This window comes from Bufo gargarizans, chromosome 1 (assembly GCF_014858855.1).
Source record: "Bufo gargarizans isolate SCDJY-AF-19 chromosome 1, ASM1485885v1, whole genome shotgun sequence".
Taxonomy (NCBI): Eukaryota; Metazoa; Chordata; class Amphibia; order Anura; family Bufonidae; genus Bufo; species Bufo gargarizans.
In genome coordinates, this window is record NC_058080.1 from 428572363 (window position 1) to 428716541 (window position 144179).

The 144179-nt window shown below is 45.2% G+C and overlaps 1 protein-coding gene across 1 annotated transcript; it reads right to left on the reverse strand.

The window, feature by feature from the left end:
- Positions 1–10615: 10615 nt before the first annotated feature.
- MOB3B (MOB kinase activator 3B) lies at positions 10616–111112 on the reverse strand. The gene is made up of 4 exons (XM_044286629.1): positions 110976–111112; positions 94361–94881; positions 49511–49713; positions 10616–11598 (listed from the first exon to the last, which is right to left on the reverse strand). The coding sequence occupies exons 2-4, from the start codon at positions 94776–94778 to the stop codon at positions 11569–11571; spliced, it is 651 nt and encodes a 216-aa protein (XP_044142564.1). The 5' UTR covers positions 94779–94881; positions 110976–111112; the 3' UTR covers positions 10616–11568.
- Between the last annotated feature and the right edge of the window lie 33067 nt (positions 111113–144179).

Genomic DNA, 144179 nt, shown 5'->3' on the forward strand with positions numbered 1-144179 from the left:
CCCACTAGTGACCCTGCTCCCCTCCTCCTTTCACCTCACTAGTGACCCTGCTCCCCCGCCTCCTCCTGTCACCCCACTAGTGACCCTGCTCCCTCCTCCTGTCACCTCACTAGTGACCCTGCTCCCCTCCTCCTTTCACCTCACTAGTGACCCTGCTCCCCCCTCCTCCTGTCACCTCAATAGTGACCCTGCTTCCCCCTCCTCTTGTCACCCCACTAGTGACCCTTCTTTCCCCTCCACCTGTCACCCCACTAGTGACCCTGCTCCCTCCTCCTTTCACCTCACTAGTGACCCTGCTCCCTCCTCCTTTCACCTCACTAGTGACCCTGCTCCCCTCCTCCTGTCACCCCACTAGTAACCCTGCTCCCCTCCTCCTGTCACCCCACTAGTGACCCTGCTCCCCTCCTCCTGTCACCCCACTAGTGACCCTGCTTCCCTCCTCCTTTCACCTCACTAGTGACCCTGCTTCCCCCTCCTCCTGTCACCCCACTAGTGACCCTGCTTCCCTCCTCCTTTCACCTCACTAGTGACCCTGCTCCCCTCCTCCTGTCACCCCACTAGTGACCCTGCTTCCCTCCTCCTTTCACCTCACTAGTGACCCTGCTCCCCCCGCCTCCTGTCACCCCACTAGTGACCCTGCTCCCCTCCTCCTGTCACCCCACTAGTGACCCTGCTTCCCCCTCCTCCTGTCACCTCACTAGTGACCCTGCTCCCCGCCTCCTTTCACCCCACTAGTGACCCTGCTCCCCTCCTCCTGTCACCCCACTAGTGACCCTGCTTCCCTCCTCCTTTCACCTCACTAGTGACCCTGCTTCCCTCCTCCTTTCACCTCACTAGTGACCCTGCTCCCCTCCTCCTGTCACCCCACTAGTGACCCTGCTCCCCTCCTCCTGTCACCCCACTAGTGACCCTGCTTCCCTCCTCCTGTCACCTCACTAGTGACCCTGCTTCCCCCTCCTCCTGTCACCTCACTAGTGACCCTGCTCCCCGCCTCCTTTCACCTCACTAGTGACCCTGCTCCCCGCCTCCTTTCACCCCACTAGTGACCCTGCTCCCCGCCTCCTTTCACCCCACTAGTGACCCTGCTCCCCTCCTCCTGTCACCCCACTAGTGACCCTGCTTCCCTCCTCCTGTCACCTCACTAGTGACCCTGCTTCCCTCCTCCTGTCACCCCACTAGTGACCCTGCTTCCCTCCTCCTTTCACCTCACTAGTGACCCTGCTTCCCTCCTCCTTTCACCTCACTAGTGACCCTGCTCCCCTCCTCCTTTCACCTCACTAGTGACCCTGCTCCCCCGCCTCCTCCTGTCACCCCACTAGTGACCCTGCTCCCTCCTCCTGTCACCTCACTAGTGACCCTGCTCCCCTCCTCCTTTCACCTCACTAGTGACCCTGCTCCCCCCTCCTCCTGTCACCTCAATAGTGACCCTGCTTCCCCCTCCTCTTGTCACCCCACTAGTGACCCTTCTTTCCCCTCCACCTGTCACCCCACTAGTGACCCTGCTCCCTCCTCCTTTCACCTCACTAGTGACCCTGCTCCCTCCTCCTTTCACCTCACTAGTGACCCTGCTCCCCTCCTCCTGTCACCCCACTAGTAACCCTGCTCCCCTCCTCCTGTCACCCCACTAGTGACCCTGCTCCCCTCCTCCTGTCACCCCACTAGTGACCCTGCTTCCCTCCTCCTTTCACCTCACTAGTGACCCTGCTTCCCCCTCCTCCTGTCACCCCACTAGTGACCCTGCTTCCCTCCTCCTTTCACCTCACTAGTGACCCTGCTCCCCTCCTCCTGTCACCCCACTAGTGACCCTGCTTCCCTCCTCCTTTCACCTCACTAGTGACCCTGCTCCCCCCGCCTCCTGTCACCCCACTAGTGACCCTGCTCCCCTCCTCCTGTCACCCCACTAGTGACCCTGCTTCCCCCTCCTCCTGTCACCTCACTAGTGACCCTGCTCCCCGCCTCCTTTCACCCCACTAGTGACCCTGCTCCCCTCCTCCTGTCACCCCACTAGTGACCCTGCTTCCCTCCTCCTTTCACCTCACTAGTGACCCTGCTTCCCTCCTCCTTTCACCTCACTAGTGACCCTGCTCCCCTCCTCCTGTCACCCCACTAGTGACCCTGCTCCCCTCCTCCTGTCACCCCACTAGTGACCCTGCTTCCCTCCTCCTGTCACCTCACTAGTGACCCTGCTTCCCTCCTCCTTTCACCTCACTAGTGACCCTGCTCCCCCGCCTCCTGTCACCCCACTAGTGACCCTGCTCCCCTCCTCCTGTCACCCCACTAGTGACCCTGCTTCCCTCCTCCTGTCACCTCACTAGTGACCCTGCTTCCCTCCTCCTTTCACCTCACTAGTGACCCTGCTCCCCCGCCTCCTGTCACCCCACTAGTGACCCTGCTCCCCCCTCCTCCTGTCACCTCACTAGTGACCCTGCTTCCCTCCTCCTTTCACCTCACTAGTGACCCTGCTTCCCCCTCCTCCTGTCACCTCACTAGTGACCCTGCTCCCCGCCTCCTTTCACCTCACTAGTGACCCTGCTCCCCGCCTCCTTTCACCCCACTAGTGACCCTGCTCCCCGCCTCCTTTCACCCCACTAGTGACCCTGCTCCCCTCCTCCTGTCACCCCACTAGTGACCCTGCTTCCCTCCTCCTGTCACCTCACTAGTGACCCTGCTTCCCTCCTCCTGTCACCTCACTAGTGACCCTGCTTCCCTCCTCCTTTCACCTCACTAGTGACCCTGCTTCCCTCCTCCTTTCACCTCACTAGTGACCCTGCTTCCCCCTCCTCCTTTCACCTCACTAGTGACCCTGCTCCCCGCCTCCTTTCACCTCACTAGTGACCCTGCTCCCCGCCTCCTTTCACCCCACTAGTGACCCTGCTCCCCGCCTCCTTTCACCCCACTAGTGACCCTGCTCCCCTCCTCCTGTCACCCCACTAGTGACCCTGCTCCCCTCCTCCTGTTACAGTTACTAAAGATTAATGCGCTAGTCTTAGTAACATGTCCACCGTGGTAAGATGTCCATGCCTCTTAATACACACAATACCATATTGTGGCACATTATACCACCCCAACAGAGCCAAATACTACAGTCCATCACAAAATACATCTCCAAAAACTTCCACTGGCCGGCCGTGAGGAGGGCTCATGCAACCCACAGAGCCCTGACCTCAACATCAAGTGTGGGATTACACGAAGAGACAGAAGGATTTGAGCAAGCCTACATCCACAGAAGATCTGTGGTTAGTTTTCCAGGATGTTTGGAAAAACCTTCCTGCTGAATTCCTTCAAAAACTGTGTGCAAGTGTACCTAGAAGAATTGATTCTGTCTTGAAGGCAAATGGTGGTCACAGCAAATATTGTTTTGATTTATATTTCTCCTTTGTTCATTCACTTTGCATTTTGTTAATTGATTAAAATTGAAAAACACTTTGCTGCTTTTTTTCCACACCTGTCTAAAACTTTTGCACCATACTGTATATACAGTATATATTGTATCTAAACATGTCTATCTAAATCATTGGTTGGTTGGTAATTGGTTTTAGAAGATACATACAATGAGGGTTTGTACATTTTAGGTTATATTCACATACTAAAAAATGACTCAAAAGCGTTGGGGAAAATATTTTCAGCTGGACCAAAGCAGTCCTAGTGATCACATCTTCAAAAGTACACATCAAGTACAAATAATTGAGCCGGCATGTTTCATCAATTTATTTTATTGGTTATCAATCTTACTTCTTTACCTCATAGCTGTCGTGTTAACCATTAGTCTACAAATTCTTATTAATCTAACCATTTCTCTACAATCAAATTCTAAATAGAAACATTTTCTCACGTCTAATTGGAGAATCGTAATACAAAAAACTGCTTGACCGAACATATATCATTTCATTAGAAATTGGAATTTCCATTTAAAATTACAAACTGAAGCAGCCAGGCCAAGAATTATGCACAGCAATTTCTCACAGGAAAAAAATAATTAACAAAATGTGACATGGCGTCAAGTGAATAAATAACAATTTTATTTCATTATTTCGAGAGATTAAGAACAAGAAAAGCATACCTAGCCCACTAATCTTCATTTGGGTTAGCACGTCAGGCTGGATTACTGGAGGAAGTCACTACATGGAAAATTGGTGAAATCATTTCTTTTAATAAATGTCACGGCACTGAGCAATTTACACGGATTACCACTCGGTTTATGTTGTGCTGTGTACAAGGGCGGTTGGGTATGATTATGGGGAGGCTGCCGTTTTCTATCATTTAGAGCGTGCTCATTGAAATAAAAATGTGTGTTATGGTGTAATTGTGGAGGAATAATAGCCAGCAAACATAGAGATATGAGATTTCCCTACGCATCAGAAAAATACACTTTTTTTTTTACAAATATAATTTTAGAAAATCATTTATGTTATTCTAGTCCTACAAAAGACGAATACTCTGTGCCATATTATGTTGCATAGTTGTTAGATTACCGTACATTATTATGAGTCCTATAATAGTGAGGAAAGTATTGAGGGCCAGTTCATACATTTGGAGCACATTTATAAAAGACTATTTTTTTGTAGAAAAATTCACTAATACAATCGTTATATGTTTGTGCCTTGTATAGCGCTGTAATAGGACTACCATACTGTATGTACGATACCTTTGTATGCCCTCTAATTTCATATGGAAGGACCCAGATTCTGTACAGTCAATTCCCCTGCAGCACCAACACAGTAAATGAAGCATTACACAGTTCTCAATGACCTCAATGGGCTTTCTGAGTAATATATGCCGCTATATGGCCATGTTGGGACCGCTAGAGCCATAAATCACTCTAAATATACAGGAATGAATGAGTGCAGCACTATTTTTTAAAGAAGAAATCTGTTTTAGAAGATTGCACATTGACCAACGACATTGGCCCAGATTTACTAATCCTGTAGATGGTGTAAACACTTGCTGGATTTAGGCTACTTTCCCATCAGTGTTTTCTTCTGTCATAGGATCGCGATAGCAGAGGAAAACGCTTCCGTTTTTTTCTCCATTCATTGTCAATGGGGACAAAACTGAACAGAATAGAATGCACCAAAATGCATTCCGTTCTGTTTGGTTACATTCCCATCACGGACAGAAAAATACTGGGATGCAAAGCAAGACGGATCCAGCGTGAAACACAATGTAAGTCAATGATGCCGGATCAGTTTTCTTGGACACAAAAGAAAACAGATCTGTCCACGTTTTAGTCCCGGATCCATGCCTATTTTAGAGATAATACAACCGGATCAGTTCATAATGGATGCAGTTCATACGGAACAGTTTTTGCTTAATCCATGATGGATCCAGCAAAAACACAGATGTGAAAGTAGCCTTACACAGCCTGATAGAAGAGGCGATTATCGGAAAGGAAGTGTTTCTTCCCAATAACTGCCTGCTCCTCAGTGGAGATGAAGAGCTACATTTACATGGAGTGATCCCCTCCACTGTATAGGAATAAGCGATGCCCACTGCCATCACTCATCCCCATACAGTTTCATTGTTTCTGGGCAGCAGATCACTGTTTACACAGCACAATCTGGTGCCAGAAACCATGATTAAGATTCAGCATGAAAGATTGTTTCTTTCTGGAGGAAAGAAGGTTTGTCTGGAGGAAAGAAGGTTTGTACACAAACATAGAAGAGGATTCTTTACGGTAAGAGCAGTGAGACTATGGAACTCTCTGCCTGAGGAGGTGGTAATGGTGAGTACAATAAAGGAGTTCAAGAGGGGCCTGGATGTATTTCTGGAGTGTAACAATATTACAGGCTATAGCTTCTAGAGAGGGGCCTGGATGTATTTCTGGGGTGTAATAATATTACAGGCTATAGCTACTAGAGAGGGGTCGTTGATCCAGGGATTTATTCTGATTGCCTGATTGGAGTCGGGAAGGAATTTTTTAGTGGGGAAAATTGGCTTCTACCTCACAGTTTTTTTTTTTGCCTTCCTCTGGATGAACTTGCAGGATAACAGGCCGAACTGGATGGACAAATGTCTTTTTTCGGCCTTATGTACTTTGTTACTTGATGAACAAGCGCTTTGCTCATTCTGTGCATTCTGTGATCTGGTGCACCTTTACATAGCAGATAATCGGACAAACAGCAATGTAAATCCAGCTTTATACAGGCTGTCCAGACCTGCATTAGATTTATTACAGCAGCCTCCACATCTTGTTGAAAAAAGGGTAAAGTGTAGAAACCCTAGTGGCTCCACTTTTTTGACAGATTTTGGGCGCAAACACATTAATAAATCTGGGCCATTGTTTGCAACAAATTCACTTATGTGCGCCAATCCTATGAATATGATGCACATCACATACAAACAACTATCTGCAAAATTACATTTTTCTTCTTAAAATCCACCCACTGGTTACATTGTGTTTTTTGGGGGGGAAGGAGGGGGATGTAAGGAATGGAGTATAAGCCAGAAGATCATAAGCCAGAAATATATAAAAAGCTATATACTTCATGTCTCTTCATGATCTAGTTACAATTTTCCACAAAAAAATACATACATTTTCGAAGTGGAATTTATAGCATAAGCACATTTTCCGCCACTTAATAGGTTTTGGTGAATATCACTTTAGACACAAATAATTTAGATAATTTCTTTCAAACATCTCCTGTTTTTATCTAGAATGTAGGTGTGGTCAGCTTTTGTCAGCTTAGATACACTTATGAAGCTGAAATCCACAATTCTGGTGCAAAAAATGAAGCAGAGTAGACTAATTTAGAGTTGGTCTAAAGTTTTTGGGTGTACAGATTTATGCCGCATGAGTAGACATTTTTCGTGTTAGGTAAGGCGAAAAATATTGTAGTTGGTATAAACTAGACTACACAGTCTAAAGATGCGCCAAATTATCCTCCAGCATCAGTCACTGTGATAAATGTGACAATATTTTAAGACTGTCTAAATTGACTGTTTCAAAAATTAAACCGGATTAGTAAATCTGGGTCAGTGTGGAAACAGATGGGGTGCTTTCATACATAATATTTTTTAGGAAAAACCCAGTGTTTTCTGAAGTAAGCTTTAGGCCTCTTTCACACTGCCGTATGGCTAGTTCAGTGTTTTTCAGTCCGTTTTTCATGGATCCGTTGTTCCGTTTTTTGGTTTCCGTTTTTTTTTTTTTCGTTCCGTTTTACGTATGGCATATACTGTACACAGTAATTACATAGAAAAAATTGGGCTGGGCATAACATTTTTAATAGATGGTTCCGCAAAAACGGAACAGATACGTTAGACATACGGATGCATTTCCGTATGTGTTCAGTTTTTTTTTTTTTGTGGACCCATTGACTTGTATGGAGCCACGGAACATGATTTGCGGGCAATAATAGGACATGTTCTATCTATTAACGGAACGGAAAAACGGAAGTACGGAAACGGAATGCATACGGAGTACATTCCGTCTTTTTTTGCAGAACCATTTAAAAATGAATGGTTCCGTATACGCAAAACGGAAAATAAAAACGGTAGTGTGAAAGAGGCCTTAGGCCTCATGCACACGACCGTTGTGTGCATCCGTGGCCGTTGTGCCGTTTTTTTTCACGGACCCATTGACTTTCAATGGGTCCGTGGAAAAATCGGAAAATGCACCGTTTTGCAGCCGCATCCGTGATCCGTGTTTCCTGGCCGTGAAAAAAATATGACCTGCCCTATTTTTTTCACGGCCAACGGTTCACGGACCCATTCAAGTCAATGGGTCCGTGAAAAATCACGGATGCACACAAGATTGTCATCCGTGTCCATGATCCGTGTCCGTTTTTTCCTATCATTTCAAAGACAAACTTGACAAACTTTTTTTTCATTTTTCATGTCCGTGGATCCTCCAAAAATCAAGGAAGACCCATGGAAGAAAAAACGGACATGGATCACGGACCTACGGACCCTGTTTTTGCGGACCTTAAAAAAAAAACGGTTGTGTGCATGAGGCCTTAAGCTAATAGTGAAATATAAAACATGCTGCTAACCGTGCTTACTTTGGTAGCAATCCTCTTCGCTTTTAATGCATTATTTGGATCAGTAAATGCGGCATGCTGTAGATTTGGCTGTTTATCATGTTTAAAAAAAAAGCATGAAATTCATTTTTTACAAGCCAAAAATACAACTGAAAAAAACTACCGGTATGTGTGAAGGAAGCCGTAACCTGCAGTATTATTTTCAAATGTTATGGTAATAAAATATAAATTTTCCCCATCATGCACACAGTATAGTGCATATTATTAAGTAGTAGATCTAAAAGTACCCTGAGTATTTTTTTTCTTTTCTTTTTTAATAACCAGAAATTTAATACAGAAAATATAGTGACAAGCTCTTTTAATTTATAATACCGTAATTGTCAGAAATATGAATAGAAATGCATAGCAATTGTTCTCTTTGGTCATTTGGCTCGTTTTACCTAATGTTTTAATACTCACGATAATTAAAAAGGCTTAAAGGGGTTGTACGGGGATTACATACGGTAACTTCTAACTGGTGCCAGCAGTCTGCCTCCCCTACTGAAAGGATCATACTACGCTGCTCCCCACCGCTCCGGACCTCAGCTCTGCCTCCTGCATCTCCATCTTCCAGTCCAGGGTTTGTTTTCATGTTGCCCATGGTGGGGAGGTAGAAAACAAACCCCTGACAAGAAGATGGAGACTGGAGCAGGGGGAGCAAGTAAGTATCAAGTAGTGGAGGCAGGCTGTATTCCTGGACAATCTAATGGTATTCAAAAGCACAGTGGCTGGTATACTGGCTGCCCATTACTGTTTTAGAGGTTGTCTCCTCCCTGTCCAGGCAGATCATTTTTTCAAATGAGGTTAAAGGGGTTCTCCGGGCTTTTAATATTGATGACCTATCCTCAGGATAGGTAATCAATATCATATCGGCGGGGGTCCGATACCCGGCACCCATGCTGATCAGCTGTATGAAGAGAAGGCAGGCGCCATTCGTGCGTGCTGTCTCTCTTCCTGCTTGCTGTAGACATAACGGTGGCGAGCATGCCTTCTCTTCGTACAGTTGATCGTGGGGGTTCCGGGATATTGATGAGCTATCCTGAGGGTGAATCTTCAATATTAAAAGCCTGGAAAACCTCCTTAAGCTAAATAAATGAAAACATATATATGTGCACCTTAATAAATGTATTGCATCCTACACCAGAACACTTTTTTTTAAATTAAGATTGCCTTATGAAATACCAGTATTAATAAATCTCAGTTCTGATGTATGGGGCTCCATAACTATGGGTCCTTATCCTTTCAGTTCCTTGTTCAAGTCAGGAAAATGATTTTATAATATTAATGGCTATACTTAATATCTCTTATCAAAACACTAAGGGTAACCAACCTCTTTATATAGGCTGGCCTGGCAACAGATCTTGTTTAGGAAGAGAAGAGTCAAGAGATCGTGTTAGAAAAAATCATGGTTTGAAATCTGTCTCTGCCATATTAGGGGTATGTCCACATGGGACGGATGGGCTGCGGATTTACTACTGCAGTACCAGCAAAGTGGATCAGATGTTAAAAAAATCTCAACCACGCGCTGTGAGAAAAATCTGTGGCGTAAATGGACCTGCAGTGCAGGTTTTACAACCTCAGAATGTCAATTTATGCTAGGGATATCTACCACAGATTTCAGGGTACGGCCACATGCAAAGTAACACTGCAGATTTTCTTCAGTACCGTATTTTTCGCCGTATAAGACGCACTTTTTTCCCCCCAAAAGTGGGGGGGAAATAGCAGTGCGTCTTATACGGCGAATGCAGCTTATTTTGCGATTTGCAAATTTTCGCGCAATTTTTTGCGCGAATTTTCAATGATACACCCGCTGCGATGCTGCGCGGCGGGTGTATCAGCTGTGAGGGAGGAGGGGCTGGGGGCCGGCATCTGCTTTTATAATGACAGCGGGGCCCGTGCAGTGACTATTCTACTACATGGGCCCCGCTCACTGTATAATCGTATGTCTAATAGTAAATAGTTATGTACATAATCGCATAATGAGCGGAGTACTTACAACTACAAACGCTCGCCGAGAGGAGGGAGGAGGCATTATGCGATTATGCACATAACTATTTACTATTAGACATACGATTATACAGTGAGCGGGGCCCGTGTAGTAGAATACAGTCACTGCACGGGCCCCGCTGTCATTATAAAGCCAGATGCCGGCCCCCAGCCCTGTATTGAGGGTCATTCACTACAGAGACACTTATGGAGGGGATCTGTGGATGACACATAGCATAAGATGCTATGTGTCATCCACAGATCCCCCCCATAACTGTCATACACAGAGACCCCAATAAGAGCCACCCACAGATCCCCCATAAGTGTCACCCACAGATCCCCCATAAGTGTCACCCACAGATCCCCCATAAGTGTCACCCACAGATCCCCCATAAGTGTCACCCACAGATCCCCCATAAGTGTCACCCACAGATTCCCCATAAGTGTCACCCACAGATCCCCCGTAAGTGTCACCCACAGATCCCCCATAACAGTGCGTCACCCACAGATCCCCCATAACAGTGCGTCACCCACAGACCACAATTAGTTCAAAACCCACCAAAAGCACACCTTTTGGTTCAAAATATTTTTTTTCTTATTTTCCTCCTCAAAAACCTAGGTGCGTCTTATAGGCCAGTGCGTCTTATAGGGCGAAAAATACGGTATGTAACAAATCCACAGCATTTACAGTAGTGGAACAGTGGTTGAGATTTTCAAAGATTTTCCTAATCTTAAACAATGACAGTGGCCGTAGGGTCAATAAAACATAAAAATCTATTCCAGATTCAAGTAATAAGGAAGGACTACTGTATGTGGTAGTTGTTTTAGACAGTCATCTCAAACCAGTGGCTTAAAGATCATGAAACTATCTGTTGGAGAACCATAGGAACCTTGTTATATTTGCTGTCAACTGCTGGTGCACCGCTCAGGAGAAGGAGTAAGATGACCATTCACCTTCCACCTCTCCTGCACCCGTTCCTGACTTTCCGACTCAAGCAGCAATCAAACCCTTATGCACATTATTCAGAAATGACATATTCTGCCTGTAAAATAATGCAGGTGGTGAATTCACTCTCCGTGTGACCTGCTGTCAAATATAGACGCTCACTAGTATTAAGGACAAAGCATTGTATCCATATACTCAGTCCCATTCTGAATGTAACATTTATCACCCATTGGAGAAGTACATTGGTGATCCTAAACCTAAACCTAGCTTAAGAATATGAGTTCCCTTAAACATTTGTCATTTTAAATTAGTATAAATTAGGTTTTTCAAAAACAAAAATGCGTGCCTGCCCAAAAGCTGAATTCTAGTGATGCTCCATAACAAGTCTGCTTCTCTTTAATACATATTATTCTAACATCCCATTGAGAAGGACAAGTTCTGCTTCATTTTCCAGTTACATCAACGTCAGAACTTGAGTAGCAGCAGTGTTGAAGTCTGGGCAATAAGAGATGGAAACACAACCACGATCCAGGCGGTCAATCACAAGCAGTATCTGCCAAGAGTTAATAGGACAATCCAGGGGGACGCCTGTGTTGCCTGTTTCTTGTTGGTCATCTCACTTCACTGGCACATTCGTGATGTCATCTCTTTCTGAAAAATAATTAAATGATAATATTGTAATGAAAAATGATATTCAGTGCATTACTATATAGGCTTCATACATATAGATTTATCAGTGTCAAACACTACCCTATCTACAAACATTCGTTCTGACCCAATAAGATAGCAGGGTGACATCTATTAAACAGTGGACAGTGGTAAAACTTCTATTGCCTTGTTTCACTGTGGAATAGCTTTTTCTTCGTGATCATTAATGGGGTTGTGAGAAAAATAAAAGTTTTTTTTAATATAACTCAGCATGATAAACTAGTGACTTTTGTCATTTACTTTCTGTTACAAAAATTCTCCAGTCATGTGATATTCTGTTTACCTCATTATAAAGGTGCCCCCGAAATTGAATCTGTAATGTGCATGTCCACAAGGTTGCACATGCTCAGTTCTATCTTTCAATTGCCATCAGCTGGATCTACTGGTGCAAGCTGTGAGGACACACACCCCGAGGAAGGACACACCCACTGGGCTGCCAGCCTGAAGAAAATCTAGCATGGATCTATGCAATGTAAAAGGCTGGTTCTAGATTCTTTAAAAAATAGATTTTCATTATTACATCAATCACAGCATATCCCCTTTCAGACACCATCCAAAATTCCCTCCAATTTATAGTGGCTCATTGGGCAAGTGCAATCTCTGCAGGTCAGTGGTCACATACCCACTGAAAAGATCTGCTGTGTCACATGAACAGATTTGACTTGGGACTAGTCCTAAGGGCATTACCTGAGTGCCCCCCCCCCTGGTCTTCACCCATTAACCCCTGTTACAAGGATCTGAACTCCACTGCAGAGATCAAGCAAAGCCATAGTTAGGGACAGACCAAGTACATACATTCCGATAAACAGTCCAAGGCAAGGTGGGCAGCTTAGGGTCAGTACTAAGACCAGGCAGAGGTTGGGTCAGGCAGCAAGAGGTCAAATCCAGAAGTCAGGCAGAAGTCGGTACATGGAACAGGCAAATTACTCCAATATATATCTTGTACCTATATACCATGCATGGAACCATAACTCAAACCCCTATGTAAACACTAGAACGCCACACAAAATCCTAAACAAAAACTTTATTCCATTATCCAACATGTGGACATATACATATGACATAAATAATAAAAAACATGTACTGAAAAGAGTGCGAGGATATGAAGAAGAGACCCCTCCAATCACAGGGACAGATATATATCAATAATGAGGCTCAACAGTCACAGTAGTGTATGATAAACACAGGCCCATAATACTGAAATTGATAGGTGCCAACCGGCATCCTCCAAGAGACATATCACTGAAGACATCAGCAGTAAACCCAAAACGGGAACTGCCAAGTCAACCAAATATAAACTGAGAGCTATAATGCAAAAAGATGATACAGACCAAGGTTAGAGGGAACAACCCAATGTCCGTTTCGCAGTCGCGCTTTTTCACAGGGCACAACCCACCTATCATCTAACCCCTCCTATATTACTCATAAGTAGCCAACAGCCAATCAGCTGTCTCAATTGCCCGCGCCTCCTACTACGTCACCGGCACATCCGATCATGTGCAGTCTCGCGATGTCACGGCCCATCACACGGGAGGCCGCACCACGTGACCGATCACATGATACGGCCCAACGCACGGGACGCAGCAGTCACACGATCGGCAATGGGTAAATATACATAGTGGCTGAAAATAAATGTAAAGTAAGTTAACCCCTTGTAACTATCAAAAAGCCCCCCAAACCCATCTATTACAGTCATGTACAATCTCATCACATAAAAAACATACAAATAGGGGGCACATCACCCAATACATTATTCGTATAAAAAGCATCCTCATATTAAAACATCCTTTGCAAAATTAATAAACAATGATATATACAGTCATGTGAAAAAATTAGGACACCCTTTGAAAGCATGTGGTTTTTTGTAACATTTTTAATAAAAGGTTATTTCATCTCCGTTTCAACAATACAGAGAGATTAAAGTAATCCAACTAAACAAAGAAAACTGAAGAAAAGTCTTTTCAAGATCTTCTGTAAATGTCATTCTACAAAAATGCCTATTCTAACTGAGGAAAAAGATAGGACACCCTCACATGTATTCCCTCTTAAATTGGCTCAGATCTCACACAGGTATATCACACCAGGTGCACATAATTAGTAGATCGTTACTCTGCATGTTGAATGAGGCTTGCCCTATTTAAACCTCAGACATTTAGTTTGGTGTGCTCCTGACTGTTGAAGTGAGAGTGAGCACCATGGTGAGAGCAAAAGAGCTGTCAGAGGACTTCAGAAAAAAGATTGTAGCAGCCTATGAGTCTGGGAAGGGATTTAAAAAGATCTCAAAAGATTTTGAAATCAGCCATTCCACTGTCCGGAAGATAGTCTACAAGTGGAGGGCTTTCAAAACAACTGCCAACATGCCCAGGACTGGTCGCCCCAGCAAGTTCACCCCAAGAGCAGACCGCAAGATGCTAAAAGAGGTCTCCAAAAACCCTAAAGTGTCATCTCGAGAACTACAGCAGGCTCTGGCTACTGTTGATGTAGAAGTACATGCCTCTACAATCAGAAAGAGACTGTACAAGTTTAACTTGCATGGGAGGTGTGCAAGGAGGAAACCTTTGCTTTCCAAGAGAAACATCGAGGCCAGACTGACATTTGCCAGAGATAAAGTTGACAAAGACCAGGACTTCTGGAATAATGTTCTTTGGACAGATGAGTCCAAAATTGAATTATTTGGACACAACAGCAGAGGACATGTTTGGCGTAAACCAAACACAGCATTCCAAGAAAAGAACCTCATACCAACTGTGAAGCATGGAGGTGGAAGTGTCATGGTTTGGGGCTGCTTTGCTGCAGCAGGACCTGGTCAGCTCACCATCATAGAATCCACGATGAATTCTACTGTGTATCAGAAGGTGCTTGAAGAACATGTGAGACCATCAGTTAGAAAATTAAAGCTGAAGCGGAACTGGACCATGCAACATGACAATGACCCAAAACATACTAGTAAATCAACCAAAGATTGGCTGAAAAAGAAGAAATGGAGAGTCCTGGAATGGCCAAGTCAAAGTCCAGATTTGAATCCCATTGAGATGCTGTGGGGTGACTTGAAAAGGGCTGTACGTGCAAGAAACCCCTCAAACATCTCACAGCTGAAAAAGTTCTGCATTGAGGAGTGGGGTAAAATTTCCTCAGACCGATGTCGAAGACTGGTAGATGGCTACAAGAACCGTCTCACTGCAGTTATTTCAGCCAAAGGAGGTAACACTCGCTATTAGGGGCAAGGGTGTCCTATCTTTTTCCTCAGTTAGAATAGGCATTTTTGTAGAATGACATTTACAGAAGATCTTGAAAAGACTTTTCTTCAGTTTTCTTTGTTTAGTCGGATTACTTTAATCTCTCTGTATTGTTGAAACGGAGATGAAATAACCTTTTATTAAAAATGTTACAAAAAACCACATGCTTTCAAAGGGTGTCCTAATTTTTTCACATGACTGTATATATATATATATATATGTGATAAACATGATATGAATACATAAATGAGGTGGACAGTGTAATGCATGATTACATAATACAATAAAATAGAATAAAAGTACTAATACTATTACATATATGAGTGAAACAGTGAAAGCGACATGCACAAATTAAAACCATTCTAAAAACAGGAACAGGCAAGAAAAAGTGTTAAAGGTGCAAGAGTGCAACGATTTTGTGTGGCGTTCTAGTGTTTACATAGGGGTTTATAGAACAGGCAAACAAGCTCTAATGGCACACCTTTGCAGGAAACAAGCATACTATAACCTATTGATCAGGAACCTTTCTACTTGGAAAGGTGCCTTAAATACCCCAGGGTAACCAGTCAGTAGCTGGAAAAGATGAGGGTGTACACACGCTGGCAAAATAAGTCATTGGAAATGTCAAACTATTTAAACCATTGATAGATATGACAGTCCCGAAGATAACTAATAATGGGTAAGGGTTGAAAGTCAACCACAATAAATATCCACAATCACAATTGTAGTATCGAAAAAGTGCTTTTACTGATTCATGAGCATACACAAAAACAGGAAATAAATATTACCCATAATCCTCAACATAAGGTGCAAACTTATAATACAAAAGGTTCCTCTACTAGCCTGCAGAAGAGTAAATCTCCCCCTCCAGGTGTCCCAACATTGATGGGTTCCTCAGGGGATGATGCCACCACAATAGACATATAATAAACATGGCAGACACGTTGTAAACATGGTTCAGATTCAGATTGATGCTAGAAATAAACTAGACATAGAAATGCTCTATAGATAAGCGGTCCCAGATTGGGTGGTCAAATGATCAGGGCAATCGGTATGTCCCTTGCAACCAGGGCAAGACAGATCCTACAAATACTTCCAGATGGGGAGATTAGGTATTACAGTCAGGTCCATAAATATTAGGACATCAACACAATTCTAACATTTTTGACTCTATACACCACCACAATGGATTTGAAATGAATCGGGGAAGGATTTATAAGATGGATACAGCTAATATATCAGGATCCGCGGGCCAGAGTGATGGTGGATGGGAGCTTGTCCCTGCCCCTTGCCCTATATCGGGGCACTAGGCAGGGATGCCCTCTCTCTCCACTGTTATTCGCCATTGCGATCGAACCTATGGCAAGTATAATAAGAAACGATAGGGAAATTAAAGGCTTTCACTATGATGGTGGGGAAGAAAAATTGTTAATGTACGCGGATGATATTTTGTTATTTATGCACAATACTGGAGACCAGTTTAATAGAGTTATAGATATAATAGATACGTTTGGTTGTTTTTCTGGATTAAATATTAATTGGGGGATATCATATATGTTGATGTTGGGAGATGCACAACCACAGGGGTTTTTAAAGGTGCAGGTGTTGGGAAAACAAAGAAAACTTTAAATATTTGGGGATACAAATCTCCGGAAACATAGGAGAATATGAAAAATTAAATGTACTTCCCCTAATAAAAGAACTTAGGGCCAAAATACATGTCTGGCGTAGATTACCAATTTCAATACAGGGTCGGGTAAACTTAATAAAAATGGTTTTTCTCCCCAAAATACTATATGTCCTTCAAAATGCCCCAGTCAGGTTGTCGCAGGATACCTTTAGATTGCTTGATAGGTTAATGGGAGAATTTCTCTGGAAAGGTAAGATTCCCAGAATAAAGAGAGAGATACTTCAACTCCCAGTGAGAGAAGGTGGACTTGCAGTTCCGAATTGGTTTTTCTATTATATAATTACACAATATGGTCAAATAAAGAGTAGTTTGGATGGGTTGGTGGGTAGTCAGGTTGTAAATAGACTGGGATGGAAAGAAGAATGGAACTTTTTAGAGGTGTTGGAATCAGGTACACTGGGAGGAAAAAATACAGGAAATAGAGTTTTAAATTTAATGGAATATATATGGGTAGAGATTAAAAAAATACTAGAGATTAAAGGGTTCTTGCAATACACACCTATATGGAAAAATATTAACCTTAAGGAACTGCAGGGGATTAAAATGTATATCGACTGGGAGAAAAATGGGATGAAATAAGGACATATACAAATATTTTCAGCTTAGGAATGCATTGAGGTTAGTTATGCAAGAGGATAAATATAAGATGGAAAGATCTGAGATATTACACAAATTTACTAATCTGGGTGAAAGAAGAGGAATAACGGCAAAAAGATATAAGATACTGATGGGGGGAAAAAAGAAACGGGTTACAATATTAGCTAGGAAAAAATGGGAGAATGAACTGGAATTTTTTACGGAAGAAAAATGGAACGATGCATTAAAGAACTATTCTCGAGTCTCAAACAGGGGTTCACATAAGATTTCACAATTTTTTGTGGTTCATAGGTTGCATAGATCCCCATGGATACGGTATTAAAAAGAATGGGCGTTAGATCCTCGGATGATTGTGTAAAATGTGGGGGGGGAGAGAGCTGACTTAATGCATTGCTTCTGGAGATGTCCCAGATTGTTTAGATATTGGACAGAAATAACAGATACTATATATCGAATTTCGAAGGTTCAAATATCAGAGGATCCGATGACGTGTATTCTGGGGGCAACCGAACATCTGGGTTTAAATAGAGATATAAGTATGGTCCTGAGTAAGGTCTTATTTCAAGCTAGACTCTTAATACTCAAGAAATGGGTAGGGGTTGACCCTCCAACAGTTCGGCAGTGGAGAAAAGCAGTAGAGGACATGATTAAAGAAGAACGGGTGATGGAGGGCCATAGTAGAAAAGGAAAAACTACGGATGAAATATGGAAGAGCTGGTTACTTTAGGGCTGGATAGATAGAAAAAAAAAAAAAAAAAAAACCTTTCTTTTTCTTGTTTGTTTGTTTTTTGTATTACACGTCTCCCCCTCCCCCCCCCCCCCCTAATGGGAGGTGGGGGGGGGGAGGGTGGGAAATTGGAGAGTAAAAATATTTGGGTATGTATAGAATAAGAATGGAATGTTTTTCCTTTCCTTTTTTTTTTCATCTTTTTCCGACGGTTGTAAATAAAAAGTTGTAATTTTTATCCAATCTATAGATGATTATTTTTGAGACGATGGTAACAAAAGGATATTTGTAAAAGGGAAAAAGAAGAAGGAGGGTGGAAGAAGGGGAAAGGAAAAATAAATATAGCCATTTATTGTTGTTATATATAGTACCGTATACTGTTATTATAAATAGTGATGTACTTGGGTGGGGGGGGTGGGGGGGTGGTAGGGGTAAAAAGTTAATTTGAATGATTATTGTAATGACCCGTTGGACGGTCAGATACTGTATATTTAATGTGTTTTGTATAACAATAAAGAAATATTTTGAAAAAAAAAAGAAATGAAACAAACAAGATGTGCTTTGACTGACCGTCAGCTTTAATTTGAGGGTCTTTACATCCAAATCAGGTGAACGGTGTAGGAATGACGACAGTTTGCATATGTGCCTCCCACTTGTGAAGGGACCAAAAGTAATGGGACAGAATAATCATAAATCAAACTTTCACTTTTTAATACTTGGTTGTAAATCCTTTGCAGTCCATTTGCCAATAAAGGTTTTGAATACCTTCAGGGGTGTAGTTTCTTAGATGGGGAAGCAAATCCAGCAAATAGAGATACGGGCCAATATTGGGTCAAATGGAGAAAAACCTAATTCCAGCAATCGTAGTAACCCTCTAAAATAATATGCTTTAATAGTAATACTTACACATATGACGTACAGAACACATTTACTAAAGTAAATCTACCAAAGGCGTTGTGGGGAAGCTATCCCTAAACTCTCACCCTAGTCTCATGCTCAGCCCAGCGACGGCCCCTGTTGGTGGGGACTCCCTGTCCTCGAACCTGGACTAAAAATCCCTAATATAACCCTACCGCCAGGATAGTGATGGAGGGTAGACCACTCGCCTAATGGTACATGACAAGATACACACAATACATTACACACATATAGCCCTATAAACATAGGCTAAATGGATGGACTTTGTATACATCCCTATTGACGCAGGTACTGGTCAACGGTACAAAGTACATCGAGATATAAAACACACCCCAAACATATAATACAATAGGTACGAAGTAAAACCCTAATGCGTGATGGCCATGCCCGGTTTGCTGTCCACAACATGGGCACAGCCGTCACACAGTCGTCTGAATGCGGCATAAATATGAACACTGTAATTCTCAATATATTTATGCCAGACATGAGAAGGAGTTCAATACTGCCCCCCACCCCCTCCTCACCACAGAAATGACCTGCCTTCATAGTTAGGATACCACTGGGCAACTGATATCCCTGGTAATCTAGTACTATCATATTAGCACTTCTTTCTGAACACTATGGGGGCAGATTTATGATGTCAAAAAGAAAAACGTAGTTGCTCATAGCAAGACGGTTTCATCAATCTCCCCCTAGGAGTGTTTCAGTACACTAATGTTCTTCAGATCTAAAACATCACTCAGAGTTCACCTAAGATATCTTTCCAACTTTTGTCTTCAAAGGAATCCACTACAATTATGAATAAAAAAATCATAACTGAAGTAACTCAAGCTCATGTTTGTTGCATTTTAAGAAGAAATAATCACCATTTTCTCACCTGAAAGAGCACCACGTTTGTTTACAGGCTGGGTCTGGTATTACAGTTCACCCCTCATTTCAGTGACCCTCAACTGACTTTTTATTCTGTTCATGGAACAAAAGCTTACACTATCTTTGCACTGCATTTTCAAGAAAATCCACAAGGTGTCAGCAGAGGAATACCATATAATACATATATCCACTACACGCAATCTTATTAATCTTTATAATAAATGTAGCTGCAATATGAACAATTGTGTTAATCAGAACAACACCAATAAAATACCGGCTCAAGTTGTTCTTTAGTCTTTATTATTTGGGGAAGTCACTTTCTTGTGAAGTCATTAAAGGAAATATGTCAGCAAAATTTTTATCTGCCAGTTAAAACCAGATAGCAGCACATATCCTTTTTTTCTAATCTCTTTTTATTTTCTGATTACAGATTATTTCATGGGGGCGGCCATCTTGCCTGAGCTGTTCTTAACAGCATTTAAAAAACTGCTTTACGACAGCATGTGTAAATCATAGCACTGGACATGAAAAGTTACTGTATAACCTCTACTTCCATAGATGCCACACATCACTTTGGATTTGGACAAGTACCACTTTCTCCCTGTTAGGCTGCATGCACACGACCGTATGTTTTTTGCGGTCCGCAAAACAAAACGGATGACATCCGTATGCCATCCGTTTTATGTGCGGATCCATTGTTAGGGACCATTCTCACATCCGTATGTGCGTTCTGCATTTTGCGGACTGCACACTGCCGGCACTAATAGAATATGCCTATTCTTGTCCGATATTGCGGACAAGAATAGGAAATGTTCTATTTTTTTTTCGGGATCGGAATTGCGGACCCGGAAGTGCAGATGTGTGAATGGAGCCTAACAATGCCTAAAATGGACAAGAATAGGACATGTTCTATTTTTTTTTTTTTTTTGCGGGGCTACGAAATGGACATAGATGCGGCCAGCACACCGCGTGCTGTACGCATTTTTTGCGGACCCATTGAAATTAATGGGTCCGCATCCTATACGCAAAAAAAAAAATGGAACGGACATGGAAACAAACGACGTTCGTGTGCATGTAGCCTTAATGTGTTCTAGTGATTTGAGCTACACATGATAGAAATCATCACACCCCAGTGCATGTTGTCTGGGAACATTGATTGTGACAAAAGACAAGTAGGAGCATAGCCATAAATTGTTCAAGTCAATACAATTTTACCTATATTTACTACTCATCATATTCAGTGAAGCAGAAAGCTTTGGCCTTATATTTAAAATTGGCATTATAAAATATAGAAAATGCACAAAAAAACATATTATAGCCCTTCCCCTTTAAAGGAATATTCCTACACTACAAATGTATCCCCTATCGACAAGGTAGGGGCTAAGTATCTGGCGGTCTGTAACCCCAAATAACTGGAGCAACAGGTTGACAATGCGTGCTGCCAGAGATACCAGTGCTTGGTTTGGCTGAGCATGGATATTGTTATCAATGCAAAGGTGGGACAAAACCAGGAGAACAAAAGGTTCAGATGTGGAAATTCAGCACAACCAATCCTCCTATCCCCTAAGATTATCTGCCAGGGGTGAGTCAGGAGCTCCCCATACACATTAGCGTAATAGGGGCCTTGAGGATGAAAACAGGGTGAAAGATTTTTTGCAGGCCATGTTAACATATGTAGCAATGGCAATAGATACCACTAGAGGAAAGAAATGAAACCTTGGGATCCAGGCCCAATTTCTGACATGAAATATACAATATGTCCGAAACAAAGACTGAAACTACAACTGTTCCACGAAAGTGGAAATAGATCCACTTTGTCAAGAAAGCAAGTCATAGCCGGCTTCAAACAGGAAGTCCAGGGCACGGATGTGTGCAGGACACTGGTACAACAGTCCATCCGCTTTATCACTTGAACAGATCGGAGCTGGGGCTACTCTTAAGGGTGTTTTCTAAATATCTCCCTTGGTATCCAACCTTCAACTCCTGTACAGGGATCTGGTCTCTGCTGCTATCTCGCTGCGTATAGTGAATAAGCTGCTACCAGACACTTCTGTGGCTCATCCCCCGCATGAAGAAATGATCAGCCTGGCCCCATACACACAAGATTGTTGGCTGATCCCACCTAATACAGCGATTCGGGCCATCTTTTATGTGCATGGCCAGCTTTATATGTACTGGTGATTCTTTTAAAAGTATTGATAATCCCATGTCCTTGAGATTGTTGCCTGATGGGCAATGTTTCTTTTAAGCTGTCGTTAAAATATTTTATTTATGTTTCTAAATATGTAATTCTGGCTTTGAACTTCCCAAAGGGAGAAATTGGCACTAAATGTAATCATTCATAATAAAAAATAATGGAACATAATCATAAATAACTGGTCATTAATAAATGATCAGTCCTCTGCTCTACCCCCACACATTTGGTATTCTGACTCTCCACTTCCCACCCTATCTTGCATGCTGCTTTCTCCTCCTCATTAAATTGACTGATATAAGCCCAATAGTTCTGCAGCCGGCTGTGGTGTTTTAGAGCGCTCGCTTTGATCTCCAGTTTCTTCAAGCATGCAATGAATTATGACTGCAGTGATAAGCACTTAACACAGAACTCAGTCACTGGGTTGCACAACACATAACTTAAACCAGCATGGCTCCATTATACTTTCATTCAGTATTCAGAGACGGAAAAGGGAAATGACTCTGGTCATACGTGATTGAAAGTTCTTTTTGTTGTTGCTGGGAACAATGTTAGTAATTACGTGATTTAGCTGCACCACAATACAGAAACAGTGGATACAAACAGATAACTGAAAGATGTATCACTTTTTATTTCTCAGGCATGATTTAAAGCTCCAGTATCTTAATGGAAATGTGCTGCTGGAACCAACCTCTTTAAGCAGGCTACTCTATAGGACACCCTATCCACATGCGCGGTTCTGATGCAAATTGGTGCGGTTTCCTAATTAATTGTTGATGGCTGACCTGATTTTTAAGTGAAGAGTAGATGAACCCACCTTGAATTAAGGCAAGCTAATTGGTGCAACTGCATTCTCTAAATGGTCATTGGAAGGAAACATTTACTGTATACAAATCACAAGACTATCTTGATGACGATTTACTGTGTGCTAAAAAGGGACAGGTTAACTTTAATCTATGATTCAGAGCAAATACTGCAATACCAAATATTGGAAAAATTGGAAAATATTCATTTTTTTCATTGCATATTGGTACAATTTTCAAATTAACTGTACCCTCTAAGCTCCTTAGATGTCGTGGTTGCTATTCATCACAGCATCTAAGCGGTTAAACAGCCAGGTTCAGAGGTTTTTCTGATCCTGGCTATTTTGTCAGTGATTAGTATAATACAGGTGGATGCGCTTGTTTTTTTGCAGATTGGTGGGGGTTGACTATTGGGCTCTCCACTGATTGCATCTATAGCACTGACAAGAAAACATTTATCAAGCCCTGCACTTCAGCAATCCTAGCTTTAAAAAGTTGAAAAATGGGGCTCTGCCATTTTTGGGGTTTAGTTGCACATTTTGCAACACTTTCCAACTTCTACACCCCTCACTCCAGTTGTGAAATGTGAGTAGGAAAGTGGTTAGCCTGTGGAGCCGGTTTAGGGTATGACCACGAGTAGCCGTGCTGTGGATGGGATGTAGCCATATTGCAGCCAAGAACCCTGCAGTTGTATGAGCCACAGCGTCATCATATTAACTAATTAGAACTTTTCTGTTTATTCCCCCTTTTCATATAAACATACACACAACATAATGAACACCCTGCACAAGAAGATCAAATCAGGGATGCAAGAGTAAAACAAATGTTTAATCTTTACATGTACAGATACCCAACAAGCCGAAAGTGGCGGATCTCAGAATGACTCTCCTCCCCAACCGTAACAATTCACATTTTAAAATACTGGCCCAGTAGCCTGAATAATTCAGAAAATCCCGAAGGGTTTCCAGAATCCGGAGGATGCACTGTTCTGGATCAGACAAAAACAAGATGATTTCATCAGCAAAGAGGGATGATTTAACCTCCTCTACTAATTTGTATTCCCACCAATAAATCAGAGGAGGACAAGAAACAGGCTAGGGTTTCTAAGGCACTGTTGAAAAGCAATGGGGACAGGGGCACGCTTGTCATGTTCGTTCTTTTTTTTTTTATTAAGAAATGGGAGTGGGGTGCACAAAACCAGCTGTGTATACCCTAGCTTGCGGGCGATTGTACATATGATTAAAGGGGTATTCCCATCACAATCATCATAGTTTAATTTGTTACTGATGTGCCCGTGATCATTTTCGCAAATATGATCCATTAGCAAATTCCCACCTTTCTTGATAGAATTACTTCCATCCTAACCAGTGTTACACTTTGGTTCCCCCTAGTTACAGCCACCGCTTATCGGGCGATTCCATGGGCCGCTCTTGCGCAGAAGAAGCACTTCTTTCCCCTGGCCGGCTGCTCATTGATTACATGAACATGCACGCCGCCGGGAGGCCGAGCATGCACAAAGCTTTATTCTGATGGCCGCGTCTAAAACAGAGCCGCGCATGCTCTGTTTGCAGCTCGGACATTGGAGACTGACTGACCTGCAGAGAGAAGACGTTCAGAGAGAGATGAAAGGTGATCTCTGATTGGTTGGGCAACATCACACTGCAGGCTGATGACTCATACTACGGCAGCTACATGAACCATGAACGAGCAGGAATGGGGTTGATGTCATAAGGAGGCGTGACAGCCCATCAATCAAACTGCCTAAGCCCGCCCAGCCTCAGAAGCAAGAACCCAGGAAGTGAGCAGCAGTCAGGCTGCAGGAGAGGATGAATCTGCGAGATGGTAAAACCCCTTTAAGTAGAATACAGAAGGATCCACTAAAGTTCATTCTGTCCAGCACCAGTCCCAACAGACATAATCAAATGCCTTTTCAGTGTCTAGAGTAAATAAGGCTGGGTGAGCTCCCCAGAGAGGCTGGTGATCAACCTTATCCAACACTGCATGCACAATCCTAATATTTGTTACTAATGATCAACCTTGAGTAAAGCCTACCAGTTCTGTGCCTGTCAGATACGGCGCTACAGCCACCAATCTATCGGCCATGTTCTTAAGAGAAAATTTTTGCCATCCAAATTAATGAAGGATATAGATCGGTAAGAAATTGGTTGGGTACAGTCCCTACGAAGCTTTAAGAGGAGTTTAATGTAAGGCATGGATGCCTATGGGGTAAGCCCCTCTCCCCCAGGGCCACATTATATAGAGAGATCAAAGCTATTTGGTCCTGCAGTGCCTTATATAATTCATCTGTAAACCCACCTGGCCCTGGAGCTTTGGAAGCTCCTAGGCTCTAAATTGTATTCACCCCCCCTTGACTTTTTTTTGTGTTTTGGTGCCTCACAACCTGGAATTAACATGGATTGTTTGAGGATTTGCATCATTTAATTTACAGAACATGCCCACAACTTTGAAGATGTTTTTAATTAAAATTTTTATTGTGAGGAAAACAACAACTAGGACAAAATTACAGGAAAAGTCAATGTGCATAACTATTCACCCCCCTAAAGTCAATACTTTGTAGAGCCACCTTTTGCGGCAATCACAGCTCCAAGTCGCTTTGGATAAGTCTCTATGAGCTTGCCACATCTTACCACTGGGATTTTTGCCAATTCCTCCTTGCAAAACTGCTCCAGCTCCTTCAAGTTGGATGGTTTGTGCTTGTGAACAGCAATCTTTAAGTCTGACCGCAGATTTTCTATTGGATTGAGATCTGGGCTTTGACTAGGCCATCCCGACACATTTACATTTTTCCCATTAAACCACTCAAGTGTTGCTTTAGCTGTGTGTTTGGGGTCATTGTCCTGCTGGAAGGTGAACCTCTGTCCTAGCCTCAGATCACGCACACAGTGGTACAGGTTTTGCTCAAGAATATCCCTGTATTTAGCACCATCCATCTTTCCCTCAACTCAGTTTCCCAGTCCCGGGTGCTGAAAAACATCCCACAGCATGATGCTGCCACCACCATATTTCACTGTGGGGATGATGCTTTGGGTGATGTGTTGGGTTTGCACTAGACATAGCGTTTTCTTTGATGGCTGAAAAGTTCAATTTTAGTTTTGAATACTTTTGCAAGGCACTGTAAATCAGATTATAACTTGCTACAATAATTCCCCAATATCTTGTTTGCAATGCAATTTGGATCATATATAGCAGGGATGGCCAACCTTGCCTGAGGCTGGATCTCCTCGGCTCCCGTAGAAGACAGTTCCTGATGCCGTGCAAGGCATTGGGCAGCCTCTGTACTGCATCGGGCTGCCTTCTGAGACAGGAGCGCGGGGACTCTATGGGCTCCCTCAAACACAAACCCCTTCTATGCCACGGTAGCGGCATTGAAGGGGCTAATCCAGCAGCGATCGCCGATACGGGGGGGGGGGGTCACAGGACCCCTCTCGGCATTGACCCAGGGTGCCTGCTGATTGATTTCAGCAGGCACCCAGTTCCGATCACTGCCCGCCGAGCGGCGGTGATCGGAAATACACAGAGTGTACAGGTACGCCCTGTGTCCTTAAGTACCGGGACATCAGGGCGTACCTGTACGCCCTGTGTCCGTAACAGGTTAAAGGGTTGTCCGGGATTGGGGACATTGGTGTAATTGTTTAACAAGCACATACATATTACATACATGACTGTCCTACCTTTGCCAGACTCTTCTGATGCCCCGTATTCATTGCACAAATTATCAGCTGGAAGTGAGTCTTTTCTCAGATTCAGTGACGTACCGGGTCCCTTTCTGCAGAGCGAAGCCGCTTTTTTCGCTTCGCAGGGAGCCCGGTGACGTCACCATCAGCTGCAGTGATTATGCAGAGCGCTCGGAGGGGCGGTAACAGATCGCGCTAAGCCACAGCAGGGCGTTTTCTTCTTAATGAAGAAGGCAATATGTGCGTCAGGGGGCAGGATATGATTCGGAGGGTCAGAGTCATGGCGGAGATGATAATCATCTGAAACCACAGTGATGTATGCGTTCCAAGAAATCGGAAGTAGCAGGTCAGCGTGTGTTCCACTCACCGGAAACCTTCCCTCCCGGGAGTGAGGACGCACGCTGGCGCTTATATTTAATATCGGCAGCATAGACAAGCCCCACTGCCATAGTCAACCTGGCAGGAGGCAGTCCAGACGCGAATGGGGCACATCACTAGTAAGTCTTATGACCCTCTGGTACGCTAAGACATCTGCAATCCAGTAAGTAAATATATACTTTTGTGATTCATTTCTAGGCGATATCTCTCTCCAACAACAGGGGAGCCCTTGTGATATATCCAGCCCCAGCACAGTCTGCCTCGGTTGTCTCACCCAGGACACAGTCCATTTTCTATTTATTTATCTTTTTTGATCTAAGATGTTATACACATGTATTATATATATCCACAATTAACCAACCCCCTGATGAGCCCTGGTGGGGGAAACGCGTCGGGGTTATAAATATTGTTACATCATTGTTTTGTTTCTTCCCAAAATCTACGGTTGTACAGGGCCAGACAGGGCAGGTACGGGGACAGGGAAATCCCACCATCAGGGATTATCCCTGGGCAAAGGCTAATTTAGGGCTGGTACAGGGAGAGATATTCCCTAGGACCCATCTATGTGCTCCTAGCCTTCCCCCGGTCCATACCATAGCCAATGTCATAACTACCTATGTGGATTTTGTACTATTTATACGGCATTGAATTCACTATTCACGGTGGTAGCTGGGCGATATATTTGTCCTTATATACTCATTGAAGTCACCCAGATATCATAGGGTGATTAATTCTCTTTTAACTTTAATTAATAAAAGTTATATTTCAAAGGGTCCATATATTGCATGCTAATACCTATTTTCACACTGCAGACACCTATACTATTGTTATATATCAATTTTTTTAGATTAATTCAGATAGTTCACAATGACTATGTTTAACTGGACTGCCATTCTCAGGTTGCTTTTTTGACTATGGAGGCCCCACCCGATGAGCCCTTTCTACCCTTTTGGCTCCTGTCAATGCAAGCGCTTCTGGTAAGTCCTCCGCACATACTGTATTTTTCTCCCTATAAGACACACTCCCCCCCCCCCCCCCCCAAAGTGGAGGAAAATTGTCAGTGTGTCTTAAGGGGGCGAATACTAATGAGCACTTCCATTGTGAAAGTAAGACCTGAGAACAGTGAATAGATTTCCTTGTGCTGCCAGTACTCATTGCTGGTCTTCTCTTGCAGGTGCCACACGCTGTGCTGTGTCCTCATGTGCACTGTGCTGCAACATCGGGTCACAACACAGTGTGGCAGGAAGAGCACTGGATCTCAGGAACGGCGGCGGCATCCAGAGCAGGAGAGGTGAGTTGATTTATTTTTTTGGTCTGGTCTAAGGTCTGATCTGAGGTTTGTTTGGGGGTCTGATTAACATTGGGGTTTTATCTGAGGTCTTTTTGAGGATTTGAGCTGCGGTCTAATTAACATTGGCAGTCCGATCTAAGTTCTGATTGGGGGTCTAATTAGCACTGGGGGCCTGATCTGAGGTCGGTTGAAAAATATTTTTTTTTTCATATTTTCCTCCTCTAAAGCTTCCTAGCCTCTTCTATAGCCAATTTTTTCTAATCCAGGAAAATCCTTGTTCCCTCGGAATCAGGCATCTCAATGTTTTCCACCAGCAATTGAAGGAAGCATGTAAGAATATGTGGGGGCCAACGTCGCCATCTTTATTTCAGAGGCCAGTTCAACATTGCCGAATTTGACAGCCACACAACCACTGCACCAGAGCAAATACCACTCCATACAAAACCCCCACCTCTCCAGGTATGGCCCAGCTGCCTGGGTAAAATCTAAATACAGGTCTGTAAGTTTTGTAGGTGGGATATGGTTTGGTGGGATGGAGAGCTCTACTGTCACGACCCTGGTCATGGTCGTGACTCCTTGGAGCCGCATGCAGTTGCCCGCGGTTTGGTGTTGTGTCAACCTCAGCTGGGAGCACTTAGTTGTTTGCCTCAAGTGCGGTTGCCGTGGACAACAGGTATGCGTGCGGTTGCCCTTGGCAACGTGTGTTTGTGTGCACTTCCCTTGTCTGGTGTGCACAGGGATTATTGTGTGCACTTCCCCTTTAAGTTGATGTTTTCCCTTCCCTGGTGTTGGAAGGGTTAACTTCCTTCCTAGTGTGTGTGTGCACTGGGTGTGTCTGACTGTTGGGTGTGGCTTCTTGGCCCTATAAAGCCCCAGTGGAAGGCAGTAGTCAGAGAGGGTGCTTCAGCCATGCTTGCTGGAGACATCCTCCTGGTTATTTACCAACTGCCAGTGGGGGCCACCCTTCTGGTCATAAATTGTTACCTTGTCTGATGTGATGTTTATGTGTGTGTGGTTGCTTGTTTATTGCACCTTATGGTTTCCTGGTTTCCCGTGTGATGTATGGTGTGTGCTGTTGTCATTTCTGTTGTTGTGGACAACAGCACTTTTACATGGGTTCCAGGCTGTGTGTCTGTGGCAGGTAGGTGAGGTTGTAGTTTCCACGTACCTGCCACTGCCATAAGTTGTATTGGTTTCCCCTTAATTACAGCTTGGCCATTCTAGGCTCCTGTTCCTCCATGTCCAGGAGGAACAGGTAGTCTACCCAGCTCCTAGCTTAGGGACCTGCGGAGGGTTAGTAGGGACCCGAGGTTCCAGAGCATGAGTCCTCCTACCTTTAAGGTTGGCTCATGCCGCTAGGAGTTAGGGTCAGATTAGGGAGGCTTTAGGAGGTGACCTGCTCCCTGATCCTGTGGGTCCTGGCCAAGCAGCGACCAAACATCTACGGGTACCGCACGGCTGAGGGTTTCCCCCATCCCCAGCCGTGACATCTACCTTGCTGCTCTACATCTCAGCGCTGGGACTGGAAACGGTTTTTATTCTTAAAGGGAACCTGTCACTGGGATTTTGTGTATAGAGCTGAGGACATGGGTTGCTAAATGGCCGCTAGCACATCCGCAATATCCAGTCCCCATAGCTCTCTGTGCTTTTATTGTGTAAAAAAATCGATTTGATACATATGCAAATTAACCTGAGATCAGTCCTGTCGCTGACTCATCTCACGTACAGGACTCATCTCAGGTTAATTTGCATATGTATCAAATCGATTTTTTTTTTACACAATAAAAGCACAGAAAGCTATGGGGACTGGGTATTGTGGATGTGCTAGCGGGCATTTAGCAGCCCATGTCCTCAGCTCTATACACAAAATCCCAGTGACAGGTTCCCTTTAATAGCCATGTCGTTTTGCAGGTTTTTGTTAATTTGTAGAGTTAACAAACTTCCTAATTTCAGTTTTGAACACTTTGAGAGGTGCAGATTTATGGGGTGTTTCTAATATATAGGACTCTCAAAGCCACTTTGGGGTTTTGGAAATTTTCTGGAAAGTTTAAACGATTACTGCTAAAGATATAAACCTGCTAAATAATGTACCCAAAAATAAATATGTTTGAAAAATTATGCCAACATAAAGTGGACATATCTGTCTTAAAAGCAGAGAAGATCAAATGTTCAAAAATCTGCAAATTTTTTTCTGCAAATTTCAGATAATTAGAAAATAGATTATTTTATAGAAAAACAAAAAACTAAATACATTTACCAAAATTTACCAAAGACATAAATGTGTCACTGATGCAGCTATACACGCTTTAGTCTGTATTGACTGTTACAGTTATTCAAACTAGCCATACAACACCAGGCAAAGGACAAACAATCTTTTAGACAACATTCATGGAAGATTATTTGAGAACTATGGACTATCAGTCTAAAATTTTAAACATGGCCAACTTCTTTCCGGACAATTACCCTTGGCTATAATTATCATTGATTGTTAATTTTCACCCGAAGCACAGTTGAAATCACCCATTTTTATCAATTTTAGACTAATGTGAATAGTCACCTTCTGTATGGCTACAAAAATAAAGTTCAAATGGCTGGTGGGCAGGGCATCCTTTATTTAAACTGGTGCCCAGGACTGAACTGGATATTTAAAGGGGTGTGCCAAGTTTGAAGTTACCCCCTATCCACAGGATAATTCACAAATCAGTTGGGGTCTGATTGTTGAGACCCTCATCGATGCCGAGAACAGGGGTCCTGTTCCACCCATCTGATTGAGCAGCAGGTTGAGCATGCACCCTGCTGCTCCATTCATTCTGTATGTGACCGAGAACTGTACTCTGCTATCACCCGCAGTCCCACAGAAAATGAATGGAACTGCAGGGTACCTGCTCGGGGAATGGGACATCCATTCTCAGGACTGGTCGGACGCACACTGATCAGTTAGTTAACTTAAAACTTGGCGTAACCCCTGTAACATTAGGTCACTGGTGGAAGATGAATTTATGCGACTTGAAAATGGCCACTCTTGTGCCTTCGAATTGTAAATTTATAGCAGGGGGCAGCATTATATGATGTATTGTGTACAATATGATACCATTTATTTTCTGGCTCCTATAGTCTTTCTTTTGTAAAATACACAGTGTGTGTGTTGTTGAGTGTAACCGATAACTTTGATGTCCGTGGGTAGGCATTTAATACATATATTTTAAATGACCACAGTAGGCATTGTGGTGATAGCATAATATAAGCACAGCTCCTTGAATTGTTTCCCACTCACACAATTATGCAGCAATAAACGTCTCATTTTCCTTCATTCGGCTCTGTGGGCAGCTCTACTGCATTCCAAACACTGCGGGACTTGTGTCAGCCATATAGAAGTGTGGTGCAGACTTCTCATGAGCCAGCTAAATGTTCTGTAGACCTGAATTAGAAGGCACTCTTAAAGGGGTTGTGCCATAAACAACTTTTCACTCTAAAGTTTATTTTCATCAATTACTCTAGCTCCCATTCCTCCTTGAATTTTTTCTTTCAAATTGACCTCATTTGCGGTTTATCATGTGTCTGCTATCCCATCATGCCTTAGGGCAGTGAGATGATGCTTGTGCTTCCTGCACTACAAGGCTCCAATGCAGGATATAACCAAATGACTATCTAAAGAGATTTGCCACAGGGTGCAATGGTAGACTAATAACTTTAGAAAAAGGCAGTTTTGATATATGGATGTATTTGGGGAAAGTGAAAATTGCATGACATACCCCATTAGCGTTTCCATGCATACGAAAATTAGACTTGAAAACCTAACTGCTTTATCACATGTATGTAATTGTTTTGATATAACAATGTCCATTGTATTATTCAATTATAACTTTATATGCCAAAAAAATAATGATGTGATAATAGTATAACTTTTACTTCTAGTTAATAAAAAATAGTCAATATACCAAAACAAAATAAGCCCAATAAACAAATACCATAGATCAATGAGCAGTCAAGCTCAACACTAACCCACATCTAATACCCCACTGCTAATAGACCTGTTGGGGATTCCCTTGATCGCTTGGAAGGGGTGTTCCATGTGGTTTAGGGTGGCCTCTGACTGCACACTAACCAAGCTAAGTGTCATTATCATATATGTATAGAGCTAGCTTTCAGGAACGCCATTTTTGGTGTGGTTACTCTATGTGGTAGGCAGAGGCAAATGTTGGAGACTGGGGAAACAAGTGGGTTAATCTTTATATCTGCTGTGCTCTGCTTAAGGCCCTATAGAGAGTAAGGAAAAGGACATCTTTTAGCACCTCTCAACATTAAAATAGTATCACACATCTAATTGATAATTGAGTTTACAGTCCTCAACATTGAAATTGCAACACCAAGAAGGACGTATGGTTATGCAAATCAAATAAGTAGCAGGTGTCGCTAAGATATGCAGATGATCACATTTTAAAGCACCTAGCTCCAATTTGTGGCATGTAGGGGGGGGACATAAAAGCCAGATTTAAATGTGGTTTTTTTTTTGGCCACTTGAAACCTCAAAAATCGTATCAAGTCGTGTCAAATGACAAGGTGTTTGCACAAAATTGTGCTATGATCCAGATATCCAGCACAGTTGTTCCACTGACCTTACACCTTTGCACTCATGTGCTATCATGGTGTATAGCAAGACGGAGTGGAGCCTGGAATAGAGGTCTATCCTCTTCAGCGATGAGTACCACTTTTGTGTTGGACACAATGATAACTGGACATTGGTCTGGAGACCATGCAGACAATACCTTGACCAGACCTTCACAAGGGAACGTCACACCAGTCCTACTCCTGGTATTATGGTGTGAAATGGAATAATGCATGGTAACCAGACCCCTCATCTTCATTTCAGGTACACTAACAGGTTGCCTGTACATTGTTTTCATGGAATCAGTGGTACTGCCATTTCTCCAAAATGTCCCAGGGAACCATTTTCCAACAGGACAATGCCAGGTAACAGATTGATCATGCTAATCTGCCTAGCCTGCATGGCCTAAGTGTGCTACCATGGCCTGTAGCACTCTGGACTTGTCTCCCATCAAGCACATCTGGGACATCATTAATTGCAAAGGGAGCTGCCAGCAGCAGTACTTGATGATTTGCATGGCCAAGTGTATTCGGCATGGCATAACATTCCTCAGACAACGATTAATAACCTTATTGACAGCATGCTAGGGTGTGTAAATGTATGTATTTCTGTGCGTGGAGCTTATACTCGACACTGAGTAAATTGAGATGTTTTGAATTTTTTTTCCTATTTTGGTGTTGCAATGTCAATGTCGAGGAGTGTAAATGTGTCATTTAAGACTAGTTTAACACCTGAGCTAAACTATATGGCTGGCTGCTCTGGCAGAAGAACAGCCTGGCGGAGTTCACCGAAACTGGCCTAGCCGGATAATGCCTTTCACCCCCCAGACCCTGTTGACAATAAACTGGATCTGGCGGAGATCAGGCTGGTTTCCAGTATGGGCGCCAGGTTTCGGCTGGACAAAAACTGGTGCACACATTTCCATTATAGTCAATAACCTCTGCCAGAACAGCCTGCCAGATAGTTTTAGAGCATATGTGAAAGTGCCTTAACATTGGCTCCCCAGGACATGTTTTAAACTATTGTGTTCACTGATCTAAGATATTTCTTATTAAGCTTACTTCTTTTTTGTGATTTGGGCATTTATTTATTTTTATTCTGTTCCTATTGAGCCCTGTCTGAGGTAAGATTCAATAGGAACTTTACTGGTGCCTTCACAAGGCTCTCAACTGCTTTTGCAACTGAACAACTGATGTGATCTCCTGCCACCTCATTGTGAGGGGGAAAGCAGCCCTTTCCAGGTAAATTACTCCTCAAATGCTATGAGCTGTGCGCTGCGATTGGCCAGCAGTGCAGCAAGGGACACGCCTCCTACAAAAAATCAGTCAGAGGGAGCGCAGACACCGGAGCCTATACCGGGCAAACGGAGCGGCGCCCAGGCATACTAGTAAGTGCAGGGGGACCCCTGGGCACCGCTCTGCCCACTGATCTAGTTAGTTTTTAGTTTGTACAGTAGTGAAAGGTCCTCTTTAAACAGGGCAAACGTAGTAGTTGTACAGTGTTTATGCCAGTTTTGTATTTTACCTCAGGAGCCAGATGTTACACAGTTGTGGCTGCATCTTAGGCTTTCCCATCACCACAATGTCATTTGCCACACATTCACTGTTTGTATAATTGGAAGTTCTTTTTGGGTGGTTGATATGTCAAACAAATGATAAAATATCACTAAGAAGGCCATACTTTCTGATACCATGTCAGATTAATACACCAGCTCTCAGCAGGATGCAGAACTGATGGATAATCTCTTAGTGTAAATGGAGTTTAAACGTGTTGTCTAGCTGACATATTATTCTGCTTCTAAGACCAGCAGAATATTGTCATGTATTAAAAGAGGCATGGTCTCACAGGAAAGGCATGTCATATTGGCCCTTACAAAGCTTTGGTACGGCCTCATGCGGATAATGCAGTTCACTTCTGGGCACTGGTTGATAGTAAGGATTCCCTGGAGCTAGTAAGAAGAGCAATTAAACTGATAAGAGGCATCAAGGGCGTATAGGCCCCTCTACACTGGCCAGATAATCGCTAACAAGCGTTCACAGCAATGCTCATTAGCAATAACCTGCTGGTGTATAGGTGCCGCCGATTACCCAATAAACAAACAAAATGCTCATTCATCGGGTAATATGAATGATTGTGCGGACACCTAGATCATCATTAAACAGCATTCTGCTGCCGGCAAACAATGATGCTGTATGGGTGATTCGTGCATGTAAATGAAACGGTCTCCTTCACTGACGAGCAGGCGCTTGCGGGAAGGAACGATTTATTTTTGACAATCGTCTGCTCTATCAAGCAGTGTAAAGGAGCCTTTATTTATGAGGAAAGATTAAAGGGGTTTTCTGAGATTTTCATACGGATGACCTATCCTCAGGATAGGTCATCAGTATCTGATCAGTGGGGGTCTGCCGATCAGCTGTTTGAGAAGGCAGCGGCGCTCCTGTGAGCACCGCAGCCTTCTTTCTGCTTTTCCTAGGCTGAGTAAAGACACCTTCATGTGTCACGTGGTCTAGAAGCAGCTCAGGCCCATTCAAGTGAATGAGGCTGACTGCAATACTAAGCACAGCAACTATACAATGTACGGCGCTGTGCTTGGTAAGATCAAAGGAGTGCCGCTGCTTTCTGCTGATCGGTGGTGTTTCCAGGTGTCGGACCTCCACCGCTTAGAAAAATCCTGGAAAACCCTTTTAAAAGAATTATAAAGGTTATCCAAGACTGAAGAAGCCCCCCCACAGTGCCCGGACCCGCAATACTGACCATACTTACCTGGTCCCCGATGCTGGTTTACTTCCCGATCACGAGGCGTACGGGGAGCATTTCAACGCTGCAGCCTATTATTGGCTGCAATCCCCGCCCCCCCCCCCCCCCCCCCCCCCCCCCGTCGGCTGATGTTGTTATCTGCACGTGGGGGAGATTGTCACGGCTGAGGATGGGGAAAACCCTCAGCCGCGCGATGCCGGAAGATGTTAATGGCTGCTCGGCCAGGACGACAGAATTAAGGAGCAGGTCACCTCCTAACGCATCCCTAATCCGACCCTAACTCCTAGCTGCTTGAGCCGACCTTGAAGGTAGGAGGACCCATGCTCAGGAACCTCGGATACCTACTCATCCTCCGCCGATCCCTGAACTAGGAGCTGGGTAGACCACCTGTTCCTCCTGGATGCGGAGAAACAGGAGTCTAAAACTGGCCGAGCTGCAATGGGATGTAACCATAAACAGACTATGGATATGGCAGGAGAGTGAAAGACTTCCACCTCTACCTGCCACAGACACACTGACTGGATCCCTGGAAACCAGTGCTGGCTGTCCACACACAAACATAAAAGGACACAGCACACATAAACACACAGGGACCCAGAACCATAGCTGCAATAATAACAGACACCACATAGACATAAACTTAACATCACATAAACATATAGTATTACAATTTATGACCACAAGGGTGGCCCTCACTGGCAGATGGTATATGGGACCAGGAGAGTGCCTCCAGCTTACTACAAGGCTGGAGTACCCCTCAGACATCAGGTCTTAACGGAGGCTTTAAATAGCCCATGTAGCCACACCCACGCAGACACACCCAGTGCTCACAGACTAGGAAGGGAATTAACCCTTCACACACCAGGGAAGGGAAGACAGCAACTTAAAGGGGATACACACAATAAACCCTGTGCACACCAGACAAGGAAAGTGCACACATAAACACACGTTGCCAAAGACAACCGCATGCATGGACAGCGAGCCGCCCAGCAACCAGCTCAGGCTGCTCCACTGCCCAACAACCACAAGTTGCCAGCGGCAACCACACGTGAGGCACGATACAAGCCCTCACCTGTGGTTGACAACAATACCAGACCGCGGGCAAATGCATGAGGGTCCCAAGGAGTCACGACCATGACCATGGTCGTGACAGAGATACAAAGATGGTTGTGGAGTGATCAGGAAGGACACTGGCGTCAAGGACCGGGTAAGTATGGTCAGTATCACGGGTCCGGGCATTGTGGGGTGGGGGGTTGTTAAGTCTTGGATAACCCCTTTAAATTTATTTAGACTTGAGAAGAGGCGTCTAAAGGCCATACAATTGCAAAAGCTGTTGGACGAACTATCTCTGACTAAGTCCCAGCTGAGTCTTATACTTTAATCTGCCAAGATGAGGTCATTTTAAAGAGTCAGCTTAACCTGTGCCCTTCAGTTGGTGCCAATTAGCACCTTTTCTATATACACTTAGGTGCAGGCACCAGCATTCAAAATGGTTTTCATGTATTTTAAATGGCACCATGCCGTTCCAGACTTGGCTCTTATGGAATGACATAACATTTCTATGTTCACCTTTTTCTTTTCTCAGTCTGTGCTCAACCATCCTAAGTGCACAACATAAACCCCTAGACACACATCCTCATAAACATGCACACTTGCCGTCATCTGCTGGCCACCGATGGTCCAATCTGTGCAGAAGGGATTTCTGATGTAGCGCTGAAGCATATGTTGTTTGTTTCCTCTTATTTATTTTAACACGGCAAATTACTGACCCACGCCATACAAAACCACAGCTATTTCGTAATGCTTCACACAACACAGTTACTCGAAAGCCCAATAACATTTAGTGTCCATTATTTCGAACGCAATGACTCTGAAAGGAAACCAGCTGTGGAGAAAAACTGGTCCGCCACGCCTGCCCTAGACGTGCAGCTGGTTAGTCATTACAGCTCCAGATGTGAAACGTAAACTGTAATTATCCCAATGACTAGCCAGCATTCGTACACTAAATATATGCTTTGTTCGTCTGTTTGAAGGTTGTAGTTAAACATTGCATGTGTATTATACCAGTTAGGCTGCTAGAGATCTGCCAAATTTACCGAGTAGCTGCTATAGATTTACTGAGTAACCTGACCCCACACAGAACAATTATGATCACGATCAAACGTCTAGTTCCTCATACAACAGCCTACAGTATATGGACAGGTTGTGTGCATACAGCTAAAGGCTGATTTACACCGCACATTTGTCGGGGCAGATTATCTGAAATGATCGTTACTACAAAATGCTCGTTCCTGATAAATCTGAAATGATCTTTCATTCAGAACATTAAATCATTATTTCTGGGCAGTATATCATGTAGTGTAAACAGCAATCTACTGCCCAGAAACAATGGATCTGTTTGACGATGAGTGAGAGCAGATGGCGTTGCTCATCCCCATACAGTAGCGGTGATTACAACATGTTAATGCAGCTCTTCAATTCCACTGACGAGCAGGCAATTATCGGAGAAGGTCTCTCGGTTGGCTCGTGTAAGTACGCCTTTTGGGGGGGTCATTTATGGAAAAATATACTCCACTTTTTGGCAAATTTAATGCCCAGATTTTGTCGCAACAGTGTTTTGCGGCAAAATCTGCGCCTTTTTTACTGTATAGCAGTCAAGTTCTGAGAAAAAGTGGCGTGGTGTGGGCAGGGAAGAGGGCAGGCCAGCAGGCAGCCTCATCCATCATTTTCTACGCCTGTTTTTGGCGTAGAAAATGACTTTAATCTTGTTAAACGGCCACCGGCTCATGCGCTTCTACATAACTTAGGCGCATCAAGATGTAGGGGACAGGGACTAGGGGGACCCCGATCAGGCTTTGTTTCAGTGATAGGCTTACTAACAATACACTGCAATAGACTATTGCAGTATATTGTAGAGCCATCACACCTACTGGATCTTCAAGAACCAAGTGAGTCTTGGTACAAAAAGTGTTAAAGAAAAATTTAAAAAAATAAAAATTTTAATTAAAAATTACCTGATCTATATAAAAATTCTGCATGGTCAACACTATAAAAAGAAAAGAAAAACAAGGACTGAATTGCAAGTTTTGCCAACCTCCCTTAGAAAATGGTAATAAAAAGTCATATATATTCCAAAATGGTACCAACAAAAATAGCAACCCGTCCCACAAAAATCAAGCACTCAGACACCTATATTGAAGGAAAAATAAAAATGTAATGGATGTTAGTATATGGTGATGCTAAATTTAACTTATTTTTAATAAAAAATGAATTTATGCAGAAAAATTTGTAAAACATGAACAAAAAAAAACTATATAAATGTGGTATCGCCATAACAGTGTCAACCGACAGCATGAAGTTATCATGTAATATATATACCGCATGGAGAACCCCCATAAAAAAAAAATAAGAAGCAAAAACACTGCCAGAATTGAAATTTTTGCCCCTAACCTCTGAAAAATTGTATAAAAAGTGATAGAAAAAACCTCAAATGTACCCCAAGATGGTACCAATAACAAATGCAACCTGTCCCGCAAAAAACAGGCCCTCAGACAGCTACGTTAGTGGAAAAATAAAAATGTTATGGATGTTAATATGTGGTGATGTAAACTTGGAAAACTGGAAAAAATATATATAAATGTGGTATCGCCATAACCGTATAGAACCACAGCATAAAGTTATCAAATATATACTGCATAGAGAACCCCATAAAATAATAAAAATTAAAAACAGAATTTCATTTTTTGACCACCTCACCTACCATAAAAATGGTATAAAAAGTGATTTAAAAAAGTCACCAAAATGGTACAAAAAAAACAAAACCTACAGCCTGTCCTGCAAAAAACAAGCCCTCACAGCAATATCAACAATAAAAATGAAAAAGTTGTGGGGTGAATTTTCTCTTGTTACCACATGTGACAATGAAAAATTTGTGGCTAAAGCAACATTTTATTGGAAGAAATTACATTTTTCGGTAGTAATTTTTCACAGCCAACTGTTAATATAATCTATGCCAATCTTGTTGGGTCAATACACTCACCACACCCCTCAATGAATGCCTTGAGTAGTGTAGTTTCCAAAATGGGGTCACTTTTTGGTGGTTTCCTTTCTAGGGGTACCTCAAGGTCTCTTCAAATATGATATGACCTCCAAAAGCCATCCCAGCAAAATCTGCCCACCGAAAACCATATGGCGCTCCTTCCCTTCTGAGCCCTGCAGTGTGCCCATACAGCAGTTTATGGCCACATAAGGGATGCTGTTGTATTCAGGACAAAATGTATAACAAATAGTGGGGTGCAGTTTCTCCCGTAATCCCTTGTTAAAATGAAAAAATTGGGCCTTATTTGACATTTTCTTGTAAAATATGTAATTTTTCATTTTTAGGGCCAAGTGTTTCTTTTTTCTATTAAACAAAGCCCTTACTACCACCCTTGAAATATTCATTTGGGGTTGTAGTTTCCAACATGGGGTCACTTTTTGGGGGTTTAAACTGTAGGGGTGCATCAGGAGATCTTCAAATACAACATGGGCCCAGAAAATTATTCCAGCAAAATCTGCCCTCCAAAAACGATATGTCACTTCTTCCCTTCTGAGTCCTGTGGTGTGGCCATACAGCAGTTTATGACCACATATGGGGTGATTCTGTAAACTGCAGTATGCTGTTTTACAGGAAAATTAGTTTGAAAAGGAAAATTTGCAAAAAAAAAGTGACATTTTGAAATGTCTCCTCTATTTTCCCTAAATTCATGTGGGACAACTAAAGGGTTAACACAGTCTCTAAAATGTCTTGAAAAACTTGAGGGACGTAGTGTCCAAAATGGGGTCATTTATGGGTGGTTTCTATTATTTCAGCCCTAGCTACAAAGTGGACTTCCAGACTGAATTGGTCCTTTGAAAAATGGGTTTTGGAAATTTTCTTCCAAATTTTAAAATTTGCTTCTAAGCTTTCTAACGTCCTAAAAAAATATATATATTACAGTGGATGCCAACTTAAAGTAGACATATGGGGAATGTTAAGTAATAACTATTTTATGAAGTAAAAGCAGAGACTTTCAAGCGTACACCTATACCCTATGATTCAGAATTAGGCTACTTTCACACTAGCGCTTGATCGGATCCGTTCTGAACGGATCCGATCATATTAATGCAGACGGAGGCTCCGTTCAGTACGGATCCGTCTAAGTGCGAAAGTAGCCTGAGCGGATCCGTTCAGACTTTCAATGTAAAGTCAATGGGGGACGGATCCGCTTGAAGATTGAGCCATATGGTGTCATCTTCAAGCGGATCCGTTCCAATTGACTTACATTGTAAGTACTGGACGGATCCGCACGCCTCCGCACGGCCAGGCGGACAGCTGAACGCTGCAAGCAGCTTTCAGCTGTCCGCCTGTCCGTGCGGAGGCGAGCGGAGCGGAGGCTGAACGCCGCCAGACTGATGCAGTCTGAGCGGATCCGCATCCATTCAGACTGCATCAGGGCTGGACGGAAGCGTTCTGCTCCGCTCGTGAGCTCCTTCAAACGGAGCTCACGAGCGGACAGCAGAACGCTCGTGTGAAAGTAGCCTTAACATCACAGCAGAAAGAGATAAAACAGCAAAGACCTTGACGAGACCTATCTAATGTAGTGCCGTGGGAGAAGAAGACAGTGACAAGGACAGGCAATTATCTCTGTGGATCGTGCTGTCATATCACCTACGGTCATAGGATAAAGCGTCTGGGGCTTAAAGGATAGTGTGTTCTACTGAATGATTGCATGGTACAATCAATTTGATAGTTTACCATAGATTGCACTGGTGGCAGTACAGCCACAGTACCACAGCATTCACATATAAAGATAAGCATCAGCAGTATCCTAGCACCTGTGTGGAATAAGACCCTACAGCACTGTTTGTGCACACTGTAGTCATAATCGCACATAATGTAGCAGCAATTATTCTGTTCTGTAGTAAATAAATGGAGGGCTGCAGAATGTTATGTTATATTAGGGGACCTTTCCAAATTATTCACACTGTGAATTACTGAGGGCAGTGACAAAAAAAACTACTGAAAGGTAGCCATTAAATTATTTTGTGTTGTTGACCCCCTGGTATCCAAGGCTAAGCTGCAGGGCCACACACTGAACAGGAAATTCCCATCGATCTACGGTATTTCTAGTGAAGCAAATGAAAGCACTAGTCATAAGAACGGAGCCTCTTCCTAGCCTGTACAATGAAATGAAAGCCTGTCACTGTGGGCACAGTCTGTCATCTTGATCAAACATCTCCAATATGGTACGCTAGTCGCTTCTAGTCGGCACAGTCAGGTCTATGACCTGCATACTGAGCTACATGTAACACTAGCAGTGGGTGAGGGGACGTGAAAGAAGAGGAAGACACCACACCACCGATCACCGGAGGCGCTCTCCTCCACCTGGGCCTGAACTTCTCTCATTAATAATTAGGTACCACTCGGCTTCATGACTGATTAAGCGATCACTTGTCATCTCTGTAGCCTTCGGGAGGAAGCTAATGATGATACAAGGCTTCGCTCACATTCTCAGGTCTAAAGCAAGGAATTTGCACAATCTCCTTTCAGGGTAGGAAACTCATTTTCTCGAGGTCCCATCATGCAATATTTATTCCAGATTTTAGGAATTCCTAAAAAGAAGACGGTATATTGCAAACTGTAATATCCAGAACTCGTCCTCCTGGAAAAAGACATTTAATGGCATATTAGTATACCAGATAGATCATATTGATGATGATCTGACTGCAATGTGTCTGCCTGCTCTGCCTAATGCTAACTATCTCTTCTCATTTCCTTCGTGTCTATTACATCCTTAATTAGAGCCGCTAGAAATCTTTCAAGACAATGGATTTCTGGGTCTATTCATGTAAAGCAGCAATTAGCAAACCAGAAATTCAAAGTAAATAGGCAATATTAAAGGGAACCTGTCACCTAGAAACTGCATATTAAACCGCCAGCAGTACCTTATTGCAGCCTGTAGCATGATTATAGGTGTCTGTGTATTTTCTGTGCAATGAGTCTGAAAAAAGACTTTTATTCAACTGGCCACGTTATGTAAATTATGGTCTTGAAGTCAAGGGGGCAAAGCCCTCTCACCTGAAGTCAAGCATGCCCACACCCTTTGCGTTTGATTGATAGGAATTCCAATTCCTTCACCACTGGACGCTCAAACGCAGTCTTGCGCGTGCGCTGTGTCCCTGCGCACTGTTCCACTCCACTGTGCGGTAGGCTCAATGATAAGGCACTCGCACATGAGAGCCTGCGCATGCGCGAGACTACTCTCAAGCGCCCAGCAGTAAAGGAATTGGACATCCTATCAATCACATACTAAGGGGCGGACAAGGGGGCCGGGCGAGCTTGACTTCAGGCGAGAAAGCTGCTGTCCCTTGACTTCAAGACTATCATTTACATAGCGTGGCCCAGACACAGACACCTATAATCATGCTACAGGCTGCAATAAGGTACTGCTGGCGGTTTAATATACATTTTCTAGGTGACAGGTTCCCTTTAACTATAGAGTGGTAGTTACAGTATAGACACACAGTCTTTCTGTATTGCAGCTGCATAGAAATTTACATGTGACTTCTATGTAACTATATACCAGTGGCCCCTCAAATTACAATATTAATTGGTTCCAGGACAACCATTGTATGTTGAAACCATTGTAATCAGTGGCGTACCTCTAATAGAGGCAGACCACGCATCTGCTATGGGACCTGTGGACCTGCAGGAAAGCCCCACACCCAATTACACTTACATAGCTAGCTGGGAAAACCTAGCTAGCTGTGCAGAAGGACCTGCGATGAGGTAATCAGCATGTGATCAGGGCAGCCATACAGAGTACAGAGCCATTAGTTTTACAGCTGATGGACCTGTGATGATGTCATCGTCATGTGACCAGGGCAGGGAGATGGAGCTCAGAGGTGGAGAGTAAAATGCAGTGAAACTACATGGGGATGACCTTCTGTGTGTGCCTGGAGGAGAGGTGAGTGGTGTCCTGGGATAGCCCATAACATCCTAATACTGGGAGTTGTAGTTTTGTCCTACTGTATCCCTCTCCATGTAATGTTCACTGATGCCCTACAATAACAGTCTGGGTATCCTAGGAATTGTGGTTCTCTCCTCTTATAATATCCACTGACGCTGTATAATAGACTGGTAATGCTGGGCGTTGTAGTTCCCTCTCCCTGTAATGTCTACTTGTGTTCCATAATAACAGCTTGGACATGCTGTGAGTTGTAGTCCTCTCCTCTTTAACCCTCCATGTATTGCCCACAAATTTTCACCTGTTTTACATTGCCAGCAGAAGTTCCAGAAAACTGTTCCGGCAGAAAACAACCTGCCAGAGCTCTCTGGGTTCAGCATTCCTAGAGGTTATCGGAGTGCCTGCCGGCCCCATTGTACACCGACAGCTCAAGCAGAGTACAACCTGTCGGAACAGTTTTCTGGAACTACTGCTGACAGTGTGAAACAGGCCTGAACTGGTCATTGTGGGACTTGTTGTTCTCTTATCATTATTAGGATGTTCTGCAGCAGCTGAGCGGTATATTAGGCTTTGTCACACATCTGCGCTAGTGACGTTTGTTGTTCAGCTCTGTCACAGGAGCACAACAAAAATCACAGTAGTGCCGGATCTAGCGCATCTGGACATGGGGGCCCAATTTGGATAGTTGCTATGGGGGCCCAATGATTTTTATGTAGGTCCCTGATTCTAACTTAAAAGGAACCTGTCATGTGGATATTTGATTATAATCTAACTAATTATATACAATCATTAACTACTAAAAAGTACCTTAGATGTATTCACTTACTGGTGTGACAGATGGTTACCTCATAATATACACACAAAGATGCCGCATGCTAATGAGCTGATTTGTGTCCGGCGTGATGCCATTGGGTCCAGCGTATATTTAATTCAGAGCTATAGCCACTCCCCTGCCCACCTGCTGCTGGTTCATATGGAAAAAAACTGTCATTCAGCAGCAGGTAGGCGGGGAGAGTCAGGAGCTCATGAATATTCAGGACTCATCATTATCAGCTGGAGCTTTTCAATACAAGATGTTGGCAGATTGACTGGGTCAATTAAAGAAAGTGACCCAGCATTTTGCTAAGAGAATCAGTCACTTATTTATGTTGCCCTTAGTTAGGACACCATAAAACTGGTGACAGGTTCCCTTTAAGTCCATAAGTCTATGAAAAACTAGTAAATGGTTCCAAAGCCCCAAAATGCCATCCCAAGAAAATGAAGATTTAAGAAAATGAGAAGATAACTACGACACATAAAGCAAGTCCTAACAGAAATGGCTGCTGGGAGCTGTAAATCATTATCTATGACGAGGGGTCCTGTCTAGCATCCAGTGTAACAGAAAATACAATGATGCCACCCTCACCTAAAATCCAATAGAGCAGGTCATCCTGGCACAGATAGAGGACAGTACAGGACATGTAGTACCACACTGTACTGTATGGAGGCGCTACTAGACAACCAATACTAGAGAAAGGGCCATGTTGGTTAGATCTGAGTCTGAGACATGGTATGCGGAGTCTAGTTTTAACTTACAGTTGCCCGGAAAAGACCACTGTATCTAGAAAATATTGTATCTTGAGGGACCCCTGTACTTTCCTCAACAGTCAGATAAAATTCTGAGACGTACAAATTCCATTAGGAACAGGGAGCAAGATATGTGGGGACATTTATCAAGCCCTATACGTCCCAATTGTGGCGTACAAAAGCCACACATTAAGGCGCACAGCATCTTTTCCTGAAGTGTTGAGAAAAAGGGGTGTGGCTCAGATTTACTATAACTTTCACCAGAAAGTGGCGGAAGTTATAGCGGAAGTAGACTGGCGTAGACTTCACTTTCTGGCGCATCGCAGGACACAGAGGCTTCTGTCGCTTAACAAATCAGTTGCATCTTACACCAGTGCAGCGAGATCAGGACTGGTGGATGGATCCGCCAGTCTTGATATATCTCCCCCATAGTGTCCAAGTAGCTATGCCTCCACTGTAGCTTTAAACTTTATTTTCTGAAAGTTGTGCACAAAGAGAATTCTACTGGTCAGGTGCCCAGCTACATGCTGAATGCAGGAGACACCTTTCTTCATGAACCAGGGGTGTGGTCATTTTTCCTTATTTGCTTGGAGTTTCATGAAAATTTATATTAATGATTTACTTATGCCCTTAGTCATCTCCTCTGCCAGACAGTTCAGTAAGGGTTATCATCAGCCTTTGTAAAAACACTTCCCAGCAATTAACACTGCCATAGAGAACAATGATGTGGACCTTAATCCCAATCCAATGCCTGCACACAGTAAAGCCCCTATTTGACTGCACGATAATCGGGCTAATTATCAGGGAAAATGTTCACAGGAATGCTCGTCTCCGATAATTTGCTTGTATAATCAAGCAGTCAGCCAATGAATGAGCAAATGCTCGTTTGTAGGCTGATGGGCATCTTTCATAGGGATGAAAGATGCCGGATCATCAGCAGCACATCTCCCTATATAATCAGGGATGTGCTGCCGATAGTAAATAGAAGTAAATGATTTGGGGAATACAATATCTCCCCAAATCCGGACCTAGGCCTCTCACCCAGTTAGGCCGAATGCACACGGCAGTCTTTCACGGCCGTGAGCGGTCCGTGGAACCACGGGCTGGATTCCTGCTGAGAGCAGGAGCGCACAACGTCATTGGTTGCAATGACGCTGTGCGCTCACTGCTGCCACCGCAATACAGTAATACACTGGTATAGATCATACCAGTGTATCACTGTATTGCGGCGGCAGCAGGGAGCGCATGGCGTCATAGCAACCAGTGACGCCGTGCGCTCCTGCTCTCAGCAGGAATCCAGCCCGTGGTTCCACGGACCGCTCACGGCCGTGTGCATGAGCCCTTAAGCCAGTACTATCTACTCGGCTCTGATGAAGGAAAATCACCCGGAAACAGTTGTCTGCAGATGAGGTGCTTGTGCCGGCATACATACATAATTCCTCTGGGTAGCCATCTTATATGCTTCTGGCATATGTAAAAAAAAACAGTGAACTCTCATCTTCCTGAAGCCTGGGTCGCCTATGATATAGATGGACACTTTTATTACCACTACTCTTTGAGACCAGCTATAAAAAGGTCATAAAGGCTATACCAGGCCCAGCTCATCCTGTCCGGTAAGATAAGATCAGCTCGCTGTCAAGCCTGGCTGGAGCGTGACGTCATTAATTTCCAGGTCTGGTTTGAGGAGAGCTAATAGCCCTTAATTAGCTCTGGGCATAAAACCAGTCCACTTTCATATTTCATTTATGAATCAACTTATGCCCTTTCTGACACCAGATCCAGGCTCTACAGAGTATTGTGGTTAATTGGGTATCAAATATGACTAGAGGATGTGATTCTGTAGCTGACCTATGGGTGGTAGAAGAACTACAGGTCCCAGCATTACCGTGTGTGGTCTCATTCTGTAGGTAAATAAATAAGGATCGCAAATATGTATTCTGTATAAAAATATGCTGATGTATCAAGGAGATACGGGCTTAAGTATAATCCTCATTGTAGGAACTGAACTTTGATGGGGTCATAAAACACTTGGGGGCCACTCCCTAGGCTTCACAGTCCCTCTGCTGCCATTGGCTGACAGGAGTAAGTCTCCTGCCCATGGGAGAGTTCATAAAAATCCATGCACAAGGACAGAGGAGAGAGACCCATGGAACATCACCAGACACTTAATTGGACATTGACGGCATATCCCTGTATCAGAAGAACTTTGAGGGTCTCCCCTGATACATACTGAAAAGGGGTTTGCAAAGATTCAAAAAGGACATATGAACGACCATCTGAAACCCTCCAGAGAAACTAAGTATTCTTTCATCTTTTTCCCTTTCATTTGAACTGTCGTGATTATTTATATTGTTATTATTACTCTGTAGATTTATAGTCATTTTCATTAGACTTGTATGCACTGCTTTTTACCGCTTATTAAAGATTATAAAATCTAAATGGCCAAGTCTTCCATATTCTAAGCTGCTGAACAACGTACGTTACCAGGTAGTTAGTTCAATTGCATTTAGGAATTGTAGCTGGGGGTGATTGACTACGGTTGGTCAGTAAGTGATATCCGGTTCATCCACTGATCTGTGTGACAGTGAATGACCCGGATAGTCGGCTCGTGGACCGGGAACCCACGTGGTGGCAGTTACCGAAGTGTAGTGGGGGGTGTTAGCCGAATGGTAATACCCCGGTCACGTGAGGTCTCTGTGTGTGCGCAGACTCCGTCACAGACCACTACGTCACAGCTGTGGGATCCGGAGCGATCGGATCCATAGTTCGTGACAGTGCTGGCTTATTTATTATCCAGTCAGGCCTTTTAAAAGGTCGAACACTTACTTATACCATAGCTACCTTACATTTGGTAGCATCACAGGCAGAGCTTGTTAACAGCTAATGTACATACCTTCTTTCTAAAAGTAAATGAAGGAGAAACGACTGCAGTAACAATTATTTCTCCTCCGTTCAGTTGGCATTGGCCTGTGTGATCAGGCCGATACAAACGAGTGCCGATGGATATTTTATCATTCATCGCCACTTGTGCTGCCCGTGTATTGGGCAGTGTAATACCACCCTAGGCCTCATGCACACGGTCATATAATAATTCATTATGTACAGAGCTGTAATAACATAAAACCTAACTGTATCCCTTTATACTTAAAGAGGACCTTTCACCTGGAAAAACATTGTGAACTAAGTATCCTGACATATACAGCGGCGCCCAGGGATATCACTGCACTTACTATTATCCCTGGGCGCCGCTCCATTCTCCCGTTATGTCCTCCAGCATCTTCGCTCAGTAAGTTATAGTAGGCGGAGTCTGCCCTTATTCTGCTGGGCGTCTCCTCCTCCTAGGCTGTGCGCTGCGATTGGCCAGCTCTACAGCCTAGCAGGAGGAGACGCCCAGCAGAACAAGGGCAGACTCTGCCTACTATAACCAAGAGTCCTAAGTCCCTGCCTACTATAACTTACTGAGCGAAGATACCGGAGGACATAACGGGAGAACGGAGCGGCGCCCAGGGATAATAGTAAGTGCAGTGAGATCCCTGGGCGCCGCTGTATATGTCAGTATACTTAGTTCACAATGTTTTTCCAGGTGAAAGGTCCTCTTTAAATACAACAGTAACTAGTGGCAGGTCCCAACAGATGCTGTATGTATGGGGGCTTTCCTCCTCTAAAACATTGAATCCTGGAAAGATGGTTGTGTGGTAGTTCCCTACATACAGCATCTATGACTGTAAATCTTGTATGCATTAACATTCATGCGGATCAGTCTTCTAAAATAATGCAACATTTTCAAGAAATCAGGACCAGAAGAGACAAGGCCACCAGGCACTTCAAGCACAAGTAAAGGAATGGGGAATGTATAGTCAACATACCTGGTGCCTTCTTTAGGAATGAGGTTGCCTCCATTGTAGAATTCTGATCCCCCAACTTCTTCACAAAATGCCTCCTGCAGTCCTAGATTTTCCTATGTAGAAACTCTCAGAAAATCTATATGTCCCACACCCCCTTCCACTACTCTGGGTCAACCAGCTTCAACACTTGCAGAGGAAAACAGATGCAATGGACACAGTGCTGGTGCATTGCAGGGCAGTGGAAGGGGGATGAGATTATTTAGAATTTATGAAAGCATCTGTACAGTAAAGTTTAAGAAGTGATGGTCATTTTATGAAGGAGTTGGGGGATCAGAACGCAGGTACCATCTTTTCTAAGGAAGGCACCAAGTATGTTCCCATATATATAGTCAAATTTTACTTTTGGAATAGAGGGTCGCTTTTGAAGGACCATCCAAAGAGGCTTTATACATTCTTTAGCAAAGTTCTCCTTCTGCGGTGTCTGTCCTTGGCAATATAATCTGATAGAAAATGTGTTATACTATTATTGTATTATACTTTTTAGGAAAATTAACTTCTTCATGGCATGGAAAAATCTGATGATTTGCATTTCACCAAAAATGGTCTCAAGGGCCACCTTTGGCAGATGGTGCTCTCCTGTATTTCAGAAAATGTGGCAGATGATGAAACAATGAGATGGATACACTTATCTTACCAGTGGCTCTAGCTCCTTGCGATCTATGAGGTTCAGTTCTGTTACAAAGTAGTAAAAGTGCTTGTAGCAGGTATTAACATGTGCTTCTGCTCCCATGAGTAGGATACGGTCAAAGTGATGAATGTATACATGGACAAACACACGGAATAGTCTGCACAGGATTTTCTTGCAGATCTGGAGAAAGTTCCTTGGGAACGGGATTCCTATCAAGAAAAACAGTTCAAGTACAAGATTACTATGATGGAAGCGATAATCTTCTGAATTATAACATAATACTTGGTGATTTGTATGATACATCTCAGGCTACTTTCACACTAGTGTTTTTACTGGATCCGGCAGGGCTCAGCAAAAACGCTTCCGTTACTGATAATACAGTTATGAACGGATCCGGTTATATTATCTTTAACGTAGCCACAACAGATCCGTCATGAACTGCATTGACTTGCATTGGGGTAATGCCAGATCCGCTTTGCTCCGCATCCCAGGACGGAAAGCAAACTACAGCATGTTGCGGTTTGCTCTCCGGTCTGGGAACGCAACTAAACGGAACGGAATGCATTTTGGAGCATTCTGCTTTGTTCAGTTCAGTTTTGACCCCATTGACAATGAATGGGGACAAAACTGAAGCTGTTTTTTTCCGGTATTGTCCCCTATGATGGTTCACAATACTGGAAAACTTAAACGCCAGTGTGATAGAAGCCTATGTTTGGTCGTTTACTTTTAGTCTAAAAATCAAAAGACAAATCTAAACGTGCGTCTCCTGTGAAAACAGACAACCCCTTTAAAAAGAACTAGTCAGCACTCTGGGCATGTCTATTTTAGCAAAGAAATTTATTCCCCCATAATATGACACGTCTGGAACATCTTTTCTTGTTGTGCTGTTCTGTTATTCCTCCTAGAAATGTATGAATAAATGAACTTATTTGGCATTCACACTGACACTGTCCAATCAGTGTTGATATAGCCAGACTGTTTGGGGAAACAGCCACGGGAAATGGTAACACCCATTTGTCAAATATTTATAGGAATAGCACAGCACAAAGTATTGGAAAAGATGTTCTAAAGCTGTTATTTCAAGAGGCATACAAGTATTTATTAAAACAGTCATGTCAGGTCCTGTTTAAAGGGGTTGTCCCACAAAAAAAATATTCTACAGTTTTCAAACCAGCACCTGGATCTGAATAGTTTTGTAATTGCATGTAATTAAAAATGTTGTATAGCCACTGAGTTATTCAATAAAATCTATTTGTAAAGCGCCACCTGCTGTTTGTCCTTTCTCCTATTTCTTTGTCCGGCTCACTGAGAAGGCCGCACATGCTCAGTTTCATCCTTCAACTGCCTCCTGAGCTATGATTGGGAGAGGATGGACACGCCTCCTGAGCTGTGATAGGGAGAGCATGGACACGCCTCCTGAGCTGTGATAGGGAGAGCATGGGCACACCTCCTGAGCTGTGATAGGGAAAGCTAAGACACACCTCCTGATCTGATAGGGAGAGCATGGGCATGCCTCCTGAACTGTGATAGGGAGAGCTAAGACACACCTCCTGATCTGCAGCAGAAAAGACACGCCCCTTGAGCTGCCAGTTTGATATAAATCTAGCAGAGCAATGAATGAGGAGATCTCTGGATCCATGTGAGGTACAGGGCTGGTTCTAGCTTTGTTAGAAAGAGGTTGTCATGTACTATATATAGTCTGTTTTTAATTTTTGACAATAATTATGGGATAACCCGTTTAACCCCTTCTCTCCATTTTTGAGATTTGTTTTTTTACTTCCTCCTTCCAACAACCATAACTTTTTTGCTTTTCCATTCACATAGCCATATGAGGGCTTGTTTTTTACGGGACAAGTCCTACTTTCTAATGGCATTACATTTAATATTCCATATGAAGCTGTAAAATATTTTTAATAGGGTGGAATAGGAAAAAAATGCAATTGTGTCTTTGTTTTTACACTGTTCACACTATTATATCTATTATTTTGATCACTGATACCAGCAGCATCTTTTATACTGCATTTAACGTGTTTTCCATTTCAATCTTTCTTTGTGCCGGATAAAATATAGCAGAAATAAAATGCAGTAATGATATGGAAAAAATAAATCGAAAAGGCACAAGCTTATCTCACGGCTGTGTATTCAGAAGAGATCAATACAGAATTGCTAGTATGTCAGAGTATAATTTTGTGACAGATAAAATGACCCAGTGCAAGTAATGAGCTAAGGGAACTTATAGGATTTCCAATGTTATATCTAAAATGATGAAGTCGGCAGAAAAACAAGAGCAAAACGAAACAAGACATGTTCCAACACAGCTATTACTTTCTGTGCCTATAAATCATAGAAGAGTTGAATTCAAACTTGCTTAGAATGGAAATAAATAACGGCGAATATAGAAAGTAGACTAAGTAATCAGTACTTCTATCTCCTGTAAATCAGAAACGTCCACATAGACATCACAACCCAATCTTATATATTTTTTTAAACTATGAAAAAATATACCCGTATTTTTCGCCGTATAAGACGCACCGGCGTATAAGACGCACCTAGGTTTTTGGGGAGGAAAATAAGAAAAAAAATATTTTTAACCAAAAGGTGTGCTGTGGGTTTGGAACTAGGTGGTCTGTGGATGGCACTATTACTGGGGATCTGTGGATGACGGACACTGTTATGGGGGGATCTGTGGATGACGGACACTGTTATGGGGGGATCTGTAGATGACGGACACTGTTATGGGGGGATCTGTGGATGACTGACACTGTTATGGGGGGATCTGTGGATGACTGACACTTATGGGGGGATCTGTGGATGACGGACACTGTTATGGGGGGAACTGTGGATGACGGACACTGTTATGGGGGGAACTGTGGATGACGGACACTGTTAGGGGGGAACTGTGGATGACGGACACTGTTAGGGGGGAACTGTGGATGACGGACACTGTTAGGGGGGAACTGTGGATGACGGACACTGTTATGGGGGGATCTGTGGCTTTCACTGTTACAGGGGGATCTGTGGCTGGCACTGTTACAGGGGGGGATCTGTGGATGGCACTGTTATACATGTGTCATCCACAGACCCTCCCAGCCCATAACTGTGCCATCCACAGATCCCCCGCCGCTCCTGTATACTAATATCATATGTCTTATTCAATTAATAGTTTTTAAATATGCCTCTTTATTCCTAAAAGTACCTTAAATCCGAAGCGCTTCAGTACAATGCCGGCAGGCCGGGCAGCCGGCGCGGCGCGTCACTCACTGACGTCACTTGCCTGCGCCGCCTGCTTCATTCATAAAGTAGGCGGCGCAGGCACGTGACATCAGGGAGTTACGCTGCCGCCCGCCCAGCCTGCATACTACTGAAGCGCTAAGGATTTAAGGTACTATTAAGCATAAAGGGGCATATTTAATAACCATTCATTGAATATGACATATTTTATTAGTACACCGGAGCGGCGGGGCGGGCCTTTAGTACAGTGACTGCACCGCCCCGCCGCTATTGCCGGCCCCAGCTCCTCCTCCCAGTCCCTCCCCGAGTCCTCGCTCTCTTTACATCGCTGCCAGCGATGTAAAACTGACTGCATTCGCCGTATAAGACGCAGGGGCATTTCTCCCCCATTTTGGGGGAAGAAAAAGTGCGTCTTATACGGCGAAAAATACGGTAATCTACGTGACTTTATCCATTCAGTTATTTTAGTGCTTTCTAGCTAGTTTTGCTTTTGATTTACATTTTTTCTCCATCGGCTGGCAATCTGTTAACTGACATAGCTACTGGGGATCGACCGATTATCGGTTTTACGGATATTATTGGCCGATATTCAGGATTTTGAATGTTATCGGTATCGGCATCTATTTTGCCGATATTCCGATAACGAATCGGGAACACGGATCACGCTGCTGTCAGCGCTCTCCATGTTCCCTCAGCAGCACAGGGGAGAAGGAAGCAGTGTCTCCCTGCCACCAATGAGAGGAGGGGAGGGGCTGTGGCCACTGCGCCACCAATGAAGATAAATCTCTCATTAATTAATATACAGGAGGCGGGAGCTGTCTGCAGAATCACATAGCCGGCTCCCGACCTCTATGAGCGGTAGCTGTGATCTGCGGTAGTTAACTACTCAGCTGCCCCCCTCAACCCCAGTATTAATCATTGGTGGTGCAGTGCAACCCCCCCCCCCCCCAAAGCCAGTATTAATCATTGGTGGTGCAGTGCGCACCCCCAACCCCAGTATTAATCATTGCTGGTGCAGTGCGCACCCCCACCCAAGCCCCCCAGTATTAATCATTGGTGGCAGTGGCCACAGGGTCCCCTCTCCCTTCTCCTCAGTGGCAGTTCTGATTGGAGCCCCAGCAGTGTAAGCCTTGGGCTCCGATCGGTTACGACGCTACTGAAGCCCTGGCTGCCATAGTCAGCTCCCTTGCTGCTGTGTGCACAAAGCACAGAGCAGAATGGAGAGTGTAAAGTCCTATTCACCCTGCTAGAGCTCTAGCAGGGCTAGCAGGGTGAATAGGACAAGGGTTCTAGTCCCTAAGGGGCCTAATAGTTAATAAAAATAAAAAAAACACACCAAAATAATAATTATAAATGAAAAAGAAAGATTTACCAAAAAAAATAAAAATACACGTTAACAATAAACATATTCATTTTCAGTAGATTTGTGTAGAATTTTTTATTTTTTTTCAAAAATGAAAATTCACACAATATATGTATAAATTATCAGCTATTGGCCTGAAAGTTCACAGATTATCGGTATCGGCCCAAAAAAATCTATATCGGTTGATCCCTAATAGCTACGTATATGCTGGTGTAAAGAGAAATGCAGGAATAAGGCCTTATGCACACGACCGTTGTTTTTGTCTGCATCAGAGCCGCAGTTTTGGCGGCTCGGATGCGGACCCATTCACTTCAATGGGGCCGCAAAAGATGCAGACCGCACTCCGTGTGCTTTCCGGATCCATTGCTCCGTTCTGTGGTCCGCAAAAAAAATATAACCTGTCCTATTCTTGTCCGTGCTTTGCGGACAAGAATAGGCAGTTATATTAAAGGCTGTCTGTGCCGTTCCCCAAATTGCGGAACGCACACGGACGCCATCCGGGTTTTGCGAATCCTTGATTTGTGGACCACAAAACACATAACGGTTGTGTGCATAAGGCCTAATACTGATAACAAATGATTCTGCTGTATAGGTATTTGCCTCTATGAAACCATTAGATGGCATCCATCCCCTGACTTTCTGTAGCACTTTGAATTGATTTAAACTATAGGGCTGGAGCTACATGGCAACATGTGTTGCGCAACAATGAATCTTATGACTGTCAATGGTGTCGCATCGCAACATGCTGCGGCTGTGACTGATGGATTCTGCGTCAAGTTAACTTTAGTGACTCCACTGACTAATCGCACTACAGCAAGTTGCACGTATTTTTTTGTCACGCAATGCTCTGCGACTTGCTGTCGCATGACATGTCATGTAGTGCCCAGCCTTAAAGGGGTTGGGTTCTTTGATAACCTGTCCTCAGGATAGGCCTTTAGTATATGATCGTGGGGTTCTGACTCCCGACACCCCTGCCAATGACCTGTTTGAAGAGGCCACAGCACCATGGTCTCTTCCTAGGCCAATGATGTCACATTCATCGGTCACGTGGCCTAAGAGCAGCTCAGGCTCATTCAAGAGAATGGGGCTGAGCTGCAATACCAAGCACGGTCACTATCCAATGGATGGTGCTGTGCTTGGTGAGCTGTGTTCTGTTTTACACAGACCCATAGACTTCAATGGGTGTGTTTGTTCTGCATCACGGACCACTGTAGTACCTGTCTCCATTGTTTTTTCCAGTATGTGAACAAACACATTAAGGGCTGTTTCACACAGGTGGATCCCGTGTGGGTAATCCGCTGCGTGAAAGAGTGCCAAGCCCCGCTCCGGACAGCAGAGACACGGAGCAGTAACATGATGGATAATGCTCTGTGCCTCTCTGTGACCTTTTTACTACAAAATCACGGTGACAACTTTATCTCACTGTGATTTCGTAGTAAAAAGGTCACAGAGCGGCACGGAGCATTATCCATCATGTTACTGCTCCGTGTCTCTGCTGTCCGGAGCGGGGCTTGGCACTCTTTCATGCTCTGGATGTCAGCATCCACTCGCATTGGGTGGTAGAGAAAGAGGGTAAATAAGGTGAACAAGACAAAGGGGCACATAAGACAAATGCTTTGTGCTTAGCACGTGCTTGGAAAAATAAAGAAGCAGGTTAATCTGAGATTATACATTTGCACAGGTTCTTAATGTTCCAAAGCACTTGCAGCAAGAGCACAATTTGCGATCTACAAGTTGTAATGATATATCAAGTGTTAGGTCAGAATTTAAAAAAATAAATAAAAAAAGAACAACATCCACTGTTCTCAGCATTGATAAAATCTAAGACCGGGGCTCCAATAAGATTTTATGCACCAAGGTTACAGTTGTTATAGATCCCAATGGAGGGGAGTAAATAATGAGTTTGAGGATGAGCGAATCGATTTGCATAAAACCTCATTCTAATACTGTACGGAGCAGGAGCTTCATGCAGTAACTTCAGAAATTAAGGCTACTTTGGTGCGGATCAGTCATAGATCTGCACAGACGGATCCGTTCACATAATACAACCGTCTGCATCTGTTCAGAACGGATCAGTTTGTATTATCTGTAACATAGCCAAGACGGATCAGTCTTGAACACCATTGAAAGTCAATGGAGGACGGATCCGTTTTCTATTGTGTTATAGAAAACGGATTCGTCCCCATTGACTTACATTGTGTGCCAGGACCCGTTTGGCTCAATCAGTTTTAGCAGCGTTTTGGTCTCCGTCTCTAGAGTGGAATGGAGACTGAACGGATGCATTCTGAGCGGATCCTTTTCTATTCAGAATACATTAGAATGAAAACTGATCCGTGTTGGACCGCTTGTGAGAGCCCTGAACGGATCTCACAAACGGAAAGCCAAAACGTGAGTGTGAAAGTAGCCTTAATTGTACTGTAAAAAAACATTTCCCAAACTCTAGTTCAGTTCCAAGTGGTACTTCGCAAACAGGGCCGGACTGGCCCACCGGGATACCGGGAAATTTCCCGGTAGGCCGCCGGCCCTGGGGCCGCTTTAAGATGTGTCTGCACCTTCTCGGCGGCCGGCAGGCCGAATCTGAAAGCTCTGTAGTGGTGGCCGGTGGGTGGAGCTGAGCAGGCCGGCAGCCGGCCTCCGTGGGAGCGGCACTGCTCCCTCCGACCACCTGGTGTCACTGTGAGCAGCAGCCCGTGATCCTCCTGGCTGGCTGTCCTGTGTGTGGCTGCCCCTCTCTGACTTCCTGCAAGTGGCCTCACCTCCAGATTCAATATGCCGGGCCCAGGCCGCAGACCAGAAGCAGAGCCCGACCCCTGTGTCTGCCGCCCGCCGTCATGACCGATGCAAACAGCCCTGAGAGGACTTGAGGAGCCGCAAATACTGGGGGTAAGAAGGGGCCAGGCTGTGCCTACATGTGACTGTGCAGGCTGTCAGGGTTATGTAGTGTATATTATTTACATACAGTCCTATAAATTTTAAGACTGTATGTACACTAAAATACACTACATAACCCTGACAGCCTGCACAGTCACATGTAGGCACATCCCTGGCATCCAATATACCGTATTTTTCGCCGTATAAGACGCACTTTTATCCCCCCAAAAGTGGGGGGAAAATAGCAGTGCGTCTTATACGGCGAATGCAGCTTATTTTGCGATTTGCGAATTTCCGCTGCAATTTTTTTGCGCGTTTTTTTGCGCAAATTTTTTGCGGAGTACTTACAACTACAAACGCTCGCCGAGAGGAGGGAGGAGGCAGGCTGGGAGGACGGGTGCTGGCAGTGTGTGAGTCATATGTCACGCGCCTGCGCCGCCCACTTTATGAATGAAGCAGGCGCCGTGGGCGCATGACGTATGACTCACGCTGCCAGCGCCTGTCCTCCCGGCCTGCCTCCTCCCTCCTCTCGGCGAGCGCTTGTAGTTGTAAGTACTCCGCTCATTATGCGATTATGCACATAACTATTTACTATTAGACATACGATTATACAGTGAGCGGGGCCCGTGTAGTAGAATAGTCACTGCACGGGCCCCGCTGTCATTATAAAGCCAGATGCCGGCCCCCAGCCCTGTATTGAGGGTCATTCACTGCAGGGACACTTATGGAGGGGATCTGTGGATGACACATAGCATAAGATGCTATATATGTGTCATCCACAGATCCCCCCCCATAACTGTCATACACAGAGACCCCAATAAGAGCCACCCACAGATCCCCCATAAGTGTCACCCACAGATCCCCCATAAGTGTCACCCACAGATCCCCCATAAGTGTCACCCACAGATCCCCCATAAGTGTCACCCACAGATCCCCCATAACAGTGCATCACCCACAGATCCCCCATAACAGTGCATCACCCACAGATCCCCCATAACAGTGCGTCACCCACAGATCCCCCATAACAGTGCGTCACCCACAGATCCCCCATAACAGTGCGTCACCCACAGATCCCCCATAACAGTGCGTCACCCACAGATCCCCCATAACAGTGCGTCACCCACAGATCCCCCATAACAGTGCGTCACCCACAAATCCCCAGTAATAGTGCCATCCACAGACCACAATTAGTTCAAAACCCACCAAAAGCACACCTTTTGGTTCAAAATATTTTTTTTCTTATTTTCCTCCTCAAAAACCTAGGTGCGTCTTATAGGCCGGTGCATCTTATACGGCGAAAAATACGGGTATATCACAGAGAGCTATACTGTGCAGTATAGCTTATAATGCACAGTATAGCTCTCTGTGATATGTATTGGATGCCAGGGCTGTGCCCACATGTGACTGTGCAGGCTGCCAGGGTTATGTAGTGTATACTATTAGTTTACATACAGTCTCCAGTTTACAGTAATCTCCAGGAGTGGCATCGGCTGGGCAAATCAGCTTCTAGGATCTGGGCTCCATGGGCACTCTGTACCCTCACATGCTTCTTTATGCATCACAGCAAGGAGATTGGGGCAGTTGACAGCAGGGCCCTGGCTGGAGGTAGCACTTTGTGAAAGGTTGTCACACAGGTTGTCAGGGGCTGGGAGTGGAGAACATCTTGGTGTGTAACCTGGTGTCACTGTGCTGTACAAAGGACCTGCTGGGCATGGTGCCTCCACAGAGGGCAGGGAATCAGATTGACTGAGGAGGGCTTGTACTTTGGAGAAGAATATGTGGCTTCATGTGACAGAGCAGAGGAATCGCACAGAAGAGTGTGTGGATGAGGATACGTCGTGTCTCCAGGAGCTCTGCCCCTGACATCTCCAAGTGACAGACACTGCTGGACCCCCCTGGCACCCTGCACACATTATAAATGCACAGTATAGCTTTCCCTGATATGCATTTGATGTCAGGGCCATGCCCACATGTGGCGAGTGGCGGTGCATTATACACAGCAGCACGGTGTCCGGTACTCACAAAGACGTGGTAGACAAATGCCCAGCCCCGGGGTCTCTCCAGCACGTTGCACAGGTAGTTATGCAGCCTCCGATACTTCACGTTCCTCCGGCAGCTCTGGCTGCTGTTGTACGACAGCGGCTTCCCCAATAAGCTCATGCGAGCTCCCTGCTTCCCTCGGTGGCTCTCCTGCAAGCCCCCTCCCGGTCCCACACCGCTGCCCCTGCCAGTGTCACTGGTGCCCAGGAGAAGCAGCCCGTCCCCTCTACTGGAGTTTAACAGCACCCTGTTGCCCCGACTCCACATCTTTCGTGCCGTAGTAACGGTCCCTGCCCTTACCTCCAGAGCTGCTTTTTATCCAGAGCCTCCCACATCACCTCCACTATGGTTGCGGGACATGGCATCACCGGCGTGGGCACAGAGGGCTCTGGGTGCATGCACAGAGCAGACCTGGGGACAGGGTGGCAGCGCTTCCTGGCTTCAGACTGTCAGATCTGATCACAAGTTGGCACCAGCCATACATACAGGAAGGCTCTGTGTGCAGGGTGCCAGGGGTGTCTAGCAGTGTCTGTCACTTGGAGATGTCAGGGGCAGATCTCCTGGAGACACGACGTATCCTCATCCACACACTCTTCTGTGCGATTCCTCTGCTCTGTCACATGAAGCCACATATTCTTCTCCAAAGTACAAGCCCTCCTCAGTCAATCTGATTCCCTGCCCTCTGTGGAGGCACCATGCCCAGCAGGTCCTTTGTACAGCACAGTGACACCAGGTTACACACCAAGATGTTCTCCACTCCCAGCCCCTGACAACCTGTGTGACAACCTTTCACAAAGTGCTACCTCCAGCCAGGGCCCTGCTGTCAACTGCCCCAATCTCCTTGCTGTGATGTATAAAGAAGCATGTGAGGGTAACAGAGTGCCCATGGAGCCCACATCCTAGAAGCGGATCTGCCCAGCCGATGCCACTCCTGGAGAGTCCCTTGCTGCTCTCTGTACAGGAGGGGACAGTGATCACACAGCTCTCTGCATCCAGCATGCTGCTCAGCCTCCACACAGGCAGCTCCCAGCAGTCTACTGTGCCTTCATACATAGAAGCCTGGAGGTCACTTCCAGGCAGCTGAAACTCCATGCATGATGGACAGAGTGGCTGTGAGAAGCTTGAAGCCCACCACCTCCAGGCAGCTGCACTTCAACAACTTTTCCAGGAGAACCCAGCAACTCTGTGACAGCAGGAAGGGGTTGCCAGTCACTCACTTGTCCCTGTGCAGCCTGCAGCTCCAGTCCTTCTCCTGGTGCTGCTGCTGACATACATTCAAGGGGGACAGAAGGGGAAGGGGGTGAGGAAGAGGAGGACAGAGGGGGAAGGCCAGGTACTTACAGGAGGACTATATCTGAGTATAAATTAAAGGGGTTGTTCGGGTTCAGAGCTGAACCCGGACATCCCTCCATTTTCACCCAGGCAGGCCTTCTGACTTGAGCATCGGAGCAGTTCATGCTCCGATGCTCTCCTTTGCCCTGCGCTAAATCGCGCAGGGCAAAGGCATTTTTTGAAGATCTGGTGACGTGCCGGGGCGCTCCATGGGGCTGCCAGGAACCCCGGTGACGTCAACGGCACTGATGGCTGGGATTTAGCGCTGCCCTAGCCAGTAAAACGGTAATATGAACAATGGGGTTCTACAAAAGAGCTATTGTGGGGCAAAGTTCATATTCGTGTTTACACACGTGTTTTAAAATGAACGCTTTCCCCTTTTATAAACAAGTAAATAATGACGCAACGTTGTGGGGCTGGTGTGCAACTTTTTCCAGGGCTGGTTTTTATCCCCAGTCCGGCCCTGTTCGCAAAGCAATAACTTCGGCTCATCGGAGCCGATACATTCTAATACAGTACGGAGCTCCTGCTCCATACAGAATTAGAACAAAGTTTTATGCGAATCGACTTCGAATGTTTCATCCGAAGTCGATTCGCTCATCCCTAAATGTGTTCATGCAGTTTATATGGTTGCAGTTTATCAAGGTCGACATGTGCTATGCCAGCCTTCATAGCTCTCATTTTAGGAAGAACGGGCGAGAAAGATGAAAATGTCTTCTAACCTAACAAAATATGTATAAATGGCTAACTCTGAATAATTTCATCATCTGTTATTAAGATCTGAACGGTCAGAAATATGTTTTTGTATACCCAGCTTAGCTTTCCCTTTCCGCTATTGAGATACATCATAGAATCTCAATATCGGAGGAAAACGCTTCAGTTTTTTCCCCATTCATTGTCAATGGGGACAAAGCGGCACCAAAAAAGCGAGGAAGTTCCTGATAAAAAATATGTATTTTATTCAATAAAGTAGCACAATCAATTAGGGCTGCAACGATTAATCGATGTAATCGATTATATTCGATAACTGGATTCGTTGTCGACGAATCCAGTTATCGAATAATCGCCGATTCGTTGCTATTCGGGCGGGCGGGCGGTCGCTGCATCTTTATTTTACCTTTTTACAATGACGCTCCCGCTCCTGTAACAGCCAGGCAGAGCGGACGGCGGCGTAACGTCACTCACTCACGTGACACGCCTGCTCCGCCTCCTTCATTCATGAAGTGGGCGGAGCAGGCGCGTCACGTGATTGAGTGACGTTACGCCGCCGTCCGCTCTGCCTGGCTGTTACAGGAGCGGGAGCGTCATTGTAAAAATGTAAAATAAAGATGCAAGCATCGGGGCCGGGGCTGTTAGGGGGAAGGGGGAAGGGGGAGGGGGGATCTGTCTATGGCACTGCTATGGGAAGGGGGGTCTGTGTATAGCACTGCTATGGGGAGGGGGGAGGATCTGTCTATGGCACTGCTATGGGGAGGGGGGTCTGTGTATAGCACTGCTATGGGGAGGAGGGGGGGTCTGTGTATGGCACTGCTATGGGAAGGGGGGTCTGTGCACTGTTATGAGGAAAGGGATCTGTGCACTGTTATGCCCATAACAGTGCACATATCCCCCTCTCCATAACTACGCCGTCCACAGATCCCCCTCTCCATAACTACGCCGTCCACAGATCCCCCATAACAGTGTCGTCCACAGATCCCCCATAATAGTGTCGTCCACAGATCCCCCATAATAGTGTCGTCCACAGATCCCCCATAAGTGTCGTCCACAGATCCCCCATAATAGTGTCGTCCACAGATCCCCCATAAGTGTCGTCCACAGATCCCCCATAAGTGTCGTCCACAGATCCCCCATAAGTGTCGTCCACAGATCCCCCATAATAGTGTCGTCCACAGATCCCCCATAATAGTGTCGTCCACAGATCCCCCATAATAGTGTCGTCCACAGATCCCCCATAATAGTGTCGTCCACAGATCCCCCATAATAGTGTCGTCCACAGATCCCCCATAATAGTGTCGTCCACAGATCCCCCATAATAGTGTCGTCCACAGATCCCCCATAATAGTGTCGTCCACAGATCCCCCATAATAGTGTCGTCCACAGATCCCCCATAATAGTGTCGTCCACAGATCCCCCATAATAGTGTCGTCCACAGATCCCCCATAATAGTGTCGTCCACAGATCCCCCATAATAGTGTCGTCCACAGATCCCCCATAATAGTGTTTAATATGGCCTTTGAACATAATTTTTCAAGTAAGATCACATAAACCTCTCTGTTTTGTAATTTTGACGTTTTTCCCGATTAATCGATTAATCGTAGAAATTAATCGGCAACTAATCGATTATTCAAATAATCGTTAGCTGCAGCCCTACAATCAATACAGGTAAAGTCAAAAGGGACAGGACATAAAGAACCGAGCCTCAATGAGGCTCAACAATGTGGAGAATCACACTCGAGGTAGGTTGCTCCACGAACAGTTAATATTGCAACAATTATGGAGGGACTGATGACAGTGGAGTAGTTGGAGGTACCAATACCTATCCCCACAATGTATCACCTAACATCCAATCTGTCCAGGCGTCCCTCATGTGAGCACTGGTGGATAATAGGACAGCGGTTGTATGATGATGTAACTGATGGCTGCCTTAAAGGTGACTAAAACCGCCCCTCCACCCACATAGAGTCTCACGTTACATACCCATGTTGTTGCTGTTCATTGGTGACAACGGATCCCCAAGTGCCTCAACCTCGACACGTGTTTCACCGCGTAGGCTTCGTCAGGACAAAACGGAACTGAAGGGAGCGGAGTGCACCAGAATGCATTCCGTTCCGTTTCATTGCGTTCCCATGACGCACACAAAAGCGCTGCAAGCAGCGTTTTTGAGTGTGTCCTGGGATGCGGAGCAAGACAGATATGTCATGACTCACAATTGAAGTCAATGGAGACAAATCCGTTTTCTCAGACACAAAAGAAAACAGATCCGTCCCCCATTGACTTTCAATGGTTTTAGTGACGGATCCGTCTTGGCTATGTCAAAGATGATACAACCGGATCCGTTCATAACACACGCAGACGGTTGTATTATCAGTAACGGAAGCGTTTTTGCTGATCCATGAAAGTAGCCTTAAGGGGTTGTCTGGTTTCAGAAAGAAAGGAACTGATAATTATTTACCTAACAGATCTGGCATTTTTCTGCCAGTGACTGGCTGCAGCAGGTAAACAGAGCCCAGCCAGGAGAACCAGCGTGCCGGATAAGCACTTGGTATGAATACTATTCCTGATAACGCACCACCAATTTATTGCTCGTTTGTTGGGTGACGGTATCACTGATGTGGACACCAAAACCATTGTTTCTGGGAAGCAGATCGTAAACACGATAAAATGGACCTATCAATAAAAAGTTACACTATTGGCCAAAAAAGACCATCTATGGTGCTAGGTGCAGAGCAACACTGTATATAACACGTCACATATGTGATACACACCAGTCAAGAGTGATGTGTGAGCACCACAACACGGGATGCTACCATACTGCAGACCTCTGGGAGACTAATCCCTCTATCCAGTTTTATACAGTTGATGATTTTCTCTCTCTCTCTATATACATACAGTAATTCTGCTTATAGTAATCTAAGTGATGTGGGTGTGACCCTGGAGGATCATGACGGGACTATTTCCACAGTTATGTGTAATATGCTTTTTGTCTTGAGTTGAAAAAGGTCATTTTTTGTGGCCGAAACATCTCTTCACCATTTTTAATGAAGATTTAAAGGACCACTCTGGTCAAAATTGAAAATTCAGCCATCACTTGGTATTTATATGTGTTGTCTATTTTTATATTATTCAGGCTTTCTTCTCCTTTTATTTCTAGCTACCACGTATTTCCACACTGCAGCATTAAGTGGCTGCTATCTCCATGACTGATGACTATGACTGAGTCAGCTGTATAGCGGTTATCTCTCAGTACATACGGTACATGTCAGTGGGCGGTACACACAGCTAAGCCCCTCCCACAGCGGTGAGAATGTAAACTGTATGGAACCTGAGGATCTTTATCCAAGCCTCACCCTCACTGGTGTCCTGTTAATGTCCTGCAGGGGGACAGTTATATCATAATGTCTATGTAGATTACTTAGGCTACATTCACATGACAGTGAACAATATCCATCACACAGTTGTTTTCAGAACCTTTGTAGTCTATGATTTTATTCACTGCCTTTTTTTTTTTTTTAATGGACATGTCCTATTTTGTCCGTTTTCATGGCCCGACAGCCCCATGCAATTGAAGGGGGACATTTTTAACGTGCGTTTTTTCAGAAAGGCATCACTGAATAAACAGTCGTTAAAAATGGATAGCATATGTATTGAAAAAAAAAAAAAAGAAGCAAAACCATCCTGCAGATTCCGGCAAAAAAAAAAGTATATGTTAATGTTTTTTGTTTTTTTTTAACCCAACTGGCATCCATCTGAGGCATTCATTTAACGTATATGTCATGTGTATATATTAACTGTGGGACAAAAACGTGATGTGAACACAGGGTGCATTCACACGACCGTATGTAGTTTGTGGTCCGCACAAAATGTTCCATGTTTTTTCTGATTCATTGTAACAATGGCTATCCTTGTCTGCCAAACGGATAAGAATAGGGCATGTTCTATTTTTTTACTTCACTTCCTATCCGCCAAAAAATGTGGATTGGATGCGGAGTAAAGATACGGCTGTGTGAATGACTCTGAAGTAGCTCCGGAGAGCAGCGTTCTGGTCACAGCGCAGGCTTCAGCTGCAGCCTAGTAGGGGACAGCAGCAGATCTCGAATGGCATCAATGAAGCTTTGAGATCAGCATCATGACTTTGGCCAAAGGATGAATTTTTTGTTTTTTGCCTGGAGTGACCAAAATACAATTTTATGGGAATCTCCGGAGCCTTGGATCATCTGTACATTGCTGTTTTTACACAACATGTCACAAGACAATGAGCTAGTGACAGCAGCAGGATGTCTGGAATGTGCATACCATGTGTACGCCAAAGAATGTGCACGCTAACGGTGCATGAACTGCCTCTTTCAAAATAGGCAGACAAGCCCGTACACTTCAAGAATGGTAATAACCCTATAAAATACAATTGTACTAGTCATAAAGCTGTAAAAACAAAAAAAAGAGACCCTAACAGTCCAATTGCTGTAGAAACGTTTCAACATACACAAATGCATGCCATTGCCTCTTCCTCTAGGTCCTACATGTATAAGTTAGCAGATGGTTCATTTATGGCAGTTGATGTTATCATTGCGGCATTAGTCAGGGAGCTGACACTCAGTCTTTTTTTTTAACCTTTTCTTCTATTGTAAAGAAACAATAAAAAAAAATACAATTCTGGTATTTTTACAAGTGTTTTAGGGGTGTTAGTTTTTAGCCACACAACATTTTTCTATGTATTTGTTTTCCTATATTTGCTACACCCAGAGCATACTGCATTTTTTTTAAATGCCATCAAGCTTGAAAGAATGCCCCTACAGAAAAATGCCTGTTTGTCCTGCATTTAATATTTCCCATATACTTTCATGCAACATCTGGAGCTGGTGGGTGTTTTTTTGCCTAGAAATTGCTGCAAAACCTCTTAAAAAATGTCAGAAAAAAACCTGTGTGGGACCACCCTAAAGGCCCAATAATCTTTGTGCCAGTTTTCTGTCATCAAAAAGTTGGGGGGAGCAGCCAATAGCAGGCCGTGATGGGGACGAGCCTCCCTAGCATCACGGGTGACGTAGATTTGTACCTATGAAACCGGCTGACCTGTTGTATGTGCGCTTGTCAGCTAAGGACATCTGTGTTAGGCCTCATGCACACGACCGGTTTTTTTTTTACGGTCCGCAAAAACGGGGTCCGTAGGTCCGTGATCCGTGACCGTTTTTTCGTCCGTGGGTCTTCCTTGATTTTTGGAGGATCCAAACGGATCCGTCCTGAATTACAATGCAAGTCAATGGGGACGGATCCGTTTGACGTTGACACAATCTGGTGCAATTGCGAACGGATCCGTCCCCATTGACTTTCAATGTAAAGTCTGGAGTCTCTTTTATACCATCGGATCGGAGTTTTCTCCAATCCGATGGTATATTTTAACTTGAAGCGTCCCCATCAGCCTCTATGTTAGAATATACTGTCGGATATGAGTTACATCGTGAAAACTCATATCCGACAGTATATTCTAACACAGAGGCGTTCCCATGGTGATAGGGACGCTTCTAGTTAGAATATACTACAAACTGTGTACATGACTGCCCCCTGCTGCCTGGCAGCACCCGATCTCTTACAGGGGGCTGTGATCAGCACAATTAACCCCTCAGGTGCCGCAAAAAAAAAACGGAAAACGGCACAACGGCCACGGATGCACACAACAGTCGTGTGCATGAGGCCTTAGTCCCATGTTCATATGTGGCCACATTGCTGAGACAAATAAAGTTTTAATATATGCAAATGAGCCTCTAGGAGTAACGGGGGCCTTGACATTGCAGAGAGAGCAGAGCCCATTGCTCCTAGAGGCTGATGTGCATATAATAAAAAATCCTTTTTCTCAGCAATGCGGACACATATGAACATGGGTTGGGACCAACACAGATGTCTTCAGCCGCCAAGTGCACATGCAACATGTCAGCCAGTTTTATAGGTACAAATCTGCTGATAGATGCCCTTTAATATTGTAGAAAATATTACCCATCTAAGGGCTCTTTCACACTTGCGTTGTTCTTTTCCGGCATAGAGTTCCGTCGTCAGGGCTCTATGCCGGAAGAACCCTGATCAGGATTTTCCCAATGCATTCTGAATGGAGAGAAATCCGTTCAGGATGCATCAGGATGTCTTCAGTTCAGGACCGGAACGTTTTTTGGCCAGAGAAAATACCGCAGCATGCTGCGCTTTTTGCTCCGGCCAAAAATCCTGAACACTTGCCGCAAGGCCGGATCCGGAATGAATGCCCATTGAAAGGCATTAATCCGGATCCGGCCTTAAGCTTAACGTCGTTTCGGCGCATTACAGGATCCGACGTTTAGCTTTTTCTGAATGGTTACCATGGCTGCCAGGACGCTAAAGTCCTGTTTGCCATGGTAAAGTGTAGTGGGGGAGCAGTATACTTACCGTCCGTGCGGCTCCCGGGGCGCTTCAGAGTGACGTCAGGGCACCCCACACGCATGGATGACGTGATCACATGGGGCGCTCTGAAGTCATTCTGGAGCGCCTGGGGAGCCGCACGGGCGGTAAGTATACTGCTCCCCCGCTCCCCACTACTACTATGGCAACCAGGACTTTAATAGCGTCCTGGCTGCCATAGTAACACTGAACGCATTTTGAAGACGGATCAGTCTTCAAATGCTTTCAGTTCACTTGCGGTGTTACGGATCCGTTGGGCACTTCCGGCAAATGGAGTACACGACGCATCCGGACAACGCAAGTGTGAAAGAGCCCTAAAGGAGGAAGATTTTTAACCCCTAAATGACAAGCCTATTTGGGCCTTAACTATCAAGCAATTTGCCACATAAGAACTTGAATAAGAGTTAAAGAAAAGGAAAGAAGTTTTTACAACGTAACCCTCCGCCCAAATGTAAAAATTCTAATTACCCCCCTTTCCCCATTTTAAAAACAAATAAAAAAAATAGTGAGTATTAGTATCACTGTGTTCCAAAATGCCTGTACTAGTAAAACATAAAAGTATTTATTCTGTACTCCATTTTCACCCAGGCAGACCCCCTGACTTCAGCATCGGAGCAGTTCATGCTCCGATGCTCTCCTTTGCCCTGCGCTAAATCGCGCAGGGCAAAAGCATTTTCAGGAGTTATGGTGATGAACCAGGCTCTCCATGGGGCTGCCAGGAAGCCCGGTGATGTCACCAGCCCGGCAGTGTGTTATTGTAAACAAAAAAGCCCGTGCCTTGTGCGATCTAGCGCAGGGCAAGGGAGCGCATCGGAGCATGAGATGCTCCAATGCTCAAGTCAGGGGGCTGCCTAGGTGAAAATATGGGTATTTCCGGGTTCAGAGCTAAACCCAGACAACCCCTTTAACAGCATAATGGGAAAAAATCTAAATGGCAGATTCACAGTTTTTTGGTTGTTTTACCTCCCCCCCAGAAAATGGAATAAAATGTGATCAAAAGGTCATGCACACCTTAAAATGGTATAAATCAAACCTACAGATTGCACAGCAAAAAGGAGCCCCCACACATCTCCCGTAGAGGTAAATATAAAAAAGTTATCAGGGTCAGAATATGACAATGCAAAGTAAAAATGTAATTTTTTTTTTTTTTTTTTTAAATGTCATATTTTTTAAGAAAAACTATACAAATGTGGTCTTGCTGTAATTGTACTGACCCACAGAATGAAGTTTTACTGCATGACGAACATATAAAAATGTAACCCATAAAACCATGTTGGAATTGTGTTTTCTTCCAATTCCACCCTATATAGATTTTTTCTATAGCACTCCAAAGGTTAAGATAAAATGTAGTCTTCATTCCAACATGATCAAAACATAGTTATACTGTCCATAAGTAGAAGAATAGCACCAACCTAACGCGTTTCCGACCCCTCTGGGTCCTTAATCATAGACAGGTGTGAGTCCCAGTGTCAGGAATATAGGCGTTCACATAGATACTCCCTCTGATCACCAGGTAAATTAGAAAAGAACACAGGTATACAAAAGTAAAAATAATACATAAATATAAAAAATTCTAATAATTTAGGCCTCATGCACACGGCCGTTGTGCAACATCCATGCAGCGGGCCGGACCCATTCAACTTGAATGGGTCCGTGTCCTGTCCGCACTGCCCAAAAATATGAGATATTTATTTGGGGTGCGGAACAGCGGAAAGAAACACCACGGAAGAACTCCTTAGTGCTTCCGGTGTTCCGTTCCGTGACTCCGTTCTGCATGTCCGGAACTGCGGACCGTGTGCATGAGGCCTGAGGCTACATTCACAAAACCGTATGAATGAGTCTGCATCCGTTCCACAATTTGCGGAATGGGTGCAGACCCATTCATTTCTACGGGGCCGCAGACAGCACACCGTGAACAAGAATAGGCATTTTCTATGACAGCCGTGGCATGTGCGGTCTGCAGATTGTGGAACGCACAAGGGCCGTTGTCCGTGTTTTGCGGATCCTCAAAACAGCACGTGAATGTAGCCTAATACTAACTGCACCATTCAGATGTTCTCTTATTCTAGAATAATGCTAGTACAACCTACAAAGGACAAACTGCATTCAGCACATGTACCACTGGGAACAATGTGCCCTGCAAAAAACAAGCCCTAACATGGCTATATGAACAGAAAAACAAAAAAAAAAAGTTATGGCTCCAGGAAGGCAGGGATTAAAAACTGAAAATTGCTGCATCAGGAAGGTGCCTGTAGTATTAACTGTTACAGTACAACTATGAGAAACATGCTGGAGATGCAGAGGAGGCATCTTCAGGTACGGAGATTCGTTCTTAGGAACTGTTTTCTGACATTTTACCATAACAAACTTGTCAGTTCTTCAGTGTAAGGCCTCATGCACACGACCGTATGTATTTTGCGGGAATGGTACTGCTAGTGAAGCATTCAATTCTCATATTAATACTATTGTTCACTGTGGATGTGACACTTGACTGCATGCCACTTTGAACAGTCAGAAAACTCACTACTGACTAAAAAATAGTCCGCAAAAAATATGGATGGTGTCTGTGTGCATTCCGTATTTTGCGCAACGGAACAGCTGGCCTCTAATAGAACAGTCCTATCCTTGTCTGTAATGCGGACAATAATAGGACATGTTCTATTTTTTGGCGGAATGGAAATACGGACATACGGAAACGGAATGCACACGGAGTAGCTTCAGATTTTTTTGCGGACTCATTGAATGAATGGTTCCGAGTACGGTCCGCAAAAAAAAAATGGAACGGACACGGAAAGAAAATACGTTCGTGTGCATGAGGCCTAAGATTCTTTTAAACAGGCGTATTTTCTGCCCATAATAAGTGCAGATCCAGCAAGTTGATCAGCGCTCATTACATGCCATTTACATCTAGCAATGATCAAACTCTATGGGGAAGAATAATTATTAAAATTATAAATTTTATTATTATTAATAATACAATGGTTCATCCCCATTCAATTTGCATCCCTGTTTGCTTGGGGAAATGTGCTGTGAACACCCGAGGAATTTTTATGCCCATATATAAGGGTGGGTTCACACTAGCGTTAGGGATTCCGTTATAACGGAAAATAACGAAATCCTTAAGACGGAAGGACGGATCCGTTCTTCTGCCTATAGACTTGTATTATGACGGAATGCAAAACGGAAGCCTTTAAAGGGAACCTGTCACCTCCAAAGCAGTACCTGAGAGTAGCCAGGAGCATGTTTCCGACAATAGTTTTCTTCCTGAAGGCCAATGATGCAAAAGTTTAGAAAACGTTGTTTTATCCCCTGCCCGCGTGATTTTCTAGTCATGCTTGAAGTCAAGGTGGCAGCGGCCTCCTTGCTTCAAGTCAAGGTAACCATGCCCCCTTCCCTGCCCCTTCACTGTGACTGACAGCGCTTATGCAGAGAGTCGGCTGCCTTTGCCGGCTGTCAGTCACAGCAAAGGGGCAGGAAGGGGGCGTGGTTACCTTGACTTGAAGAAAGGAGGAGTACCTAGATTCTTGACCTATAAGACCCTGGTGATAGTGACAGGACTGCGACTACCAGGAGTCTTCCTCAGGCCTACAACAAAGGGCAGGGGAAAAACAACACACAGATAAACCCTTGGCAGTCCCATAGCATTCAACTCCTCAGATGCAATTGTCAATAGTGACCACAGCATCTGTGTGGTTAGAAAAAGGGAGAGGGGTCCTTCTGTCCTCTGATTGGAGCCCCCTCGCAAAATTTCCAGGGCTCTAATTGGTTGCTGTAACAAGCCGTGCTTGCACACTATAGGAAAAAGCTCCAGCCAATGTGCACTCCCGAGGTTCTGGCCACCAGAGAGGCTGGCGCCTTTTCCAATAGCGTGCTAGTACAACCACCGCTGCTGAATTACAGGGCGGTCGTAACCATGGAAACGAGCAGCGTATAATATGATGGAAAAATGAACCAAGCCAACAAAGGAGGCAATATGGACAATCACAATACATTAGTAAGTGCCTTGTATTAACTTTCTCTACATGATAAAAGACATTTGTGAAAGTGACACAACCCCTTTAAGTCTATCAAGGGTGACCGCATTATCCAACTAAGCACATAGCTTTAGCTCACCTGATTAAAACATTGTTTTTCTTTTGTTGAACCAAGGCTCTGTTTCCTAGTTGGACATCGGCATCACAGAGCACAGGGTGAAGGCTATCATCATCAAGACAAGCACAGTACATTTGTGCTTGTACTGTGCCAGCGCCAGAAGCGCTTCCTTCACTCACTGCGCCGAATACTAAATGGGACGGCGCACGCGCGGGATTTACGTGACGATGAGAACTCGACAGTCAATCAACGGGACTTGGGCGTGCCAAAGGGTGAGTAGACCGAGCCTCTAGGTGCTGAAGCAACGCCCCAGTAGTAGCTAGAGGCTCATTAGCATATTTTAAAAGTTTTCATTTTAAGAGAACGGCGGCAGGCAGGGAGTTATAAAGCATACTGTTATGTACTGCTGACATTAGCACATCGCTAATGTCAGTCAGCTACATAACGTTATTTCTCATGACAGAAACCCTTTGACAAAAAAGTATCATAAATCAGGAACAGATCATCTGATCAAGAGAAACACAGTGGGTCATTTATTAAGACCGGTGCCGGCCTCTACATAACTTCGGTGCATCCTCTGCCGGTCTAAATCTATGCCTGCGTACAAAATTATAAATAAGACGGGCCTGCCGGCCCACCTTTGCACGGCGATCTGCGACAGATATACGCCAAAAAATGGCGCCACAGTGTTTTAATCAGGTGAGCTAAAGCTATGTGTCCATACACTAAGTTGGACAGAGAGGTCGCTAGTGACTCCCTTTCACTCCATAGCTCATTGAAATAAGGTTCATTGTGTCAGTAGTCAAACTGTTTTTCACCGTAAGCTGTTATCATAAAATAATTATCAGTAGCCTTTGCAATTATGTCGAAATCACTGCATCTCATGTATTGCCTTTAACAAACCGTAACTGAGACTGTTTGGCCAGACCATAATCAAGTTTCTGGTGAATCTAATCAAAATGCCATAAATGTTTGTGGAAGGAAAGCCCCTTCAGTGAGGCTAGTCTTACCATTGTGAGCTACCAGCTCTTTAATCAAAGTTGGCTTGATTGACAGGTCTCTCCCTATACACATTAGGTAGAGACCTGTCAATGAAGTCAAGCCAGACAAGAAGCCGGCAGTGAGAAGCCACCAGGATGACTTCTCCTCGTTCATAGCTCAGTTCAAACTACGCTTTCTCCTAAACATCACGGCATTAGCTGTTTGTAGCAGGAAGCTGGTCAGCTTTTCTCAGTGCCCATGGTTCAACAGCATGTACCTCCTGACAGGGTGCACTATGGTCTGGAACAACTTGAGACTTTGTGACAAATAATTTGATCCTAATCATCTTTGCAGCATATCTTGAAAAGCTTTAGGGGCATTTAATAAAGGACACAGCTGGCACGCTGTCTGGGGAAAGTTTGTCGACTTCTTAATAGTTGTACACAATGTTGGACTGTGCCAAGAAGCCAAATCCTTGTAGGCATGTTGACCTTACTTTAGGAGTTGAGAGTAATTTGACCAGAACTTCTCAAAGTGCATTGTGAAATAAAGCACAACTCAAAGAAAACTGAAGGCACGGAATATTACTGTTTCTACTGTGTACCCAACATTTAATGGGGTTCATCCACAACTGATAAATGATAAAAATATGAAGTCTAACTGAATATTACTGGAGAAGACTGGACATGGAGTGCTTCTAATACAATGACTGCACATTCCCAACCAGTGGCTGCCCCATGTTGGATAGTTGTCTCCAAACATTTATAGTAGATGGCAGCTGCTGCAAGTTTCATATCTGCTAAACTGTAAAAATAATTCATTAGACATGAACGAGACTTAATCTAATGCAATACCACTCTAAAGCATGTCTTCAATCAAACCGTGAAGGATAGCGTCAGTATAGAAGGGTGTGCAAATCAGACAGCCATCTGCTTCCTGTTCCTGAAACTCAAGGGAGCAGTTTGGAGGTACAACCATCTTGCATCTCCATTATGTAAAACGGCTGCCATAGAAGTACATATGCCTCAGATATAGATCTGTTTTGTCACATTCTGTCCAAATCCAACAAACAAAATGATGGCACGTTCCATCGGAAGCCAACTGTATGTGTACAGGCTCCACGTACAAGGCTCTAGTCCTTACACAAATAACTGAGCTTACAAAACAGAGGCACAGTTCAACAAGAATTTACCACAACTGTTCCCTCAAAGTTGGAAGCATACAATTCTCTAAAATGTCTTGGTATGCTGAAGCATTGAGATTCCATTCACTGGAACTAAAGATCCTAGGACAACCCCCGAAATAAAACCCCATAGCATTATGCCTTCTCCACCAAAACGTACAGTAGGCACAACGCAGTCAGGCAGGTAACTTCCATTCACCAAACTCAGACTACAGCATAGAGAAATGTGACTCATCCTTCTACAGAACATGTTTCCACTGCTTCAGGCTCCTGGGGTGGTGTGCTTTACACCACTCCATCTAAGGCTTGGCATTGTGCTTGGTGATGTAAGGTTGCATGCAGCTACGTGGCCAGGGAAACCCATGCCATGAAGCTTCCGTAGAACAGTGTTTGTGGTGATATTAATGTCAGAGTAGGTTTGGAGCCTTGCAGTTATAGTCAGCAGGGCACTGGTGACTCCTATGTACTCTGCTCCTCAGCACTTGGCGACTGTGATGGGTCTATGTGGTCTCCACTTCATGGCTGAGATGTTGTGGTTCCGAAAAACCCTTCCACTTTGTAATACTACCACAAAACGGACAAGAATAGGACATGTTCTATTTTTTTTTGTGGGGCTACAGAATGGACATACGGATGCGGATAGCACACGGCGTGCTGTCCGCATTTCTTGCGGACCTGTTGAAATGAATGGGTCTGCATCCTAGCCGCAAAAACAACGGAACGGACGCGGAAACAAAACACTTTCGTGTGCGTGTAGGCTTAGGAGTAGTTTGTATATAACACAATGGGAAATATGGAAACAGCCAAGGGAAATGGGGGGACCCCACTTATATGATATTTTGCTTTTAGATAGAATTCCTCTTTAACCCCTTAAGAACCCATGACGTACATGTATGTCATTTCTTTGCGGGACTTAAAGACCCATGACGTACATGTACTTTATGGGGATCAGGCGGTTGCAGGAGCTCTGCCCGCCCGATCAACGGTAGCGGTCTGGCAGTAACTGATAGCGCTGACCACGGCACGTGCGATGTTGGGCGGGGATTGGCGCTGCTATCGGGTCCCCGTGCTGCTGTGACGGGGACTCGATGGCATGGAAGGCAGCAGGTTGCCTTCCTTAGGCATCGGGGCTGCCTTCTGGTGGAGAGCCTGTGAGATCCAGCCCCCTGGATCTCACAGGCAGGAAGCTGTATGAGTAATACACACTGTATTACTCATACAGCCAATGCATTCCAATACAGAAGTATTCGAATGCATTGTAAAGGTGATCAGACCCCCAAAAGTTGAAGTCCTAAAGTGGGACAAAAAATAAAGTGAAAAAAAGTTGAAAAAATAAAGTTTTCTCCCCCAAAAATTAAAAGTTTCAAGTAAAACAAATATACAAAACGTAATTTTCCCCAAATAAAGTAAAAAAAGAAAAAAGGTATTGCCTAATAGACATATTAGATATTGCCGCGTCCGTATTGACCGGCTCTATAAACATATCACATGACCTAACCGCTCAGATGAACACCATAAAAAACAAACAAAAAAAAAACTGTGCTAAATAAACCATTTTTTTGTCACCTTACATCACTAAAAGTACAACACCAAGGGATCAAAAAGGCGTATGCACATTTGATCTGGCCTGGGCAGGGCTAAGCTCCATTCAAGTGAACAGAGCTTAGCCGCGCCCAGGCCAGTGATACTAGTCGTGACGTCACTGGGCCAGCGGTAAACAGTGAGAAGGCCGCGGGGCTGCTGGAGCGCCGCTGTCTTCTCAAACAGCTGATCGGCGGGGGTCCCGGTTGTCGGACCCCCGCCGATCAGATGCTGATGATCTGTCCAGAGGATAGATCATCAGTTTAAACTAACTGCAGAACCCCTTTAAGGTGAAATATGGCAGGGTCCTTAAGGGGTTAATTAACTTGTATACAAACATTAGGTGGCTGAAATGCTTACTATTATTAAGACAGGAGTTGCATGGACTGTTCGGAGCAAATGACATAACAAACCTTGGAGGTCATTTACTATACTGATATACGACTAAATTAGGCGTATTTCAGGCTCAGATGGCGGCACAATGGTTAGTTGTGCCGCTATCTGTGACTTCGCTCCGCTCATCCCAGGTCTGAAATTGTGTGTCTCATTCATCATTTTCTACTCCTGTTTAGGTGTAGAAAATGGTATAAATGTATAAATATAAGACCGCTCAGAAGCGGACACTGGATGCGCCGAAGTTATGTAGAGGCTGGCGCCTCTTTATAACTTCAGCGGATCCACCACCAGCACAGGACCTATTAAATGTGCCCCTATGATACCTAAATCAGACAGACGTTAGAACCTTGTCTGGTATGCTGACTCCATCTTATGTGTAGCCGACCAGATGAGCGAGTATAAACTTGGTAGCAATGCATGTGTCATTACAAGTGCTGAAAGAATGAAAGGAACCTTGCTCGTCTGTTAGGATGATAATTGTAGGCATGCTGAGATTTGTAGAATGATGAAATACTCAAAACAACAGAGACGGATGAGGGCATGAAGCGGAAGTCGGTCCTTTGTAGCTGAAGAAGAACCTAGGCAGCATGATGTTAAAGGGCTGCATGCCTCTATTTTTGGATTTCCTTAGATCAATGCTTTTGTACAGATTAAAGGGGTTTTCCGGGATTTTGATAGGGATGACCTGTCCTCAGGATAGGTCATCAGTATCTGATTGGTGGGGGTCAGAAGCCCGGGACCCTCGCCGATCAGCTGTTTGAGAAGGCAGCGGCGCTCCTGTGACTCTGTTAGGAGCCTCCATCACAGATTATGTCAGAAACTATAGACAAGGGGGTCTGTCACGTCTCATCCATCAGTGATTGCATGCCGTTCTTCTGGAACAGCTGCGGCGAATGTGAAGCCATACCAATGCCAAAAACCTGATAATCATCAAATAGCAAAGATGCATTTTAAAAACACAACTGTAGATGTACAAGGTGTCCGAAAAGTAAGAATGAACATTTTTGGCAGACATTAGCATAATTTTAGACACAAACTGTGGGGGAAGAGGGAAATCTCTTAGGCCATGACAACAATTTCACATCTTTTTTTTTGTTGTAGAACAGGGATGGCCAACCTGAGGCTCTCCAGCTGTTGCAAAACTACAACTCCCAGCATGCCCAGACTGCCTACAGCTAGCAGCCTACAGCAGGGCATGGTGGGAGTTGCAGTTTTACAACAGCTGGAGAGCCGCAGGTTGGCCATGCCTGTTGTAGAATATAACAAAGTCTAGTTCTAGGTGTAGATGTAGCCTATGCAGGAGAGAAGAAACGCTCCGAGTCTGGTCAGCAGCACCCTTAGGGCTCATGCATACGAATGTATTGTGGACAGCAAACAGTGGGTCCACAATATATGGGCACTGACTTCAATGGGTCTGCAATCCACAGGATACAGTGACAGATAGGCCATGTCCTATCTTTTGCAAAGCAGAGGCACAGACCCAAAAGCCCACGGAGGCTCTTTTGAGTGTTTCCGGGGCCTTCCGATTCATGCCTTTGCTCTGTAAGAGATAAGACATGTCCTATGTTTTGGAACTGATTTTCAGTCATGGGAAGTTCTGAAAGAAAATCTTCAGCATGTGAAGGCTCCGTTAGGCCAACTGCACACGTTGCGGAACACGTGCTTTTTTTCTGTGCTGATTCCCTGCAGAAAGACTGTACCGTAGTACAGTACCAGCAATGTGTCTGAGATTACACAAATTTCATGTACATTTTTGCTGATTTTTTTTGTGTGGAAATTGACCTCCATTGCAGATTTCTAAATCCACAGCATGTTAATTATGTTTGCGGTTTTAGTGGCGGATTTCACCCTTTTCCAATGAAGGGTGAGATCTGTGGCAAAACCGCACCAAAAACCACTATTAGAAATTGCAGATTTTAGTGGATATGGTCCAGAAATCCACATAGAAATTTGTGTGGATCTTATGTTCGTTCACTCGCATCCATGTGAAGGCAGCCTTAGGCCTCCTTCACACGACCGTATGGCTTTTTCAGTGTTTTGCAATCAGTTTTTCACGGATCCGTTGTTCCGTTTCCGTTGTGTTTCCGTTCCGTTTTTCAGTATGCCATATACAGTATACAGTAATTACATGGAAAAAATTGGTCTGGGCATAACATTTTCAATAGGTGGTTCCGCAAAAACGGAACAGATACGGAAGACATACAGATGCATTTCCGTATGTGTTCAGCTTTTTTGTTTTGCAGACCCATTGACTTGAATAGAGCCACGGAACGTGATTTGCAGGCAATAATAGGACATGTTCTATCTTTCAACGGAACGGAAAAATGGAAACAGAATGCATACGGAGTACATTCCTTTTTTTTTTTTGCGGAACCATTGAAATGAATGGTTCCGGATACAGACCGCATATGGAACGCAAAAAACTGCCTGTAAATGAAAAAAAACAAAAAAAAACGGTCGTGTGAAAGAGGCCTCAGAGCTCTTTCATATGCTCAGTATTTGTGAGAAAAAAACAGGAGTGGTCCAAAATATTTCTATACCTTTTCTCTGTAGGTTCCACTCCTGGTTTTGGCTTACAAATACTGATCACACAGTGACAACCTGAAAGAGACCCCTTTCACACAAGTGAGTTTTCCGCATGGCTGCAACGCATAGCACCCGCACTGAATCCTGACCCATTCATTTCAATGGGTCTGTGTACATGAGCCTTTTTTTTTTCATGCATCAGTCAGCATGTTCTATATTCTGCGTTTTTCCCGCAGCCCTGGCCCCATAGAAGTGAATGAAGCTGCGTTAAAATCGCAAGCATCCGCAAGCAAGTGCGGATGCGGTGCAATTTTCACGCACGGTTGCTAGGAGACGATCGGGATGGGGACCCGATCTTTATTATTTTCCCTTATAACATGGTTGTAAGGGAAAATAATAGCATTCTTAATACAGAATGCTTAGTAAAATGTCCATTGAGGCGTTAAAAATAATAAACAAATTTAACTCACCCCATCCACTTGGTCGTGTAGCGGATCTCCTCTTCTTTCTACTTTCTTCAGGACCTGGCTAAAGGACCTTTGATGACTTCACTGCGCTCATCACATGGTCCATCACCATGGTGACGGACCATGTGTGCGCTCATCACATGGTCCATCACCATGACGATGGACCATGTGATGATCGCAGTGACGTCACCACAGGTACTTTAGCCAGGTCCTGAAGAAAGTAGAAAGAAGAGGAGATCCACTGTTATGGGGGATCTGTGGATGACACTATTATGGGGGATCTGTGGATGGCGCTGTTATAGGGAGATCTGTGGATGGCGCTGTTATGGGGGGGATCTGTGGATGGCACTGTTATGGGGGATCTGTGGATGGCGCTGTTATGGGGGGGGATCTGTGGATGGCACTGTTATGGGGGATCTGTGGATGGCGCTGTTATGGGGGGGGATCTGTGGGTGGCGCTGTTATGGGGGGATCTGTGGGTGGCACTGTTATGGAGGGGATCTGTGGGTGGCACTGTTATGGAGGGGTCCTGTGGGTGGCACTGTTATGGAGGGGTCCTGTGGGTGGCACTGTTATGGAGGGGTCCTGTGGGTGGCACTGTTATGGAGGGGTCCTGTGGGTGGCACTGATATGGAAGGGTCCTGTAGGTGGCACTGTTATGGAGGGGTCCTGTGGGTGGCACTGTTATGGAGGGGTCCTGTGGGTGGCACTGTTATGGAGGGGTCCTGTGGGTGGCACTGTTATGGAGGGGTCCTGTGGGTGGCACTGTTATGGAGGGGATCTGTGGGTGGCACTGTTATGGAGAGGGGGATCTGTGGGTGGCACTGTTATGGAGAGGAGGATCTGTGCACTGTTATGGGGAGGGGGATCTGGGCACTGTTATGGGGAAGGGGATATGTGCACTGTTATGGGCATAACAGTGCACAGATCCCTTTCCCCATAACAGTGCAGATCCCTTTCCCCATAACAGTGCACAGATTCCCCTCCCCATAGCAGTGCCATACACAGATCCCCCTCCCCAAAACAGCCCCGGCCCCGCTGCTCACAGCAGACTAATCCGGCAGTAACTTTTACTCAGCGTCAGCGCATCTTTATTTTACCTTACAATGACCTTCCAGTAACAGGCATAGCGGACGGCGGCGTAACGTCACTCACTCACGTGACGCACCTGCTCCGCCCACTTTATGAATGAAGGAGGCGGAGCAGGCGCGTCACATGAGTAAGTGACATTACGCCGGCGTCCGCTCTGCCTGTTACTGGAGCGTCATTGTAAGGTAAAATAAAAATGCAGTGATTTAAAGTACACCGCCCACCCGCATAGCAACAAATCGGACGATTATTCGATAACTGGATTCGTCGGCAACGAATCCAGTTATCGATTACATGGATTAATCGTTGCAGCCCTACACCTAACCCAATTCCGAACTTCTGTGAAGAAGTCCGGGTTCGGGTCTGGGTAACAAACCTGCCGATTTTTCTCAAGCGCGTGCAAAACGCATTAAAACGCTTTGCACTCGCGCGGAAAAATCACACATTTTCCCGCAACGCACCCGCATCTTGCCCGGCCCTCAAACGCGACGCCAGTGTGAAAGAGGCCAAAGTGTGTCAGGTGCAGATTTTATACAGCTGTGTCTGTGTGCAGACACTGATCCAGCAGGGAGAGAATGGAGCTCTATAGCTCTGGACTATAATCAGCGATATAGGCAATGTCCTGTACACAATATACAGGTCCTTCTAAAAAAGTTAGCATATTGTGATAAAGTTCATTATTTTCTGTAATGTACTGATAAACATTAGACTTTCATATATTTTAGATTCATTACACACCAACTGAAGTAGTTCAAGCCTTTTATCGTTTTAATATTGATGATTTTGGCATACAGCTCATGAAAACCCCAAATTCCTATCTCAAAAAATTAGCATATCATGAAAAGGTTCTCTAAACGAGCTATTAACCTAATCATCTGAATCAACTAATTACCTCTAAACACCTGCAAAGGATTCCTGAGGCTTTTAAAAACTCCCAGCCTGGTTCATTACTCAAAACCGCAATCATGGGTAAGACTGCCGACCTGACTGCTGTCCAGAAGGCCATCATTGACACCCTCAAGCAAGAGGGTAAGACACAGAAAGAAATTTCTGAACGAATAGGCTGTTCCCAGAGTGCTGTATCAAGGCACCTCAGTGGGAAGTCTGTGGGAAGGAAAAAGTGTGGCAGAAAACGCTGCACAACGAGAAGAGGTGACCGGACCCTGAGGAAGATTGTGGAGAAGGACCGATTCCAGACCTTGGGGGACCTGCGGAAGCAGTGGACTGAGTCTGGAGTAGAAACATCCAGAGCCACCGTGTACAGGCGTGTGCAGAAAATGGGCTACAGGTGCCGCATTCCCCAGGTCAAGCCACTTTTGAACCAGAAACAGCGGCAGAAGCGCCTGACCTGGGCTACAGAGAAGCAGAACTGGACTGTTGCATGTAATTCGGAAATCAAGGTGCCAGAATCTGGAGGAAGACTGGGGAGAGGGAAATGCCAAAATGCCTGAAGTCCAGTGTCAAGTACCCACAGTCAGTGATGGTCTGGGGTGCCATGTCAGCTGCTGGTGTTGGCCCACTGTGTTTTATCAAGGGCAGGGTCAACGCAGCTAGCTATCAGGAGATTTTGGAGCACTTCATGCTTCCATCTGCTGAAAAGCTTTATGGAGATGAAGATTTCATTTTTCAGCACGACCTGGCACCTGCTCACAGTGCCAAAACCACTGGTAAATGGTTTACTGACCATGGTATTACTGTGCTCAATTGGCCTGCCAACTCTCCTGACCTGAACCCCATAGAGAATCTGTGGGATATTGGGAAGAGAAAGTTGAGAGACGCAAGACCCAACACTCTGGATGAGCTTAAGGCCGCTATCGAAGCATCCTGGGCCTCCATAACACCTCAGCAGTGCCACAGGCTGATTACCTCCATGCCACGCCGCATTGAAGCAGTCATTTCTGCAAAAGGATTCCCGACCAAGTATTGAGTGCAGAACTGAACATAATTATTTGAAGGTTGACTTTTTTTGTGTTAAAAACACTTTTCTTTTATTGGTCGGATGAAATATGCAAATTTTTTTAGATAGGAATTTTGGGTTTTCATGAGCTGTATGCCAAAATCATCAATATTAAAACAATAAAAGGCTTGAACTACTTCAGTTGGTGTGTAATGAATCTAAAATATATGAAAGTCTAATGTTTATCAGTACATTACAGAAAATAATAAACTTTATCACAATATGCTAATTTTTTTAGAAGGACCTGTATATAGTCCATGTCTACCAGTTAAGGCATTTAGTCATGATTCTATTCCAGCTATGTTCCCCTTCTAGTAGCAGTCGGCAATGAGCCCTGCTATTCCTGCTTCCACATAAGATAATGTGACGTAAGCTGTTCCGGCTATAAGCACCACTCCTGTGGTCATGGGGCACACGTGTGCCCAAAGCACAGAGTAAGCTGCTGGCTTCATACGCCTCCTGGGGACACAGCAGGAAGGACTTTTGGGGCGAATCTTTAACCCCTGAAAGATGGCAAACAATGTAACCACAAGCAAGTGCTTGCAACCTGCAATTACATTTTCTTTATCTGAACACAGGCGCCCAAGTGATGCCAATTAACCCCTTGGTGACCAGCCTGTTTTGGACTTTAGCGACCACACAATTTCTTTCCTTGTTGCATTTCAAGAGCTATAATTTCTTTATTTTTCCGTCTATGTAGATGTATGAAGGCTTGTTTTTTTGCAGGACAAGTTGTAGTTTTTAATGGCGCCATTTTGGGGTACAAATAACTCACTGTTTAACTTTTAATAAATCTTCCTGGGGGAAGGGGGGGGGGGGGGGGTAATGAAAAGCAATAACGTCATTGAGTTTTTACATTATACCGTAAATTTTGCGGCATAAATAACGTGATAGCTGTATTCTCTGGGTCAGTATGATTATGGCGATACCAAATACATATAACTTTTTTCCCGTTTTACTACCTTTGCACAATAAAACCCCTTTAAAAAAATGTTTTTGCATCCAAAGACCCATGTGTGAAGACTTGATTTTTGCAGGACAGCTTGTACTTTCATTGGTATTATTTTGTCATACGTTTTGATCGCTTTTTATTTCATTTTTCAGTGGCGAATAAGCAAAAACAGCAACTTTATTTTATTTTTTTACGGTGTTCACATACAGGATAAATTACATGATAATGTCATGTGTAGTGTGGGTCATTACAGACATGGCGATACCAAATGTGTGGAGGAGATTTTATTTTAACAATTTTTTCCATTGAAAACCTTTCTTTTCAATGGAAAACATGTTTTTTAATTTATTGAAACTTTGCTTTAAACTATTTACTAGTCCCACAAGGGGACTTTAATAGGAGATGCAATGTATTATTGTCTGCGCCTGGAGTGCATTGATGGAAGGCCTGCAGCCGTCATTAGGCCCTAGGCTGCCATGCCAAGACATTGGCATCCCATGATCTTGTTCATGGGGTGCTGATGGGAGACCTCTGTAACCGCTTAGTCCTTGTCATCTAAGGGGTTAAACGCCCTGGACTGCAGAAGCCCAAGTCTCATGTGAGTGCTGAGCCCCTGCTACATGGGAGACCCATGCAGCACTTAGACTGGGCGCCGTAAGGGTCCATTCACACGTCCGCAGTGTTTTGCGGATCCGCAAAACACCGGGCCGGCACCCCAATAGAAATGCCTATTCTTGTCTGCATCTGCGGACAAGAATAGGACATGTTCCATATTTTTGCGGAGCCGTGGACCGGAAGTTCGGGGCCGCGGACTGGAGATGCGAATAGCACACAAAATTAATAGGTCCGCGCCCGTTACGCATTAATGCGGAACGGATCCGGACCCAAAGTGTGGACGTCTGAATGGAGCCTAAAAAGGCGGCATTCTTGCCTAAGACACCTTAGTGACTGGCGTATTGGTGGCCACTAAAAGGTTAATGACTTCAATGTATGTATATTATGAGACTGTAGACAATAATCTATCTAGATTTGAGGGCTAGCAAGGATAAACTGATTCATATCAGACCAGAAAATGCTAATATCAAAATGATTCAGACAATGCGGTCATTTATCAAACTGGTGCAAAGGAAAACTGGCGTAGGCTACTTTAACATCTGCGTTTTCAATTCCGCTATTGAGTTCCGTCATAAGATCTCAATGGCAGAGGAAAACGCTTCAGTTTTGTCCCCATTCATTGTCAATGGGGACAAAACTGAACTGAACAAAACAGAGTGCTCCAAAATGCATTCCGTTCAGTTTCAAGCAGCGTTTTTCTGTCTGCGATTTGGTATGGAGTAAGACGGATCCGTCCTGACATACAATGTAAGTCAATGGGGACAGATCCGTTTTCTCTGACACAATAGAAAACGCATCCGTTCCCCATTGATTTTCAATGGTGTTCATGACGGATCACCATGACATAATACAACCAGATCCATTCATGACGGATACATGCGGTTGCATTATTGAAACGCAAGCATTTTTGCAGATCCGTGACGGATTCGCAAAAAAACGCTAATGAAAGTAGCCTTAGTTGCCCATAGCGACCAATCAGATTCCAGCTTTCATTTTGCAAAGCTCATCAAACTAAGGCTACATGCACACGATCATATGTGTTTTGGGGTCCGCAAAAAAAACGGATGACACGTATGCACCATTTTTTTTGGGCGGATCCATTGTAACCATGCCTAAAACGGACAAGAATAAGACATGTATTTTTTTTGCGGGGCTAAGGAACGGACATACATTTTTTGCTGACTAATTGAAATGAATGGGTCCGTTTTTTTTGCGGATCCATTGAAATGAAAACATTCACGTGCAAGAGGCCTAGCTCGTTCACACTAATGTGTGATGCCCGTTGCTGTATTGCGGACCGCATTTACCGATCCGCAATATATGGGCACCGTTCCGTGGCCATTCCGCATCACGGATGCGGACACATTCATTTCAATGGGTCCGCAAATCCGGACATGCGGAACGGAAGAACGGAACAGAACACTATGGGGTTTCTTTCCGTGCTTCCGCACCACAAAAAAGATAGAACTTGCTCTATCTTTTTGTGGAAAGGAAGGATCGCGGACCCATTCAAGTGAATGGGTCAGCGATCCCCATGCACCTGCCCCACAGACGGTGCTGGTCCACAGCACAGGCACGGGCTTCACACGGTCGCGTCGACAAGCCCTTATACTGTATAAAGCACTCCAGGTAAAAGAGGAAACCTATTAGGAGGGCCCCCCATACACACATACCCCATACCATTTTATTTCCACTGGTATTATAAGTACCATTAGCCCTAATTTACCCACAGTAATTTAAAAGGCTTACAAGCCCATATGACTGTAACCTCAGGTCTGGCAGAGTCACATCTTATATCCAGCCACATCCCTCAATCTGTGGTTGGAGATGGAACAATTTAATACTGCTTAATGGTGTTAAATGTAGGGTTGTTTCGATACCAAAATTTTCATTCGGTTTCGATACCATAAAAAAGTATTGCGATACTCGATACCACACGAAAAAAATAAAACACCAAAAAAAGCCACGTGCGTTCCGCATTTTATGGAACGTCCGGCCCATAATAGAACGTACGACTAAGAACTACTGTTCGAAACGCGTCAAGGTTGCTGCACTTGTGGGTGGATGTCCTGTTTATATGTCTACTGCCTGAATAAAAGACGAAGATTTTAGCTACCAAAATCGTGAGTGCTGGAATTTCATTGTGCTTTCATACCATAATAGAACAGTCTGATCCTATTTTTGGGGGGGGACAAGGTGACCAAAAAATGGCGGATCGCGCAGTTTTTATTTAATTTTTTTCTGTTCTGGCATTCACCACATAGGAGATTTTTAAAATATTTTAATAGTTTGGACTTTTCGGACGTGGCGATATGTAAAGATTTTAAAATATTTTAATAGTTTGGACTTTTCGGACGTGGCGATATGTAATATGTTTATTTATTGTTTATATATTTCATATGTAAAATTGGGAAGGGGTGATTTATAGTTAATATTTTGGTGTTTTATTTTACTTTAGAAATTTTTTTTACTGTTTATTTAATAACTATTTCCCACTTAGGGGCTAGAACCTGGTATCTTTTCATCACTTGTCCTATTCACCCTAGTAGAGCTCTATCAGGGTGAATAGGACCTCACACTCTCCCTGCTTCCCCGTGCATAGTGCACACAGCAGCAGGGAGATTATCATGGCAGCCAGGGCTTCAGTAGCGCAACCGATTTGAGCCCCAAGATTACTCTGCTGGGGCTCCGATCACAACTGCCACTGTACCACCAATGAAGAGGAGGGGAGGGGACCCTGTGGCCACTGCCACCAATGATTTTAATACTGGGGCGGGGGGCGCACTGCACCTCCAATGTTTTTAATACTGGGGAAGGGTGCACTGGACCACCAATGTTTTTAATACTGGAGAGGCGGGGGGAGGGTGCACTGCGCCACCAGTGACCGTTAACCTTCAATACAGGAGCCGGTCCCAGCAGAATCACATAGCCGGCACCATTCCTCTGACAGGGAGCTGCAGATCAGCGGCAGTTAACCCCTCAGATGCGGCAACTGAGGGGTTAACTGTGGGTGATCGCAGTGCCCTGTCATATAGGCAGGGTGCCGGCTATGTGATTCTGCCGCCTCCTGTATTTGTATTAGAAGTTAACTTTCATTGGTGGCGCAGAGCGCCCGCCCCTCCTCCTCTCGTCTCTCCTCATTGGCAGCAGCAGCACAGGGGGGAGGGAGAGACTGCTTCCTTCTCCCCTGTGCTGCTGAGGGAACTTCAAGTGCGCTGACAGCAGCGTGCTCCAAGTTCTGTGATACTAGACTGCGCAGCACAGTATCGAAAAAATGGAAATCCCGGTATCGTATCGAAACTGGTACAAAAGTATTGATTGGGTATCGCGCATGCGCAGGTTCTCATGTGCGAGTGCCTTATCATTGAGCCTACCTCACAGCGGAGTGGAACAGTGCGCAGGCGCCGACACTGCAGGGACACAGCGCACGCGCAAGACTATGTTTGAGCGTCCAGTGGTGAAGGAATTGGAATTCCTATCAATCAAACACAAAGGGGACAAGGAAGGGGGCCGGGCGCGCTTGACTTCAGGCGCGAAAGCTGTTGTCCCCTTGACTTCAAGACTATCATTTACATAGCGCACCCAGTTGAATAAAAGTCTTTTTTCAGACTTTTGGCGCATTGCACAGAAAATACAGACACCTTTATAATCATGCTACAGGCTGCAATAAGGTACTGCTGGCGGTTTAATATACATTTTCTCGGTGACAGGTTCCCTTTAAAGAGTATCCACTGGATCATGTCTTTTTTTTAGTAAATCCTTGTTTTCCCCATGAAACACCCATTATGGAGCAGCGTATCCCTATACATCTGCTTTGTGCCGTTCTTGCATGTATTTCCTAAAACAGACATGTCAGTAGAGCTCACTGGTCCTCTCTAAGGGAGGGTTCACATCACGTTTTTGTCATCCGTTTAGAGTAGAACACCACACTTTTGTATCCTGGTAAAAAATGTATCCGTTAACATATACTTTTTTTTTACAATGGAACGCTATGGTGAACGAATGCCACTGTATGACATCAGTCCAAGGCATCCGTTAACTATTTTTTGTATACGTTAGGCTACTTTCACACTTGCGTTTTTGTTGGATCGGCAGGGTTCAGCAAAAACGCTTCAGTTACTGATAATACAACAATCTGCATCCGTCATGAACGGATCTGGTTGTATTATCTGTAACATAGCCAAGACGGCTCCCTCATGAACTCCATTGAAAGTCAAAGGAGGACGGATCCGTTTTCTATTGTGGCAGAGAAAACGTATCCGTCTTGCTCCACATACCAGGATGGAAAGCAAACTAGAACATGATATGGGAACGCAACTAAACGGAACGGAATGCATTTTGGAGCATTCTGCTCTGTTCAGTTCATTGGCAATGAATGGGGACAAAACTGAAGCGTTTTATTCCGGTTTTGTCCCCTATGACGGAACTCAATACCTGTAAAACTAAAACGCTAGTGTGAAAGTAGCCTTAAACAGATGGGAAAAAACCCAGCCTTAGGATCGCGTGCTTTATACTATACACTGTAGTGTGTAATATAAATTTCCTAATGTACCCAACCCATTATGAGCAGTAACTACAACATAATAATGAAATAACTAGACAACGAGCCCTATAATATCACTTAGGTCTGCACACAACACATGCAAAGCTCCAAAAATACACATCAATTGGAGCCTGTGTCTGTGGCTTCCTCCTTCAGGCTGTCAGAAACTACCCAGCATTTGTATCTAAAACCACGGTGAAAGAGAGAGAACCTAAGAGCACACAAACACCTCAGTAATAAAGCCTGTGAGGAGGAGTACTAATGTGCCTCCAGGCTTCGGACGTCATATTAATCCCACCGCTACTCAGCGGGTTCTTTTTTACAGACATTTCTCATGAGACGTGAATATGTTGTCTGACTAAAAACTAAGGGTAGAAATAAACTAAAGGTATCCTGAAGGCCTATCTGGGGCTTCTCTATACTCATAGTTACTCAGATACAAATGAATTTACATTTTTGTAGAATTATTTCACTGCATGATTAATATTCAGCTGAGATTGTTTCTTGACCCGTGTAACATCTGCTAGTTCTTTAATGACCCAGCGCACCATCAGAATTAGGCCTCGGCTAATGGCCTGTGTGGACCATCTGGTTGCACCATTCACAATAGCTGAAAGTGGTAATTGTGTCAGACGCATTGTGTCTGTACCAACTGTACCAAAGACAGACTGTGATCATCTGGGCAAGAGATTCCCAGATTCAGTACACAGTCCTGAAAGGAGGCTAAAGTACGGCCTTATTCACACCTCCGTGTCCATTGGTCAGTAAGAAAACTGTATTTTATCCATGAAGATGTCCATTTTTGTTACACGTTTCTGTTTTTTACCCTCTGTGTCATCCATATTCTATATACTGTAGAAGACTGGTATTAAAGAGCACCTCCTAACAACGGTCCCAGATCCCATCCACGTTGTGTCACTGGGACCTATAGACTTCAATTGACATCTTCGGTCCGCAACATGGACCAAACTAGTGCATGCGTCCATTGTTTTTCCACTGACCCAAGTTTGGCAGAAAAACAAGGCTGTTAATAAAATCAGTGGATACGTGTGCTGTCCGTGATTTACTGTTATAAGCCCTAAATAGGAAAGTAATGGTCCCGTTGTATACCGTTGTACACATGTAGAAATTGTAATAATAAAGACTGAGGGCGTCATTTATTAAGACTGGCATTTTGTGTATAGAGCTGAGGACATGGGATGCTAGATGGCCGCTAGCACATCCGCAATACCCAGCCCCTATAGCTCTGTGTGCTTTTATTGTGTAAAAAAAACGATTTGAATACATGTGAAAATTAACCTGAGATGAGTCCTGGACGTGAGATGAGTCAGGGGAAGGACTCATCTCAGGTTAAATTGCATATGTATCAAATCGTTTTTTTTACACAATAAAAGCACACAGAGCTATGGGGACTGGGTAATGCGGATGTGCTAGCGGCCATCTAGTAACCCATGTCCTCAGCTCTATACCCAAAATCCTGGTGACAGGTTCCCTTTAATATCCCCTATAGCTGGTGGTGGATCCACCGGAGTTATGTAGAGGCGCCGGCCACTTCTTCCTAGCTGTCTTACATTTAGACTATTTTCTATGCCTAAACCAAGCATAGAAAATGGTGAATGAGAGGGTCCTAGCAGCCAATCTCCTTCCCTGCCACATCCACTTTTGTTAGACCTGGCGTGAGCGGGGAAAAGTCGGAGATTGCGGCGCAGAGGAGTTTTTAATTGGATCCTTCTTGACGTACTGGACCTTATTAACAGAAATGTAATCGCAGAAAGCTTGAGGGTCAGGCCTCATGCACACCGTATTTTTGTTCCGTGTCCAATCCGCATTTTTTGCAGATCGCACATGGATCCATTTACTTCTATGGCTTTGCAAAAAAAAAAAAATCTGTTTTGTGGACAAAAGTAGGCTTTTTTACAGTGGATCCCATGAAAATCACGAGATGCACACCAACTACATCCGCATTTTGCAGACCCATGATTTGTGGACCGCAAAACGGATATGACCACGTGCAGAAGCCCTCAAGAAGTAACTACATTAGGGCTCCGCCTCACATCTTAACATGCATTATATATATATATATATATAAAAAAAAAAGGAAATATCTGCTTTTTCCTGCACGAGTAATGTAGCTACTGCAGATTTTCCATGCAGATTTCCATCACCTATTACACAACCATGGAGGAATTCACAGCAATATCTATATGTCATACCTGCAGTTTTCTACACTTTTCACTCCTGCCTCAACAGTAGAAGAGATCGAAAATGTAACAACACATGCACCATCATTTTGGTACAAAACACGTATGTAACGTATGCCAGTCATTATGTGGTATAAGCAAAAGAATAACATCTAACACGTCTACTGAGGGGCATCACATTTATCATACAATGGGCATGTAAAGGATGCCCATTAATGAAGCCGTGGAAACACTAGATAATGAATGCAGGGAACAATGGCAGCCCTTTCAGGAGCACAGTGGCAGCGCGCTGCTCTGAAATGACCCTGGAAGCGCTTGCGCTTGTCATCAGCTCACTGCAGGTCTAAATCCTATAAACAATCAAGGTCTTCCTGGATTTACTGCTCTTCTCCATATGTTCAGTTAACCCATGTATGGCTTTGTGTCAGATGTGGGGGAAGTGTTTACTCAGTAGGAAGACCCTGTCCTGCTCCTCTCCCCATCCTAGATCTGCACTCTCTGAGGGATAGGTTGACTCAAAGCTCACTCTTATGGCCCCTTTACAGATTATATATAAAAAGTGTTCATAGGAACGCTCGTTAGTGTGTAAAGGTGCCGCTGATTACCCGTTGAATGAGCAAAATGCTCGCTCATCAGGTAATAAGATTGTTCATGTAGTCACAGGCAACAGATTGTGGCGTGTAAACAGCCTCTGCTGACGGCAAACAATGATTGTGTATGGGGACGAGCGATGGCATTAGCGATCACTGCTCCCCATACTGTGGAGGAGATCGCTGTCTCCTCCGCTGACGAGAAGGCGATTGTCAGGAAGGAACGCTTTTTTCTGAATAATCATCTGCTCAATTAGCAAAGAGGTTTATATTGTAGTTTAAAATGCGCTACTTGTGGTAGTTGTATTTCCCGTTATGAACACTGCTCATCTGAAGTGGATTCGCAGCATCATCATTTATGATGATGTGAATTCCTTCCTGACCAGAAGTCTACTGAACTGTAGTCATTCCATTATGTGACTACAGTCAGTAAGGAATTGAAATCATAATGATGCTGCAAATCCACTTTAGATGAGCAGTGTTCATGAAGGGAAATACAGCTACCCCAAGGACACACATCACCAGTACAGACAGCCTGGAGAGTGGCTGAGCTGATTACTGCAGTTCTGCTACATGTCCTATGTCCCCTCCCCCTAGAAAACAAGGAAACCAAGCAACTGTAAATTACTAGGAAAGTCCCCAGTGCTGCCTGCCTTGTGTAATCTATAGTATAGCACTGTCCAGGCCCACTGTGGTGGGGGAAGGCTAGCAAGAGACGTGAATGTAAGTGAGGAGAGGTGTATGGAAGAAGTCACAGCAAAGGCAAATTTAATGAACTAGACATTACATTACATAGACGTTACAAAAACGGGTGCTAGAATTGACCGCTGCCAAGAGCAATCATCACACTGCGTTTCATGGACTGCGCGGGCGGCGTGGCACGGCCGGAGCTCGTGGTTTGGCCGGTGCGGACGGCATGTGGGGGCGGTGTTGATCGTTGACTGGTGGCTAAGACGACTGACACTGACTGGTGGCTGAGACTGCGGGCACGGTGGCTGAGGCGGCTGGCACTGACTGGTGGTGCCGAGACTGCTGGCACTGTTACTGGTGGCAATCACTGATGGCTGAGATGGCTGGCACTGACTGGTGGTGCCGAGACTGCTGGCACTGTTACTGGTGGCAATCACTGATGGCTGAGATGGCTGGCACTGACTGGTGGTGCTGAGACCACTGGCAGCAACTAGTGGCTAATACTTATGGCAGCAGCATCTGCTGTATCTGAAAGGACTGTAATGGGGGCGCTTCTGTTTCATTTAATGGTGGCGCTCAAACTGACACAGCACACCACAATAATGGAGCGCTGCTGTGGGCGGTACAAGCGGCGTGTGGTGCACCCTGTGTTTATTGGCTGACGCAATTGTGGGCGGTACCGGTGGCGTGTAGGACAGTGCTGATGCTGTGGGCGGTTCAGGAGCCCTGAGGTGCGATGTGTTTATATTAGCCAGCAGCGCGCTGATGTGGGAGGACAGCTGTGTGCTGCGCTGCGATCCTATTGGCCAGTGCATTGTGCATTTAAATCAGCACATCGTGTATGCGCATTCAACTTGGCACATCGCGCATTTAACTTCGGCACACACAAACGGACACAGCGCAGGCACAGAGGGATTTTATTATATAGGAGAAGCTGGGGTAGGAGGTTAAGTTGTGCAGGTATGGTGGGGATATCGTGGTATGTACTGACTCCCTATAGTCTATAAAGACTATGCCAAAAAGTGTAAAATGATTATGAGGGAATAGGGGTACGTGACTGTGGGGTACGGTCAGCCCTCAGCCTAAACTCCATCAGCCGTCAGGGGTCAGACATCAGGTGTCAGCCCTCAGCCTATACTCCATCAGCTGTCAGGGGTCAGACATCAGGTGTCAGCCCTCAGCCTAAACTCCATCAGCTGTCAGGGGTCAGACATCAGGTGTCAGCCCTCAGCCTAAACTCCATCAGCTGTCAGGGGTCAGACATCAGGTGTCAGCCCTCAGCCTAAACTCCATCAGCTGTCAGGGGTCAGACATCAGGTGTCAGCCCTCTGCCTATACTCCATCAGCTGTCAGGGGTCAGACATCAGGTGTCAGCCCTCAGCCTAAACTCCATCAGCTGTCAGGGGTCAGACATCAGGTGTCAGCCCTCAGCCTAAACTCCATCAGCTGTCAGACATTTGGTTGTCTGGGGAGGGGGGCGGCACAAACAGTGGCGTACATACAGGGGTCGCAGTTGCGACCGGGCCCGGCACTTCAGGGGACCCGGCCGCCAGTGGACCCCCCTGGCCCCTGCAGTCGGGTCTCCATCTAAGCAGCCACTGACTGCAGGGGCCAGGGGGGTCCACTGCAACCCTGCAACCCCTGTATGTACGCCACAAAGAGAATGCTATTAATCCAACTATCAGTGACTGACAGCTATCTATGTATACACACTTACACAGAGAATGCTATCAATCACTGATAACATCTCCCCCGTGTACAACTATCAGTTATTTAGGACAAGAAGGGTACGGCCACGCAGTCAGGTTACCTGATGCAGTTCTGGGAGCCAAAACCAGGAGGGAAATAAAAAAAGAAGAGAAATAGTATCTATCCTTTATACTTTTGGCCATTTTATGATCCACTCCTAATTTGAGCTTCCAAAACTGTATCAGGAAACCTGACTGTGTGCACGTACCCCTATCTGTCCTGATGTAAAGCCGCCTGGCAAATTTTGGATACAAAAGACACTTCAGTAGGAGTTATAAAAATCCAGAACTGATTATTAAAAGTAGACAAAAAAAAATACAGAACAGAACTCAAGATGATTTACCTCTTTCAGAAGCGTACCAATGACATTGCAATGCCTACACATTTATGCCCAGATTTCAGTTATTTAGGTCTAATAAGGGCTCTTTCACACTTGCGTTCTTTTCTTCCGGCATAGAGTTCCGTCGTCGGGGCTCTATGCCGGAAGAATCCTGATCAGTTTTATCCTAATGCATTCTGAATGGAGAGAAATCCGTTCAGGATGCATCAGGATGTCTTCAGTTCCGGAACGGAACGTTTTTTGGCCGGAGAAAATACTGCAGCATGCTGCGCTTTTTGCTCCGGCCAAAAATCCTGAAGACTTGCCGCAAGGCCCGATCCGGAATTAATGCCCATTGAAAGGCATTGATCCGGCCTTAAGCTAAACGTCGTTTCGGCGCATTGCCGGATCCGACGTTTAGCTTTTTCTGAATGGTTACCATGGCTGCCGGGACGCTAAAGTCCTGGCAGCCATGGTAAAGTGTAGTAGGGAGCTGTATACTTACAGTCCGTGCGGCTCCCAGGGCGCTCCAGAGTGACGTCAGGGCGCCCCACGCGCATGGATGACGTGATCGCATGGCCTGTCATCCATGCGCATGGGGCGCTCTGACGTCATTCTGGAGCGCCCCGGGTGCCGCACGGACTGTAAGTATACTGCTCCCCTGCTCCCCACTACTACTATGGCAACCAGGACTTTAATAGCGTCCTGGCTGCCATAGTAACACTGAACGCATTTTGAAGACGGATCCGTCTTCAAATGCTTTCAGTTCACTTGCGTTTTTCCGGATCCGGCGTGTAATTCCGGCAAGTGGAGTACACGCCGGATCCGGACAACGCAAGTGTGAAAGAGCCCTTAACCATTTGCACAGACACCAGCAAAAAACACAAGACATTGTCCCTTGAAAGAATGGTTACTTTCTAAACGGCACTTCCTTGAAATGTTTCAACTTACCCACACTTGTAGGGAATATATCCTCATTGTTAATTTGTACTTCAATCCAATCCATGAGTAGGTTCATATACTGAGGTGCTGGTAAGGCAGTCGGCTTCTTGTATTTCATGTCATCCTGCCATCTATATTCATATTTTGCACCTCCAGACATAACGGGACATGTCCTTTCTGTGCAAAAGTCACATATGGTACCATAGATGAGGTTAATCCTATTGAAGAAGTCCACCACGTGAACAGCCACCCAGTCATTGAGGTCTTCTCCACTGGGCAGCTGAACTGTGGCTTTCAAGTCAACTCCCGAACTTAAAGAAGCTTGTGCACGTTTATGTAGTTCAAACCTTTGTGTGCCAGGATCAAACTTTCTCTTAGGTCGGAAAGTTTTGTCTTTGTTGAATACTTGCTTTAGTCCAATAGACATGTCTTTTATGTGTGTGCTGTATCCTCGTAATCCGTGAACTGGGTTTGTGCAAGATGGAGGACTGGAAAGTAAGAGACGCCTATTTCCTGAGAAACTTCATATTCTGGGGAAAAAAAAGAGTAGTGAGTAAGTGTATTAGATTAATGGACATTAAACATTTCTTTTTATTATAAAACCCATTAGCCGTGGTACAACAACACATTAGCAAAGCTAACATCAGTTACTGCAAACAAGCGTGTGAAAAATCGTTTTAATTTATTTATTTTTTTTCCCATAATACAAATGTATTCACTATCCACAGCAGGTAAGTAACTGCCCAACCACTTGAACCCCAATAATCATCAGAACAAGGGTGCCATGGGCGCCAGGTCAAGCATGTACACTGCTGCTCCGTCCATTCTCTATGAGAATGCCAGAGATCAGGAGAGGACCTACTGATCATTTATGGTGCCTGGAACAGCCTTGACTGAAGATCCAACTGGACACATGTTTGCTTGGCTGAGCTGAAATTGCATGTTACTGGAGGTCTGAGAACTGACTGACCAAACAACCATTACTCTACATTACATGAGCTCATTATGCATTGCATGTATCCTTATAGCAGAAAAAGGAAGGCAGGTCAACGAGGAGGAGATGCAAATATGAGTCTTTTATAGTAATGAATAAAAAAAAAATCCTTAAAAGGATTTTCCAAGACTTTAATACTGATCGCTGGGGGTCCGACATCCACCGATCAGCTGTCTGAGAACTAAGGCATTGGCACTCCTGTGAGCGCTACGGCCTTCTCTGTGCCTACCAATCACAGCGCCCTACATTGCATAGTAGCTGTACTTGGTATCACGCTCCGGGGCTGAGCTGCGCCTAGGCCACGTCACTGAGAAATGTGTCGTCACATAGCCAATGGAAAGCTGAGAGAAGGCCGTGGCGCTACTGCGAGCGCTGGTGCCTTTTCAAACAGATGATCGGTGGGGGTCCCGGGTGTCGATCAGATACTGATGACCTATTCAAAGGATAGGTCATCAGTATTAAAGTCTCGGAAAACCCATTTAACCCCTTAGTGACCAGCCTGTTTTGGGCCTTACTGACCAAGCGTTTTTCTTCCCTTATTCATTGTCGCCTTCCAAGAACTATAACTTTTTTATTTTTCCGTCTATATAATTTTATGAAGGCTTGTTTTTTGCGGGACAAGTTGTAGTTTTTAATGTCGCCATTTTGGGGTACACATAACTTTCTGATTAACGTTTATTAACTCTTTATGGGAAGGAGATGGGAAAAACAGCAATACTGCCACTGCATTTTTACGTTATAAATTTTACGGCGTTCATTTTTCGGTATAAATAACATAATATCTTTATTCCTTGGGTCATTACGATTACAGTGATACCAAATACATATAGTTTTTTTACGTTTTACAACTTTTTTTGCAATAAAACCCCCTTTTTGGGGGGGGGGGGGGAAGAAATGTTTTTGCATTGCCGCTTCCCAAGACCCATAACTTTTTTCTTTTTCTTTCTATGGAGTTGTGTGAGGGCTTGATTTTTGCGGGATGACTTGTATTTTTCATTGGCATCATTGGAGTAAATGGCGATTTTTAATCGCTTGTTATTAGTTTTTTTCAGTGGCAACAAAGAATAAATTAGCAATTCTGTCTTTTTTTATTTTTTTTTATGCCGTTAACCATAGGGGATAATTTATGTGATATTTATGTAGTCCGGGTCGTTACGGACGCGGCAATACCAAACATATGGGGGAGATTTTTTTGGGGGGAATTTTATTCATTGAAAAGCATATTTTCAATGGGGGGAAAAAAGCGCACATTTTTTTATTTAATAAATGTGCTTTTTTGTTTGTTTTTAACCACTTAATAGTCCCACAAGGGAACTATAACAGACAGTATTTTGATTGCTTTTAAAATACAATGCATTATCCCTATAGTGCATTGCATTTTAATGGCAATGCTATTCTAACATCGACCAGCAGGCTGCGCTAGAGAGGTACAGCCTGTTGGAAATTACTGAAGGCTGGTCTAGGGACTACATCAAAGTGTTAAACAGCCCGGATCGGCACTCCTGCCAGTCCGGGCTGTGAGAGCAGGGCCGCGGCTCTCATGTGAGAGCTGGGGGGGACCCGTGCAGCGCTTAGACTGGGCCGCCGTAAAAAAGCGTATGGGTGGTCACCAAGGGGTTAAGGCACTGTACTTATTTTTCAATTATTACTAATGGTCTTAACATCCAATAGCTGTAGGTTGCCATTCATTCTTCTTCTCAGTGCACATCCATTTATGTCTGCTGCTAACTAAACACACGGGGGAAAATTTAGCAAACTGGTCTAAAGTACAACTGGCTTAGTTGCCCGTAGCAACCAATCAGATTCCACCTTTCATTTTTCACAGGGGTCTAGGAGTGCCGTATTCTGCTTTTCCTAAGCGTGTATGCCTGGCTAATCTGTATATGTTTAAGGGGGGGGGGGGGGGGGGAGAAGGGGGGGATTACGTTATGTGTTTCCAATGTGTATAGTCAGACTTTAACTCTGCTTTTTTCAAAAATTTTACTATTTTACCAAAGGAGTTAAATGGTAGCATGTCATTATAGCAAATCTAACATGTACTCTAAACATAGCATACCTATAAATGTCTTGCACTGTGCCGTGATTGTGTGTGCTACAGAGGTCATCCCAAGTTAAAGAATAACTCACCCATCACATCTGATCTGCCTCATTGTTATGTCGTAAATCAGGGGACTCAATATCACAGGCGATCAATCACCCCCATTATTAGGCAGGCTGTATCACTGACATGAAGCCACTAGCAGAACTTGCTAGGAGGCTACATGGAGTCACTTGTAATCTAGCGGTCAGGGCTTACTGCAGATAACAGCTGGTGCGTGCGCTGCCTTTACGGATTTTGACCCCATCGGACATCTCAATAATCCATTTTCTGTACAATAGTCTGGGCCACTTACCTACACGGTTATATGCCAACCGGAAAACCCTGCTAGTCTTTATACTGCATTTTCCAATTCTAGGACTGCGTGACCGGGAAAGGGGATTACTGAGAAGGCCACTGGATGTCAGAAACATTTTAGAGAAAAAAAAAATATATATACACACAGTGGATATAAGAAATCTACACACCCCTGGTAAAATGTCAGGTTTCTGTGCTGTAAGAAAATGAGACAAAGATAAATCATTTCAGAACTTTTTCCACCTTTAATGTGACCTATAAACTGTAGCACTCAATTGGAAAAACAAACTGAAATCTTTTAGGTAGAGGGAAGAAAAAATAAAAATAAATTAATAATGTGGTAGCATAAGTGTGCACACCCTCTTATAACTGGGGATGTAGCTGTGTTCAGAGTTAAGCAATCACATTCAAAATCATGTTAAATAGGAGTCAGCATACACCTGTCATCATTTTAAGTGCCTCTGATCAACCCCAAGTAAAGTTCAGCTGCTCTAGTTGGTCTTTCCTGAAATTTTCTTAGTCGTATCCCACAGCAAAAGCCATGGTCCACAGAGAGCTTCCAAAGCATCAGAGGGATCTCATTGTTAAAAGGTTTCAGTCAGGAGAAGGGTACAAAATAATTTCCAAGGCCTTATATATACCATGGAACACAGTGAAGACAGTCATCAAGTGGAGAAAATATGGCACAACAGTGACATTACCAAGAACTGGACGTCCCTCCAAAATTGATGAAAAGACGAGAAGAAAACTGGTCTGGGAGGCTACCAAGAGGCCTACAGCAACATTAAAGAGCTGCAGGAATATCTGGCAAGTACTGGCTGTGTGGTACATGTGACAACAATCTCCCGTATTCTTCATATGTCTGGGCTATGGGGTAGAGTGGCAAGACGAAAGCCTTTTCTTACGAAGAAAAACATCCAAGCCAGGCTACATTTTGCAAAAACACATCTGAAGTCTCCCAAAAGCATGTGGGAAAAGGTGTTACGGTCTGATGAAACCAAGGTTGAACTTTTTGGCCAGAATTCCAAAAGATATGTTTGGCGCAAAAACAACACTGCACATCACCAAAAGAACACCATACCCACAGTGAAGCATGGTGGTGGCAGCATCATGCTTTGGGGCTGTTTTTCTTCAGCTGGAACTGGGGCCTTAGTTAAGCTAGAGGGAATTATGAACAGTCCCAAATACCAGTCAATATTGGCACAAAACCTTCAGGCTTTTGCTAGAAAGCTGAACATGAGGAGGAACTTCATCTTTCAGCATGACAACAACCCAAAGCATACATCCAAATCAACAAAGGAATGGCTTCACCAGAAGAAGATTAAAGTTTTGGAATGGCCCAGCAAGAGCCCAGACCTGAATCTGATTGAAAATCTGTGGGGTGATCTGAAGACGGCTGTGCACAGGAGATGCCCTCGCAATCTGACAGATTTGGAGTGAAGAGTGGGCAAATCTTGCCAAGTCAAAATGTGCCATGCTGATAGACTCATACCCAAAAAGACTGAGTGCTGAAATAAAATCAAAATGTGCTTCAACAAAGTATTAGTTTAAGGGTGTGCACACTTATGCAACCATATTATTTTATTTTTATATTTTTTCTTCCCTCCACCTAAAAGATTTCAGTTTGTTTTTCAATTGAGTGGTACAGTTTATAGGTCACATTAAAGGTGGAAAAAGTTCTGAAATGATTTATCTTTGTCTCATTTTTTTACATCACAGAAACCTGACATTTTAACAGGGGTGTGTAGACTTTTTATATCCACTATGAGTATGCTGAGAATTAAAGGGGTTGGTCGAGACCATGAATAAATGGAGAATGGCTAATTCGTATCTAGTCCTGCCAGTCCCTACAAGGCCTGAAGGGTCACGGGTCAACTCCCTGTACATCACCTCTGCTGGTGACTGGCAGGGAAGCAGCGGGGACCGAGTCAGCTGTAGGAACTGGGATGACCAGCCCAGGAGGGTGGTTTTTATAATCACTCACCATGACTGGCCATCCCCATTCTTTCATGGTCACAGAGAGCCCTAACTTTTGTCAGCAGATCCTGGGTACACATATAATACTATAATGTCTATGAGGCCAGGCAGACAGTCAGCAGAGGGTTGTCACTGGAGAACGCAAGGAACTAGCAGAAAGAATTTCTCTAGAACTGATCCAAAAGGATATATGGACTTTTCATCAAACCTGATGTGCATGTTATCCATGCATCAGCTACGTGACAGGTGTGGAGGGGCTTGCACGTACACAGAACCTCCCTGACTCTGCCCCTCAATGCTGACGTCGTGTCGATGTTTTCACTGTCTGGTCCTCTAAATCAAAGTGGAGAAGGTGCAGCAGATGCAGAGTGAACTGAGCCTCTAGGTGCAGTGGTAACGCCCCCATTGCTCCTAGAGGCTCATTTGCATATAATAAAACATAATTTTTCTCAGTAATGCGGGCACATATGAACATAGGACCAACGCAGTTGTCTTCAGCTTCCAGGTCAGCCAGTTTCATGGGAACAAATCTGCTGACAGATGCCCCTTAATATGATTTTACCACAGTAAATTTGTTTTTACTAATGATTATACATGAACCATTTATAAAGTAGAGTCAAAGTGTGGAAATATAGAGAAGTGAACGCTCGGCTTGCCGACTCCACGCCTCAGTGGGCTTTCTTATGCAATGTTACATGGTGGCCATGTCCTTACAGTACCAGAATAGGAGCCACTAATACCACCTCTCTCTGCTCTGGCTTATAGATGGCTATGATGTCAGGTTTAGAAGAACTCCTCAAGAATACAAATTTGATGTCCTGGCCATAGTTCAGTCCTTCTGAAGAGACGGCTATCTTACGGATGATGTATACTGAACTGTATTTAGCACACAGCGACACAGCCCAGTGTAATTGCTTCCAGAAGAAAGCATGATCTGACATGGATCTGGACAGCTAATAGCCTGGGCTCGTACTCTTACCACAGTGGCGGCAGCATATAAACCATCTGTCCCTTTAAGTGGTGCCCGCAGGAAAAAACCCTAAACAGCTGCGGACCACTGCATGCCGGGATATATAGATGTCTAATCCCATAGGACCTTTAGACACAAGCTTCCGCCCAACAGGCAAGAAAATGAAAATTTTAAGAACATAAAATCCTAAGTGGATATTACATTTTAGAGGTTAAAGCAAGTGAGCTTAGAAGAAGCCTGGGCAGATGGGAACTCCTGGCTACATTATCGTCATAACCGTAAAATGATCGCTTGGGTTGTCGGCTGATTATGAGAGACATACAAGCGGCAATCCTGGGGCCAGGACAACATACAACAGGAAGGCTGCAGCTGCCAGAGACCTGCAAGCATCTGACTCCATGCCACCAGTCCTTGGCTACTAGCGCATGCACATCTCAGCAGGCTTTGTACTTTTGACCTTAACTCATGTACCGTGTTATAACTGGTATTGTGACCAAGCAGCATTCCACAGATAACATCTAACTCTAATATTTACCTCAGGCTTCTGTAGACTACATAGTGCAGTGCAGAAAGAGACGTTCCCCATTCTAATGCTGGTATCATAAACACTTCTGCAGAACCGAGGAGAGTTATACATTCCATGTGGTAGGCCTGGCAATAGGCTGCAGTGGATAATGGCAGTAGAGGTGCATTTACACCGCCTGATTGTCAGGCAGAATGTTCCTATGAACACTGGATCCTGATAACCTACCCATGTAAGGCCCCTTGCAGACGAACGAGTTTTCCACGCGGGTGCAATGCGTGATGCGAACGCAATGCGCCTGCACTGAATCTGGACCCATTCATTTAAATGGGTCTGTGTACATGAGCGTTGTTTTTCACGGATCACTTGCGCGTTGCGTGAAAACAGCAGCATGTTCTATAGTCTGCATTTTCACACAACGCTGGCCCCATAGAAGTGAATAGGGCTGCATGAAAATCGCATCCGCAGATGCGGTTTTCACGGATGGTTGCTAAGAGATGTTGTTTGTATACCTTCTGTTTTTTACCACGCACGTGCAAAATGCATCAAAACAATTGCACTCGCGCAATAAAAACTGAACAACTGAACTGGATCGCATACAAAACTGAATGAACTTGCTTGCAAAATCGCGCATTTTTCACTTAACGCATCCAGACCTAATCCGCTCACGCTCATCAAGGGTAAGGGTGCATTCACAAGACCGTAAAAATGGATCAGTTTCGCTAAATTATCATGAGACGTGAGTCTGACCAAAAACTAAGGCCTCATGAACATTAACATATTTTGTTTCCGTGTCCGTTCAGTTTTTTTGGCGGATAGGATGCGGACCCATTCAATGGGGCCGTAAGAGATGTGGACAGAACACTGTGTGCTGTCCACATCCGTTGTTCCGTTCCGTGGCCCAACAAAAAATATAATGCATGTCCTATTCTTGTCCGCGGTGCATTCTCTATATGGTGCCGGCCATGTGTGGTCGGAACGCACACGTCCGCTATCCGTCTTTTGCGGATTCGCAATTTGCGGACTGAAAAACACTTACGGTCGTGTGAATCCACCCTAAAGGTGCTACAGATCACCCTATGAATGAGCAAAACGGTGCAATCTGTGTACGAGGACGAGTGATAGCAGTTGTCGCTCACTCACTGCACGTAAGTGCCGCTCTCCACCTCCAGTGAACGCTTCCTTCCCAACAATCGCCAGCTCCTTTGGCCTGTGTTAAACCCTCCTTAAAAGGGTTTTTTTTGAAATATTTTTACTGGATAGAGGTCATCAGTATCTGACGGGTGGGGGTCCGGCACCCGCTGAGGAATAACATTCTGCTACAAATAATTATAATGATGGTTGCGGCTTTTCTAAAGTAGAATATCTCTATTCTTTTCAATGAGGTATATGTCAGTTTTCCCTGATGTACGCCTCCAACAGATAGTTCTGACATATGCCACTGTATAACGGCATATGTCGTCCAGCGGCCATGCAGCATACGTTTTCTTTGGTGTGGCACAATGTATAGTAAAAGTGTGGTGTACAATACGGTAATAAAAAGTGCCGCATGTACTGATAAATATCCCCTACTCCTGGCCTCCATTGTGTGAAATTTGGCATATGTGCTAGGAACTGAGGCTAGCATTGACTGCCACTAAAAAGTGTGGTATCATTTAGGCCCCTTGCAGACGAGCGATTATTCCGCATTGCACCCGCGCAATAAAAAATGAACAACTAATCGCGCCTTTTTTCCTGAACGCATTCGCAACGCATCCGGACCTAATCCAGACACGCTCGTCTGCAAGGGGCCTTATTGTGTTACACAGTTGTACTTGAATGCAACATGCTCTGCTGACTGCCTCCTGAGATCTGCCTCCTGGGATCTGGCCCCTGGGATAGGCCTCCTGGAATCTGCCCCCCTGGTATCTGCCTCCTGGAATCTGCCCCCCTGGTATCTGCCTCCTGGGATCTGCCCCCTGGGATAGGCCTCCTGGGATCTGCCCCCTGGTATCTGTCTCCTTGGATCTGCCTCCTGGGATCTACCCCTTAGTATCTGCCTCCTGGAATCTGCCTATTAAGATCTGCCCCCTGGGATAGGCCTCCTGGGATCTGTCTCCTGATTTCTGCCCCCTGGGATAGGCCTCCTGGGATCTGCCCCCTGGGATAGGCCTCCTGGGATCTACCCCCTGGTATCTGCCTCCTTGAATCTGCCTATTTAGATCTGCCCCTAGGGATCTGCCTCCTGGGATATGCCCCCTGGGATCTGTCTCCTGGAATCTGCTTCATGCACAGTAATATAAATTTCTGCTTACTGACAGAAGGTGATATAGCATGGCATTCTGGTACTTTCCTGAGCAGGGATGCACCACGACGTGCTTTATCTCTGAAAGGGGTTTTCCGGTAATAATAATTTTTTATCACGTGCCTGCAGCATACCCCCTGACACTGGATTCAGACCTGAGCGTACCGAACGTACGCTCTGTATGCGCAATTGTACGGGCGTTTGCAATCGCGCATACAGAGACAAGCGAACCTCCATTGTCGCGCGTTCCCGCTGAAGTCTATGTACGGGAACGTGCGACAAGACGCCCCAAAGAAGCTCCTGTACTTCTTAGGGCGTCTGGCGTTTTACAGCGCATCGTACGCGCTGTAAAACGCTCAGGTGAGAACCATTCCCTCAGGTAATCATTGGTTCTTGCCTGTTGAGCGTTTTACAGCGCGTAGGAACGCGCTGTTAATTGCTCAGGTCTGAACCCAGCCTGAAACAGACGATACATACTTACCGGCTCCATGCTGCTCCAATGGTTGCCTCCATCTTCCGGTCCTGCACTGTTTACATGCCACTGGCCATGGGCATGGTCACATGCACTGTGCCAGCCAATGATTGGCTTCACCAGTGATGTGCTTCTTGTGGTCACATCACCACTGGAGCTAGTCATTGGCTGGAGAAAAGCATGTGACCATGCCCATGCACCACCGGATGTAAACAGGACCGGAAGATGGAGGCAGCGGACTGGAGCAGCGTGGAGCCGGTAAGTATGTACCGTATCTTCAGTACCGTATGTCTCTACAAGGCCTGAAGGGTCATGGGTCATGTACCGTATGTTTCAGGGGGTAGGCTGCAGGCACGTGATAAAAAATAATTATTACCGGAAAACCTCTTCAAGATCCTTTAACATGGACTGATGTTTCAAGCAATAGTCAGGAACGAACTGAACGTTCCTGATAATTGCCTGATCATCAGCAGGGATGAGAACTGAATTCCAATAAAGCAATCTGCCCGATTATCGGCCTTTTTGAAAAGGACCTTTAGGCCTTGGCCACATATCAACCTTGGATGGTATCAAACTGGGTGGAGTGGTATAAAGGGAAGTTGTATTTCCGAGTTTGGCACAAGGAACAAAATGTGGGTGGAAAACACCTTGAAGGTCATTGACTATCCAGTAATACGCCTATATTAGGTTATTTGCGCCGCAATCCGCAACTTATCCCCGCTCACACCAGGTCTAAAAAGGAGGGTGGCCTGGAGGGGCCGGCAGTCCCATCTCATTTATCCTTTTCTGCATCTGTTTTAGGAGCAGAAAATGGTCTAAAGCAGCGATCCCCAACCACCGGGTCGCGGCCCAGGACCTGGAAGATTGTTTGCTGGGCCGCAGCAATCAGGGCCGTCTTTAACGCGGTACTAATGAAGCGCTTCCATTATGGAATCGCTTCATTAGTACCAGAGGACCAGGAAGTGGTGAAGGATCTGTAATCACCGCTTTCTGGTCCTCGGCTTGGCTGTCGGCTGTGCACAGCATGAGGGCGCACTGTGACCTCACACTGTGCGCCGCACCCGCGATACACAGCCGACAGCAGGATGAAGAGGATTACGATGGTGAGAAGCGGTGGCGTCCAGGAGCAGGAGAAGTAAGTGTTTTTTTTTTATTTTATTTGCGCTGATGGCTGACATGGGGGCTGATGGCTGGCTGACATGGGGGGCTGATGGCTGGCTGACATGGGGGCTGGCTGACATGGGGGGCTGATGGCTGGCTGACATGGGGGCTGATGGCTGGCTGACATGGGGGCTGATGGCTGGCTGACATGGGGGCTGATGGCTGGCTAACATGGGGGCTGATGGCTGGCTAACATGGGGGCTGATGGCTGGCTAACATGGGGGCTGATGGCTGGCTAACATGGGGGCTGATGGCTGGCTGACATGGGGGGCTGATGGCTGGCTGACATGGGGGGCTGATGGCTGGCTAACATGGGGGGCTGATGGCTGGCTAAAATGGGGGGCTGATGGCTGGCTAAAATGGGGGGCTGATGGCTGGCTAACATGGGGGCTTAATGGCTGACATGGGGGCTGATGGCTGGCTAACATGGGGGGCTGACGGCTGGCTTACATGGGGGCTGACGGCTGGCTTACATGGGGGCTAATGGCTGGCTAACATGGGGGGCTGATGTCTGGCTAACATGGGGGGCTAATGGCTGACATGGGGGCTGATGGCTGGCTACATGGGGGGGCTGATGGCTGGCTAACATGGGGGCTGATGGCTGGCTAACATGGGGGGCTGATGGCTGGCTAACATGGGGGGCTGATGGCTGGCTAACATGGGGGGGCTGATGGCTGACATGGGGGCTGATGGCTGGCTAACATGGGGGGCTGATGGCTGGCTGACATGGGGGCTGATGGCTGGCTAACATGGGGGGCTGATGGCTGGCTAACATGGGGGGGCTGATGGCTGGCTAACATGGGGGGCTGATGGCTGGCTAACATGGGGGGCTGATGGCTGGCTAACATGGGGGGCTGATGGCTGGCTAACATGGGGGCTAATGGCTGACATGGGGGCTGATGGCTGGCTAACATAGGGGGCTGATGGCTGGCTGACATGGGGGCTGATGGCTGGCTGACATGGGGGCTGATGGCTGGCTGACATGGGGGCTGATGGCTGGCTGACATGGGGGCTGATGGCTGGCTGACATGGGGGCTGATGGCTGGCTGACATGGGGGCTGATGGCTGGCTGACATGGGGGCTGATGGCTGGCTGACATGGGGACTGATGGCTGGCTGACATGGGGGCTGATGGCTGGCTGACATGGGGGCTGATGGCTGGCTGACATGGGGGCTGATGGCTGGCTGACATGGGGCCTGATGGCTGGCTGACATGGGGGGCTGATGGCCGGCTGCCATAGGGGGCTGATGGCTGGCTGACATGGGGGGCTGATGGCTGGCTGACATGGGGGGCTGATGGCTGGCTGACATGGGGGGCTGATGGCTGGCTGACATGGGGGGCTGATGGCTGGCTGACATGGGGGGCTAATGGCTGGCTGACATGGGGGGCTAATGGCTGGCTGACATGGGGGGCTAATGGCTGGCTGACATGGGGGCTGATGACTGGCTAACATGGGCGCTGATGGCTGACATGGGGGCTGATGGCTGGCTAACAATGGGGCCCTGACGGCTGGCTGACATGGGCGCTGATGGCTGGCTAACATGGGGGGCTGATGGCTGGCTAACATTGGGAGCTGATGGCTGGCTAACATTGGGGGCTGATGGCTGGCTGACATGGGGGCTGATGGCTGGCTAACATGGGGGCTAATGGCTGACATGGGGGCTGATGGCTGGCTAACATGGGGGGCTGATGGCTGGCTAACATGGGGGCTAATGGCTGACATGGGGGCTTATGGTTGGCTGCCATGGGGGCTGATGGCTGGCTGACATGGGTGGCTAATGGCTGGCTGACATGGGGGCTGATGACTGGCTAACATGGGCGCTGATGGCTGACATGGGGGCTGATGGCTGGCTAACAATGGGGGCCTGACGGCTGGCTGACATGGGCGCTGATGGCTGGCTAACATGGGGGGCTGATGGCTGGCTAACATGGGGGCTGATGGCTGGCTAACATTGGGGGCAGATGGCTGGCTGACATGGGGGCTGATGGCTGGCTAACATGGGGGCTAATGGCTGACATGGGGGCTGATGGCTGGCTAACATGGGGGGCTGATGGCTGGCTAACATGGGGGCTTAATGGCTGACATGGGGGCTTATGGTTGGCTGCCATGGGGGCTGATGGCTGGCTGACATGGGGGCTGATGGCTGGCTGACATGGGGGCTGATGGCTGGCTAACATGGGGGCTGATGGCTGGCTAACATGGGGGCTGATGGCTGGCTAACATGGGGGCTGATGGCTGGCTGACATGGGGGGCTGATGGCTGGCTGACATGGGGGGCTGATGGCTGGCTGACATGGGGGGCTGATGGCTGGCTAACATGGGGGGCTGATGGCTGGCTAAAATGGGGGGCTGATGGCTGGCTAAAATGGGGGGCTGATGGCTGGCTAACATGGGGGCTTAATGGCTGACATGGGGGCTGATGGCTGGCTAACATGGGGGGCTGACGGCTGGCTTACATGGGGGCTGACGGCTGGCTTACATGGGGGCTAATGGCTGGCTAACATGGGGGGCTGATGTCTGGCTAACATGGGGGGCTAATGGCTGACATGGGGCTGATGGCTGGCTAACATGGGGGGCTGATGGCTGGCTAACATGGGGGGCTGATGGCTGGCTAACATGGGGGGCTGATGGCTGGCTAACATGGGGGGCTGATGGCTGGCTAACATGGGGGGCTGATGGCTGACATGGGGGCTGATGGCTGGCTAACATGGGGGGCTGATGGCTGGCTGACATGGGGGGCTGATGGCTGGCTAACATGGGGGGCTGATGGCTGGCTAACATGGGGGGCTGATGGCTGGCTAACATGGGGGGCTGATGGCTGGCTAACATGGGGGGCTGATGGCTGGCTAACATGGGGGCTAATGGCTGACATGGGGGCTGATGGCTGGCTGACATGGGGGCTGATGGCTGGCTGACATGGGGGCTGATGGCTGGCTGACATGGGGGCTGATGGCTGGCTGACATGGGGGCTGATGGCTGGCTGACATGGGGGCTGATGGCTGGCTGACATGGGGGCTGATGGCTGGCTGACATGGGGGCTGATGGCTGGCTGACATGGGGGCTGATGGCTGGCTGACATGGGGGCTGATGGCTGGCTGACATGGGGGCTGATGGCTGGCTGACATGGGGGCTGATGGCTGGCTGACATGGGGCCTGATGGCTGGCTGACATGGGAACTGATGGCTGGCTGACATGGGGGGCTGATGGCTGGCTGACATGGGGGGCTGATGGCTGGCTGACATGGGGGGCTGATGGCTGGCTGACATGGGGGGCTGATGGCTGGCTGACATGGGGGGCTGATGGCTGGCTGACATGGGGGGCTGATGGCTGGCTGACATGGGGGGCTGATGGCTGGCTGACATGGGGGGCTAATGGCTGGCTGACATGGGGGGCTAATGGCTGGCTGACATGGGGGGCTAATGGCTGGCTGACATGGGGGCTGATGACTGGCTAACATGGGCGCTGATGGCTGACATGGGGGCTGATGGCTGGCTAACAATGGGGCCCTGACGGCTGGCTGACATGGGCGCTGATGGCTGGCTAACATGGGGGGCTGATGGCTGGCTAACATTGGGAGCTGATGGCTGGCTAACATTGGGGGCTGATGGCTGGCTGACATGGGGGCTGATGGCTGGCTAACATGGGGGCTAATGGCTGACATGGGGGCTGATGGCTGGCTAACATGGGGGGGCTGATGGCTGGCTAACATGGGGGCTAATGGCTGACATGGGGGCTTATGGTTGGCTGCCATGGGGGCTGATGGCTGGCTGACATGGGTGGCTAATGGCTGGCTGACATGGGGGCTGATGACTGGCTAACATGGGCGCTGATGGCTGACATGGGGGCTGATGGCTGGTTAACAATGGGGGCCTGACGGCTGGCTGACATGGGCGCTGATGGCTGGCTAACATGGGGGGCTGATGGCTGGCTAACATTGGGGGCTGATGGCTGGCTAACATTGGGGGCAGATGGCTGGCTGACATGGGGGCTGATGGCTGGCTAACATGGGGGCTAATGGCTGACATGGGGGCTGATGGCTGGCTAACATGGGGGGCTGATGGCTGGCTAACATGGGGGCTTAATGGCTGACATGGGGGCTTATGGTTGGCTGCCATGGGGGCTGATGGCTGGCTGACATGGGGGGCTGATGGCTGGCTGACATGGGGGGCTGATGGCTGGCTGACATGGGGGGCTGATGGCTGGCTGACATGGGGGGCTGATGGCTGGCTGACATGGGGGGCTGATGGCTGGCTGACATGGGGGGCTGATGGCTGGCTGACATGGGGGGCTGATGGCTGGCTGACATGGGGGGCTGATGGCTGGCTGACATGGGGGGCTGATGGCTGGCTGACATGGGGGGCTGATGGCTGGCTGACATGGGGGGCTAATGGCTGGCTGACATGGGTGGCTAATGGCTGGCTAACATGGGGGCTCGTGGCTGGCTGACATGGGGGGCTGATGGCTGGCTGACATGGGGGGCTAATGGCTGGCTGACATGGGGGGCTAATGGCTGGTAGACATGGGGGGCTAATGGCTGGCTGACATGGGCGCTGATGGCTGACATGGTGGATGATGGCTAACATGGGGGATGATAGATGGCTGAAGGTTGGGGGGTTGATCTGAGGCATTGGGGGTCTGATCTGAGGTCTGATTAACATTAGGGGTCTGATTGCTGGTCTGACCTGAGGTGTAATGGAAAATATTTTTTTCTTATTGTTATCCTCTAAAACCTAGGTGTGTCTTATGGGTTAAAAATATGGTACAGTGCAGCAGAGACCCTAGCCAGTTTATATAGTCGTTATATAGATTTGTTTTGTGCGTGAATCAGTCAGCGTCGACCAGCACCCCCTAAAGCCCCGCCCACCCCATAAGGCTACTTTCACACTAGCGTTCGATCGGATCCGTTCTGAACGGATCCGATCATAATAATGCAGACGGAGGCTCCGTTCAGAACGGATCCGTCTGCATTATATTGGCATATAAAAGCTAAGTGTGAAAATAGCCTTGGACGGATCCGTCCAGACTTTCAATGTAAAGTCAATGGGGGACGGATCCGCCTGAAGATTGAGCCATATTGTGGCATCTTCAAACGGATCCGTCCCCATTGACTTACATTGTAAGTCTGGACGGATCCGCACGGCCAGGCGGACACCCGAACGTTGCAAGCAGCGTTCAGCTGTCCGCCTGTCCGTGCGGAGGCGAGCGGAGCGGAGGCTGAACGCCGCCAGACTGATACAGTCTGAGCGGATCCGCATCCATTCAGACTGCATCAGGGCTGGACGGAAGCGTTCGGGTCCGCTCGTGAGCTCTTTCAAACGGAGCTCACGAGCGGACAGCCGAACGCTAGTGTGAAATTAGCCTTAGCCCCACCCCATAACCCCCCACTCCACCTGGTCCCTGGGAAAATTGCCTTGCATGAAACTGGTCCTTGGTGCAAAAAAGGTTAGGGACCACTGGTCTAAAGGAAGCTGTCCTACATTAAGACCGGCGGTGGATGCGCCAAAGTTATGAAGAGGCCGGCACGTCTACATAAGTTGGGCAGATCACCGCCAGCTATAGGGGTATACACCGCCGGTCTGAATAAATGACCTGGGTATCTGAGGACCCTGCACAAGTCCTCCATGCAGCCAGGAGCACGCCCCCTCCAGATGTCCCCTGCACTCCACCACCACACAGCAGAGCTGAGCTTGTCATATGGCTGAGGTGTGTGTTTTCCAGAAGATACCACTTCCACACGCACACGTAGGCAGACATGCAGCACGTGCTCAGGTATGGGTCAGGCAGGCTGATGCCACACGAGGTCATGCCCTATTCCACATAACACGCTGTGCCCACCGCTCCCCATTACCTCCTGTCCATGGAGCTCACGCCAGCTGCCTGGGACGACTTCTCCAATCCGAAACAGAAAGTGCTGAGGGGAAAGTTCCCAGAGCCCGTGCTGCACGGAACTCCGGCACTGGGTGAAGTGAGCAGCCCCAGGAGGACAGGGACATGTCTTGCCAATGGGTGTTTCATTCTTAGGTGTTGTACACGGCAGCCTGCTCCCCCTGGTGGTGACTGCTGGGGCTGTACGCCCCCTGGTCAGAGGCAAGCTACAAAAGGCGCGCATCCCAAACAGGCTGCGATCTGAGAGGCGAATTTCACAAAGTCCTGTGCATGCTCGGGTTTTTACATGGCACCGCTGCTGGACAAGTCTTCACATAGTATTGGGCTTATGTTTTAGCAGTATGAAACTGTGATGTGAAGTTAAATGCAACACATTTAGGCAGAACTCCCAGAGGGACAGTCTCTATTTGTGACAAGTCCCTCTGAGGTAAGTTTTGGATCCAAGATCCGAAGTCAATTCGCTCAAAACGTTGTGGGCTGAAGCCCTACTGGTACCTCGGTACCAAAGCCAACTTCTATCCAAGTTTTAAAAATCAAAGTCTGAAGGTATTCACCGTAACGAATTTCCATCGCTGGAGCCGGTACTTTACTAATGTATAGAGACGAATCTCCGTATAGCGTTCAAACGTCAATCTAGGATCCCAAGCTCGATGAGCTCAACACTGAGGGATAGATTTGCAAGTTCACAATTACAATATTGATCTAGAAAGGGGTTCCTACCTTTATATGACACCCCGTCTTGTATAGTGTTTCATTATTTTATGCAATTTGGATTTTAAAAATTTCTTTATTCAGATAATTGTGCGCTAAGAAAACTACTAAAGTGTATAAATATGCAGGAAAAATGGACTTTCACGCAATGAACCCCAAGTCCAAAGAGTTGGCAGGTATGCATTTAGTATCTTGGGTGTCCTGTCAGAGAAATGGCAGCCTATGAGGGATAGGGCCCACATTACATTTTTCTGCATTTCCCTTCGTCTTGTCTAGTGAGGTAAATACAAAAATGATTTAAAGAGGACCTGGCACCATGAAAAGACAGTGTGATCCGCAGGCAGTGTGCTATAGAGCAGGAGGAGCTGAGCAGATCGATGTATAGTTGCGGGAGGATCAAATGCAGGGCAGCATCTGCCATGAGGTGAGATGGGCGTCTTACCACAGGTGGCAGCTGAAGTGTCTCTGAGAGGGCAGCGCTGGCGAACACAGGTGCCCTCTGTGACCTGCTCCCTGTGGGGACGCTCCTGCTTGAGGGAGCAGCATACCAAACAACACTCTGCACAAGGGCGTCACTAGTCTAGAACATCCGGGGCTTAGGCGATACTGTGGCAGGTGATGGCATCATCGGTACTGCCTGAGGCGGGTCTCAGGCGCCACAATGATCATCATTGGGGCTTGGGCCCTGGATCTTTTCCAACCCTCTTAAATTTGAATTATATGATTTACAAGTGTGAATAACCGAGTGACAATTGGGTACTTAGCTGTCTTAGGTTTGAGTTATTGGGGTGTAGGGGCGCCATTTCAATTTTCACCTAGAATCGGGCCTAGCATCTCTGTATACACATTAAGGCCTCATGCACACGGCCGTTGGGTGGCTGTAGCCGTATTGCGGGTCAGCAATCCACTGCCGCCAGCCGTGTGCACCACACATCACTGATGCAGACCCATTCACTTGAATAGGTCCGGAGATACGGAACACCGGAAGCACTACGGAGTGCTTCTGTGGTGTTTCTTTCCGTTGTTCCGTACCGCAAATAAATATGACATATCATATTTTTTGCGGTGCGGACAGACCACGGACCCATTCAAGTTGCACGGATATTGCCCGTACATTGGGGACCGCAATTGCATGAGCCTTACACAGAGAATGCTATCAATCATTAGCCAAATGAACCACCTTGAGCTAAGAAAGACCAGAAATTTCACCCTTCTCTGACCTTCACTGTTCATGTACAGTGGAAGTTGCGTCTTTAAACATGGCGCCTACTCAGAAGCAGAGCAGGCGCAATAGCTGGCGGGTTTCTACTGTTTTAAGCCTCTGCATCTCTGGGGGCTTTGCACATGGGTTCTGCTCTCTCGGGGCCCGAATGGCTCTTCCACACTGAGATCAAGGAAACCTTTTGTTTGTTGTTGTAACCTCGAGGCTTCTGAAGGATCTGAGGCTACCACAGCCATAGTTCCTATGAAGCCCTGACTGTGGCATGGCTCCATTGGAACATAATGAAACTCCCATAGGCTGCAATGGTAATGGGACTTGAAAAAGTTTTTAAAAGCAGTCAATTGAAGAGATACTACTGCAAGAAGACCTGGTGGTTCCCCTGCAGCGAAGTGCAGATCCCTGTACAGGGGATAATGGGTGAATACACTTAGGAGTAGTCCCAAGTCAGATCTGCCCAAATGACACAGTGGATCCACATCCGCTTTGTAACAATATTGGTGTGCATTGCAAGGAGAAAGCCACTGCACTCCGAAAAAAAATATTGCTGCCCGCCTGCAGATTGCTAAAGATCTAGACAAGCCAGAATGCTATTGGAGCAATGTTTTTTGGAAGGATGAGACCAAAATAGAATGTTTTAGTTTAAATCAGAAGCGTTATGTTTGGGGAAAGTAAAACACTGCATGCTAGCATAAAAACCTCATTATATCTGTGAAATATGGTGGTGGTAGTCAAATCGAACCCCTATAATGCCCGCCAAATACCTGGGCACCACATACAGACACAGCATCTCCTGGAGGTAAAGCTGTTTTGCATGGAGGAATGGGCTAAAATCCTCCAAGCTGAGGTGCAGGACTAATCCACAATTACCAGAAACGTTTAGTTGCAGTTATTGCTGCACAAGGGGTCACACAAGATACTGAAAGCAAAGGTTCACATACTTTTGCTACTCACAGACGTGATAATGGATCATTTTTCTCAATAAATAAATGACCTAATGAGTCTAATATGTTTAACCTCTTGCCGTCACACTAACGCCGATAGGCGCCAGTGCAGCGGCACTCTCAGGTCTCAGCGACGCCTATTGGTCATCTCGTGAGACCCGAGATTTCGCGTGAACGCAGCGCTGATCATTCGCTGGCAGGCTGTAGATGTTAAAAAAATCACATCAGAAAGGTATATTAGACACAGTTTTGATAACAGCATCTGATATACCTGCTACCTGGTCCTCTGGTGGTCCCTTTTGCTTGGATCCACCACCAGAGGACACAGGTAGCTCAGTAATAAGTAGCACCAAGCACCACACTACACCCCCCCCCCACCCTGTCACTTATTAATCCCTGATCACCCCATATACACTCCCTGATCACCCCCCTGTCATTGATCACCCCCCTGTAAGGCTCCATTCAGACGTCCGTATGTGTTTTGCGGATCCGCAAAACACGGACACCGGCAATGTGCTTTCCGCATTTTGCGGATCCGCACATTGCCAGAACTATATAGAAAATGCCTTTTCTTGTCCACAATTGCGGACAAGAATAGGACATGTTCTATATTTTTGCGGAACGGAAGTGCAGATCCGCAATTCCGGATCCGAGCGGGACAAAGTCTGTCCCCATAGAAATGAATGGGTCCGCAATTCCGTTCCGCAAAATGACGTAAGAATGGGGCCTAAGGGTCCCTTATCACCGCCAGTTAGTTAGCTTCGTGTTAGGTAGTTAGCACCCAGCCTACTGCACCGCAGTCGCTGATTAGCGTCATCGCTGTCGCTAATCAGCACTAGTACTATATAGTATCTGTAAGTGATCAAGACTGATCGCAATCAGATCTATATCAGTACATTAGGGTCACCTTAGGCTCTACAAAAAACGCAGTGTTTGCCCTATCAGGCCTGATCTTGTGTGCACACTTGCGTTCAGTCCGCTCTACCGCAGTGACAGATTTTTTTTTTCGGATCACTGCAAAAACACTGTAAAATCGCTGCGGCGCTATAAAGATCACTTTTGAGCTTTTTGGATCTTTATTAGCGATCGCAGCTTTACTTCGCAAGCACTCCTATGTCCTTTCCCCTCTTTTTTTTTTGCACATTTTTTGGCAGAGATTTTTTCATCCACATTGATCGATGCAAATGAAGAAATCTGTGCCGTTCATTTTTTCTTTCAGCCCAGAGGCTGAACGGAAAAAAATAATCTCATTACCCGTATGCTCAATATAAGGCCTCATGCACACGACCGTGCCGTTTTTGCGGTCCGCAAACCGCAGATCCGCAAAAAACAGAAGGCGTCCCGAGTTGCCTTCCGCAATTTGCGGAACGGAAAGGGCGCCCGCACAATAAATGGCTATTTGCGGACAAGAATAGGACATGTTATATTTTTTTAGCGGGGCCGCGGAACGGAGCCAAGGATGCGGACAGCACACAGAGTGCTGTCCGTGATATTTTGCGCCCCCTTTGAAATGAATGAGTCCTCATCCGAGCCGGCAAAACGGCGGCTCGGATGCGGACCCAAACAACGGTCGTGTGCATGAGGCCTAATGAGAATAGCAGAAGCTCCTAATGCTGGTGCCGGTCATACATGTAATGATTGCGGAGACCCTCTTGATTGATGTCCAAGTTCCATGCATCGTTGAGGAAATCCCGCGCCTGCACCGTTCACTTCTGTATTCAGCGCAGGCTCAGTGAGTGAAGGCCGCGCTCCTGGTTCCGGCTTCCTCACTGTGACGTAGTCGGCGCAGGCGCAGTGAGGAATCCGGCACTAGGACCGCGGCCTTCACTCACTGCGCCTGCGCCGAATACAGAAGTGAATGGCGCAGGCGTGGGATTTCATCAACGGTGCATGGAACTTGGACATCATTTAAGAGGGGTGGGCCTTTTCCCATTAGAATTTTGGGAAAAGGCTCAAAGTGTCACACTCTAGTCGGCTAATTCATCCATACCCCCTGAGCAAAGGGTACCTCAAAATTGTGACTTTGAGGTTTCATAAGCTGGAAGCCATAATCATCCAAATTATACCAAATAAAGGCTTGAAATATCTCGCTTTGCCTGTAATAGGTCTATCTCATATGTTAGCTTCACCTTTTAAGTTGCATTACTGAAATAAATGAACTTTGCACCATATTCTAATTTTTCCAGTTTCACCTGTACTGATACCTATAACTTAGCTGAGTTCACATCAGCGTTCAGCCTTTCCATTCTCCTGATGCATGCAGGACTTTTGTCTCCACTTCAAAAATCTTCCTCAGAGCGGAAACCTAATGGACCCCATTATAGTCTATGGGGCTCGTAGGCTCTGATGTGAACTCAGCCTCAGTGATCCGTTACTTCATTCTGAAGAGTAAGCACTTAATTTAATGAGCAGTTACATGTACGGAGGGCAGGCCTGTGTACCCTTGCTTCTCTACCTTCCTCTGTTAGTCCCTCTTTCTCCTAAGGCCTTATTCACACGTCAGTGTTTGGTCAGTGATTTCCATCAGTGATTGTCAGCCATAGCCAGGATTGGAGCCTCCACAGACATAAGGTATAAGGGAAAGATCTGCACTTGTTCTGTGTTTAGAGCCGCATCTGGTTTTGGCTCACAATCACTGATGGAAATAACTAACTGTGTGAATACAGCCATATTGATTGCAGGAACCTGACCTTTTCAGGAGAGGAAAGAGCTACCTCCCTGGCTGTGACGCTCTACAATGCGATTGGATAGCGCTACAGCCAGGGGAAAAGGAGACGCCCACAGAGGAAGACCCAGTCTCCTCATTGCTCCGATGCTCGGTATTAGCATACTGAGCGGGGAAAATACCGGGAGTCACAGCGCGGCATAGGAGCACTATTTTAACAAAACAGGCAGGGTGGCAGCATCAGCAGGGGGTACACCGCAAGAACAGGTACTTATCTCAATGAATAAAATCCGGTGAGAGGTCCTCTTTAACTGCTCATTTGCTTATGGGTTAAAGTTTTTTTCCCTCCAGAATGAAGCAATGGAGTAAAGGAAAGGAATCCTTACATTCAGCTGAGCTATTTCTGGTGTAACATTGAATTTCCTCACTTTATATACTGCTCGTTTCCCGGTGGCCGTGCTTGCACACTATAGGATAATGCACCTGCCTATGTGAGCTTCCACAGTGTTGGCCACCAGAGAGGCTGGCGCTTTTTCTTATAGTGTGCTAGCACGGCCACCGCTGCTGGATTGCAGGGGGTCATAACCCCTAGATGCAAGCAGTGTATAATGTGATGGAAAAAAGAATCCAGCCAGCAAAGGAGGCAATATGGACAATCACAATACATTAGAACGTGCCTGGTATTAACTTTCTCTACATGATAAATGCCATTTGCAGCCAAGACCTGTACTATATGCAATACTAGTTTCTAAGGAAATAAATGTGAGGCCTTACAGCTATCATATCTAAAGTCTACACCAGCTTTAGCCAAGACAATGGGGCTATTATTCACCCTATTGTGGTGATCTTTATTGGAGTCAGTAGGGAGAGCTGGGTGTTTTTCCTTTACAACGTCCCTATTCATTGCACCCTTTCAAGATGCGCTGGGCGAATAAATCCACAGTGCAGTGTAAGCACAAACTTTCAATGGTCATCAATACAAAAGGGCCTTCTAGGTTTACAGGTTATCTAAATATATGTACTGTGCAGTATATCAACTGATTCAAAGGCCAGATCATAATGACCACATTAATGGAGAGAACGTTCTGCAGGCATTTCTCTAGGTGTAGTACTTGCCTTCCTGTGTAATAGTGGAATAAGAGAGGGGACTGGCCACCATATAAGCCACTTCAGGGAAGCAGTGTCTTTCCTCAACCCATACAGTGATTGGGAGAACCATGGGTCATTTTCAGCCTGGAATGAGTGCAGAACTACGATATAACAAGTCACGCCTGGCCCATAAAACAAAGTATGTTAGGTATGTTAGGGCTAATCATGCCATTGTCAAGTGAAGCAATAATGAAAGATACCACATGAAGGCATCACGTGATGTTTATATATCCTGTGTCTTCGGTGTGATGGCTTCTCGTAGATGTTCATCAACTTATAATGCTTTCATCTTGTTGAGATAAAGCTTGCCAGCGTGCCAGAAATGCTTGTTGGCTTGAAGCTTTGAAAAGTAGTTCAGCTTCATGGCTTGCAAATAGTAGTTTCAACAGTCAGATAAACTTTTTCATTTCAAGGCAAGGTAGTCCACCCATACCTCATTCAGGCCGCCAAGCCGCTTCATTATAATCAAGTAGCCTATTGTACTTTTCAATGCACATAAGGCTTTCAGAGGTTTTCCCTGGATTTATTATTGATGGCCTATCCTCAGGATAGGTCCTCAGTATCAGATCGGCAGGGCTATGCGTCCCGGTATCTCCGCTGATCGGCTGTATGAAGAGGCTGCAGCACTTAGGCCTTTTCTTAGGCCATGTGATGTCACGTTCATTTGTCATATGATCTAGGTGCTGCTCACTTCCATTCAAGTGAATGGGGCTGAGCTGCAATACAAGCATAGCCGCTATCAAATGGATAGCCCTGGGCTTGGTAAGCTGCGAGGAGGCCACCAGAGCTCTGGGGAGTACTGCAGCTTCTTCAAACAGCTGATTGGCAGGGGTGCTGGGAGTCAGACCCCTGCCGATCTCATATTGATGTCCTATCCTGAGGATAGGCCATCAATATGAACATCCCAGAGAACCACTTTAATACTGTATAACAATTGGGCCACATTGGATGGCTTCCAAGCATAAAACTGCCAGTTTAAAGGTCTTCCTACAGTGTCTCAATACTCTGCTTCACATTGCCAGAGTTCTATTTAAAGCTGTTGTTGAAAGCATAAAAGATGTTTGCCTCATGGCTGGTGAGACCGGAAGTGTGGCATGCCATCTACATGCACATCACCACTGCAGGCCGATCACTGGTTTCAGTGCTAAAGCACAATATGGGACATTTACTAAGTTAAGGGCTCCAGAATTCTGGCTTGTGCCAATAAACTGGTGTACAAGACTTGTGCCAGTGTTTTACAAACTATATACCTCAGTAAACATTTTTGAAAAGTGTGTAGAAATGGGTGCATTACTTAGAGAAAAGGTGTGTACAGAGTCATATAGTGAATTTAGCCTCTAAGAACCTGTTCATTAGAAGACGTTTCTTATTACAAGCAGGGGACACATTAGATGAATGTTCTATCTAGATGGAATCAAATCAACACCAGGAGTCACTATAACAAGTATGTAACAGCAATATATAGACACAGGAGCATTTATTATAAATCTATACATTATATATCAATGGTGAAGTCCAGCTTATCCAAAAGTGGTTTACTTTTATTAAATAACAAATGTGCAAATAAAATCCATAATCCTCATGAAGCGTCTACGCGTTTCGGACCTCCATAGGCGTGCAGCTTCCCAATTGGAAAATCCAGAAGGATTCTCTATTTAGTAACTTCCTTTTGTGGTCTCCCCCTTGACTAGGTCTGCTCACCCGCTCTATTCCTTGCACATAGAATCCAGAGACATCTCCTTCATGACATACCGCAAAGTGTAAACTTGCGGCGGCGATGTTTCTTTCTCTGAGATGAGGTATGTCAGAAAGATGTTTCCTAATATGCGTTATGACATCATTAGTTGTGCTGCCAATATATTGTAGTTGTTAAATTGAACAAGTGATACAATATAATACATATTCTGTGTTAGAATTTATATACTGTTGGAGACTAAAAGTTTGGCCATTTGAAGTAGATTTAATACAGTAAACCACTTTTGGATAAGCTGGACTTCACCATTGATATTTCTTCTGTCTTCATGAAGTTTATTGTTTCCAACTCCAGCCCGTGCCTTCCGGAGTACACCATTATATATACACCATTTTAACTAGTGTAATTTAACTAGTGTAATTGGTAGAATGACTTCCAATGTATGAAAGTATTATTTGGGAAAGAGACTGCATTTTTTGGTGGTAGAAACGGTTTTGGTTGTTATTTTGAAATCCGCCAAATTTTATTCAGTTTGGGCTTTTTCAATGGGAAGAGGGTCATGTGATATATCAATCTTGGCTAGAATTTACTGAGAAACACTGGAAATATCAGTTTTTATACCTATTTTTACCTGTTTAGGGTGCGCCCACTCTTTTGCTTCCACCATAGGACAAAGGAGGGTATATGGTTATCACACCTCACTTCCCATGTGTTCTCCACACTTAGCTGTTAGGCTGAGACATCACTTGTATATGGACCCTGAGGGTTGAAACCCGTGAACAAATGGAAAAGACAAATTTTCTGGTCAGATTTTTCATATCTATGAAGCCCGTGTGTACCACCGTTGACCAATATACTGGTTACCATGGTCCTCACAGTCCCCTGATCTGAACATCATTAAAAATCTGTAGATAAACCTCAAAAGACAAGTGCATGCAAGACAGCCCAGGAATCTCACAGAAGTGGAAGACTTTTACAATGAAGAATTAATGAAAAACTCTCAAACAAAAATTGAAAGACTGTTGGCTGGCTTCAAAAAGCATTTATAAGCTGTAATACTTGCCAAAGGAGAGGTTGCTAGGTACTAACCATGCAGGGTGCCCAAACGTTTGCTTCAGGCCCTTTTCCTTTTTTATTTAGAAAATGTAAAATATGAAAATAAATGTAAAAAAAATGTTTTTGCTTAAAATACAAAGAGAATGTGTCATCTTTACCTTTATGCCTTTTGGGGATCATCTTCAACTTGCTTAACTGTTGTAGGGATTTGCTCTGGTAGGCAGGGTAAGCGTACGCAATACAGAGGCAAAACCACGGTTTGAGAAGCAAAAGTCAGTGTTTATTCACACAAAAAGGCAGAAAATAAACAATACTTGGCAGGGCCCTAGTGTTAATTCACACAGAAAAAGTCCACAGAACTAAAAAAACACGTCACCTGGAAGTCCACAGCAGGCTTTAGGGCACCTGGCAGCTCTCAGCCTTGCAGTATGGCAGAAGTCCTCAGTTCCCAAAACACAGAGCTCCACTTATCACCTGGAGGTTCATTCCACCCCAACTGAGCTGATGGCTGGACTTTTAAACCCCAGCCCAAAACCTGGCCTGGACCTGGGGAACAGCCACCCACCCTGCTCTTTGGTTGCTCCCAATAAGAACCGGATTGGCTTTACAGCCACACTAAGTAAACAGTGTCAGCGAGCACTAGCTGCCGCTGACACACAAAGTTACTGGTTCTTATCTCACCGAGGCCAGGAACCTCGGTGACACGTACCTTCCGTCAATGACGGACCCCTGCGCCTTTCTACATACGTCCCCCCTTTGTTCAACCCTAAGGGGGTGAACACACGCCAGACAGTGTACTCGAGACAGGGCATCCGCGTCTCCCTGTATTCTACTGTGAACTTAAAGTTTTGCAGAGACAAGAACCACCTGGTGACCCGAGCATTCCTCTCTTTGGCCTGGCTCATCCACTTGAGAGGGGAAGTGATGCGTTCTCCAGACTGAACTTTCTCCCACAGATAATAGCTGAGAGACTCAAGTGCCCACTTGATGGCCAGCACTCTCTCTCCCTATACTGTACCAGGTCTCCGCTGGAGTGAGCTTACGGCTGAGGAAGACAACGAGATGCTCCTCCCTGTCACTCCTGAGACAGTACCACAAGGCACCGAGCATCAGTCTACCAATTGAAGTCGGGCGTCACCAAAACCGGGGACCCACACAGGGCCGACTGGAGCGCAGAAGATATTTACACTGCGCCTGCGCGTATCCATCCCTTTAGGCCCTCACGAGAGCATAGACGTGACGAAGGGGAGATTTCAGACGCCAGCAGCAGGGGATAGATCGATTCGCTAGGAAAGGCGTCTGGAGCGACGATGCTGGGTCGGCCAAGTTTAGGAGGTAGACGATGTTTCTTGGTGTTTCTGGAAAAGACGCCCACATAGCACCTAGAGGCTCATTTGCATAAATATAAAAGTGCTTTTTTAAACAAAACGGCCGGACAGAATAAGATAATACTTAGCTTGTATTGTACATCAGACACTAGCGGATCGCTAGTGTCTGAAAACGAAATGGGTGCAAAGCAAGTGGTAGAAACCCTTTAATTTCCGAAAATCTTTACAAAATGGTAACTTCCCGTCTGGCTTGGGAATTAAGACTATAGGACAGGCCCACTCACTTTTAGACACCTCAATGTCGTCCAGCCGCAACATGAGCTGCACTTCCTCCGAGATGGCTTTTCTTCGAGCCTCGGGTACTCGATATGGCTTTAACCGGATTTTTGCCTGAGGCTCAATGACAATGTCATGTTGGATTACGGAAGTGCGTCCAGGGAGGTCTGAGAACACATCCGTGTTCCGACTAACAAACTCCCTGGTTTCCTGAGCCTGTTTAGAGGAGAGGCTGTCAGCAATTTTTATTGTGGCAACCGCTTCCCTTGCATCAGACATAGGAGCCGGAATCTCTTGTCCAAGAAAGCCCGGCCGCGGGCTGTCTTCCGTACAGGTTTCCCTATCCTTCCAAAGTTTTAGTAAATTAACATGGTAAACCTGCTCCGGCTTTCGCCTCCCCGGCTGGTTTACCTTGTAATTTTCCTCTCCAACTTTTTCACAGTACCTCGTAGGGCCCCTGCCACCTGGCTAGGAACTTACTGTCCACGGTCGGGCACCAGAACCAAAACCCGATCACCCGGGTTAAAGTTCCGGACCCGAGACTGCCGATTATAGATCCGACTCTGGGCTCGCTGAGCGGCCTCCATATGTTCCCTGACAAGAGGCAAAAATGGTCCCTATTCGCTGTTGCATCTTGGTAACATATTCAAGGATGCTTTTATGCGGAGTGGGTTGTTGTTCCCACACCTCTTTGCAGGGGCGTAGCTATAGGGGGTGCAGATGTAGCAGTCGCTACCGGACCCAGGAGCCTGAGAGGGACCAAAGACCCTTGTGCCACATAAGAAGATACCAGTATTATAGAAAGTGCATTCTGGTTAAGTTATAGCTCTGGCTGGAGGGAAGGGGTTAGGTCAAGAATTTGGTATCGGGGGGTTAGGGGGGGTCTACTGTTTTAATTTTTTGTCGCAGGCAGCATGAAGGCTATGTGCTTCCCTAGCCACAAAACACGAGGGAAGGGGGGGCCCAAGCTGAACCCTTGGACCAGGGCCCATGAGCCTTTAGCTACGCCCCTGCCTCTTTGGCTACGTCCAACAAGCCACGAGGATGTCTGCCATATAGCAATTCGAAGGGCGAGAACCCAGTAGAGGCCTGGGCACCTCTCTCACTGCGAACATGAGATAGGGCAGAAGAAGGTCCCAATCCTTTCCATCGTTGGTCACCACCCTTTTTAACATAGTTTTTAGAGTTTTGTTAAACCTTTTAACTAGTCCATCCGCTTGAGGATGGTACACGGACGTCCGTAACTGTTCAATACGCAGCAACTTGCAGAGTTCCCTCATGACCTTGGACATAAAAGGGGTCCCCTGGTCAGTCAGGACCTCTTTAGGTAGCCCCACTTGGGAGAACATCTCCGTTAGCTCTTTAGCTATAAGTTTGGCTGATGTATGTCGCAGTGGCACTGCCTCCGGGTACCGAGTAGCGTAATCAAGGACAACCAAAATGTGTTGGTGTCCCTTAGCGGACTTCGATACAGGACCTACCAGGTCCATAACGATTCGCTCAAACGGTACCTTGATGATCGGGAGGGGTACCAAGGGACTGCAAAAAAGGTGCTGGGGGCTAGTTGCCTGGCAGGTCAGGCAAGACTTACAGAACTCGTCCACCTCTTTAAACACACTGGGCCAGTAAAACCGTTGTAGTATCTAGGTCCTGTGTTTTCTGCATTCCCAAATGACCCCCGAGAACATGCTGGTGGGCTAACTCGAACACGAGTTTGCGATAAGCCTGGGGCACCACCAACTGTTCAAAGGATTTACCTCGCAGCTGATTTACCCTGATACAACATATAACACCGACTCTGCCCCTGGTTGTTGTAGGTTCACCATCTATTATTAGTACATTTTCCCGGTGTTGCGCGGTACCAAAATAATCTCCTGAGACATTGAGGTCTGCCAGCTCAGGCCCCGGCGGCAAGTTCTCCATGTCTTCCCCATTACACTCAGCGGGGTTGTCCCCTCCTCTTCCACTGAAGTGGCAGTCACCCCTACCGCTGGCCCTTTTGACTCAGGTTCCCAGGGTTCTGGTCTCCCCCCTGAGCCGGACAACTCTGCTAGGGTTACATCTGTCTCATGCGTATCAGTTGCTCTCAGACCCAGCCACAGTGCCTGTGAAACCGTAGGAAGTCTCTCCCTACTATAAGTTCATAATGTAGGTGGGTTGCCAGCCACCTCGTGGATCCACCTGCCGGAAACCGTAGACAGAGACACCATAGCAGTAGGATATTCCCCCCATGTATACACATGACTCAGCGGAGCGTACCAGGGAAGCCCTTACCAGGGTCACCAGACTTCCTGAGTCTAACACAGCCTCCGCTGGAGTGTCTCCAACCTCAACCTGGCACAGGTGTTTCAGTACCCACTGCACACAGTTTCCTGGCATCTAATGATCGACGGAAGCCATAGTTCATGTCCTTGGTTTCCCCCTGACGTGGACAGTCCGCTCGAACATAGCCAGGCTCCCGAGACCACCAGCAGATTATTGGAGCGGGGTCCACAGGGGTTACATCCCGGGCGGGTTTGGTGGGCACCTGGTTGCTGGGTCCGGGATGGAGAGTTACGGGATTGACTGCCCCCCTCCCAACAGAACCCCCCTGTAAGTTCCGGGTAGCCTCATAGCAGCTCCACCAGGTCGACCATCTCTAGCGCATTACCTGGAGAGACCTGGCCAATCCATTGCTGGAGAGGGGGTGGCAGAGCCCTCCAGAACCTGTCTGCTAACAACCGGTCCAACATAGCAGTGGGGCTCAGCAAGTCAGGTTGTAGCCACTTTTGCAATAGGTCATAATACTGGGGTCTAACAGGACTCAGCCGGGTTGAACCCCCACTGATGCACCCTGCTGAGCCCGAACCAGCACATTCACCCCCAGTCTTGTCAAAATCTCCCCTTTTACCTTTAGGTAGTCGGCCGCTTGATCGTCCGGCAAATCGAAAAACACCCGCTGGGACTCTGATGTAAGTAAAGGAGCTACGACCTCAGCCCACTGGTCTTAGGGCAGCTTTTCCCTGGTGGCCACTTTCTCATACATTGCCAGGTAGGTCTCAACGTCGTCTGCGGGGGTCATTTTAGAGATCGCTGTACGGACTGCTTTCCGGGCATTGTGTACACTTGCGGTTGCTCCTGCTGTCTGCAAAGCCATTACGTGTTGTAGCAGCAACCGGTTGGTCTCCTGCTGCTGCTTATTAGCCTCGCGTTGCTGCAGGTTAGCCTCCACGGGGGCCTTCATAACAGCCTCCATTTCGTCACGTGACACCGGTTTGAATCTAGCCGGTTTGATAAATGACATACAACCGTGTGCAAACCAAAAATATTTTGGCGTTCACGCCAGCCTCACTGCGCTTGCCCGCATCATTCACCAATTGTAGGGATTTTCTCTGGTAGGCAGGGTAAGCGGACGCAATACAGAGGCAAAACCACGGTTTGAAAAGCAAAAGACAATGTTTATTCACACAAAAAGGCAGAAAAGAAACACAATACTTGGCAGGGCCCTGGTGTTAATTCACACCACAGGAATCCTCATGTTAATTCACACAGAAAAAGTCCATAGAACTCAAAAACACGTCACCTGGCAGTCCACAGCAGGCTTTAGGGCGCCTGGCTTCCAGCTGGCAGCTCTCAGCCTTGCAGTAGGGCAGAACTCCTCAGCTCCCAAAACACAGAGCTCCACTTATCACCTGGAGGTTCATTACACCCCAGCTGAGCTGCTGGCTGGTCTTTTAAATCCCAGCTCAAAACTTGGCCTAGATGTGGGGAACAGCCACCCACCCTGCTCTTTGGCTGCTCCCAATAAGAACTGGATTGGCTTTACAGCCACACTAAGTAAACAGTGTCAGCGAGCACTAGCTGCCGCTGACACAAAATTACCGGTTCTTATCTCACCGAGGCCAGGAACCTCGGTGAAACATACCTTCCGTCAATTACGGACCCCTGCACCTTCCTACACTGTTCACAGTAACAGTAATTTTGACCAGGGGTGCCCAAACTTTTGCATGCCGCTGTGTTTTTAAGTTGAGATCATTCACTCTTCTCCTCACACTCCCACTGTTTACAACATCTGGACAAAGACAAAAATAATGTTCTACTGGGAAGCTATAGGGGTCAGGTGTACAACTACTGAAGCATAAAAGGGGTCATATGCTGTAAAACTACTGTAGGCACTACAGTGGGACAATTTAACTAGTGGGGCCACTATAGGGGGATTATTAATAGTGGAAGGGGTCTTAATACTGCTGGGGGCTCTATAGGGAACCATACAACTGGGGGCACCAGTGGGGGGAGGATGATGGAAAAGTGAGGAACCTAAGATGTCTGTGTGCCAAACTGCAGAGAAGAGACATGGCTAAAAGAAGTTGTCATAGGCAAAATGGAGAAGAGGAAAGAGAACATCTACATCAGAGGAGATGTCACCTGTGAGGCACTGGATGTAAGAGGTAGGAGGTGCTGTATAGTCATGTATGTTTGGTATCGCTGAATGTAATATCCATCCACCAAGTAAAATATGTCTTTAGAGCTAGGATGTGGGGGAGGAGGCAGTAGGATCCAAAATTTGGCACATACCGTATTTTCTGCCCTATAAGACGCACCCCCCCCCCCAAAAAAAGTGGGAGGAAAATGGCAGTCTCTTATGAGGTGAATGCTGCCATTTTTACACTGATACACTGCCGACCGCAAGCTGCACAGCGTGCGGCCAGCGTGTGTATCAGCGAGGAGGGGCTGGGGGCCGGCCTTTAGTTTTGCAATGGCAGCGGGGCCCGATGAAGTCACTGTATTCTATTGCACCAGGCCCCGCTCACTGTAATAATGGTATCTACTGTAACTGTAGGCATGCAATGGTTAACTACAGATATGTTCGATCCAGCGCTGAGCAGCCTGTACTTACGATCATAGCAGGCTGGAGGCAGGAGGCTGGGCGGGCGGGCACTGGCAGCGTAACTTCCTACGTCACGTGCCTGCTCCGCCCACTTTATGAATAAAGCAGGCGGTGCAGGCACGTGACGTAGGAAGTTACGCTGCCAGTGCCCGTCCGCCTAGCCTCCTGCCTCAAATCGTAAGTACAGGCTGCTCAGTGCTGGATCGAACATATCTATAGTTAACCATTGCCTGCCTGCAGTTACAGTAGAGACCATTAGTACAGTGAGCGGGGCCCGATGCAATGGAATACAATGACTGCACTGGGCCCCCGCTGCCATTTAAAAACTATTGTAGATGCCAGCCCCCACCCCCTGTATTGGGGGTCATTCACAGTGTCTGACACTGTTATGGGGGGGATCTGTGGATGTCAAATAGCATAAGATGCTATTTATCTGTCATCCACAGATCCCCCCCATAGCAGTGTCATGCCATCTATAGATGCCCCCATAACAGTGCCATCCACAGACGCCCCCATAACAGTGCCATCCACAGACCCCCCCATAACAGTGCCAGCCACATACCCCCATAACAGTGCCATCCACAGACGCCCCCATAACAGTGCCATCCACAGACGCCCCCATAACAGTGCCATCCACACACCCCCATAACAGTGCCATCCACAGACCCCCATAACAGTGCCATCCACAGACCCCCATAACAGTGCCATCCACAGACCCCCATAATAGTGTCATTCACAGGCTACCATTAGTTCAAAGCCCACCAAAAGCACACCTTTTGGTTCAAAATATTTTTTTTCTTATTTTCCACCTCAAAAACCTAGGTGCGTCTTATGGGCCAGTGCGTCTTATAAGGTGAAAAATACGGTATGCATTGGGCCTGAGCCCTGTATTTTGTGAGACCCTAGCAACACCCCTGCTGGGGAAGAACAGGTAATGCTAGCCTGAGGGAGTCATAAGTACTGACATGGACAAATGTGTTTGTTTTGAAGTGCTTGACAACAGGCCTTTACTCTGATAGCTAGGGAAGCTTTACTGTTTAGTTAGTGGCCAGACAGTCTAGGATTTGCTTTGTACTGTGCATGTTAATTGCTTCATCTGTATGAGCAAATAAAGCTGGGTTTAGGCCAATTTGAATTGGAAAGTGCTACGCTGGATAGAACCTTTTGGTGACACGGTGTTGGTTTCAGTATTGGTTCTGTGACCTCACTGCAGGGTGGCAGATCGTCACCTGCACACTGCAGCGCCATGGGTCCCAGTGCTGGCTTACCTCACAGGAGAAGCAGGTACCCGCCTGCATACCGCCACTTTCATCCTCACAGCCAGATATTATCTGGTGCCAGCTATAGCGCACGCGGGCACATCTCTCCCATTCTTATGGGAGTGGCGAGCAGGCTCCTAATCACTGACCGGAGGCGGAGATACTGGTAAATAGGGCAGCTTCACTTACCATGAAGTGCCCAAGTGTGGTTGTATTCCTGGTAACTTCTGCTGAAGCCTGTCGTCTGCTACTTGGATTATCTGGACTATTAACCCTTGGCATTACCTGACTACGAATCTGCCTGTCGTCTGCTACTTGGATTATCTGGACTATTGACCCCTGCATTGCCTGACTACGAATCTGCCTGTCGTCTGCTACTTGGATTATCTGGACTATTGACCCCTGCATTGCCTGACTACGAATCTGCCTGTCGTCTGCTACTTGGATTATCTGGACTATTGACCCCTGCATTGCCTGACTACGAATCTGCCTGTAGTCTGCTACTTGGATTATCTGGACTATTGACCCCTGCATTGCCTGACTACGAATCTGCCTGTAGTCTGCTACTTGGATTATCTGGACTATTGACCCCTGCATTGCCTGACTACGAATCTGCCTGTCGTCTGCTACTTGGATTATCTGGACTATTGACCCCTGCATTGCCTGACTACGAATCTGCCTGTCGTCTGCTACTTGGATTATCTGGACTATTGACCCCTGCATTGCCTGACTACGAATCTGCCTGCCGTCTTTTGTAAATTCGCCTGGATTTCTGAGCCTGCACTGCCTGACCACGAGTTCACCTGACCCAGTTTACTGTATTACTCTGAACTTTGTTTTGCCTTTATTGCAAGCGACTTTTGTATACCTTCTGTCAGTAAAGACCATCTGTTCCTTTACTCTGCCTTTGTTGGACTCTGTTCACACTACTGCAGGCAGCTGCATTCTGGGTAACTGGTGCAGACATCAGGGTCCTGACTCTGGTCGTAACAGTTGGACTGAACTTTTAGGTCATTTAACCCAGTGATCATGTGAACTAATTCCCCTAAAAAACGTTTATATATATTTGTCACAAAATCTGTCCAGTCTTATATTTATTATGTCGGTTCACTGGTATCCAGTCTGACTAACACAAGGTCTGATCTGGTATGATTGATTAACACAATACATATTTGGTTTGACCCGTCATCAGGATTTCAGCTGGTCTTTATTAGACCGTTTTTTGACAAAACAATAGACGATCACAGTCTGCTTAAACTAATTACACACACAGAATTAAATGTTACCATGTTTTTATTGAACACACCATGTAAACATTCACAGTGCAGGTGGAAAAAGTATGTGAACCCTTGGATTTAATTACTGGTTGAACCTCCTTTGGCAGCAATAACTTCAACCAAACGTTTCCTGTAGTTGCAGATCAGACGTGCACAACGGTCAGGAGTAATTCTTGACCATTCCCCTTTACAGAACTGTTTCAGTTCAGCAATATTCTTGGGATGTCTGGTGTGAATCGCTTTCTTGAGGTCATGCCACAGCATCTCAATCGGGTTGAGGTCAGGACTCTGACTGGGCCACTTCAGAAGACGTATTTTCTTCTGTTTAAGCCAGTCTGTTGTCGATTTACTTCTATGCTTTGGGTCGTTGTCCTGTTGCAACACCTTTCTTCCGTTGAGCTTCAGCTGGTGGACAGATGGCCTTAAGTTCTCCTGCAAATGTCTTGATAAACTTGGGAATATATTTTTCCTTCGATGATAGCAATCCGTCCAGGCCCTGACACAGCAAAGCAGCCCCAAACCAATATGCCTCCAACACCATACTTTACAGTTGGAATTTTGATGTTTTGGAGGTTTTGGTGTTGGTGTGCTGTGCCTCTTTTTCTCCACACATAGTGTTGTGTGTTTCTTCCAAACAACTCAACTTTGGTTTCAGGTTTCATCTGTCCACAGAATATTTTGCCAGTACTGCTGTGGAACATCCAGGTGCTCTTGTGCAAACTGTAAACGTGCAGCAATGTTTTTCTTGGACAGCAGTGGCTTCCTCTGTGGTATCTTCCCATGAAATCCATTCTTGTTTAGTGTTTTACGTATCGCAGATTCGCTAACAGGGATGTTAGCATATGACAGAGACTTTTGTAAGTCTTTAGCTGACACTCTAGGATTCTTCTTCACCTCATTGAGCAGTCTGCGCTGTGCTCTTGCAGTCATCTTTACAGGACGGCCACTCCTAGGGAGAGTAGCAGCAGTGCTGAACTTTCTCCATTTATAGACAATTTGTCTTACTGTGGACTGATGAACAGCAAGGCTTTTGGAGATACTTTTATAACCCTTTCCAGCTTTATGCAAGTCAACAATTCTTAATCGTAGATCTTCTGAGAGCTCTTTTGTGCGAGGCATCATTCACATCAGGCAATGCTTCTTGTGAAAAGCAAACCCAGAACAGGTGTGTGTTTTTTTAGAGGGCAGTGCAGCTGTAACCAACACCTCCAATCTCATCTCATTGATTAGACTCCAGTTGGCTGACACCTCACTCCAATTAGCTCTTAGAGATGTCATTAGTTTAGGGGTTCACATACTTTTTCCACCTGCACTGTGAATGTTTAAATGGTGTGCTCAAAACATGGTAACATTTAATTCTTTGTGTGTTATTAGTTAAAGCAGACTGTGATTGTCTATTGTTGTGACTTAGATGAAGATCAGATCACATTTCATGACCAATTTGTGCAGAAATCCATATCATTTCAAAGGGTTCACATACTTTTTCTTGCAACTGTATAAATGACTGGGACTAGGTTGGAATCTGATATCCACAACTGCTATTGAAACAAATGCTGTCAGGTTTGGGTCAGGATTTGAATTAACACTATTTAGTCTGGAGCCGTCTACCTCTCAACTGCACAAAAACGGTCCTATATAAGGTTTCTTTGGCACAGGATTCTCTAATATTGTGTTATAGCATAAGTGAATTAGCACAGTGATCATCTGCTGGCTGTTTTTTAATGGCTACTATGGTTCTTTTATACTGACCTGGAGTCTCACTGACACAAGTTTTGTCTGGTTTGAATTCTTACAAGAGCAAGGGTTTCCCGACCTAGTTTTTAATTATTACACCTGCTGAAAATACTGGAGCTGAACTGGCACAAAAGCTGGTAGTCTGTGATTACACTGGAGGTTTAGTGCTTTCTGGCCAAGGACATTATTGGCCAAAGGTAAGTTTCTGCTGGGCGTCTAAGCTTTAATCTTTCTGTCTGGGATTTAAGTCTCACCCTTTGAGTGGTCCAGATAAGAATAAATCATTAGTACCTGGAACACAGGTGTAGACTGAATCTCTTGTGCCCATGTTTAAAATTATCAGGATCCTTCAAGAATTGTATAATTTAGTACTAATGCCTTAAGGGACAGAATGGTTCTTTGTACTACCTTAGGAACTAGAGATGAGATACAGCCTCGATACTACCTATAGCCACTGGCCTGAAGTACTGAGCCACTAATTGGGACTATGAATACCTTTTGGGCATTTGTTTATTAAATGTTGCTGTCTATTTGCAGTCTTCATGTATTCTCATGCATTGCAGGCTGCTCAGTCCTGAATACAGATGAGGCTTAGTTTACACTTCAGTTATGTGGACAGTTATTTCCATCCGTGAGGCCTACACAGATATAAGGTATAATGGAAAGATCTGCATCGGTTCTGTGTTTTTGACTCGCACCTGGTTTTGGCTCACATTAACTGATGGAAATAACTGACCAAATAACTAAAGTGTGAACCTAGCGTAACATATGAAGGCTGCAGAAGACAAGTTTAAAAAGAAATAATGAACAGAAGGTGTCCAGAGCATTTGAAAAACTATTTTGTCTAATAATATACAGCAATAGATATCAAGGACATAAGATTTAGTTATCTGCTACTAATTAGACTTAAAAAATCTTAGCTCTATCTTCACAAGAAAATGTAATACGTGATTAGTACACAATAATTGCTGCTTTTGTTGCTTCAGTCTCAGGATATTTGGCCGATCTAGCTAATTGAAGCAAACGGCATGTCTCAATTGCAGTGTTAAGCTAATACTTTTGTAAGGCCTGCAAAATTGTTATATTTAGTGTACGCCTTCATCTCCAGAGCCCACAAGCAGGCTCACCGCACCTGGGACAAGAGAGTAAAAATAATATTACAGGCACCCAGCTGCTCAGCCTGCTAGTTGGATAAAGTGTCTGTTGTCCATAGTCTAAGATGATGTTGATCCTAACCAAAACCTATTATCCGCTTCAGTGGCCTGGAACGATTGCCTTCTACATGCTGCAGTGTTTCGAGTCAATTAAAGCCTGCTCTGGGATGGTATTCTTGCATGTGATTGCTGCTGCCTTCTCTACCGCTTAGTTCTGTTTTGCTGAGCAAGGAGATAAATATTGCGCCTTAAAAGGACCAAATAAATGCGTATTGCACAGATTCTATGTATTTATCAGTAGCTGAAGTGTGTACAGCACTGGCTTTCCACATTTTCTGTTACAATTCATTGCTCAATTTGTTGTATAGGTATATAGAAGAAGCATTTCTATATACTGTATCAGTGATGTTTTTACTTTTCAGTATGTAAAGTGTAGAATTCTGGTTTCCCACCTCTCTTACTTTTATCCACATCCCTTCCCATTCTTTGGTTGAACTTGATGGACAAGTATCTTTTTTCAAACGTGGCATATACAGTGCTGTGAAAAAGTTTTTACCGCTTCCAAATTTCTTCTACTTTTGCATATTCGTCATCCTGTTCAGTAAAAAAATAATTGCCCCCTTAGTGACTAAATCAACCAGTTAACCAAATTCAATAGAACCCATCTGGAAAGAAGGCTAGAAGGTAGCATATAATGTCAGGTTCCAACTAAATACAAATCTGAAACCAAGTCAATGAAATCTACGAGCCTGGAAAGGGTTGCAAAGCCATTGTTAAGTCTCTGGAATTCCAGAGAACCACAGTGTGAACCATTATCAACAAATGTGGAAAAACTTGAACCAGTGATGAACCTACCCAGGAGTGGCTGGTGTACCAAAATGTCACCAGGAGCGCACTGATGAATAATCTAGGCGGTCACAAAAACTCCAGACGAACATCTAAAAAACCTCAGGCCTTTCTTGCCTCAGTTAGGGCCTACATACACAATTCTACTATGAGAAAAATGCAAGGTGCATTGCAGACCAAAAACCACAATAGCTTTTCTTGTATTTAACAAGAACATCTAGCTGAACTCCAAGATGTTTGGGATGATGTTCTGTCGACTGATGAGTCAGAGGTGGAACTTTTTGGAAGACATGGGTCTTGTTAAATAGGTAGTAAAGCTAACATTACATTCCATCATAAGAACATCATACCAACAATCAAACATGGTGATAGTAGTATGATGGTCTGTGGCTGCTTTGCTTCTGCAGGACCAGGACAACTTGGCCTAAAATAAATCTACCCGGAAATTGGGGTACAAATTGTATGTATTAATGTACATAGTTTTACAAGTGTAGAATCACTTGTTCATATTTAAATTTTTACCGTTCTCCCTCAAAATACCATAAAAAATGTGTGCAGAGCTGGTTGTCACCATTTACTGACACTTGCATACACTACATATTGGTGAGTTTTTCTGCCTGGCTGCATAGCCATAATGGCATATCTCAGAACCATTTCAGTCTATCGGGCAATTCACATGGCCTGTTTTTTTTAATAAGATGTCTTATTTTTGGCCATTTTCAAAGCTAGACCTCATTAAAATCAATTGGGCTGTTTATAATGGCAGTGTACACAGAAGTGCACCCGTCTATTGGTCATTAAAAATGGGTTAAAATACCTTTCAGAGGTTTAAAAAAAACAAAAAAACATTTGTGCATCCATTTTCTGGCTGTCTGGCTGTTTTTAATGGCCGCTTTGAATTTCATTGCCATTTTTTAAAATTAAATCCCAATCCCTGCAGTATACATAGTGTCCCCTAGTAGCCCACAGCAGTAATGTCCTCCGTAGTGGCCCCCAGCGTAGCCCATATTGTTCTCTATAGTGCTCCTGAGCTGTAATGTTCTTTTTTTTAACAAAAAAAAAGTACCTTTTTTTAACAGCCTCTAGATGGGTGCACTCCTGCCTAAGCAGTTGTTAAAAACTGTCCCATTGATTTCAATTGGGTCCGTCTAGCCGTGAAAACGTACACAAATAGGACATGTCGCTATTCACTGCCATGTTAATAAAAGGAAATGGCTCTGAAAATAGCCGAGTGATGGCCGTCGAAAAAATGGCCATCACACAGCTGTTCTTCACTGTCATGTGAATGTAGCCATAAGCAGAATTACCATCTATTGTGCAGTGTGGTATGTAGTGTGGTATGTAGTGAGTAGGGATGGGCGAATCGACTTCAAATGAAACATCCAAAGTCGATTTGCATAAAACTTTGTTCTAATACTGTACGGAGCAGGAGCTCTGTACAGTATTAGGATGTATTGGCTCAGATGTGCAGAAGTTATTCCTTCGCAAAGTGTCGCGAGACTTCGCGCAATAACTTCATGAATTAATTTGTACTGTAAAAAAACATTTGGTACCTTGGAAGTGGTACCTTGGAACCGAACATGGGAAATGGTTTTTAACAGTACAAATTTATTTATGAAGTTATTCCCCGAAGTCTCAATAGCTTCGGCTCATCAGAACCAATCCATTCTAATACCGTACGGAGGACAGGTTGCTGGTGGTTATTTTAAATTATTCCTGGAGAACCTCTTTAAAATATATAACCACAGGAATGATGAGAGTCAGTATAAGTAAAAAAAAAAATCTTTTTTGTAAGGCCTCAAATTATTCTGGCTCTAGGAAAGCACATCCTACACTTCTCAACATTGAAATTGCAACACCAAGAAAGAAAGGTCATGCAAATCGAGGACATAGCAGGTGTTCTGAGTATGATCAAATTTTGAAGCACCTAGCTCTAATCTGTGGCATGTGGAAGGGGCACAAAAAACAGATTGAAAGCAAAGAATTTTAGCCAAAATTAAACCTCAAAAATCGAATCAAATCATGTAAGATGAGGGGGTATTACATAATCGCTATGTTGGCGTGCCAGTTCTTGCCACTTGTCGCAAACTGAGGGACAGAATTCTTGAACTGAGAGACCTTGGGTTATCACTCATTATGCACCTATGCTGAGATGTCAGCATTGTTCAATGTTGCGCACCCTAGTGCTTGAGAGAACAACGATGAACTGGAATGACGGCAAGAGGTGCACAGAAGTGAACCTCTGCACAGACAAATTGTCTGATTAGAAGAATGGCGTGTAATGATCCATTCTGTACTGCAAGTGAAATTCTCTGTCACAACCCAAGCCTAGTTCAGCAAACAGTGTCTACACAAACCATCAGAAGGTGTTTGCACAACATTGGACTACGGGTCAGAGGTCGTCCAGCTGCAAGTGTTCAAATGACCTCATGCTCTCAAAGGCTATCAAGTTGCACAGCAAGATGACAATGGAGGCTGGTAAGTCCCACTTTTGTTTTGGATGCAATGATAGCAGGAGATTAGTCTGGAGATCACAGAGGCAACACCATGAAGAGATCTTCACAAGAGAACATCACACTGATTATTTATATATATATATATATATATATATATATATATATATATATAAAAATATATATTACGCTTTTTGTGAGGTAAACAGTTTTTATTTTTTACAATCTTCACCTGACAGGGTAGATCTTGTGATATATTTTTATAGATCAGGTCGTTACGGATGCGGCAATACCTAATATGTCAATTTTTTACATTTTATTTTGGTTTTGCACAATAAAATAATTTTTGGGAAAACAAAATCATGTATTTTGTGTCTCCATTTTCTGAAAGCCATATTTTTTTTTATTTTTTGGGCGATTGTCTTGAGTAGGGTCTCATTTTTTTGCGGAATAATATGACAGTTTGATTGGTACCATTTTGGGGCACATATGATTTTTGATCACTTGGTATTACACTTTTTGTGATGTAAGGAGAAAAAATGGCTTTTTTGGCACATTTTTTATTAAATTTTTTTATGGTGTTCACTAGATGGGTTGGCTCACATGATATTTTTTATACAGCAGGTTGTTACGGACACAGCGATACCTAATGTGTGCATTTTTTAAATTTAATTTTACACAATAAAAGCATCTTTGAAAAAAAAATCATGTTTTTGTGTCTCCATTTTCTGAAACCCATATTATTATTTTTTGGGGCGATTGTCTTAGGTAGGGTCTCATTTTTTGCAAGATGAGATGACGGTCTGATTGGTACTATATTGGGGCACATATCACTTTTTCATCGCTTAGAACTTTTTTGATGTTAGATGATAAAGTATGGCTTTTTTGGCACAGATTTATTTTGTCCAGCAGTGGGGAGCGGGCAGTAGCGACAGGACATGGGGAGACGGCAGAGGGAGGACAGCCGCGCCGGCCATCCTGAACTGGGGGTGGGAAATAGCGCTTCAAGCGCACATGGTGCAGTGAGGTTAGGATCCTTCTGGATGACAGCCACAGGGGTGCACCTAGCCTTTCTGCCGCCTGAGGCAAAAATTGAAAAAGCGCCCCCCCCCCCCATACCAAATTCTCAACTTAACTCTTCCCCCTAACATTACGTGTATCACTACAGAACATAAAGGGTAATAAGGGTAATACAGCGCCACATACCTCTCACATCCAGTGACGTCTCCTTTGATGTAGATGTCCTCTTTCCTCATCTTCTCCTTTCATACCAGAACACCATTTTTCAGCCATTTCTTATCTCTGCAGATAAAATCTTAGTTTACTACTTTTCCATCATCCTCCTATGTTCTGGACAAATCTTCCTACCACCCCCCAATACTGTGTCCGCTGTGCTCCCCAATATTATACTGCAGAAACAGATAAACCCCCTGATATTACTAGTATTATGCAGACAGTCCCCTTCAATAATTATTGGCACGCAGTGTCCTAAAATAACTGCGCCCAGCAAATAGTGCCCCTGACACTAATAGTGTAAACATAATGTCCCCCAAAATAACTGTGGTAAGCTGATACTGTGCCAGGGTGCCCCCATGGTAATAGGGCTCCCAAAAGTCCCACCAATAGTAATAATTCTCTGCTAGAGCACAACTGGTAGTAATAGTGCTCCTACAGTGCCCTCAACATGTCCCCACTGTGCCCCAGAAGTAATAATGCTTTCATAGTGCCCATACTAGTAATTATGTTCCACATAGACCCCCAGTAGTAATAAAACCCGCCATAATGCCCCCCAGTATTAATAATACTCCTTATAATGTGACAGTTCAAAAACTGTCCCCTTATGTGTGCCAGTGCAAAAATACTAGATAGTGCCCCCAGTAAATGCCCCCATAGTGCTCCTCTCCCCCTTACTCCTAGTGCCCCCATAATGTACCAGTATAAAATGCCCCTATATAGTGACCCAGAAGATGCCTTCAGTGTCCCCCATAATTTGCAAGTATAAAATACCCCTTCTTAGTGCCCCATAGTACTACTCTCCCTCCTTCCCCATAGTACCCACTATAATGTGTCCCAGTATAAAATGCTTCTATACAGAGCCCCCATATAAAATACCCCTTTCTTTTGGCCTCAGTAGATGCCCCCACAGTGTTCCTCTCCCCCCTTCCCCCCTTTAAAATACCCATTCTTTGTGGCCTCAGTAGATGCCCCCCAATAATGTGCCAGTAAGAAGTGCCCCCACAGTGCCACCCAATAATGTACTAGTAAAAAGTGCGCCCGATAATATGCCAGTAAGTGCACCTATAGATGCCCCCACAGTGCCCCAGAATATGCCAGTAAGAAGTGCCTCCATAGAACCTCCCAATAATGTGCCAGTAACAAGTGCCCCATAGATACCCTCCTATAATGTGCCACTAAGTCCCCCCCATAGATGCCCCCCCAATCATGTGCCAGTAACAAGTGCCCCCCCCCAAATCATGTGCCAGTAACAAGTGGCCCCATAGCTCTCCTCTCTGTATTTTACCATATAAATAAAAAAAAAACTCACATACTTACCTGCATCAGGCTGTCAGCGATGCGATGCAGGCCTATTCCGTCATAGCGCCACATGCACTGGCCTCTGATAGGCTGCAGGGGAACAGGGAATGGAGACACTTCTCCCCTGCCCCGCAGCATCCATCTGCCAGGCAAGAACACCGAACGCAAGGCAGGCAAGAACCCCGACGCGCGTTTCGCCTCAGCTTCGTCAGGAGGTTAATGTGAATGTGGCCATGGCTCCCCCTTTATACCCCTCATGTAGCTGCACATATAGTTGATATAATTCAGCTGATACCTATTAACCGAGCGCTTGTGCCCGACGATGCACGCCGAGGACATCATGGAGGCGCCGCATTCATCAGGAGGAGGGGTGGAACGCAAACGTGCGTTCCAGCCCGCCTCCCAAGGAAACACAGCGGCGTCCCCACGTGACCCAGCGCACAGCGCATCCTGGCCAAGCGCTGTATCAACTCATCCGGCAAACCTGCCAAGCGGCTCTGAAAATGTCAGAGCCCATTCAAGTATATGGGGAATGATTTTAACCCTTAATGGAATCTACATGGGGTATATAAGGTCCGGAAATGCCACAGGACCGCTAAGTACACATAGCTCATAATAAAGATAATAAAAAAGAACAAAAATGGGGGAGAAATGAAGGGAAAGAAAGACAAGGAGAGATCAGCAAGAAGTAAACAGAAAATCCGCACCATATGTTTAAATTATGGGTATACATATCCACGGTCACATAATCATGCAAAAAAAATCCTATTAATGCATCGGTATTATCATGATTCTATGGGAGATTTGAATAGTAAAACTATAATTCCACAGTTTCATGATTTCATACAAGTTTACAAGAATTTGACATAATAAATTTATACATAAAGGGTAGCATGATTTTATATGAATTGAAGCCCATGATTTTTTAACAAGTTTACAAGAATTTAGCATGATGAATTTATACATAGGAAGTAACATGATTTTATATAAATTGGATCCCATAGTTTTTAACAATAAACTTACATATCCATGACACCATGATTCCATACAAAATTACAACAATTTATTATCAACAAACATTATGTGCATGATTATGTGATATAATATATAATATATATTTCCTCTGAGACATGATGTATATACATCAATTATATATGTATAGAAGAGAACAATATTTTTCCAAAAACGGAAGTGATATTATTCTCATACCAATATTATCAAAGACAAATTTAAGTGACCCATTCAACGATTCATTCTATAAAAGTGTAGGCCCTGTTCAATAGAAGTCGCGTCCTATCCAGCCCATTCAAAAGAAATCTGCATGGGCCATATGGAGTTATAATCCCACATAAATATTTTTAGAGCAGATTGCAGTGGCCCATTCAATTTATCACATTGCATAAAAAGATCCCACAGCCATTCAGAAGGAGACAATTCATAATTAATGTGGAGCATTGCAGGGGATGATCGATGGACCCGAGTGCAACTGGGCCCACCTAAACATAGTGGGTCCAGTGCAGTCAGGCCCATCGTCACACCCCAACGATGCTAGACACATACACAATCAGTTATCCCAAAACCATAATTGTGAAAAAAACACCATCTATACTCGTACAAAAAGGCCATAATAGTCAACAACATCTTCGAATACGGACTGTATTGCAACCTACAGTGACATGTCCTGTGCAAAAGTATTATCTGAGTAAAAACTCCAAAAATCCATAATAATAAATATGCATAAAACTAATAATTCATACTAAGGGGTGATAGGTGTGCCCAAATCCAGCTGGGTACCATCAATGGTGGTTATACCAGCCCAGTCAGGTACATCACCCAAAAATGTGGAAAAACCTTGAAAGGTATCAGGTTTCAATTACAACCTATGTGAATTCATTACCTTATAGTCAATTCCTCAGAGAAAAAATATAAAAATAGAAAGATTCCACAATAATCTAGCCCATATGTCATAGCAGATTCCTTGTCAAATAATCATGACTCCAACCACATATATGAAAAAATACCCAAAGTGTGCGTATTTAGAGTCCCATATATCACTCCTTTCAAGTGCATATGTCATGATTTTTCTTTATGCTGATATCTTCTTTTTGATTTGCATCACCGAATTGCCGACCCATGTGGAAACTGCTCCTCTACTCGCACACCTCCACTCCTCATACCATGACCACACGAAAACTAGATAGAATGAAAAGCAGTTAAAATCACTGAAAAATTCAGTAACAACGCTACTCTAAATAAAGGATTTGAAACTCAAAGCCTCATTTAATCCATGAGGAGTCACCGTATTGAGCAGAACCATCCACTTAGTCTCTTTTTGGAGGAGACAGCGTTTTATATTGCCCCCTCTAATCCCCAGACGTACCCGGTCTATCCCTTTAAAGAGAATGCCCCTAGGGTTGCAGCCATGCACCTCCCTAAAATGTTTTGCCACTGGTTTTAACTTTCTAAGCTTATCACACTCTGTAATCTCGGCAGCCGCCTTAATATCACGAATGTGTTCCAGGACTCTCGTCCTGAGTGCCCTCGTGGTCATACCTATATAGATCAGACCACAGGGGCACTCAGCACGATAGATCACGGCCTCCGTTTTACAGGAGATGTGATGCACAATTTTGTACTCCTTCTCCCTGTTGGTGTTAGTAAATTTGTCTGATCGAATCATGTATTTACATGCAGTACAATCACCACAGGGGAAGAAACCCCACTGTGGGCCCTTGTCTCCACATATCCCTCCCTTTGTAGGGGCTACATAGTGGCTCCTGGTCACTATATCTCTCAAGTTTTTAGCTCTCTTCCAAGTAACCAGCGGCTTATCCGAAATGACCTTTTTCAGGTCTCTATCTGTACGAAGGACCTGCCAGTGTCTATGGAGGATATCCTGCATTTGTCTCCATTGGGCATTAAAGTTGGTAATAAACCTGGGAAAGCCAATATCTCTTTCTTTTTCTTTTTTGTGTGAGGATTGTTTAAGCAAACTATCCCGCAAGGAGTTTTTGGCCCTATCATAGCCCTTTTTGATTACTTTGTGGCTATAACCTCTCTCTCGGAGTCTCCTAGAAAGATCCCTTGCCTCCCGCTCGAAACTTAATTCACTGGAACAAATTCTCCTTGCTCGGCAAACTTGTCCAATGGGTATAGCGCGAGCGACCTGTGGATGATGCGAGGAGGAGGAGAACAGTAATGAATTTGTAGCCGTGGGCTTCCGATGTATATCAAAGCCCAGAAGGCCATCATTCTCCACAGTAATCGCAAGATCCAAAAAGTCGACACGTTTGCCACTATAAAGCCACGTCAACTTTATGTTCTGATCATTAGAGTTAAGATCACCCATAAACTTCTCCAGGTGTGACGTCGAGCCCTGCCAGATGAACAGCACATCATCAATATACCTCGACCACGAGACTACGGAGTCATGACCTTCCAGATTCAAGACAATCTCCCTCTCCCACAGCCCCAGGAAGAGATTTGCGTATGAGGGCGCACAAGTCGCCCCCATCGCCGTTCCCCGGAGCTGTAGGAAATAGCGATCCTTAAACGTAAAAGCATTATGTTTCAATGCAAACTCCAACAGCGTCATGATTAAATCAACCAGGTCGCTGTCTAGTTTAGTTGTATTTAGAAAAAATCGTGACGCTCGCAGCCCGTGGTCGTGGCAGATAGAGGTGTACAGGGACTCTACGTCGCATGTGACCAGAACCATGTTTTTGTCCAAATGTACACCACTGAGTCTATGAAGGACGTCAGTGGTGACACGTACGAAAGAGGGCAGGGTCTCTACACATTTTTGTAAATAAAAGTCCACAAAGCGGCAGACAGTCTCACACAGGCTCCCAATCCCAGACACTATTGGTCTGCCTGGAGGTGTTTTGGGATCCTTATGTACTTTCGGCAATAGATAGAATGTGGGAAGTACCTGAAAATCGGTGGTCAAGCCCTCCCACATTTTCGCACTAATAATGCCCTTGTCATATGCATACCTCAGGATGCCATCCAGTTCACTCTTGTATCGTGTCATAGGGTTAGATTCCAATTTCTGATAACAGGATATATCCCCCAATTGTCGAAAGGCCTCTTTCTCGTACATCCGCACCGGCCAGACCACAACATTGCCCCCCTTGTCCGCAGTTTTTATGATAATATTTTTCATATTTTTGAGTTCCTTTAGAGCCAGCCGTAACTCTCTATTGAGATTATCATACGATCTATTATCGCATAATTTTTCAAGATCTTGTTTAACTAATTTTACAAATATATCAACTGCTGGACATGAGGCTGTAGGGGGCCAATGTTGTGATCGGCGGTGCAGATGCACGGGAAACTTGGACACATCAGATTCCTGTTCGTCTAGTAATGATTTAAAGTTTGTATTTCAATAGGGGAGAGATCAGAATGATCCCCACCCCTATTAAAATATTTTTTAAAACACAATTTTCTTGCGAAGAGTTCCAAGTCCTTCACCGACAGGAAAAAATCTAATTTTCCAAGTCTGAAGTCACTTTGTGGGGCTTACATAGTGGATACCCCCATAAATAACCCCATTGTAGAAACTACACCCCTCAAGTTACTCAAAACTGATTTTACAAACTTTGTTAACCCTTTAGGTGTTCCACAAGAATTAAAGGAAAATGGAGATCAAATTTTAAAATCTCACTTTTTTGGCAGATTTCCCATTTTAATCCATTTTTTCATAACACATCGAGGGTTAACAGCCAAACAAAACTCAATATTTATTACACTGATTCTGCAGTTTACAGAAACAACCCTCATGTGGTCGTAAACTGATGTAGGGCACATGGCAGGGCGCAAAAGAAAAGGAGCTCCATATTGTTTTTGGAAGGCAGATTTTGCTGAACTGGTTTTTAGATGCCATGTCCCATTTGAAGCCCCCTTGATGCACCCTTCCAGTAGAAACCCCCAAAAAGTGACCAGATTTTGGAAACTAGGGGATAAGGTGCCAGTTTTATTGGTACTATTTTTGGGTACATATGATTTTTTGATTATTCACTATAACACTTTATGGGGCAAGGTGACCAAAAAAAAATTTATTGTTGTTTTAGCAAAGTTTTTATTTATTTTTACAGTGTATTAACCTGAGGGATTAGGTCATGTGACATTTTCATAGAGCAGATAGTTACGGACGTGGCAATACCTAATATGTATGCTTTTTCTTATTTATTTAAAGGGAACCTGTCACCAGTTTTATGGTGTCCTAACTAAGGGCAACATAAATAAGTGACTGATTCTCTTAGCAAAATCCTGGGTCACTTTCTATAATTGACCCAGTCAATCTGCCAACATCTTGTATTGAAAAGCTCCAGCTGAAAATGATGAGTCTTGAATATTCATGAGCTCCTGACTCTCCCCGCCCACCTGCTGCTGAATGACAGTTTTTTTCCATATGAATCAACAGCAGGTGGGCAGGGGAGTGGCTATAGCTCTGAATTAAATATACGCTGGACTCAAATCAGCTCATTGGCATGCAGCATCTTTGTGTGTATATTATGAGGTAACCATCTGTCACACCAGTAAGTGAATAAATCTAAGGCACTTTTTAGTAGTTAATGATTGTATATAATTAGATTATAATCAAATATCCACATGACAGGTTCCCTTTAAGTTTTACACAATAGCATTTTTAAAACAAAAAAATTGTTTTAGGCTACATTCACACATCAGTATTTTCCTATATCCCGATTTTCGGTCCGTTTTTTGCGGATCCGTTGTTCCTGAAAATGTTTCCGTATGTCATCCGTTTTTTGAGGATCCGCAAAAAACGGAAACATGTATAAAGTTCAATAATCAAATAAAGTTGTTTGGATTTCTTTGAAAAAAAATTGAAAAAAATAAATAAAAATTTGTTATGTGTTTCCAGGAACGGATTCCGCATAAAACGGATGACATACGGAATGACATCCGAATGTCTTCCGTTTTTTGCGGATCCATTGACTTTGTATTGTACCAGGATCCGAATTTTGCGGACAA

Bases quoted from the DNA above. Each gene is read 5' to 3' on its own strand.
- MOB3B (XM_044286629.1), bottom strand. From the start codon at position 94,778: ATGTCTATTGGACTAAAGCAAGTATTCAACAAAGACAAAACTTTCCGA. The intron at 49,714-94,360 runs GTAAGTTGAAAC...TTTTCTTGATAG, and splicing joins TATATTCCCTACAAGTGTGG to GAATCCCGTTCCCAAGGAAC. The intron at 11,599-49,510 runs GTAAGATAAGTG...ATTATTTTTCAG, and splicing joins GCAAGGAGCTAGAGCCACTG to AAAGAGATGACATCACGAAT.